This window comes from Apostichopus japonicus, chromosome 7 (assembly GCF_037975245.1).
Source record: "Apostichopus japonicus isolate 1M-3 chromosome 7, ASM3797524v1, whole genome shotgun sequence".
In the NCBI taxonomy this organism is placed as follows: Eukaryota; Metazoa; Echinodermata; class Holothuroidea; order Aspidochirotida; family Stichopodidae; genus Apostichopus; species Apostichopus japonicus.
In genome coordinates this window covers 1,634,399-1,758,869 of record NC_092567.1, presented here as the reverse complement: position 1 = coordinate 1,758,869, position 124,471 = coordinate 1,634,399, and the positions used below count along the sequence as shown (strand labels likewise).

At 36.7% G+C, this 124,471-nt stretch overlaps 1 protein-coding gene across 27 annotated transcripts; it reads right to left on the bottom strand.

Annotated features, from left to right (window-relative positions):
• Window positions 1-6,784: 6,784 nt before the first annotated feature.
• On the bottom strand, window positions 6,785-120,191 carry LOC139969956 (myotubularin-related protein 13-like). 27 transcript variants are annotated; one of them, XM_071975382.1, is made up of 44 exons: window positions 120,031-120,191; window positions 94,114-94,208; window positions 91,100-91,345; window positions 88,551-88,664; window positions 87,537-87,642; window positions 86,419-86,551; window positions 83,516-83,624; window positions 81,013-81,126; window positions 79,177-79,368; window positions 76,215-76,343; window positions 74,083-74,181; window positions 72,233-72,370; window positions 62,835-63,023; window positions 61,718-61,867; window positions 61,388-61,456; window positions 59,248-59,397; window positions 57,821-58,134; window positions 57,198-57,355; window positions 56,029-56,102; window positions 55,286-55,481; window positions 53,219-53,361; window positions 52,285-52,463; window positions 50,030-50,280; window positions 48,437-48,496; window positions 46,511-46,561; window positions 42,573-42,774; window positions 41,966-42,162; window positions 41,146-41,406; window positions 39,845-39,883; window positions 39,376-39,414; window positions 35,303-35,365; window positions 25,179-25,450; window positions 22,662-22,838; window positions 21,801-21,905; window positions 20,649-20,834; window positions 19,708-19,834; window positions 18,945-19,105; window positions 17,898-18,116; window positions 16,102-16,278; window positions 15,443-15,578; window positions 14,479-14,652; window positions 13,417-13,544; window positions 12,996-13,118; window positions 6,785-12,348 (listed from the first exon to the last, which is right to left on the bottom strand). In XM_071975382.1, the coding sequence occupies exons 1-44, from the start codon at window positions 120,089-120,091 to the stop codon at window positions 12,256-12,258; spliced, it is 6,399 nt and encodes a 2,132-aa protein (XP_071831483.1). In that variant the 5' UTR covers window positions 120,092-120,191; the 3' UTR covers window positions 6,785-12,255. The 27 variants fall into 27 exon arrangements, with proteins under 27 accessions (XP_071831483.1, XP_071831484.1, XP_071831498.1 ...); XM_071975383.1 differs by having other exon boundaries at window positions 13,417-13,541; XM_071975397.1 differs by having other exon boundaries at window positions 25,179-25,285.
• Between the last annotated feature and the right edge of the window lie 4,280 nt (window positions 120,192-124,471).

Genomic DNA, 124,471 nt, shown 5'->3' with positions numbered 1-124,471 from the left:
GCTGTAGGCTTACGCCCCCCCCCTCCCCCAATAAGAAACCCGTATCGGTGCTCTGAGAGGAATGTAAAAATCTACTTCTTTAACGTATGGAGCGATGCAGAAAATATGACAATAATCTTATTTTATTTGTCCATGCATTAGAAACAGGTACGTTAGAAACGCTGTCAAATACTTTCCTCCGTGTATCTGGCTTGTGGTCGATGAATTTCTCCGCGATAACGCGTGGTTCGATTCTGTCCAGAATCTCACTATGGACATCGCATAGCAGGAGATGGTTAAGCCTTGATTGTTTCATGGTACTAAGTAATCAAGTCTTCATTCTCCTCAAGGAACTGAATGATCTTTCAGTATTGCAGGAACTTGCTGGATTGATGAGAATGAGTCTGAGTAATCGTTCAACTTGTTGAAACATTTTTCGAACATCTGGGCTCATTGATTCAAATATTTTATGAAAGTCACTGATGTACGTACCTGTGGAGTTCCTGTGAAGAAATGCAAGTTCGTGTTCTAGATCAGTAGTCAGTTCCGGGTAACGTCCAGCAACAATTGCATTGTACTGTAGAGTAATTAGCATAGCGGCCAGTTTCCCATATTCCGTAAGATCCGTTGAAGTGAAATATGTATCCAAATTTGCGAGTGCACTGTCCAAAACTTTGAAATATTAAGGTCGTTACAGTTCTATACTGTCAAGATTGTGTGTTGTAATTCAGCATTTAATTCGAATTGGAATCTTGCGTATCCGAGGTAGCAACAACTCTTCTAAATCAAGACTTTCAGCCATTTCCTCTGCCTCTTCAAATATTTGGTGGAAGATAGCTTCTGATCAAAACGACTGGAGTTCTCTTTTCAATAAGCATCCCTGCCACAGTTTGATTCTTTCCCTGTAGTGATTTATGCAGGACTCCATCATTCGAAGGATAGGTAATTCTACTTTCAAGCCCAACAGAGTTTGGGCACTTTTGTTGTTGCAGTTTGGGCGTTCATTAGATTATGGTATAACCCACTAGCACGTGCATCAGTGGTCGTACCAAACATACCCGCAGCCTTTTTCAACGCACTTAGTGCCGCTTCGTAATTTTCCAACACACGTGTGACGGCCGGCGTGCGAGTGAGCCATTTTGTAGGGCACATAGGCTTCAGTGAAGTGGGAGATTGCATAGTGGTTTCATCCGAGTGCAAGTTCAAATATAATTCTGTGAATTTACCCGACTGATCAGGGAACTTTCCGTGTTCATGCACGCAATCTAGAGCATCGCGAATGATGGCAGACTCTTGGATGGACTTTGATGTGACCAAGTGTGAAACATGAGCACCACAATAAATGTACAGGAAAAGAGGTTGAACATTGTATTACCCGGTCATATTACCGGTTCCTTCGTATGTTTGTGCCCTCAATTTTGCCCTCAAAATCGATAACTGAACTCGAATTACTACATCCTGTAACATGGCAGCGAGTGCTGCACCCGTTGTTTCCTTCTGTCTGTATAACCCAACTTAAACCTCTCTTATCTCGAAGTTCGATTTGACATAACGAATACATATTGCCTCTAGACTTGTTCTTTTCCAGAGATATCTTGTTTCCCATTACAAATAATACCAAACTGAACAAATTCCTCATTGACTAGTCTACCAATATCCCGCTCTATATCACAGGCCATGATCTCAAGAATCTTGTTGACAATTTCGCTGCTTGTATAATTAGTTCTTCTCGCCAACCAAGTAGCCAGGTTTCTATCATCTTCACTATGCAAACGAACCGGTTTCTTGAACTTTCCACTGTCATTTTCTTTCCATCGCAAAGCAGAGCCTTCTGACGCCAAGCCTTCTGATCGGTGTAACAATCTTCATTAGAGCACCCCTTGACTTTCCTTCATTTAGACGTTGATCATCCAACTGTGTAATAATGTCATTTTTTTTTCGTAAGTTCACTAGGTTTTCGTTAGCTGAGCGATGTATGCCACTTTTTTTCATGGGACTTGAAAGCTTCTCGGGCTCGCTGACAGGTTGAAAATCCATCAACGCGGAATGCACTTTCACTGCGATGGTAATTTAGCTTGCCCTTGACTGCTTTGCAACATATATAACATAGTACCTTGTTCAAGTTAGAGTCACAGTGAATCCATTGAAAGTCGATAAACCAGTCGCACTATAAATGAAAGTCTTGGTACTGTTACCAGCTTTGCTGCCCATTGTTACGGTTTGTGTGAGCATAAAAGTCAAATCACTTGGTTGATAAGGTTGATCTGTCGCTGATAATCGAAATACTGGCATTACCTTTCCCGAAGCGCTGCATCGGAAATGGTAGATCTAACCGGAGGTTCTGTCACTATTGGAGCATTAACACTACTTGGATTTTGTTTTCATCTATATCGTCCAAAGTCGTAGAAGATGGGATAGCAGTGTTATCTGTACAATCTGAAGGTGTTGTAGCCATGCCACTATGACTAGGTTTGTTTTTCATAAACAAAAATCCAAAGATCGTCCTGCTGAGCGCCTTTCCTTTCTGTTTAGACATTTTTAAGATCCGTTCATTCAGGTGTCTAGTCGAAGAGTAGACGTACACCTGCAATTACACAATATGGAGAATTCATAATAAATCATCGGCACCAGTTTATCACATCGGCACCAGTTTATCACATTTAACTCCCGAGGGATCTGATTCGGATCTACCCACCTTCCTCTTCGCACGCCAGCTCGAAATGTCCAGTAGGAGCACGAAATCTGCAGCTGGTCGAAAGAGGAGCTGTCTAGTTTGACGCCTGTGGAATGCAGTGAACAATGGATCCGACTCGAGCGTGTAATCCGCCATTGTTGGCGCAAATCCCCCCAGTCCCACAGAACCGCTCTTAATCCCAGTTCCCTTGCATCGATGCTGTGACTGTGTAATCATCGTTAGATTAATATAACAATTCCCCTAAAAGGGCTGATCAGCTCTCAACTCCAGCGCCTTTGTATCGATACTGTGACTGTGTGATCATCGTCAGATTTATATAACGATTCCCCTAGAAAGGGCTGATCCGCTCTCAACCCCAGTCCTCTTGCAACGATACTGTGACTGTGTGATCATCGTCAGATGTATATAAAGATTCCCGTAGAAAGGGCTGATCCGCTCTCAACTCCAGTGCCTTTGTATCGATACTGTGACTGTGTGATCATCGTCAGATTTATATAACGATTCCCCTAGAAAGGGCTGATCCGCTCTCAACCCCAGTCCTCTTGCAACGATACTGTGACTGTGTGATCATCGTCAGATGTATATAAAGATTCCCGTAGAAAGGGCTGATCCGTTCTCAACCCCAGTCCCCTTGCATCGATACTGTTACTGAGTGATCATCGTCAGGTGTGTATCACGATTCCCCTAGAAAGGGCTGATCTGCTCTCAACCCCAGTCCATATAGGACCCGTGTAGGGTGAGTTATATACCAATTTGTGATGACGTCACAGACATGTTTTCAAGTTTTACATTGACTTGTGTACAAAAACGTTAGTTTAAATAGGATACAAATAAGTACATAACAATTATGCTTACTTGATCTTCTGAATCGCTATCATTACTGCCGCCTAGAAAGTCTTCACAATCTTTACTAGAAACAGTTCTTGCACGTCAGGCATAACCTTCTTGGGCCATCTCAGCTCTAGTGATTCTGTCCATCCATTGTCAACACTGTTTCCAGCTTCATAAATACTTACGATCGCTAAGCGCCATTCTCTAGCAATGACGTTTGATCTAAGAATGTGTAGCCTTAGAGTCTGCTGGCATGGTGGTAGCAATGACATATCAATGGTCTTGTTCTGCTTGGTAAATTTGCGATCAAAGATTGTATATCTGGCTTCATTGACATTTTCCCCTTTATGCTATATAGCAATGCCACATATTCCTCAAGATCTGACTCACGTTCTTCAGCAGAAGATACCCCAAGATTGGAGAAAGTATCGAGGAATATGGGCTTACATTCCAGCAGCTTCCAGCAGGCTTGATTTCCTTCGCAAAAGAAGGAAGAGTTGTAGTCGTTGCCTGTGAAGGCGTGAAAGCCAATAAGTGATGTCTTCTGTGTTGGTGTTAGGTCAGTGTCGCTCATTCTGAAGACCTTGCGATATGTGCCTGTATTGTTATCTAGTACAACTCTTGCACCATCGCCAATGAAGTGTGATATTGCTAGGACTGTAATATCTATGTCACCAGTATGGAAGCGAATTATGACTGAACTACTCTCATTATTTCTCAAGGCATGGTGTGCGTGCAAGATGACCTTTGTAACAGCTTCCTCTTGTTTTGTACTAAGTTCTGGGACCTCTGTAGTATCCTCTTTGGTTACGAAAGTGCATTTCTGGTATGAAGAGAAGTAAACCACTTCACTCTTAAGACTTCCCAGCATACTTTCTCTCTTGGACACCAGCACACTCATGATCAGGTCAATCAGTCTCGTTTTGTTCTCACCATTGGAGAGGAAAGCTGTGAACTCACGAGCCAACTTTGATTGGGCTGACCACACTATTATTTTTGGTGCCGTTCCACGTCTACCTCTCAACTGATTTGATGCTCTGTGGTAGGTAAGCAGGTCTCCTGTGGTAAGTCTCCTGTAGCCTTTAGGGATGTTTGAAAACACCTTTAAGGCAAGAGCCTCAAATGTGTTGGGATATCTAATCAACGCTATCAAGTCAATCACATGAGCAGCAACACTTGCATTTTGCTGGTAGTCTGCTGGTAGAGTCTAATGTTTTGGTAGGATCCAGTTTACTGTTTTCGAATAGAATTTTCATCAGGGCACTTTTCTAATTTTTTTCTTTTTGTACCATCTGCATTTGCCAAGCTCAACAGAGCACGAGTTAAAGGGTACAGTAGGGCTTTCTTGAATCAATGATTCTACCATGGCTTGTTGGTGTAGCTAGAAGCGTCCCTATAAAACATCTCGATTAGCTTCTAATACAAGGTTGTCCAACCTTTTGCAGAGGAGGGCCATATGGAATGATTATGATGAAGGAGGGGGCCGCATGAACCCTACGCTCGACTTTTCGATTTTTTGCCCGAAGCCCAAGGCAACAAATGTGAGCACTGCGCGCGGAGCGCACTGATTTATAAAAAAAACAGTTGAATGAAGTCCAGCCGCCCCCCCCCCCCCCCTCCGCTTAGAGAGTGTCACACAAACTGACCTGTATGCAGTTATGTGGACCAACAAGGTTCGAATGATTGATTGTATAGCTTCAAATTGTTATCAATAAATCTGCTCACTAAAATTTCGCACCGTAGAGCATCTTTGGCGGGCCGGACGCAACCCTGCGGCGGGCCGGACTGTGGCCCGTAGGTTGGACAACCCTGTTCTAATACCTTCACTTTTGCCTTCGCCTTAAATTCAATCTTCTTACCGCTGTCAGGAAACAGGACAAGTTTGTTGCGTTTAATATGATCATGGAACTTGGTTTCAGTAGACTCAAGTCTGTCTTTCACAAATCTTTCATGTATAGCTTTTCAACTGACACAACATCCAGGATTCCATCTGCTAGATCTTTCTTGACAGGTGTTCCAGAGCTGACATTGTACAACTGTCCTGAACTTAAGCTTGGATCAAATGGGTTGATATTCACGATTCCTCTAGAAGGGGAACTAGTGGCGGCGGAACCGGGGGGCTTGGGGGGGGGGGGCTCAGCCCCCCAATGAAAAAGTTGAGGGGGCAAATGCATGATAAGCCCCCCCAATATTTACCAAGGCTCCGAAACGTGCATCTGCCCATTTTGCAATGCATACTTGTCGATCTGTCCGATGCACAAGTATACTATATAGGTGTAATAATTTTAGTAATTGCTGGGGGACCCTTGGCCCGTCCCCTGCTATAGACCACATTGTCACCCCAACCGCGTCTCCACGCCCCGTGAAAAGTGGAAGCAGTGAGTGTGAGTATCGGTAAGCGTAACACAACTTCGTCTTAGGCCAATGACTTGCCTCATTTCAGCCAGTTTTCCAACATCCCCTTACTAAGTGGCGGAGCGTCCATATATACAGTCAGGGGCGGATGCCCCCCCCCCCCCGACGGACTCAAATGGACTTCTGGTGCCCTTTTTCAGCTTTTAAATACTTTTACTTATTCGCGATTATTGACTATTTTATTGCGCTATCATACACCTATTGACATTTGTCATATTCTGTTGGTGTAATTTTTCGACAAAATGGCGACGACACCTATTTATTCTCCGTTTATCTGCAAATTAGCAAGGCCCGGAAAGGGTCATTTCCTGCAATCTAGGGAGTGTCTTTACTCAAAAATTTTCTGTACACTCCGCGCCAAACTGTGGTGGCGCTCCGCTTAGATAGTGTTGAAAGCGCCCCTACAGACCATTCTTGCCCCCCCAGACCAATACCCCTAGCTCCGCCACTGCCCTTACTACACTCAAAAACGTCTTCGCGAGTACACTACGAGTAATAGCTACTCTCTTAAAACACCATCGGATATACAAATTACGTTTTTACAGACTTTTACGTGCAATCTGAGAAATTGCAGGCTTGAGACCTATACTTTAGGGCTAGGTATTCGCAGCATAAAACACTCGGTAAGTGCCGTTTCCTGCCATCTGGGGGTTTGAAAAAACCCAAAGTTTTCTTGTACGCTCCGCGCCAACCGATGGTGGCGCTCCGCTTAGATAGTCTCCACACATTAGCCCCCCCCCCAATAATTTGTCCGTTCCGCCGCGCCTGAGGGGAACATATACTACACATGATCATAGCCAAAAGGCCGAAAAGCGATCCATTTCTTCAAACATGATGATTATAGAGAATGTAGAATGATAGTGATTGAAATGTCATACTTCCTTTTATTTTGAATAATAACACATCCTGATATTTGTATACATGGTTAGATAAATTTTATTGACAACAATGAAAAATTGATGTACGCGAAAAACAAAAACAATTGAGCAAGACATTATAGAAAAGAGCAAGCATTGCACATGACTGAAAAAAAGGCTTAACATTAGCATTTCTAGACTTATAAAAAGTACTCAGTTAGAATATGAATATTCATGAAAGAAATACTATTCTTACACATTAGGTGGAATTTTAAATAGGGAAGAAAAAAATCTGGTATAAAAATGTTAGTTAATCTGTGAAGCTGACAATAAATTGACTCCATAGCTTAGTCTTTCCATTAGCAATTATACCATGTGGTTTTCAATTTATTACGAATGCAACGTTTCTAGATTCAAAAGCTCACTTTGGCATATCTCTTATGTACTTTGCAATCCCTTCAAAATATACTGAATGACTTATGTGGGGCTGTGAGTTGCAAATGTGACACTTGTTGTATTCTTAATTAATTTCAATACCAACTTCAACATTTGAGATATTAATGAACTTCATGACAGCAGTTTAGTAAACCACTGCAGCTGCTGGGGTGTTTACCAAACAGCAACAACCAGGCGTGCACCAACAACCCACCCAAAGGAACTAATATACAAGCCCTCACCAACAATCAAATCTAACGAAAGCACTTATAATCAATTCATAGAAAAAACAACATTATATGAAAGCTCAAATTAGCTTCCCTGACCTTCCCTGTTTGTGACCTCATAAATGTTTCCTTCAGACACAGTTTAATAAATAGCTTTTTTTTAATCAAAGTCTAGGGAAAATGTCCAAAATGAGAAGTCTCTCAGTGAACAACAACAAATTTCAGATACAAAGTAATATTTGAAGTATGGTGCTGCCTACTTCCTTTCTAAGAAATATGACACGGGACAAAATGTCTTACCAGAAACCAGAAACCCCAAGCCTTGACCGTGTTTTCTGTTTGCTAAATCAAATAGTTGTAGCACCTTTTAATTTTTTCCAGAAATTATTGATTCTCCAAGAGTTTGTTGGTAGCAGGTAATTATTACACACATATCTATGTACAGCTATACATCTCCATGCATAATCTTCCCATTGGGTTTGGAGTTATTCATAATATTTACAGACTTCTCCAAGAGCTACATCAACAATAAAATAACAAGAGTATACTTTATACTGACTAGTAAACGTAACAGCATTTATCCAATTATTTACAGAGTAAGGTCCACCCAACAAGCATTGTTTACATCATATTACTGTATGGTTTACTGTTTCCCAATAGCATGCTAAGATAAATCACAAACTGGAATCTACAATGAAATTCAGATAATATGGTGTAGGGAGGGTCAGAAAAACATGTTACATGGAGCCAACATTTGTTTTAATATTACCAATCTGTTGTAAACTACAATGTTAGGCACAAAAGGATGAATTAAATTATCCACCCATCTCGCAAAAATCTGAACCAACCACCAAACTTAACATTATAGGTCGGCTTAAAGCTAAGGCAGCAACCAAACTTGATCTTCTACAGAAATTGTAAAATCACACCTTCTAAATGTTAATTTTCCACCACTTTACTAACTTAATAAAACTAGCTTTGCTTTCCAAATCTACATCTGCTGCGACTCCAAGCATCAATCCTCTTTGTTTTATCAAAAGTTTTACTAAATAGTACAGGCAGATTTGAATCTGCTCATCATGGCCAAATCTAGAATTACCCTTATTATTGCTTTACAAGACTGCTTGAGATACAAATAAAGAAAAATACACTAACTTAGGATCATAGAAAGCCAAAAACAAGTCAATCTTTATTAATACCACATTACAAGACTCATAGCTTTACATTGGTTATACACTCTATAATATAACCTGTCTACATACCCAAATAAATCAGCTGTTATCAAAACTTACTTATCTCCACTTCAAATCACCTGTTTCAACTTGACTGAAATCTAATCTTTAGCAAGTATTACACTTTCTCAAATGGTCTAACACCCACAAATGAAAAAAAAAAAAAAAAATCCCAATTTAAATTTGACTAATACTTATATTTACACATATGCAAATTCTGCTGTGTTAGATAGCACAAAATATTGATTGCATAACTAATTATATGTTTTGCATGTTAATTTCACCACTCAGTTAAGAAAGTACTCACGTTGAGCAGTATGTGCAAGGTTGCAAGCAACATTTTGTTCCAAAAGTTATTGCAGGAGGTCAAGCATATGGATAGCTTTAATTCCTATTGACCTAGGTAAAGCTTAAAAACACAATCTTAAGTAATTTGACCAGCATTTTGTAACTACTACCTCACATGGAGTGACTTCATTGTTTGTATTCTGACAACAGAATACAAACAGTAACAATATGCAGATTGAATCCAAGACTTATGAAGATTGGTGCTTGAAAATATATATTAAATATTACTGTGTCAACCACATTATTAGGGGAACTTGTAATACAGAAAATACTTGATTGCATGAAGTACTTTATTTAACCCTAGAAATATAAACTATACATAAGCAATACCTAGCTTAAGAAATAAACAGGTCTATGCTAGTAGCAGCTGTACATCTAATCATGTTAACAATAGTGACTCGGTTTCTTCATCCTTTCATCCCTACCCCCCCCCCCCCCCCCCCCCCTTGTCCACTTACAGAACACATATGCTAGGTTTCTGCAATTTGTGATCTTATTAGTTATCCTGGATCTGCTGCTGTTACCAGTTTGCATATTATTCAGTAGTCTGTGAGGGCAACCAACAATCATAAAAGAAAAAAAGAAGAAACATTTTAGGCAAATTTCTAAAATCTAGAGCTTGATGGTCAAGCTAAAGCTAGAGTTGATGGTCAAGCTAAAACTAGAGCTTGATGGGTCAAGCTAAAAGTACATATTTTCAGCCAAGTACTAAAATATATTGATAGTTTAAGAAATTGATTCCACAATGGTGATTAGTTATTAGTGGATAATATAGGTACCCTGTAAATATATATCATGTCTTAAACCTCTTTATTCTATACAACAGGCAAGTGAAGCATATCTTTTAATTATAAATCACATCCAACTAATATTTCCCTCTAAATGATTCAAAACAACAAACAATTTTGCACTTTAAATACCAACATTTGTCCTTATTTCTATAAACAGAACAATTTTGATTTTCAGATTTGTAATGCTGTACAGGTTTACTACATGGCATTGGGTTACTAGTGAGTAGTCTCTGTTTTCTGCTACTCTATTCCTATTACATGACATTGTGCAGATTATAGCTGGAATGGACTGTCCAATACATGGTTCAAGGTAGGAAAGCATACAACACATCTAGCATTACAGGATCACATCACACGAAGTCAACCATTTTCCAACATGACTAACAAGCAAGAATTAGCAATATATTAGTCTTGTAAGATGACACTACAGTATACTGCTTGGTACTGTACGGCAAAATGGGAAGTGTTTCGACTTGAAATTCTGAGTAGCTGCACTGTATACACTTTTAAGGAGATGTGAAATATTGCTGGGAATGCTGTATGTCAACTCCATGCCTCCAGCATACATACATCAAATATTTATCTTGTGTAGCCTCATCGTCAATGGCTATCACACATTTAGCATTCATCTTTGTATGCTATAAGGAAATGAATTACCAGCACTGCCTCATGGTTTCAATATCTTGTACGTCTGTCATACATTTATGACCTGTCAACAACAAGCCTTTCTGCACTCTTACAACATTTCATAACTTCTTGAGTCTTTATCTCTGAATAACTATCAATATCAAGGTTTTGATAATTTTATAAATCTTTCCTTCTAGAAATAGCCATCTCTGATTTTGCCAGATGGATAAAAGCAGCAAACAGGAAACAGATCTCTAGAAATCACTTCTTATTTCAAGATGGAGCATATTCCATTTTAGCATTTAAAATTAGTGCCTAATAGTTTTGGTGATGTATTATTTCCTTTACAAACTAGGATACAAACACACATCACCTTTAATATCACTACTAACAGTATCACACTTCATACAAAGAGTCATAGCTTAGAGAAGAATCAATAAAAACCAATAAATTACCTAGGAGAAGTTTGGAGAACACTTTACAATAAGAAAATCTAGTAAGCATCATTGTCATGGTTACATGACCCATAAAATATATCAAAGTCACTTACTGGTACAAGAGCATGCTAACAAACTTAACAATACTATCTAATCTATAATAATGACTACAATGTTTTACATTGATTTGAAAGCCCATACTTGTTGATCACAATAATTATCAATCATAGCTTCTACAATAGGCCTAATGGTTTTAATGTCTCCTACTGAACCCTACATGTCTGTCTGCCAAAAAGACCATCAGGGCAACACCATAAGGTCATCAGGAATACACCATCAGGTCATCAGGGCTACACCATCATGTCTACACCATCAGAGCTACACCATAAGGTCATCAGGGCTACACTATCAGGTCATCAGGGCTGCACCATGAGGTCATCAGGGCTTCACCATCAGCTCTACACAATGAGGTCATCGGGCTACACCATGAGGTCATCACCATCAAGGGCTACACCATGAGGTAATCAGGGCTTTACCATCAGAGCTACACCTTCAGGTCATCCTTCTCAATCTCACAGGTAAACTCTCTTTGCCCAAGATAGGTGTGGTTCTCAATGACTGATATAGATGTCGTCCAGCCCCCTAGAGTGATATCATTATCTCTACCTCTACAGGACTAACAGGAGTACTTTTATCTCCCAATGACTGGTATGGCTGTTCCTACTGTTGAATAGTTGTGTATCCTGGAGCCAATCACTAGTATTATAGTCTATATGGTTGTGCCCTTAGTTGGATAGAGGGATAGCCAATGATTCATATGGGTGTCCAATCAGCCAATCACTGGTATTATAGTCCATATGGTTGTGCCCTTAGTTGGATAGAGGGATAGCCAATGATTCATATGGGTGTCCAATCAGCCAATCACTGGTATTATAGTCCATATGGTTGTGCCCTTGGTTGAATAGAGGGATAGCCAATGATAAATATGGTGTCCAATCAGCCAATCACTGGTATTAAAGTCCATATGATTGTGCCCTTGGTTGAATAGAGGGATAGCCAATGGTTGATATGGGTGTCCTATCAGCCAATCACTTGTATTATAGTCCATATGGTTGTGCCCTTAGTTGAATAGAGGGATAGCCAGTGGTTGATATGGGTGTCCTATCAGTCAATCACTGGTATTATAGTCCATATGGTTGTCCCCTTAGTTGAATAGAGGGATAGCCAATGATTGATATGGGTGTCCTATCAGTTTCTGGTCCATGGGACATTGAGTACACGTTGCCAGCCATGTTTACTGCAGCTTAACTATCCCTTCTGTTAACGATTCTCTCATCATCAGTCAATCCCTGAGATGTATTGGTGTTTCATCCACCAGTTACTACGAGAGGCAATCCTGTATCTTGCTCATCCACTCCTCTGATGCACTCTTGGTGTCAGCTGCAAAATTGTAGACTCGCTTGGTTGTCTTCATCTATATATAGAGATATAATCACATTACAAGGATCAAATGACTCTCAGAAACTTTGTAACCAGTTGCAACAACCCTTCTTTGCCTTGTAATCCAAAGCTAATTAGCATTCAGATGAATTGGGACTTGTTATATGTTTATCCTTAAAGGATTAGTAGCAGTGCATATTCATCTAACAAGAGTTAAAGATATTACCATAACAGCTTATAAACCCTATCACCTACTTGTGCCTCTCCGTTTCAAATACATACGTGGTTTAAGTGACTCTCCATTAAGCCCGGGTCACATCTGCGAGATTCAACACGCGATTCAACTTGCAATACAATTGAAAGTTGAATCGCGTAGTTAGACACAGGTATCAACTTGTTGCGCAATAAAAGTTGCGCCGTCGATTTGGGTTGATTTGCAATAGAGCAATGTCCTAATCAGCGCAACTTCTCAGAAGCAACTTTTCTGATTCGCGCGATTTAGTTGCGAGTTGAATCGCGTGTTGAATCGCGCAGATGTGACCCGGGCTTTAGAGTCACCATTTACTGACTTCATTCTTTCCTGTTAGTGCAACCCTACCCCCTCATCCCCTAATTCTAACCAACCCCCTCCAATCTCCTCCTTCCCTGTGACACACAATAACGTGTACTCAATTTACTTACATCAAAGGCTCCCATTTCCTTAGAGTTGCCGGGTAGTATAAACACTGTTTGAACAGACTCCACTTCCTTCAGGTCGATGTAGCCCTTCATCTGAGAATCGTTTTCTGTTTCATAATACCTCAACTAAAAAAAGAACATAAACATTCAACCGGGTTTATTCAAGAATTCCAGAGAGAACTTTGAATATTGCTATGATAAGAACCCACATGTGCACAAAACAAAAGTGGAATCTTGAGCAGCATCCTATTTTATATTTCCTTAATCTAATTGAGATATTTCTGAATTTCAGTTTGATGGATTGTGCTTGGACAAGAAATCAGCTGTGTGGGGGGCTCTGATGAAGTACGTACTAGATGAAAACATATTTCCTTTCAAATATATCTTTAAATCACCTGAATATAACATAACATAATTTTCTCACCTGGTGTTTTTGTGAGTCAAGGACAAACCATCGTTGCTTCCATCCTTTTAATCTTGCTCCTCTCTTGGAGAGGTAACCTTGATGACTGATGGTGTCCGGGATATTTGCATGGAACTCTTCATAATCTGCTAATAACAGGCAATAATCAATGTTAAAGAACAAATATGAACATCTTAACCACGGAACTCTTCATAGTCTAAAAATAACAGGCAATAATCAATGTTAAACAACAAATATGAACATCTTAACCACGGAACTCTTCATAGTCTGAAAATAACAGGCAATAATCAATGTTTAACAACAAATACCAACATCGCAACCATGGAACTCTTTATAGTCTGAAAATAACAGGCAATAATCAATGTTAAACAGCAAATATGAACATCTTAACCACAGAACTCTTCATAGTCTGAAAATAACAGGCAATAATCAATGTTTAACAACAAATACCAACATCGCAACCATGGAACTCTTTATAGTCTGAAAATAACAGGCAATAATCGATGTTTAACAACAAATATGAACATCTTAACCACGGAACTCTTCATAATCTGAAAATAACAGGCAATAATCTATGTTAAACAACAAATATGAACATCTTAACCACGGAACTCTTCAAAGTCTGAAAATAACAGGCAATAATCAATGTTAAACAACAAATATGAAGATCTTAACCACGGAACTCTTCATAGTCTGAAAATAACAGGCAATAATCAACGTTAAACAACAAATATGAACATCTTGCTTATACACAGTGTGTTCTCTATAACCACCGGGAAATTTTTATTGCTTTCTGTTTTCTTCTTAACCTTCCACACAATCTTTTGTAGTTTGTACTTTACTTCAAGCACTTTGAATTCATGATATAAATATAACATGGAGCAACATTAGGTTGATTTGCATAAAAGATTACTTGGGTAGTGTGTACTTGATGTGAACAACAATCAATTGCTGATAATTACATTGACTTAAAAATGTTTATTACACTTTGTTTTAAATTTTCACAAGTTTTGTCACCCAAACCTCCTCCCCTTGCTCCCCCTCTCCCCATTATTTACAGACCTCCTTGTTCGAGGTTTTCCACTGGTGTTTCCTCCTCTTCTTTGTCAGCTGTGGCGTGGTTTGATGGAGGTGAGTTGACCTGGTCACGACCTGATCCTTGTCGGCGACACTGCTTTGGAATACTGGGAACGCATGTGTCATGAGCATTGTAGCCGCAATCCGAGCACTTCATTCCTGTGTTGAAGTAAGTTTTAGCAGAATTAATATTCTTGAATTGTATGACGTTATATAAGTCACACTAAATAAAGCATTACAAATCCTCATCAGCCAGAGACACATAGTATTATGATAGAACACAGTATTCTCATCAACCAGACTGTTAAACTCAATTTGCATTACCTGGCATATTAAACCACCTGAACGTAGTTATGATTCTGTGTTTCCATTACACAATGTTTCATAGCTTAATCAATAATCTTACACCCATATATATTACACCCTATTACATAGCTATGATTCTGTGTTCCCATTACACAATGTTTCATAGCTTAATCAATAATCTTACACCCATATATATTACACCCTATTACATAGCTGTGATTCTGTGTTTCCATAACACAATGTTTCATAGCTTATTCAATAATGTAACACCCACATATATTACACCATATTACATAGCTATGATTCTGTGTTCCCATTACACAATGTTCCATAGCTGATTCAATAATCTAACACCCACATATATTACACCATATTACATAGCTATGACACTGTGTTTCCATAACACAATTTTTCATAGCTGCTTCAATAATCTTACACCCATATATTACACCCTATTACATAGCTATGATTCTGTGTTCCCATTACACAATTTTTCATAGCTGCTTCAATAATCTTACACCCATATATTACACCCTATTACATAGCTATGGTTCTGTGTTTCCATTACACAATGTTTCATAGCTTCTTCAATAATTGTACCCCCATATATATGACACCCTATTACATAGATGGATAGTCTGACCTTTGACCCCTTGCTTGACTACTCCATACAGCAATTGCTGGCAGTAATCACAGTTTTGTGGATTGATGAAGTTGTGCGGTTCAAATCGATGTTGGTAGGTAAATCCTTTGGGCTGAATGTCACCTGTGTTTTTGCCCTATGGAGAGTAAAATGAGATGAATAAGTGGATTGTAGGAATGCCCGGGAAAGGTGGGGAGGGAAGGGCCAGGGTGTTGACAAAGGAAAAGAAACATTATATTTAACATATCGTATTAACACCCTGGTCAACTGGCCGGTAGAAGAATATAAATAATAATAATATTGATAATGAACTGTATTAATGCTTACGTATCTAACAACTGCTGATGACCTAGCAGAGACGGCCTCTAATCACAACATGTACTACTCACTAGCGAGCATCCACATACTATGAATATACCAAACATATTCTGCAAAATCTAATGTACCAAAAGTCGCCTTGTCAACTTTTCCCCAAAGCAAATTTTTGCCTGATTGATTTGGTTTTAGTGTTTACAGCGCTTCATGGCACATAAGAGTTAGAGCTTGTTCTTGTTCTTTTTGAGATTATTGGGGCGTAAGCACTACCACAAGTCTAAGTAACGTCAGTATTGTGATTGCCCTAGTTATATATATATATATATATATATGTATCAATGTACCTTAATAAGGATGTCAATGGTGGTCTTCTTGTGTGCTGACATCCCCTGTGCTCTGGCCTCCTCTAAATCAGATGAGACATTCCGCCTCTTAGTCTGAAACTCACTGTCTAGTTTTTCCAGCAACTTCTTCCATTCAACCATTCTTTTATCAAGTTCTGCCTCCAGGGTTCTTTTCTCCTAAAATATGGAAACAAAATGTTACATCAGTTTCTGAAAAGAACAGTATCAAGGATTCTTGACAACAAACATTTGATCAGTTTTTTTTTTAAAAGACAACAACCTATGACAAGATGGGTTAGTAGACACAGAGCCAGAATAGTTATGGCAAAGTTTTGCATCAAACATTTATTCAGTTTGCATTTAACTTTATTTACTAGTAAAAGAAAACTCTTAACACATATGGTGGGCTTCTGTTTCACGATGGATAAGTTACAATTATCACATATATGGTGGGCTTCTGTTTCACCACGGATGTGTTACACTAACCACATGGTGGTCTTGTGCTTCACCATGGATGTGTTACTCTAATCACACATATGGCGGGCTTCTGCTTCACTAACCACACATATGGTGGTCTTGTGCTTCACCATGGATGTGTTACACTAACCACACATATGGTGGTCTTGTGCTTCACCATGGATGTGTTACTCTAACCACACATATGGCGGGCTTCTGCTTCACTACCCACATATATGGTGGTCTTGTGCTTCACCATGGATGTGTTACACTAACCACACATATGGTGGTCTTGTGCTTCACCATGGATGTGTTACACTAAGCACACATATGGTGGTATTGTGCTTCACCATGGATGTGTTACACTAACCACATATATGGTGGTCTTGTGCTTCACCATGGATGTGTTACACTAACCACACATATGGTGGTCTTGTGCTTCACCATGGATGTGTTACACTAACCACACATATGGCGGGCTTCTCCTTCCCTAACCACACATATGGTGGTCTTGTGCTTCACCATGGATGTGTTACACTAACCACACATATGGTGGTCTTGTGCTTCACCATGGATGTGTTACTCTAACCACACATATGGCGGGCTTCTGCTTCACTAACCACATATATGGTGGTCTTGTGCTTCACCATGGATGTGTTACACTAACCACACATATGGTGGTCTTGTGCTTCACCATGGATGTGTTACACTAACCACATATATGGTGGTCTTGTGCTTCACCATGGATGTGTTACACTAACCACACATATGGTGGTCTTGTGCTTCACCATGGATGTGTTACACTAACCACACATATGGTGGTCTTGTGCTTCACCATGGATGTGTTACACTAACCACATATATGGTGGGCTTCTCCTTCCCTAACCACACATATGGTGGTCTTGTGCTTCACCATGGATGTGTTACACTAACCACACATATGGTGGTCCTGTGCTTCACCATGGATGTGTTACTCTAACCACACATATGGTGGTCTTGTGCTTCACCATGGATGTGTTACACTAACCACACATATGGTGGTCTTGTGCTTCACCATGGATGTGTTACACTAACCACACATATGGTGGTCTTGTGCTTCACCATGGATGTGTTACACTAACCACATATATGGTGGGCTTCTCCTTCCCTAACCACACATATGGTGGTCTTGTGCTTCACCATGGATGTGTTACACTAACCACACATATGGTGGTCTTGTGCTTCACCATGGATGTGTTACACTAACCACACATATGGTGGTCTTGTGCTTCACCATGGATGTGTTACACTAACCACACATATGGTGGTCTTGTGCTTCACCATGGATGTGTTACACTAACCTCTAGCAGCCATCGCTGCATATCTGGCTGTGATTCCAACACATTGTCATAGCATGCATTAACTGTTCTTCTATCAGCTGGGGTCAAGGGTGATTCATCATCTTCAGCTATGGACTTCTCATAGAGTTCTCTATCATATGACGGACCTCCAAATAACTGATCAGAGAAGTAGTAATCCCAGATCTTCAACTTAGACAGGTTGGTGTACGGCCTCAATATCTGAATAAGAAACAGACAGAAGAGTGAAGCAGCAGCAGACAAAGGAACACAAAATACTAAAACAACCACTTCAATTGTGACCGTAAAACATATTTGTCTATATTTTTCATCTTTACATTACGACATAGCTAAATGCTTAGCATATTTAAATATACATTAAAACATAAACATTAAAGCAATTTTTTGGCTGTCTTTGCAATTCGATCTTTAATTCCCAAAAGCATGCAGTTCACCGAAGGGCTGGTAACAGAAATGGGTAAATCAGTTATTGTTTCTGGCTTCAAAAGTCAGAATAAAAGACACCCAAAATGTCATGCAAATGTAATTAAATTGAAAAAAAATTCAAGCTAATGAAAAAGTCTGTGATTGAAGAAGCTATTATAATGATTTGAATATGCCACTAGATGAGATTTATATCGGTTAAGGACACATACACAGCTGAGAATGTTCAAGTATTGTATGTTAGAACATCAAATAGATCTCATAACTGGAGCCGAGCTGGTTTACTCATGTATGTATGTATGTATTTTAGATCCTCCAGCAAGCAGGAACACGCGAAGAAGCCTCACTGGCTTTCATTGGCTCATTATCATCTGAACTCACACCGATGAGATTCAATGAATGTTTAAGTTTAAAGAACAGTCCATACCATACCAGTTTAAACTGGCTATGAATCACAAGGATGCACTTTCCACACTGCAATGTTCAAATGTTTTCCGACAATACCAGCGTACATGAAGTGTTAACATAGACATTTGGGCAGATTGGTCTGAATCATTTAAAAACTTGAAAACGACCAATCAACACCAGGCTCTGTGTCTGACTTACCGTAGAGTGTGGAGTCCACATGAGGTTAAAAAAGACTTGACTCTTCTTGTGAATCTTCTCCATATAATCCCAAATGGACCTGACTGGGATACGAGCCTGCTCGGTGTCACTATCCCCTGAATCAACCCCTCTGGCCTGACCCCTCTCTAGCACCGTCATACCTGCAAAATAAGTGGCCTAAGTAAACCTGACTTTCTGCAAGTAGTTCTGTTCACTGGACACCAACTAGAATATTATAAATATAACTGGAAAACAAAATACATAAGTCATCCCAACCCCATGGTAGTTGACAGAGCAGATCCCTCTCGTCCACCCTCAAGTACAACACCCCCCTCTCCCACCCTAATGTACAGCCCCACTCTCCTACCCTCATGTACAGCAGTCCCCTCTCCCACCCTAATGTATAGCAGTCCTCTCCCACCCCCATGTACAGCCCCACTCTCCCACCCTCATTTACAACAAATGTCTTATGAGAAAAAGGATTCTTCATGGTAGCATTACATGTGGGAACAAGATTTGCACAAAAAAGTCTTAACAAATTAGACACCAATTGACTAACTAACAATTGAACAACTTAGCATAAAAGGTTCAGCAGGTAAATGCCTTGAACAGAGGCCAGAATACCATTGATTACTAACATCATTATACATGTGAGAATGCAGCTCACAGACTCTTTATTTATGTACAGCTTACAACCTACAACTCTTCAAATGTGACATTCTCCTGCTTGGTTAGAAGTGATAAGAAGTGGTTAATAACTCACTTGTTTCATATCTCTCGCATTCTGAGTCTAACATGAACGTTTGGAACCTGCTGGATATGTAGTGGTAAGCCAGCATTTTCAGATAATACTGATTAAACTCAAAAGACATTGGAAACTGTTCATGAACCTGTCATAAGGAAAGAAAGAAGATATTCCATACTTTACATTCTTTACATACAGTTAACCTCCACAATGATGGTTACTTAATCTTCATATTTACAGATATGCTGACATAACAGCTTACCTGAATGTAATCTAATGAACCTCATTCTACAATACTGACTGCAACAAACAAATGTTTACACAAATACACTGTACTGGACTGTTTGTTACTCCATCAATTTTCATTTTATATTTAATGTGCTTTATAAATAGTAACACTTTGCAGTGCAAAGCTGTAAACGTTAACTTCACTTTGGTATTGCCCTAGGTTTTAGGTTTTCAGAGCCCATTTGTAAATCATTGTCCCTCTCGAGCAAGTCATATAATTACTTGTGTGTTCTTCCATAAATAAACAACAACTGTTTCACCTAATAGGTTATCCCATTACAACCTCCATTAACAAAACAGACACGACAAGTCCTTATTTAGTAAGGTTGAATAATTAGTACCCTACCCCTAATAAGAAAATTGTGTTACTGAAATTGGTGGCTGTTGGGCTGTATGCTTCTGTTCATTTTATGTTAAAAATAAACTACCTTTATTGTACTAAATATGAATGATTTCCTGGTATAGGTGACTGCTTGGCTGTACAGCTAGGTACATCCTGCTTGCTTCTGTTAATTTTATGTTAATAATAAACTATGTTCACTCTTCTAAATATGAATGATTTCATAATATAGGTGACTGCTTGGCTGTACAGCTACAGGTAGGTACATACACTCTGTGACAGACAGAATGCAATTAATAACCAGTTTATCATTGCTATGTATTGTCATTACCTGAAAAACACAGTCTAAGAATTGCAAAAATACAGGGGCAAATCCACTAGCTTGGTGGGTTACAGTATGGTTACTTCTGTGTGAAAAACGATGTCCAAAAGCAAGCCACTCCTTCTCTATTAGGACCTTAAATCCTTCAATAGTCCGGTAATGAGGATCCATCAACAGCTGGGCAAGAGAAACAACCTGAACATGGACAGAACATACAAATAAGAATTCAGAAATGTAATTCTTCTGTCATTAGTCAGGCACAACACTCAATCAAGTATATAACAGGAATATTACTAAGCACATATATATGTATCATGAATATTATTAATGAAGTATATAGCAGGAATATTACTAATCAAGTTTATAACAGGAATATTACTAATCAAGTTTATAACAGGAATATTTACTAATCAAGTATAACAGGAATATTACTAATGAAGTATACACCATGAATATGCATGACCTGAGTGGTGAAGTCCCACCAATCCTCTAAGCATCACCCTTCCTACCTGAGTGGTGAAGTCACACCCATCCTCTAAGTATCACCTTAATACCTGAGTGTTCAAGTTTGACTCATCCTCTAAGTATCACCTGAGTGGTGAAGTCCCACCCATCCTCTAAGTATCAGCTTAATACCTCTTTGTTGAATGACCCCCTCCTCCCTCCACCCTCTAAGTACAGTATCACCTTCCTACCTGAGTGGTGAAGTCCCACCCATCCTCTAAGTATCAGCTTCCTACCTTAGCACTGGTGAAGTCCAACCCATCCTCTAAGTATCACCTTAATACCTCTTTGTTGAATGCCTCCCTCCACCCTCTAAGTACAGTATCACCTTCCTACCTGAGTGGTGAAGTCACACCCATTCTCTAAGTATCACCTTCCTACCTTAGCACTGGTGAAGTCCAACCCATCCTCTAAGTATCACCTGAGTGGTGAAGTCCAACCCATCCTCTAAGTATCACCTGAGTGGTGAAGTCCAACCGATCCTCTAAGTATCTCCTTAATACCTCTTTGTTGAATGCCCCCCTCCTCCCTCTAAGTACAGTATCAACTTCCTACCTGAGTGGTGAAGTCGCACCCATACTCTAAGTATCACCTTAATACATGATTGTTGAAGGCCCCCTCCTCCCTCCCCTCCCCCTCTTAGTATCACCTTCCTACCTGAGTGGTGAAGTCCCATCCCTCTTCAAAGCTGACCATGACAGATGATCCCTGTAGATCCATCAGATCCACTACAGCTCCTGCTAATTGGAGGATGTTCTGAATCTATGAGATCAAAATGTTACATCCTCTTAATTGAAAGATTTTTTTACTCCAACATTTGTTACTCTGGTGGATTGCCTATCCTGTGGTTATAATGTTTGAATGCAATGATGACCTGACACCTTAAATATTAAAGAATGAATGATCAAACCAAACATTACGCTTTGATGGAAGTACAGTACTTACTACGCCACAAATTACATTTAACTGACTTTCTCCCTAACTAAATTGAATGCAGAATGAGAAAGGTAGAGCTGTTACATACACACATGGTGTGTATTCAGCTATGTAGGTACAGTAGATGTATGCAAATAGTAAGATGACAAGCCACTTTCATCCTATAGCAGAATCAAAGACACACAACCTTAAATAGAAACGGCTGAGCATTAAGCATATCAAATTTTCATATCTAGCATTTTGATAAAGTTGACTACCTGTACACTATGACCATACAATACGTATGGCTGGAACACCATTGACTTCAACATATGATGTGCATAGAAGGTAGGTCAGGGGTGAAATTGGTACAAACTTCATGACTTGCCTGAAACAACATTGATGCTTAGGTCATATTGTTTTTTACTAAACTTTAAACTAAACTATATGTTAAAACCTTAACTCCAGCCTATTAACAAAAGTAGCAAACTGATGCATTCAGAAGTAACTCAACAATGACTTCTGTCATGTAGGAGATGAGATCTGTAACTCCATGGATTGTCTCCTTGTTTTCTATTGCAAGTAGTGATTCCTCCAGCTCACCTGTGATAACCATTCAGATTCTTCCACTTGTCTCCTAAAGCCATACTCTGGTTCCACATGTTTAACACTAGGCTGGCAAGCCTTGACTAGTTTCTTGAAGCTCGCCTTGACGTGCCTCGTCTCCAGGAAGTCATACGGAATGAAATCCCATTTATTGAACGGATCAGTCTTACATGCCTGAGGAGAAATCAGAGTCGTTTCAAGTAAATGATACCATCTAACAGGCCTCGGCAAATGTTTTAAAATCTACTCACCAACTGGCGACAGAGTCTAAAATTCTACTCGCTAAAACGTTAAATTTACTCGCCTTTTTTTTACGCTAGTTGTTTGTGTGTTATACGCCTAGGTAGTATATGGCATAACTAAGGATGTCGCCGTTTAGTGTTACTGTTACTAGTTAGTTGTTTACAGCAAAAACGATCTATTTAAATTGTGGTTCGTCAAAAATGTTTAAAACACGATATATATGAAAATATAAAACGTTGAAACATTGTCACAAGTGTTTAGGACTTGCTTTGTAAAAGTGACCACAAAAATAAGCAATGACATGGCCGACCATCTTAAACTTTCACTTGACATACGACATCAGACTACTGTATCAGTGTATACATGTGTTAGTATTTCTAACAAGTTAAGATAACATTTGGTACTAACAATTATTTTTATGATCGATCGATTACTGAGTGTCGGACTTACAGCATTCGTTGGTCAGGTTTCGAGAATTATCATTTTTTTTTTACTAAAGTTAATCCAATAAACTTCCTGTTATTCATTTCGAGATATGTAATGTTATTTTTGCAAAATTATTATTCTACGTTTGTTCCTTTGAAAGTTCAGTTCGTATCACTACACTTCGTAAAAAGTCACCGCGCCTGAAAAATCTCCGTACATAATTCACGTAAAAATAGTGCGTGATGTCACACAGTTATCTCCCATTGACATTGGTCGTTGAACAAAAATGTGATTTGGACTTGCTTCAAGTTCACTGCAATAAACTTTCTTATAGGAATATATACATTTCTGCTGCTGATGAAGGAAGAAACCACAAAGCTCAGACTTTTGTGAAAATACGCAGGATTTTTTTCTTCTTTTTGAGCACACATTCTGTTTCTGCTAAGGTTTCCGCGAATATTGCTTGCTTACTTATCTTTGGTAAAATGAATAAATGATGGTGTTGAATGAAGTTGAATCGTTCGAAGATATGGATGGGTGGTGATTTGCTTTTTGGGGATCGATATCCGTCGGTGTGACGTCGCCCTTTGCTGGAAAATTACCTCTGGTCAATTGATGTGATAGGGTTGAAATGTCATGGATGTGCCATTCTCAGAAATTTGCGTTAAATCGTTTAGAGTCTGGGGCAAGAGAAGTGCTCTGTGGGAACTTTTGCTTCTACCGACGGTTGAGAATCACCTTTCACAAGATGCAAAACTCACTGGCAGAACCACCATTACTTTAAATAATTCAGACAACAGAGGATAGTTTGTTGCAGTCTTCCTGGGTTACAAGCTGGGGGAAGGGGAACAAATGATATATTGTTGCCACTGACTTGAGACTTGAGTTGAGACCACTCATTTTGAATTTCCTCCTTTATTTCTTCAAGCCATCTGGGTTTTTCTGATTAATGGTCAGCCATCCTCCCAAGTTCTTCAACACCCCGATGAATTCAAAGTTTCGTCTTTTGTTGCTAGCCATAATAAGGGTTAACAATTTGGTAACATAACTGAAAGTTTGTCGACACAAGCCGAAGCTATGCCTCATATTACTGACTTGTGAATTTGGGATACAATGTTTTACTTATTGATATGTCAGGTAGGCTTTATCGCGCAATTGCGATTAACCTACTGACAACACTGTTTTTATTTGTACCGATCGTACACACAAGGTACCCCTGTTTGAGTTGTCGTTACGCATTTTGTTGTTTTCCATTTTGGTTACACCTATCGTGCATCATCTGTGTTACCTCCATGGTTTGAGCGATTAGTATCAACTTAGTTTCGAGCTGGTGAACAGAACTGTTGATTAGGACATACTTGTAACAGTGCACTTGATAATACTACTGTAATATGTAACATTAGGCAATAGGCTTTAGTTGATTGGCTCACAGGTTAATAGTAAGCCTATCGTATAAAGGCAGTGACCGAATGAGCCACTCGCCAAAATGTCGAGCGTAATGCATTTTTTTCTCGCCAGTCGCAAAATTCTACTCGCCACTGGCGAGTTGGCGACCGTATTTGTCGAGGCCTGCGGCATCTTGTATAAAATCTTGATTGTTTTAAAGATAAATAGTTTTATGTTAAGAGGATCCCTCATGCTATATTTTAACCTTGCACTGCTGCATGGCTGTTATTGTAAAATTTAACAACAAAAGTTGGAAACATACCCTTTCAACATATATTAATATGATACTTCTAACCCTTCACCTTAGTCTTTGCAGACTAAACTGGTTGTTTTAATTTTCATCTAGAGACCAATACTTGAGAATATCAATTGAAATTGATCGATGGCTTCCCCACTTACCCTCAGTTGTGACTTTTCTCCAAACACATAGAGGGCAGCCTTCCTTGGATCCTGGGCTGTGGTAACTGCTAGATCCTGCTCTGTCACAGATCCATTCCTTCCGTGAGCTGCATATGAAGGTGACAACCTACGGTTATCTAAAGTTGCCGTCTTTAGGACCCCGACACGGCCACTCCGGCCGTGTGGTTCCTCATACGAATCCAGAAAGTCGGCCCGGGAGCGGCCAGAAGTCCTTGGTGCACGCAAACTGCCCATTTTTGTAGCAAAAGCGCCTGGGGAGTAATATGTGTGGGTTTGCATATGTCACATATATCAAAGTAAGCTCCTGTGTTAGCATGTTTGTGGTGATGTGACTACTACTGTCAGTGATGGTATCAGTGCAGTATATACAATATTAACAAGAGAGAAGTGATGTGCATACATGGAAGGTTATATAGATTAAATCTGCAGTATAAACTGAGGCCCCATAAATGCTCTGTATATGGAATACTGTGTATAATATTGTAAATGGTTATATAATAACGTCCTGCCCTTTGTAATTATGTGAAATATAGTATTGTAATGTTACTGCACATTTCATCATCCTTTATATTTACAGATACCATTGATCAGTATTAAATTGAAGAATACAAAGTTGTGTGATTAAACCCTTGCAGTTAGTATGGTTTACAGTGTAATATGACCCGAAGTAGTTATAATAAAAGCTAAATAGGCAATTTCCAGTTAAATAAAACTTACAATGTAGTATTTGGAGTCTTGTAACTACAGTGAATGGGATCCTTAGATTAGAAACTGGCATTAGTTCAGGTGGCCCTCTAATGGTGATGGTCAAAATCCATTTCTACAGATCTTTAAATGTGTCTATCGGTATGAACATTCAAATAGTGGGATTTGGCTCATGTATCAGTAGTTGATCTTGTGGCCTCACTGCCCACATTGTTGCAAAGGCATACAATGATCAAGTTGCTCATGTATCTTGGAAATAGTTCAAGACTATACCAGGGGTGCAGTGATCATGTTTGGACCGGTGGGTCAAGGTGTTATATCATGGGGGGAGGGGTCTAAGGCAGGGTGGACAGTTTGGAAAATGTATGGTGCTATATTTTGCAACATTTGAAATAATGTTGAAGAATTTCGCCTGATTAGGTTGCATTGCACATTCATGTTTTTTTTTATATTTATGTACTGTACAATAGGATTGATGGTAATATCATGTGTGCCAGTGGAAGAGGAAGAGGGGGAGAGGGGGAGGGGGGGTGGAAGTGAGGGACGTTAACATATAGTTTATGGACTCTCATTTGCATGATTTGTTACAATGTAGAATGTTAGAAGTATCCACATAGCGAATTGCTCCTTATAAACTCAACTGTGAATGGCATGTAGAAAATGTCAGAACTACAGTGTAAGAACTTGTGCGCATACACTGATGGAATTGTCACTACATTATAAGATATCCTGTTTTCAAGGTGGAATTAGGATTAATATATTTACTATGTTCTTAACACGGGGGAGCTGGAAGGTAACAGAATTAACACTTCAGCTTCAACACAGCCTACAAACTAGAACAGAATTATGTGTTTAAGGAACGACACAGCCTACAACCTAGAACAGAATTAAGTGTTTTAGCTACGACACAGCCCATTGCCTAGAACAAAGTTAACATTTCAGCTTCAACAGCCCACAACCTGGAACAGAATTATGTCTTTCAGGAATGACACAGCCCAGTACCCAGAACAGAACTATGTGTTTTAGCTACGACACAGCCCATAACTACTGTAGAACAGAATTAACATTTCAGCTTCAACACATCCCACAACCTAGAACAGAATGATGTGTTTCAGGAACAACACCGCCCAGAACCCAGAACAGACTTATGTGTTTTAGCTACGACACAGCCCAGAACCAAGAACAGAATTATGTGTTTCAGGAACGACACAGCCTACAACCTAGAACAGAATTATGTGTTTCAGGAACGACACAGCCCACATTCTAGAACAGAATTAAATGTGTTTTAGCTATGACACAGCCCACAACCTAGAACAGAATTATGTGTTTTAGGTACAACACAACCCAGAATATAGAACAGAATGATGTGTTTTAGTTACGACACAGCCCATAACCTAGAACAGAATTACCACATTTCAGCTTCAACACAGCCCACAACCTAAAACAGAATTATGTGTTTTAGCTACGACACAGCCCACAGCCTAGTACAGAATTATGTGTTTCAGCTATGACACAGCCCAGAACCAAGGACAGAATTATGTGTTTTAGCTACAACACAGCCAGAACCAAGAACAGAAGTATGTGTTTTCGCTACCACACAGCCCAGAACCTAGAACAGAACTATGTGTTTTGACCACATTTTATGGTTAACATGGTTCGCTTTTTGTTTTTAGCAAATTTATGAATTCTGTTCTGCAAATTTTGCTTTCCACAGTTAATGCCAGTCCTACCAATTTTAGTGGTATTTTAAAACCTACTGTATGAAATTTACACCCTTTTTGAAGCTTTTAACTACAAAATTTAAGACAGTCCTGCCATTTCAGTGGAATTTTAATTCCTAAGTTAAAGAATTAGCCGTGACATGATGGCCCAAGAATTTAAATAGGTAGTCTACTAGTGAACCTGAGGAAAGTTGACACTATAAACATCAAATTTGTGTACAAAAATACTGCAACGAATTACCAAGGGTAATACCTTTAATGACAAAGAAAAGGTCACTAAACCAGCAAAGAAATGGACCTGTAAAAAGGTTTAACTACAGTAAAACACACAAGAGATTGACCTGTAGAAAGATTTCACCTGTTGGATCTTAGAACAAAGTGAGGATTACAACAGTTACAGGGATCTGTGGCATCGGATGCATTGATTATTATTATTATTAAGGCGAGATGAAGAAAAAACAAATCTACAGATGCATCAATAATGAATGAGTTAAGACTACTGGAGTGTGCTAGGATCATCTCAAGCCTATCAAAGTGGTCCTCTTTAGTTTTAGCTGGAAGGTTGGCAGGGATAACAACAATGGGTTCAAGCAGGGGCAGGTCAGAGGTCATGCTTTCAAGACAACATACAGGGATATATCATGTTTCCTCATTGCTACAAGGCACTACCAAGAATATGTAGATATTACCATAAAGGATAATTTGAAACAGTTTCTCAACTACTGTAGTTCTTGTTGGGACTAACAAAGACATCTAAAACATTTCAACTTTGAACATTATTATGACTCACATCAACAATCTCAATAACACCTTCAGAATATAAACTGTTAGATCTTTTGTAGGTGAAAGATCTCAATGGCTACAGCTTTGACCAGCTTTTTCCAATCTAAGAGCTATTAAAGTTGACTTGTCCATGATAAAGAGTTTGTAACTGCCAATGTGACATGAAATATACAGTACATAATACCATTGAAATCCTTATTATGACATTACACCATTACCAATCTATAGATATTGTAAAACAGTGAACTGGTGTAATTAATGTAGAGACATAGATAACATGTTGCTATGTAAAACATGTATACAGTGTAACACTTGTAACATTTGATGCTATGAATTGTATATTCAAACATGTATACAAACTAAGGCATTGTGTAATACTCTTGCCATAAAACAATGATACAATTGACATGTTTATAATTGCTGCTATATATATGCTTTGTCAAATACTGACCATGGTATATTAGTTTTAAACAACATAAGAAAAGAAACCAATGATGATATAATGATTTTTGTGTACAACACATTTAAATTCTGATGTTGTTGTGTAGAAGCATTGAAGCAATATTTCATAGATGCAGGCAATGCTTTCAGGGTTCATGTCCACAACACTGTGAAGCATTGCATGTTGTGAGATATATAGCAGTGTTTTATTTTATTTTTTTGTTTTTGTGCTTAAGCAAACAAGCTTCTTCAAGTATTGCTGCTGACATACATGAGAATGATTTCAAATAGCTTTGTGATTATTAATTCATTTCTCAATAATATAATCAAAATTTCACTTGTAGTGCTTACTTTTCCCTTCTCTACGGAGCATAAATATAAGACTTGTGGTTTCTTTTATAAAACAAAAGCATTGTTGTAATCAGCATTTTATATGATATGCTTCTATATGGATTTTATTTGCATGCTTCTTCTTGTTAAAGTTCATATAATACATTACTGAACAATTTACTGCCCTCGTAGCTGCATAATATGATGTCATTGAACTTGTACAGTAGGGGCTTTAACCCAGTTTAACCAATTATACAGTTTGACACCTTGTCCTGCTGTCACCCAATCAGGACACTACAGTAGTTATCTCAATGTAGTAGTTATAATGCTACAGGGTCATTCCATGCCAACTCAACAAGGGTCCGACACCCACCATCTCAGATTTTTACCAATTCTGGTGTGGAGTTTTAGAACATAAAGATAAGAATCCACATCAAATTTTGGCTGAAAATATCAATTGGTTCCAGAGATATCGGCTTTCAAAATCGGTGAAATTGACCCCGATAATCCAAAATGGCGGCCATTTTGAATTGACCTAAATTATAACACCCAGACTTTTCTTCAATAACTTTTCTTCTTAGTAAGCTACAGATGTGAAACTTGGGATTATAGCAATTTAAAGCATGGAGATCCTCAATATAGACATTAATTCAATGTAGGACTTTAATAAAGGTAAGTTAAAGGGATTTTGAATTATAATGAGTGAAAATAAAATGCAAAATGGTGGGTGTCAAAATCAAATTTTGCTTCTTGATTTGGCATGGAATGACCCTACAAGCATGTGGGAGTTCAAACTATCTAGAAACCTGAACTGACCAAATTTGATTTAAAGGAGCATAGAATGCAAGTTTATAGGTCCAAAGGTTAAATTAACCATGGTTTGAAATATTTAAGAAAACCATGGTTTCATTTTACATCATTGATACTGTATGGATATTGTAGTTTACACTAAACTAAATACTATGGCATAACCATGGTTTCGTTTGAAATTGATCATGGTTCTTATTGTTTTATCCTTGCCTTAGCATGGTTCTTCAATGGTGCTTTGTATGATGCTAACTCAACACCATAACCATGGTTTTATATTGAAATTTTGTATTCCAGCCATAGCTTTGTCAATGTTGGGCCCTTGTCTAAAATGGTTGTTTGTATTAGGCTAATACAGGTCAAACCATTGTTATATTTTGTTGTGAAATGTTGGTTTGTATTTGGTAAGTAAAATATCATAACCTGGTTTCATTTGCAAATATTGTTCTGTACTGGTTTAGATCATGATGATATTATTTTGTACTCTCAGCCATGTCCTGTACAATGCTAACATGACAATGCATTGGTGATTTGTATTGTTACTTGTAAAGTTTTAATAGTTTATTATGGTTCCTTATCTAACATGCTCATGTTATAGCACTGATATAACTGAGTGTGGTTCTTGCTAGAGTAGCTTTGAAGCAGTTTCTTCAACTTTTTTGTTAACTACGAATTGGGTAATGGAACTATGGAAACAAAACATGGTGGACATGTTACTGATCATGATTATATGTGGTGCTGTAATGTTTCAGATATGGCTCTCAAACATGGTATGGATGTTGAAGATGGAGTCTTAACAATGCAATGAACTTTCATGGTGTAGTGTTGTGTGCCATTAGTACTGCTCCACACTGATTACAATGAAACAAGCTGTATAATTAAAAACTATTACATTTTGCAATATATCAAATATTCTACTGTTAGGTGTACTGTGTGCACGAGATATACATACATCCAATGCTACACAATGTTACCAAATCAGACTTTATTTTAAGTAGTAGTTATTGCGATATATAGTCAACTTAAAAAGCTTGAAATGATGTTATCACCACATGAAAATGTTGTTACCATAGTTGCCCATGAATGTATCAGATCCTCCAGGAAGCTATTGATGTTAAACATGATTTTGTCTTACCTGGAATATGAGGTTTTGCTGGTTTGAAGTAAAAAGCTCAGTGTAAGACTGACTGTTATTGCGTTAAGTGATAAATTGTTTACATGATACTGTATCAGTTTAATTAGCCGCATGTATTTGCGTGATCTAGTAGTCCAGGGGTTGACTGGCAGGCATGCAAGTCATTTAATAGCGGTGCGGAAATGGGCAGTTAGCGTACAGCACAATGACTTTAAACAACATTATATATATGTATTTATATATATATAAGGTCAACATTTTGAACATTGAAATATTTATTAAATGAAAATACTGTCACAATTCTTTCCACTTTTCCTGATGAAACTAGCTTTCAGTTGTCCAGAAAAGTCAAGTTGATAATTTACTTTTGGTGTAAGTTTCATCCTACACAGAGGCACATTATATCAATCGAACCTAGCAGATGTCTAGGAACAATTTGTGTGAATTTGGTCAATTTTGTATTTCAGGATATATAGTCAAACACAAACGAACCTAAGGTTTTCATTAAACTACTATTGAGTGGAAGGTTTGGGCTATCTGTTAATATGTTAATCCTAAGAATGTATAATTCAAAAACATGGTTAATAGCATCAGGGGTGACTAATAACTATCATTATCTATCTCTGAAGATTAGTACTGTACCTCCTACCATGCAACAACTATGAAGTGAAGAACAAGTGAAGAATTCTGAATCATTTTATCAACTGAAACAAATCAATTAGCATAAATGTTGCCTTTGATATAACATTTTCTCGAGGAAGAGTTTGTAATAAAAAAGCAATATTTAACAAATAAATGCAAGATGAGAGTGAGGATGAAATTTTGAATGAAGATCTGATGTTAGAGATATTGAAAGTAAAAATTACACATTTAACAAGTTATAAAAGTTAAGGAGTCAGAAAAAGAAAGCTATATTTAGCGATAAAACCAAAATTAGTTTTGTTACTTCCAAACTTACCATTTTATGATCAGCCAACACCTCTAATACTGATAAACCTAGGAACTGTATGCAAGTTTCTTTTAGCAAAGTTGTATTTTTTCCACATTTCTTGTGATATAATTGTTAATCAATATTTTGCACATTTGAATCGTAGGATACAAGTTTACGAAATTAAGTACAAAGGTAGTTTTCATTTTTTTTGTAAGATGAGAAAAGAATCTGAGCATCGTAATTAAAGTATCATTCAATTCTTACATATCATTTTACAGACATGTTTGTTGGCAGTTTCGTAAGTTTGAACCAAAAGTGAGCTCCGAAGCAAGCAAGTGTGGTTTCATAAATGAACAACTCAAAAAGAGAGAAGAACCAAAAATCCAATTTAGAGGTGGAAGGTTGCAGAGTACACCAGCCACCCATGTAAGTTGCTTTTCTTTTTTTCAAATGTTCAACTCCTGTGGTGAAAGCTGGCACCGTATTGAGTCCAAGTCGGTCCCACACAATGACATTTTGGTCAATGTGCATTGATTACATCACACCAATGTAAATTCATTGTAAATATCACCAGGATGCTCAGATTAAGTTCTCCTCATCTCACAGATCAAATTAAGTTGACCTCTCTTTTCTATTCTTTAAATATAACCACCTGATTTCAATTCCAGTTTGAACTTGATAATACTAATAAATTAATCCAGTTATAATCTAAAAACTTTCAAAAGATTTCCAAATAAATTTATAAAAAGTTCAGCCTTTCTCCCCTACTGGACATTATCAAACTGTAATTATTTGCATTATAAGCTAAAACAAATTTCTTTTCTTTGAAACTATTACAAAATTAATACCTCAGCACCTTCTTAATCTTTCATTATGCAAGCCCTGACTGGATGATTGAGTTATTTGTAGCAGGGATGAGCCATGTTGTAAAAAAAAATCTAACGGAACTTTGCAAATATAGGCTCCAGTTTGCGTATGCTACAGTGTGTTAGGATTATAGATTTTTGTCCCCGAGGTAGAAAAGAAATCACGGATATTCCGCAAATTCGCGGAAAAAGCTCATGCCTGTTGTAGTTATTGCATGGTAAGATATTCAATTGCTCACTCAGAATGTAACTAAAGTTAGAGTCAGATTATTGTTATAAGGTGTTAATGAGAGCTGGCTGACAGCTTCTAGAGTTACAGACAGGAGCGGAAAGAATTGTGACTTCCATTTATACATTAATTACATACTAAAAAACAATAATGAAATAAAAAATGTAAGCAAACTATAAGCAGATCTAAAATGACTTAATATCAAATAGGACAGAGAAGAAATAGGAAAACACATGACAAAAAGTAGGGTCACAATATTATACATAACAATTGAAACCATGCAAGGGCAAAAGAATAAGTCATATAGACAAAATATTGGGGAAGAAAATGAAATCAGACGAAATATGGTTAAATATATAAAAAAACATTTAAGTAAAATGTTACATAGAGATAATTCTAGACCTTACATTCACATATGCTATAGTTTTAGTTTTGATTGCCCTAGCCTAAGAAATAACTTCTCAATGACAACAAGAGTTCGCTCCAGTGTTTTGTTCTTAGTAGTGGTTAGATAAATTTTCCTGACACATAATATGAAGACTTTAAGACTATCTAATACACCTGTATTTTCTTCACTGAGTAACTGTTTTCCTTTTCTAAAAGTCTCGTAACGATCATGAGCTCAACCTGCTCCGTTGGCATTCACACATTGTCATATGGAAACTGGTTGCTAGGTAACAAAATATTCATGAACTGACTGAACCAATTAGCAACCACCTGAAGCAACATAATGAGTTTTAGAGCGAAAATACTACGGTGACATTGTAGATTTTGACATTCCTTTTTAGAATGAACTGATAAAGAGATCCTTATATTGAAATGAACGAGCACAAATGTAGTTTGACTTGCTGCTGATGTACATGCATGATATATCTAGTTTAGAAACCCATTAGTAATGTAAGGTTTCAAATCACTTTGAATTTTCAATACAATATGGACACCACATGCACAGATGTATTTACCACCAGATGGGACGAAAATAATCCAATACAAGTAACAGAATAGGGTTGAAATAATATTGAAACTGAAGATAATATCTACCACTAATGAATACTGAAGGTAATAAAACATGTTACTGTGACAGATGGCAGAAAATAAACCAATACAAGTAACAAAATAGGGTCAACATAATATTGAAACTGATGATAATATCTATCACTAATGAATACTGGAGGTAATTAAACATATTACTGTGACTATCTTTGATATGAAGGATCATTCTTGTAATATCATGTGATACATTAATGTCACTAGAGAAGACATGTTTATAGTAGTAAATGATGGGTGTGTTAACATAGTTGTGTACAGTAAACTGTCTCTAGTTTAGACAACAATAAACTGAGTTTACATTTTCATGTATATTTTTCATCGTCATCAGAGCTATTCAACGTTAGATGTTTATCCCAGCATTTGAGCTTTATTGGTCTATTTTATAATAAATCCTGTTGTCTTCATGGGATTATAACAACTGATTAGGAACTATCAGACACATTAAAATGCCTGTAGAACTACCAGTTATTTGCACTTATCCTTGGATTGATTAAACCAGCTTTATTCTTATTTTTGCCTTCACACAACTACTCTTTGAGATACATTTAACTAACTAATGGTCCTACTACCTACTGCTACCTCCCCTCCCCCTCACCCCTCAGATGGAAAAATTGCATTGATTGGTATGTTATCATTATTGGAAAAAAAAAATTATTTGTTTAGTAAGTTTTTATTGATAAAAAATTTAAAGAAACTCAAATGAGCAACTTTAAGTAGTCTGTATGATTTGGGATCTTTTGTTTTGGTTTTGTCTCTAACTTAAAATCACCAAGTGAAGTATTTAAATTAGTCCTGCATTAATACATCTATAAGTTTAATCTGTACATTTTTTGTGATATTCCATTCTATCGTCCTGTCTAGCATTTTTTGTCGAGGGAGACAAAAGAACAAAACTTTGCATTTTGTAAAACAAACAAATCTCTATGAAATTTCCCTCCATGGCATGTTTTTAAAAGTTTCCAAATAAATGATAAGTCCTGGGATTTTGGATAACAAATTGTACAGCAGAATTCTCAACATAAGCCATTTAAGTGCACTGGTCATGCAAACTTAAAACCAAAGGAGGACTCGAGTCAAATGACAACAGGAAACAATATACTTGTACCTGGGAGGATAAGCATCGAATGACGTGTATTTCGCCCTTTTTGTTTCCGCATTGGATACTCATCTTCAAAACGAATGAGAACATTATATATGTGATCATAATTTAGAACACTGTATCTCTGTGTACAAGGTTTAGTATATATTTTTGTTCGTTAAGTTATATACATGCTTTTGTGCAGATAAGGCAACAGTGCAATGTTAGGACCTGATACTTAACCTGTGGTGATTTTGCTCTTTGTTGTTTCGTATTTAATGGTCATTGTGTTTCATATATTGAAATAGCAGTTAACAAAATTAATGAAAGATTGTGATGTTTTGATAGCTAATAAAGGTCTATCAACTATGTGTTATGGGATTCACTTACTTGAATAAGTTGCGCTTGCAGCTGCAGTAAATCAGTTTACATTTTTTTGCTGCTCTAATCTTTTCTCTTGGTACGATCAGCTTTAGAGTGTGAGGCAGTAACATACAAAACAAGACAATACCAGCAGTGTCTGCTCCAAATAGTACAGATGGTTTGCATACAAGGTGCATGGCTTACATACTACGTCACAACCAATCTTAGACTTACCATGGCAACATGTTAATAATCAAGGGTATGCTTAAAGCACAGAGAACCTGGTGAAGTGTGCATTTTTCAAATACATTAATGTACATAAATTAGTATCTCAACCCGAAGAAGACAGTCACATGACAGATGAGAAATTCAAAAGTTTGATTGGCTCCCTTACCAATCAATTTCACTTGTGATTGGTCTTAGAGAGGATTCTAGGAATATGAAGGCACATCTCTCTGCACCTGCTTCTTCAGTTTTAATTTGCCACTTCTCTTAGTACTTTGTCTTTAAACAGAATGAATTCCATTGATTAGGGTAACTGTTGCATAAGAACCGATGATAAAAGAATAGACCTGTTTTTGTCATAGCAACATATAACAGTTACACCATCCAGCAGATGTACACCTTATATATGTTAAGAGTGAAATAGCCAAGTGTGTGTATGCAATACTGTGATATCAATTAGAATCATAAAATTAAAAGCAAGAATGCAGTGCAATCGATTGCGATGAAAAAGGAAAGTAAATGTTTGGCTCTCCCCCGTTTCATGCTAGTGACAAGCAAGGTGTCTGCAACATGCATTTCAGGCAAATATTACAGGAATATGTAGCATTCTGCAAAGGTAAAATAATGCAATACATGCAGCTCTTAATTACGTTGAAGCAGTATCCATTTTTGGTTTTGTTATTATTTGTATTATCAATATTACTGTTATTATTTTTATTTTTTAATGATGGAAAAGCGTTAAAGAAGCATAATGAGTTTGATATATGAAAAAATCAGAACCTATTTGTTTGATATCGTCTCTAGTACTATTACTATGTATAACAAACTTTCTGATTATTTCCAACAGAAGAATTTTGATCTAGTATTTGCCAGATGTTGGTTTTCCAGTCAGACTAATTGCTATTCACCCAAAACTTTAGAAATTCTTCATCAAGTTGTTTTGAGATCACACCACATGTGAAACAATAGATGAAAGATGCAATTGCCAAATTGATCAAAAGTAAAGTCATCCAGGCAGCCTACTTTATCCTCTTTCCTCCCCCCCCCCACCCCAACCTTAAAATTTGTGATTCCAACTCTATCAGTGTCCTTGCCTTCTAAAATGCATTAAGTCCTCCTGATACCACAACAAAACTATCTAGGAATAAAAAACTTGCACAACAGTCAAAAGAGATTCCTGGACACAAAACAAACCACATTCTATTCATATGTAATAATATCAAACTCAGCATGCTTCTATTAATATTTCTTTGTTAAAGGTAGAAGATTGATGGATACCTCTTCGTAGGGTGGCAACACTTAGCAGAGAGTGCTCTGTGAGTCAGGAGGGGCGAGGGAGGAAAACAAGTTCACAGTGAGTATAAACAAGGTCATCAAATCAAACACACCTCCATCATTCACATAAATGCACATAACTTATGCAGGTTATTTCAGGTAGTTTGTCAAGCTCTGGCAAATCACTAAACATATCAATACCTTGATTAAAATAAGACGCTCTCATAGATATTTGTCACCAAAGAATGATACATGTAGCCAGTGAATTGATTCAAAGTAATTTGTGGTCCAGACACTGTTTAATATTAGACTAGTGTTAATCACATGCAAAGAGGCAGGTTCAAGATTTTCAGGATATAGTCAAACTTTGTTTTGATTTAATACCTGTGATAATATCTGATACTTCCAGCCAAATGGACTACATTGGCAATTGGACATCATCTTGATGCACCAAACTCAGTACATAATACTTCTTTATATGAGTTTCCCACAATAGCCACCTCATTTAATTCCAAAGGTGCAATAAACCCAAACAAAAAGCATTCTTCAAATTCAAATGAAATTGTTCTTCCATTGCCTGTGCTGGCCAAATCTATACCTAGCCATAAAGGAGTATAAGTTACTTCCACTCAACAGAGCATTCTTCTAAATTGAAGTCATTCAACAGATTCCCTACACTATGATTAAGCATTTTTACTTTTCTTTATTCTAAGTTATGTTGAAACATTCCTTGACAAACGTTCCAGATAAAACTACTTTTCACAGGTTTCTAAAAGTTTCTTTCAAAACAGTTCTAGGACACACTTCTTATAAACATTAGCGTTTGAACCTGTCACTGTTAACAGATTGACTCAAAAAAATCAGTCATGATTCAGAAGCAACCATTTCAAGAGAATTAAGTCATCCTCTCCCTGAAAGGACTGTTTAACTATTTAATCTAACTCAATCTATAAATCCTCTTCCACACTCCCCTCACTCGTCTCCTAAACTCTGTTATTTATCTGGATCAACTTGAATTCCTTAAAAAAAGGTGAAACATACAAAAGCACCTCTTTCTTCCATAAATGCACAGCTGATTTTCCTTTTCTCTATATCTCTGTTTTCATCATAAAGAACGAACCAGAAAGCCAGTTGGCTTTTTGATTCCTTGCCATACAACTTGCTCAAAGTTTCAAGTAACTATCTGACTAATGTAGAAAAGGTGAGTTAAATTTGTCCAAGAATTAAGAGAGAATCAGGAAAGATCAGAGATTTCCAGAAATTTTGTTTCTTTTAAGGTGTTTAACAAGCAAGTTTCACACACACACCACATGCCATCACCATCGCATTCCTTTTGCCTCTGACAAGGAAAAAAAATATAGCTTCATTTAACCCCAGCATTCCATAAAAATATTAACTTTGAACTCATGCACACTAGTAAATAGACCCTGGATTCTCTTTAAAAGCAAGGGCAAACTTATTCTTAACTTGCTATATATATATTTTTTTTTTTACAATCTTCCCCAATTTCCTTACAAATTTACAAACTTCTACCTGACTGATAGATCACGCTGCGAAAATATTTGCAACTAAAACCAGAAATTCAAATTCACTTTTCAAATGTGCAGCGGTGCCTAAAGGAAAACTAAAATATTCTTTTGATCTGAGATGATATGAGATGAGCCTCAGAATAGGTCAAATTAAAGAATTCAACTATAAATCTTGTACAACTCAATATCAAATTGATAGGGTCCCAGAATTGATTTATATCAGATTTGATTTATATTAACAATAGGTGGATATATTTTAGTCGTCCATATCTCAGTCATCCTAATTTATCTCAATTAATCCTACAAGTGCACCCTTGCCTTCTTAATCTAACCACACCTAATCACAATAGCTAGGATAAAGTGAAGTTACCTTGGTACCAAGTTTTGGAAGTTTTCATTAGGGTAGGAGAAGTAATTAAATTTTGCAAAGCTGCCAGAAAGTAGCCCCAAAGTGATAAAACATTCAATTCTTTAGGGAGGAGGGAGGGGTAGGGAATGTCTTTTTACATGCATTGTTTCTGCTTAATCTATGGTGAATATTTCAGTAACTATACCCAGGGAATTGACCTAGTATGAAATTATATACTGTACACAATGCATAGTACAGATACACACTGAAGCTCAACTCTGATCATCTCAAGTTTGTAAGAAGAAGCTTTCAAAATGTATACAATTCGAGGATTTGCAATTCCTGTATTCAAAAAATACCTTTGTTCCTTAATCTGGGACCCTTGAATCGCATAAAACCTTCAAATATAAACAACCAATGTTAACTTTAACTTCTTCACCTAAAATATGTTACTATCCACTTTCTTGTTGTCTAAATCAAGAATTAACATATTAACTTAATATATTGCTTGAAACCCAAAATAACATTAAGGAAACGAGGAATGAAACTATTTATTATATTTTAGCATCATTTAAAACCTTGAAAGTTATATCAGAATATAAGCAAGTGACAAATATGTGACTTTCTCCAAGCCTCAATTGATATGAAACAAATGATTGTTTGTTTGCCAATGAATTTGCTCAAGATGTTAATATATTCTGGGTGCAAAATGAGCAATTACTTATGTTTGCTTCTGATAGTCAATGATTTGAGAAGCTCATATTCTTCAAGCTACCCAAAGTAACTTTTAACTGTATTTTCATGACAGCATGCAGTACTGAAAAATACCTTTACTCCCAAAACTGGGACTCTTGAATCTCCTAAAACCTTTAAATAGAAACAACCAAAATCAAATTATTATGCCTTGACCTTATGAGTAAACATGAACCACTTTGAAACTATACAAAATGGCTGACTCAATAAACTGAGTATTTGAATCCCTTTCATTTCCTGGTTTAAATTAATATCCTTAGTAACTTTTCATGATCTAAACACAGTGTACACAGACGGACAAAGATACACCGTTAGTCTCAGTATACACAGATGGACAAATATACATCATTAGAAGGTATTAACACAGGGATGACAAAGATGGCGGTGGGAATGTGGTCAAATACACAAGGATAACAAATGCATGCTACGTAAATAAGCTCAGCATCAATCATTTTCACACAGACAAAATTCAAACCTCTCTTATTGCTCACTTAAGGGCATAGACAATTTGTACATTTGAATATTTTAAGGACGTTTAAGGATTGCTTATTTGCAACAACGATGAAACAAACGCAAGAAATTCGTTGTGGAACTTGCTTGATTTTATTTCAAGGAAACTGCTATAAATAGACAGCGGGATTTGTGATGTTTTCGAAGACCTGTTGTTACTATCTACTTGACACAAAGCTCAGGGAAGCTTGCATTGTTTTAAACAGTATTGTAAGATGAAGGAGGATATAGAACAATGGTGAACACTTCTGGTTAAATCAATGTGTTAACAAATTCAAAACTGGGTATAAAACTGGGTATAAAACTAATGCATTGTGGCACTATAGACCTAACATACACCTAACACCAAGCATACAAGCTCTATAAGACCAAGCATATGATTGTCCCTGTTCACCAAAACAGAACCACACACCCATGCCAGCACCACCTGAAACCCCTTACCACCGTCACCAGGATGTTAGTGTGATTCTCATTCAAACCACGACTGTTTCTGTACTTTTCTGTTTTCCAGTGAGTTTTCTAATATGGTCTAATCTAACAAACAGTAAGAGCTACGACCCTAATTCTCTATCTGGAGATTAACAGACATTCAACAAAGACAGATCACACATTTTATGTGATATATTTTGAAGTTGCTTCAATTCTAAGTCTCTTCTCCAAAGTAGTAATGATTATATTAAATCTTTTTGTATTTTACAGACAAAATTTTAAAGAAATAGCCATCATTTATTTGCTGTCATAAGGCAAACCCTTTTCTTACTTAAATTGAAACAAACCACTTATTTAAAACTGTTCATACAAACATCTTTAGAACCAATTATCTGAAACATAGTACTTAGCTATTATTTGTCAGCCTCCAAACTTACTTGGCCTGAGGCTCTGGATGGACTTCCCTCCACTGGACCTTAGCAAACCTCTTTGTAGAAGAGTTCCACTTCGTTGATCATGTTGCTTGCGGGAGCCTATTATGGGAGTCCTGTCTGCTCCTTCGTTAGTAGCAGGCATGATAGTGTTGAGACTAACCAGGGAGTCACTCTTGTAATAACTCCCATATGGTGTGTTCAACACGACTGTTGAGAAATACTTTTCTTGCTCTAGGCTTTTACTGGTGCTGGTATCAGAAGCTCCTGAAAAATGAATAGAAAAAACCAGTGTCCATTTCGTTAAGGGTAGACACCATTAGATGGCTGTAATCATTTCCTAGGCATTCTGTTATTATCAACATAGTTTCAAAGACAACAACAAGAACATTACAAACCATGCTCAAAATCAAGGGTGAGAGGGCAAGAAGGCAGTTAATTGGATTGTAAACAGATTAACACACATTTATCATGAGAGGAGCGATCCTCCACTACTAGCAACCTTTGTTAGTGGTTGGAGAACAATTGCATCAAAATAGTAAATATGGGCATGATCAATGGTAGTATACTGTAATAACTAGCATGTAAACAAATGAGAAAGTTGTACCCTGTTGTGCCCCCTGAGACTTCCCACTGCCCCCCGGGGGGCGGCAGGGACCACTTTGAGAACCACTGATCTAGCATAATAACTAGAATGTAAACAGATGAGAAAGAGGATACAGTTTGCATCCTTAGTAATATCAATTCTCTCTGACACGCTAGCAGAAGTCTACATATAATGAAAGAAGAGGTTAACTCAAGTGAGAGTTTCTTCTCCTACACTCACCAGTAGAGGCATTCTGTGATGACTTGATCATACCCATGACCCCTCTGCCATGAAATCCACTAGACCTAATCAAGAGTGACTTTGTTCTCGGATGTCTCCAACAGATACTTGGGAAACGGTTCTGGCGATGACACTTGGCTAATCTCCTGATGTTATCATCGGAGCAGGCACCGGGTACTACGACAACTGGTGGATAACTGCAACGGGAAGAGAACAATTACAGAAATTAGAGATATCATCGGACCTAATATGCAACAGCTGCTGTCATACACAAGATGCTATATAAAAGACAACAATGGAAAACAATGGAATGTAATGTTCTGGCAAATAATCAACTTACACTGTTCATAGAGCACCCACCCTCTTGATGAAACATAAATTGCATTTTTCTGGCCTGAATTACAAGAAACAAAGGACAGATTTACATAAAACCCATCAACCAGGCAATTATGCTGACAAGGCCAATGAGCAGAAATCGCCCCTTTTTAATAAACATCGTTTTTTTCACTCATGCTGGTTTGAATTAAAAATTGGACATAATCTAACACAACGCCAGCAACACTGAAGACTTCCCTATAAGTGCTGATTCCACCCAAAAAACACAAACCTCTTGCAGACTTCAAAGTGTATGTTGACTTCAGATATCCTGAATGGAGCCACCGGCACTGACTTTGATTGGGCACCATTGGCATTAGGCAGGCTTCCCAGGCCTAGTCGATGGTAGTCTTGCACAAACAGCCGCTCTATCAACTTTTCTGGTGTTAAATGGTCTCTTGGCTTTAATGTTCCTGTGTCATTCTCATCAATCACTGAAAGTTAGAGGAAATGAAACTTTGAAATTACCAAGGGACGTCATCACGTGTAAGGTATGTCATTGCTTAAAGTTTATTTGGAAAAAGTTTCTTTTGCATTTGTCTACATTTTTTGCTTGTTTAACTTATGTTGCCTTGACATAGCATTCTTCTGCTACCCCTACCTCCACCCCAATAAAATAGGGAAGCAAAATATCAAATGATTTCACACCAATTTCAATGCCAAGACTGCAAATCTCTCAAACCAGAAGTGCAATAAGTGATGCAATTGTGTCTCTTTGCCCAAAAAATCAAAATACAACAGTACTTAACAACACCTGACCTACTGTACACACACACACATTAGTACTCAAATACACATTTAACCATTAGATAATTGCTACCCTGTCAAACATATCATAAAGAAAGAAATGAGATAACCCTCAAAACCAAGAAAAAACAAAGTACAAGAAAATTAGGCAAAAGCAGAAGAAAAATGGCAAGAAATGAGGTTAGCTCCAGAGAATTGGTTGCATAAATATGAAATGATCAAAATAGGACACCAAACAATATTTCTTTCCAAATGGACAAATTTGATCTTCACAGCTTCCATACATAATGATTATGTAACTGGCAACATATAACTGACTTAGCATGGCAGCTACAAGGTCTTCACCAAACCCAGCAATATTATATGCAAAACCTTAAAGACACAGAATAAGTAAATTGTGGGATATCTATGTGTGGTAATGACTGGACCCATCATTTCATGCAAAACTTTAAAGACACAGAATAAGTCAATTGTGGGATATCTGAGTGTGGTAATGCAAAACCTTAAATACACAGAAATCTGTGTGTGGTAATGACTGGGAAAGAATATGTGTTATACTCTTATATTGAAAAGATACAAGTTATCGCTAGGTAATAGTAAGAAAAGTTGTGGACATGAATAGAAGTTGGGGGTGGTGGGGGGGGGGTTGGTGGCAACAGGGAGGTAAGAGCTTAAGATGCATGTAAAGTTAGCCTATGTAGGTCAGTTGATAAGCAAAAGTGAAGTCATTAATATCTATGATGTATACCAAGGTGAATGTTACTTGACGTATGACCAGCCCTGTTTATTTTTCAAATCAAATATCTTCTCTCTACATTGCTAAACAAAACATGCAGGATGTTATAAATCACTAAAATATATTTGTAAACTCAAATGTGACTGGAATGAAGTAAGAAATAAATTTAAACTCAACAAAAAAGTAAAAGATTCCTGATAAGAATCTATGCAACCCTTAAGGGGGGGGGGGGGTGTTCGATGAGTTATGATGAAAACAAGTATTGTCACTCAATAAGCAAATTCATATTTCATTGTAGGGAAACCGTCAGGCAACTGAGATTGAAAAAATCCATAAATTCATTGCATATGGCAATTTGGAGATTGGGAGTGAGAAATTGCTTCTATCATTAAGAAATGTAGTGGATATTAAGTAAGCTAGTAGCATCTTCGCAGCGTCTTTGCACAAACCTGATCAGAAGCAAGAGCATTAAGAGTAACAGCTACTATTCAAAAAAACTGTTTTAGCTAAACTGAATCCTGAATTGAGGCTAACAAAACATACTTTGTTTAAAATTCTCACTAATAAGCTTTAATGTCATCATCCAAAACCTCTGAAGGCTTCTTGACTATCAACTAACTCAATATATATAAACATTCCTAAACTAACCATTAAAGTATATGGATTTCAAATTAGCAAATGCATATATGTTTATTCCCTGCTTTCTGAGGTTCTATTTAACTTCTTATGCATATATTTTTCTTCCTTGCTGTCTGAGGTTCTACTTGACTCTTTATACATATATGTTTATTCCTTGCTTTCTGAGGTTCTATTTAACTTCTTATGCATATATTTTTCTTCCTTGCTGTCTGAGGTTCTACTTGACTCTTTATACATATATGTTTATTCCTTGCTTTCTGAGGTTCTATTTAACTTCTTATGCATATATTTTTCTTCCTTGCTGTCTGAGGTTCTACTTGACTCTTTATACATATATGTTTATTCCTTGCTTTCTGAGGTTCTATTGACTTCTTATGCATATATTTTTCTTCTTCGCTTTCTGAGGTTCTACTTGACTCTTTATACATATATGTTTCTTCCTTGCTTCTGGTTAAGCTCTTGCTGTTTATATTTTATGGGTATAAATAATAAGAGTAACTTTAACAGAAGGTGAACACTAGACACTATTATTTCATGCAGGGATAGATTAAATATTGTCTACACTTGTTAGTAAGATATAACGTAGGCATTATAAATTATTATGCAAATCCTTCCATGTGACTACAAAGCAGATACATTGAAGAAGCTTTGATGATGTCTACTAGGTTGTAAACATCATGGTAGACCAACTTAAATTAGTTAAATGAACCACAAATTACATCAGAAATAGCCACCACGTCAATTACCATTCGCAGGAAACATCTAGTTGGCCTACACTATTTGTGATTGATGATGCAAAAATGATAGTTTGCTTTGGTAATGGAAGCAGTTTTATCCATTATTAATGATATTTGCTTCATGATTAAATTTGCCGCAACCTCACACTTTGTAGCTGTCAAACTAGGTGTCACATTTCCAAGTACATATAGATGTAATTATCGTTTGGCCTCATAAAGTTATCCCACTGTTGTAAATGAAACCGACCATAGACATTGTTGCCATGGAGATGTCTTGGAATGCTGTGCATCCAAAATATGGCCGAATATTACCAGTTTGATCACAGTTTGAACCACAACCCAACACAAAAATGCATTTTTAATATGATTTTTCTGCATAATTATCTACAGTCTGAAAGGTTCTTAATAACATCTAGCTAACTTACAATATATTTGTCTGCATAAATCACATTTCAAGTTCTAGCATGAATCTACTGCAGGCATTACTACTATTGGTAAGTGTGCAGTATAGGTAACTAAGAATGATAATAAGATTGCATACACAGCATATCTGATCAAAAAGAACTACTGGTGCTTTTTGTGTATCTTGCATACAATCAAACAGTTTTAGATAAAAAAACTAAGCAAAGTGTTACTTTTGTGTCAATTTCTAAATGTTTCTTCCAAAACTGTAACCAACCAATGTCAGGAGGCAAACTCTGTGAAATTACACCCTCAACTGTCAATAATGTAGTGTTTACATTTTGCGTACCAATTCTGAATGTTTCTGAAGTTTGCATCAATATGACAAAATATTGTAAGATCTTAAAATATTTGGGCATCTTCAGCTATGCATGTTCGCCTGTGTATAAAATTGACTATTTCTGCATGGCAACTTCTTTTGCATAACAAAATATATTATTTTTTCCATGAATCTCATGAATTTGTTTGCACTGTGAAAGTGACTGCATGACAACACAAACCCAACACTTTCAAATTTGAGAATCTGTGAAGTACTACATTTCGTGATGATTCAAACCACTTTCCAATCAACTGCAATGTGTATTGATTGCAGCTATTTGCAAGTTAGTTACTTTGTAAAGTGATTACACAATACAGTATAAGATAACTTTTATAGCAACAAAGTCTTAAAGTGATGAAATGATTAAGTGACTACATGCATATTGAAGTTTTTTCTATGGAAGCAAGGAGAAGTTGCAACCTTTCCTTTATCTCTGTTGGCAGAAAATGTTAAATGTGCAAAAAAACAGTAAAGCAGTAAATGATAGCCCAGATGAATGCAGAGAATGTGATCAGAAGAAATGTTCAAACCTGGCAATTTCTTGCTACCCCATTTCAAAGTAAAGAAAGAATGTTCTGGTTCTACAAGGAAAAATGGGTGATGACAGACATGAATATTACATGAATATTCAAACAAACAGAGATAAACATTGACAAGACTGCCTGCCCTATTAAAACAGGCCGACTGGTTGCACTAGTTAAGACTAGTAGTTGTGGCGTTCCCACTTAAGGTGGTGGGGGGGGGGGAGGGGCATCTCCTGCCACAGATGGTAAACCAGACAATATCAATGGATTATAACAACACAAGTTTTCAGTTACTGAAACACATATGCTACCCAAGACAATAACATGACCATATTGCTGCATACATTCCTACCAATTAACTGCTACATAAAATGCCAATCCCTTACATTGTTCGTTATCAGTTCTGACAGAATGGTACTTTGAATCTTAGATTTCTTGTCATTTATATGTTCTCTACATATAACAATGATCTTTCCCACCTGCCCTGACCCATCCCCTGAATTGTCACCTCTTCTGATAATAATGTTCCAACGTGAATTAGATGTTTCAAATACAGACAGTCAGTCAGTATTTCTCTGGCAAACTAATATTGCAATCATTCATTCAAACGAACAACCAGTTCACAACTGAACCAATTTAATCATTATCACCATCCAGATTGTTAATTTGAGGTAAGCTGTTAAAAGGTGGAATGATCAGTAATTCAGTTAAAAAGTTTGACAGGTTTCCCCACAAGCTCCACAAATAACAGTCAATACCAATACTAAACTATAACAGCTGAAAGAACAAAATTATTAAGAGAAAAAGAAGCCCACTTCTACAGAGTCAGTTAATACAAAGCGTTCTGGTATCTCAAAGGACTGAGAATAAAAGAACATTGCAAATACTGACAATAAAGTAAAATGCAGCACATGAACAGAATAAAGCCTTGTAATTATATACTTTAAATCATTCCATTAAAAGGAATTGAATACTAATGTTATTAAACCACTGAACAACAATAACACCCACATTCATTTAACATGTGCTTATGTCACACAGCTGCAAAGTGTGTTTTAGTATGTTAAGTAGAATAGAGTTTATCAAGGGGAATTTCTTGTGCTATGAGAGGAGACTTTGAGACTATACACTATCAAATAAATGATTCTCTGCTTGGTAACATATATGATAACAGATCATCGGTTGCCTTCTTAACTACCTATAAAACTTAGTCAGATGGAATTACACTTCCCCCTTTATTTGACTTTCATGGTTACCTTTCTTGAAATAGGAACCTTTACATGGTTTGTTGGAGCCATTTCAGTGTAACCATTCCAATGTATGAAATAATGATGTTAACACCTTTGGTTTGCAACACACTTTCCTTTTATAAATGGTTTGATAGACATTTAATAGAGCAATTGTTTATCTATACTCAAGCTTCACTTAAAATTTGCAGAAAAATGTGAAACAGAAATTTTCTCTTCCTTTGGCATTTTTGCTGAATTTTTGCAATGCTCTTGTACCAAAATATCTAACCTGCTTCACACTTTATCAATCATTACTAGCCAATGACTGTTACCATAGAAATCTACAACTCTTCTTGACAACCAACCTACTGTGGTAGTAGTTAAGTCTATTTATGTCTTTTTATGAATAGGAGTGTTAACCCTACTACCTTTCAATCATAAGGTCCGGAGTTCGAGTCACTCCAAGATTAATGTATGTCGTCCAGTTACAGAGTTGTTGGTAATTGACAACATGGACGTTAAATATGAATCTAAGAGACTGACTTCGGTCGGCTTGCGGCTTTGATAAGCCAAGGAGGCTTCTTCGCGAGTTCCTGCTTGCAGGAGGATCTAAAGATACATGTATCTGTTGGTGTCATGTGAGTGAGTTAGTGTGTCAGTGGGTGCACCCAGTTACCACCATTACCACTAAAAGCACGCAAACCTGTATTAACTGATGGCATCACGAAGTTTCTGTCCAATGTGAAGACAGACAAATCAATACCTGGAGGGCATCAAGGAGAGAAGTGCAAAGGAAATCAAAATACTCCAAAGTTTGATAAATATTGATAAATTAAGCCGTCATCATGCAGAACTTTTTGGGAGGAAATGCGTCATTTCTCATTAACATTGAATAACCATGTGAATGTTAACAGAAATAAAATAAAAAAGAATTGTGAATTAAAATTCAAATGTCATCGTTACGAACATGGACATCGATGATCTGAATAAAAACTCTGAAAATGACGATTCTTGACTAGGCACCAGTGGCATCAGGAGGCTCTGGTTTTAACATGAAGACAGACAATCATTATTTCTTATCGATATGACAGGAAATCTATAGAAGGATGTCCAGGAAAGATGTGCAAGGAATCAGAATCCAATCCAAAGCTTTGCTTAAGAGACGAGGAAACATGCAGAGCATTTACTTTTGGTTTTATTTTCATGTATTTCCTGTACACTTTACAAAGAGAACTATAGCCTGTAAATATTAAGAGTTTCATGTATTTCCTTTACACTTTACAAAGAAAACTACAGCCTGTAAATATTAAGAGTTTCATATATTTCCTGTACATTTTACAAGAAAATTATAGCCTGTATACATTAAGAGAGATCTAGCAATTTATAAGTAACAGTTTCTCATGAAGACCTGGATTTAAACCTCATAGGTAAGATTTACTTCATATTTAGAGGCATTATTGACATTATGGACATATGTGTGCTACTAGTCTTACTCTTCATTCGTTTCTTCAAACTGCTATTGTCTTAATTACCTAAAAGTTCTAATTAACCTGCAGGAGCCTTGCCTTGCACGGCTCGAACAGGAATTTCATTCTGACCATGCATTATGGACAAGGTTCTGCTGACTTATCACTGAGCTTATCACTGAGCTGTTTAGTGTGAGCCTCTCAAAATATGACTAATAATTGCAGAGGCTCACACTAAACTCTGTCAAGAAGGAAAATGACCAAACACAAGTTGATATAAAAAGAACAGCTTTAACTATAACCTAGGCAACAAAGTAAAGTTAAATGTGAATTATGTTACCAGTGACAAGATAAACTGCAGTGCAACTATCTTATTGTTAAACTGAATCTCTGGAAGGCAGACACTGTTTAGACAATGACAGTAATTTGTTATGTAGAATTGTCATACTGTCAACACCTTATTCCTTCCTAGTTATCTGAGATAAATATATAAGAATGTAAGTTATCTAGACAGAGACTAGACCAATGACAAGCCAATTTATAAATATGTACTTTCATGTATTTATACTGGTTTTTAATAAACTTGAAACTTGAGACCATATAGCTCTGAAAGGAACCTTCACACCTCGCAAGTGGGAGGCACAATTCAGATAGCAGACTAGTGAAGTCTTTCTTGAATTAACATTGAACTAACAAACCCCACCATCCCAAATCAGCTCTTTGAAATAAGTTAAAGGTTTCCAAAGCGAATTCTGATTCATTGAAAAGGGATCAGCCTTGGCTAAATTTTCCAGCTAGAAGAAAAGATGGCAGATGAGTTGAATACTTACTGGATAGTTCATCATCTTCCAGCATGAGACTAGAGGGCCGACTATCAACATCTGTCACACTGTCCACACTGGTTGACATCACACTGTTTCGGTTGCTAGATGACTGATGTTGCAATCTGGCCACTGTGGCTGGGTCACCAATGTTAAATGGGGGAACAGCATACTTCTCCTTCCTAGGGGTGGATTTACCCTTCCCTGTGTGTGACCTCCTGCCACTCCTTAGGAATGTTTTAGAAGTCTTTGCAATTTTTCTAAAAGTTAACATAAAAGAAATCAAGAATATCAGTGACTATTATAAACAGTCTTTTCAAGGATGTGATCAGATGAGCATTGTTTTAAATGCCAGATACTTAGATAAAGAACTCAGATATACTATTTACGATCTGACATCAGTGATCAGAAATACCCAAGAAAAGATCTCTATCAACTCGGCTATCAAAGTCTTTGTTGGTGATTGCACCTATTTAGCCATTTATTTACTGGATGCGCCAGTGAGAAGCCACAGTAACTTACATACCATGTTCTAATTGTGTGTGTTTGTTGCACAATTATATACTGTAATATTTCTTTCTATTACTAGAATTATAGGGAGTGGGGCACTTTGTCAAGCCCACAAAGGGTTTATTGTTTTAATTGTGTGTATTTGTTTATATCGCTATTATAGACTGTAACATTTCTTTATATTACTTTAATTATAGGGAGTGGGGCACTTTGTCAAGCCCACAAGGGTTTATTGTTCTATTTGTGTGTGTTTGTTTATATTGCTATTATATACTGTAATATTTCTTTATATTACTTGAATTATAGGGAGTGGGGCACTTTGTCAAGCCCACAAGGGTTTATTGTTCAAATTGTGTGTTTGTTGCACTATTAAATATGGTAATATGTCTTTATATTACTTTAATTATAGGGAGTGGGGCATTTGGTCAAGCCCACAAAGGGTTAATTGTTCTATTTGTGTGTGTTTGTTTATATTGCTATGATATACTGTAATATTTCTTTATATTACATTCATTACAGGCAGTGGGGCACTTTGTCAAGCCCACAAGGGTTTATTGTTCAATTTGTGTGTGTTTGTTTATATTGCTATTATATACTGTAATATTTCTTTATATTACATTCATTACAGGCAGTGGGGCACTTTGTCAAGCCCACAAAGGGTTAATTGTTCTATTTGTGTGTGTTTGTTTATATTGCTATTATATACTGTAATATTTCTTTATATTACATTCATTACAGGCAGTGGGGCACTTTGTCAAGCCCACAAAGGGTTAATTGTTCTATTTGTGTGTGTTTGTTTATATTGCTATTATATACTGTAATATTTCTTTATATTACATTCATTACAGGCAGTGGGGCACTTTGTCAAGCCCACAAAGGGTTAATTGTTCTATTTGTGTGTGTTTGTTTATATTGCTATTATATACTGTAATATTTCTTTATATTACATTCATTACAGGCAGTGGGGCACTTTGTCAAGCCCACAAAGGGTTAATTGTTCTATTTGTGTGTGTTTGTTTATATTGCTATTATATACTGTAATATTTCTTTATATTACATTCATTACAGGCAGTGGGGCACTTTGTCAAGCCCACAAAGGGTTAATTGTTCTATTTGTGTGTGTTTGTTTATATTGCTATTATATACTGTAATATTTCTTTATATTACATTCATTACAGGCAGTGGGGCACTTTGTCAAGCCCACAAAGGGTTAATTGTTCTATTTGTGTGTGTTTGTTTATATTGCTATTATATACTGTAATATTTCTTTATATTACATTCATTACATGCAGTGGGGCACTTTGTCAAGCCCACAAAGGGTTAATTGTTCAATTTGTGTGTTTGTTTATATTGCTATTATATACTGTAATATTTCTTTATATTACATTCATTACAGGCAGTGGGGCACTTTGTCAAGCCCACAAAGGGTTAATTGTTCTATTTGTGTGTGTTTGTTTATATTGCTTTTATATAATGTAATATTTCTTTATATTACTTTCATTATTGGGAGTGGGGCACTTTGTCAAGCCCACAAGGGTTTATTGTTCTACTTCCCTTTACATCATGTCTCCTATCATCTGTTACTTCTTACTCTCTGCTTATTGTAAATATTAATTGCAAGAATGTGAAAAAGAAATAAAATAAAAATGAACTGAAATATATGACCAGGGATCACACCTAATTCACCCTTATCATCTATAAAGAAGTAAACCGTTTGGGAAATGCAATTCAAGTCAAAGAATATATGAAGGTACCTTAATGTTGTGCTTTTCTCTTTATTTTTCATCTGTGCTGTAAGGGCTGGAGACACGTCTGCTCCATGGAAGGCAAACATCTGATACACCGATTGAGGGTACCTCAGTTTCACTGCCGTCTTACGGAACATTTCTATTTTCTCCAGTCCACATTCTTCATCAAAAGCTATTTTCATGAGCTGTAAAAATGTTGATAAGACAAATGGTACTAGTAAAAACCTTAAACTGAGTGCTTAATACTCCTCCTTCTGCATATTTTGTGAATGATCATCATTTACAATTAAATATTATGACTTCATTTCACTCTCTGATATTAGTTATATGTTTATATTATTATATAAACATTGTGAGGAAATGGAAAATAAATGAAATGAAAATGAAAGAAGCAAATGTCTCCATCGAGAATCCTTGTTAACCTTCCTCCAACTAAACATTTTCATACAAAACTGGTGGAGGATCTGTTGCCTACAAGAACATTTCTGCCTCCTACTGGGTATGTCATCCATATTTCCTCCAAATCATGCTAAAAACTTGCTAAAAAATTTCTAAAATACCAAAAAAAAAAAAGATCTTCTGGAGGTTCTGATTCTTCAACTGTTTTTGAGAAATTAAAGAGGATTGACTTAAAACTGTTTTTGAGAAATTAATGAGGGTTAACGTAAAAACTGTTTGGAAAGTGGTTAGCAAATGTTTGTTGAAACTTAAACAGGAGTAACCAGTCCTTTCTACCATATTTGAGGCTAATGTCGATGACCTTTCAGAGTTTAATTGATGTAGTTTACTTTTTCATGTTTCTGTCCTGTCGTTACATGAAAAGATTACTCTTTTAGGATTAATAACACTAACACTATACACTAAGATTTCTTGCTTTTGACATCCACGGGACCTGTAGAAGGGGAGAGGGGGGGTGGGGTAGGGTTTTGTCTGCCATTACCTGGAAGGTCTCAGATCTGAGCTGCATTCCCTCTGGTAGGAACTGTTCTAAGTTCAGTTGGTTGCAGTGATTAGTTACACTAATCTTCTTTTCCTTCAGCAGTGTAGCTACAGGGAAGCTACGAGTCACCACCTGTTCACAGGCTGAAGAATAGAGAGTAATTGAAATATGGTTGTAAGCAGATTCAGACCATGGTAGTATGATAGGCAGAAATAATTGACATTGAATAGGTTAAGTAACCTAAAGTTCCTTGTTTGGCAATACCTTAATTTCTAACTGAGATGACCCCTAATAGGAAAAGACCCTCCTAGACCCACACAACCCACACCCACACAACATGGAGTGTTAGCTCAGTGGTTAACACTGGTGCCTTTCAATCATAAGGTCCCGAGTTTGAGTCACTCCCAAGATTAACGTATGTCGTCCATTTACAGATTTGTTGACAATTCATAATCATGGACGTTAAATATGAATCTACGAGACTGACTTCGGTCAGCTTGTGGCTTTGATAAGCCAATGATGGCTTCTTTGCGAGTTCCTGCTTGCAGGAGGATCTAAAATACATACATAAACATACACCTTCAATTCAAAATATATTAAATTTTATCTAGCTATTTTGTTATATGGCACAGGAATGCCCACAAATCTAGCTGCTGGAGACATCTCATCAGAATTAGCCTCTGGTGACCTCTTTACGCCTACAAAAACACATGTTTAATCACAGATGGCCACAAATGTACCATAGCTTATAGGGGAAGCCCGGAAAGTCATACAGGTCCATTGTCCATGAGAAATGGCATATTTGGTCCAATAATGATGACAGGCTTGCAGTTTTCTGCTCCAAGCTGCCAACTACTATTCTGCGTCACCTACAAGACTACAGCTATGAGTTTACAAAATGTATTTTATTGAATTCAATTGAAAATTACTAAGAAACTAAAGAAGCTTACAGAATAAATGATTCCATCCTAGAAAGCTTGGTACTGTAGTCAAATATCAAAATGACATTTTTATTTCACTTTTCAAGAAACATGCAATATTCCCAATGAGTATCCACTACTGTGCATTATTCTATACTGTACCATAGAGTGCACTGTAGATTTATTCTATACTGTACCATAGAGTATACTGTGCATTTATTCTATACTGTACCATACACTGTGCTCTGCATTTATTGTATACTGTATCATACAGTGTACCATGCATTATTCTATACTGTACCATAGAGTGCACTGTAGATTTATTCTATACTGTACCATAGAGTATACTGTGCATTTATTCTATACTGTACCATACACTGTACTCTGCATTTATTGTATACTGTATCATACAGTGTACCATGCATTATTCTATACTGTACCATAGAGTGCACTGTAGATTTATTCTATACTGTACCATAGAGTATACTGTGCATTTATTCTATACTGTACCATACACTGTACTCTGCATTTATTGTATACTGTATCATACAGTGTACCATGCATTATTCTATACTGTACCATAGAGTGCACTGTAGATTTATTCTATACTGTACCATAGAGTATACTGTGCATTTATTCTATACTGTACCATGCACTGTACTCTGCATTTATTGTATACTGTATCATACAGTGTACCATGCATTATTCTATACTGTACCATAGAGTGCACTGTAGATTTATTCTATACTGTACCATAGAGTATACTGTGCATTTATTCTATACTGTACCATACACTGTACTCTGCATTTATTGTATACTGTATCATACAGTGTACCATGCATTATTCTATACTGTACCATAGAGTGCACTGTAGATTTATTCTATACTGTACCATACAGTATACTGTGCATTTATTCAATACTGTATCCAGTGTACTTTGTTGTATGTGAAGTCCATTGCACCAGTGCCAGCAGTAAGTAGCTCTGTCATGCGATAGCCGACTCTAATGTAAGAGGCTAATCTCACAAGCTTAAAAGCTATGAATGTAACACTGTAGTTGTTTGTGTTCAACATTAAACATTACATGCATTAGTTAGCTAATGATAGGCTACCAGAAATGTAACTAGCCTTATCTAAGCATGTTTACCTTGCATATCAACTGGTGTGCCCTTGAAGATGATTCTGTATGCGGTGATGAAGATCGCTCCCTCAGCTGGAAGAAGGGCTGGACCTCCGAGTACACCTCCCTGGCCATCCTCACGTCCATCGGGCAACAGGTAACCCCTCAGTCCTTCCAGATACAAGTCCTCACCCGGCAGTAGGATGGGTTTTAGAATCGTGGGCTGTCAAACATGTATGGAAGATTAGTATCTCTTCAAATGTGCTTATGCCACAAACTACATTTACAAGATCAGGGCAGGGAAAGCTCATAGTATTTACTGTAGTGGCTTTGATCAAACCGATACCCTTTCAGTAGTGACTGTGTAATATAAATGCAAACATCTACTGACACAATAAATTTGAAAGGCTCTAATCATTTAAGGTCCTGCTAGGATCGAAACGTCAGGCCAACTTACTTTTACACATTCTATTACACAGGCTCTAGTAGATAAGCAGTTTGCTAACAGTTTTATTTTATTTTGACAATAAATTTGAGGAGACTTTTTCCTCAAGCTGGAAAGCAGATAGGTGGCAGTATATCATTTTATAGATAAGTACATAAAACGAACATGAAAGAGGTTCACAATACTGACTTCTATTTCTGTTTTGTAAAACCTTAAAAGTAACTAGACCTGGACAAGGCAGATTTTATAGTCCTAAAACATGGTGCAATCTGACTTTGTATGATCTGCTACACTGCAATGGTTAATTACTTTCTACATTACTCACCTTCTTGATAGGTGGCAACCGTTTGCTCTCTTTGTTCACAGCCTCCAATGTCTCCATCTGCATTGAAACTAACCCTGCAGTCAAATAGAGAGGAATCTCATAAAGTGAAATGTTAAATTTCAATGAATATAAGATCTGAACTATCACACATTTAACTTTGAACATGACCAAGGAAACAGAAGGAAACAAATGCAAAATGATGTTACATGAAACAGTTACATGAAACATACAACTGAACATGGTGAACAAAGTACTAATACAACTGAACATGGTGAACAATGTATATATACCTGAACATGGTGAACAGAGTATTCTGAACATTTTGAACAATACAACTGAACATGATGAACAAAGTATATACAACTAAACATGGTGAACAAAGTATATACAACTGAACATGATGAACAAAGTATATACAACTAAACATGGTGAACAAAGTATATACAACTGAACATGATGAACAAAGTATATACAACTAAACATGGTGAACAAAGTATATACAACTGAACATGATGAACAAAGTATATACAACTAAACATGGTGAACAAAGTATATACAACTGAACATGGTGAACAAAGTATATACAACTGAACATGGTGAACAAAGTATATACAACTGAACATGGTGAACAAAGTATGTACAACTAAACATGGTGAACAAAGTATATACAACTGAACATGGTGAACAAAGTAGTTTTAAACTTGTGTCCATCCAACCTTTAATGCTAACACCACACGTCAATTAGGATGTAGCAATAGTGTATATGTGGAACCCAAGACCTACCCATTGCACAGACCTGTGTGTATATGGACCATAGCTATAGCACAATGCTCAGAGTATGGAACACATTTTATATTTTTTGTATTTTTGTTGAGCATAGCTCCTAGTTTAAGCACAAACTGTATAGAGGATGAATTCAAGCAGTCTATATTACAAACATAACTTTCTAGTATAAGCACAAACTGAATATAAGGATAAATTCAAGCAGTCTATATATATACCATACAAACCTAACCTTAGCAAGAGGTTCACATTGTATGAGACTTAGGAATTTGCCTAAGTTCATGATATATTATAATACATTTACATTGACCTCCAACTATGATACAATTAGCGTTACAAATCAAGACATTGTCCTTGAACTGTACAAAGAGAGTCATTTTACTTACCAGGAATCATTGTGTGTAAGTTTTTAAGATGATCCTGCGACACACCAGCCTCTGTGCAAACTTTGTCGATGAATCTGGATACAAACTTACAGACCACAGCACCGACATCACTGTCAGCATAGTCTATTTCTCTATCATAGTCATCACTACCACCAATACTGCAAATAAGAGAAACACTAGTCAGTTATATCAAACATGAAACCTACCAAACGACACTCTGTTGGCTAAGACAATAATAATAACAATAAGTGCAAATTTATATAGCGCCAATATCCAGACGAAACCAATGCTCAGTGGCGCTAGTGCTCAGCAAAGGCAGTCAAAAATAGATTTGAGTTTGTTTTTGAAAATGTTAACATTGGGTGCCGACTTGATGTGCACTGGAAGTGAGTTCCAAAGAGAAGGAGCGGCATTAGAAAACGATCGTTGACCAAATGACTTGAGCTTCCACTTAGGTACATGGAGCAGTAGCTGATTTGAGGATCGGAGAGAGCGGGTGGTGGTCTTCCGACTGATCATGCTACTCATGTATTCTGGTGCTAATCCATGCAGGGCTTTATATGTGAGCAGGATGATCTTGAAGTTTATCCTGTAGAAAGCTTAGGATTGAGTTAGACTCTTACCTTCCAGTTTGGTTACTACTGCCACCACTGTCTCTTTCCAGTGTTATTGAGTTCTTTAGTCCTCTACTTGCGTCTAATGGTACTCGAAGACAAACCATCCTATTAGCATAATGCACTGCTTGACTATATACAATCCCTTCTTCGTTTTGAATGAGTTCATCCTGCACTTCTCTGGACAGGTGAGGCCAACTCTTCAGTTGTTCGGCTGCTATTTCCAGAGCGGTCTTGTCCTCCGGTACCGAGACTCCATTAGTAGATGTGTTGCTTGAATTACTAAGAGAGTCTGAACTTGCAGCAAACCCCTCATTGTGAGCCTGTGAAATATTAACTCATCTTAACTTTAACATATCAAAAGTTTACTTTTAGTCATTTTTGTAATATTCTTTATTTCAACCCAGTTTTGTTTTTTCTTCTGCACAATGGCAAGTGAAATGTGCTCCTCTGTAAAGGTCTTCTCTTGGCTAAATGATGGTTAAGCACATGGTTCTGCTCTTCGGGGTGTGGGCATGTAATCATTAATGGACTAGAGACATGTGACTATCAATAATGAGACATGAATACCACAGGGAAACATGCTACTGTTAACCCCATTGTGGTTATCAGCTTGTTACTAGGTGGGCTCTCCAAGAAGCAAGAAAGTTACTATGTACACTGCACACAGGTGTTCTACTAAAGGTTTACAAATACTGGAACCATGGATAAATATAAGCAAGCAGGCTGTACAAACTACTGTACAAGCAATAAGAACAGCCAAGTAGATCACCTCAGGGAAAATATCTGGTCATAGAATCACACTTAAAGGAAAAACCAACATGTCACACATCTGCACTGCCTCAGACAACCTGGCCTCACTACTAACGTTAGAGAACACATCTGTACTGCCTCAGACAACCTGGGCTCACTACTAAGGTTTGAGAACACATCTGTACTGCCTCAGACAACCTGGGCTCATTACTAAGGTTAGAGAACACATTTGCACAGACAACCTGGGCTCACTACTAAGGTTAGAAAACACATTTGCACTGCCTCAGACAACCTGGGCTCACTACTAAGGTTAGAGAACACATCTGTACTGCCTCAGACAACCTGGGCTCATTACTAAGGTTAGAGAACACATTTGCACAGACAACCTGGGCTCACTACTAAGGTTAGAAAACACATTTGCACTGCTTCAGACAACCTGGGCTCACTACTAATGTTCTTAGCCAAATTGCTTGTGCAACAACATGAATGCATCCAAAAAAGTATTGATAAAGTAATTCTCTGTGCTCACACTGTCTGAACGTGATGCAATTTTAATTCCTAATCATCGATCCTGCATATACAATTAAGAAATCTCCAAATGAACAGATATTGTTGTACAAATGAACTCTTCACGACACTGATACGAAGCAAGCAAAGATCTCAACAATATAACTTAAATTTACCTCTTTATGATTGCTTTCTGGTAAATAGAGAGCTTTAATGTTAAGCTCCACATCAGCATAGAAGGCTGTCTCCCAGAATTGAGTACTGGCCCAGACTGGGTGATCCTGAGTACAGCTATAGGCAAACTGAATCACTCCGGGGCAAAGTTTCTGTAGGAACATCAAATGTTGATATATTCAAAACAGCTGGTATATATACAATTGGTTATACATAGGATCACACTGCTGGTGAAGTATGTCCACCCAGACAATGCTAAGAAGCATATTGTAGATTTGTTTATGTAAATACAAAGATCAACTGTCTCATTTTTCTTATTAAAAATCAAATCCAACCCTTCAAGCTGATATTTTATACATCTCAAAATACCACAGTATGAAGATGAACAAAGCACCCACACCCAACTCTAAGGCCTGACACTAAGTGAGTTCTGGAAATCTTTAAAAACCATGTGATCAAAGGATCGCCGAATTCAATAGAGAAATGTTTTAAACACATGACTTATGCAGAACAAAAGTAATTTCATATAGGTGTGTTCATAACGAAGACTCTTCAGTACCTATCGTGTTTGCTTCACCAAAACGACAACACTTTGGCCACTAGAGTAGTTTCAATTACCTTAACACAATCCTAACATGGTCACTATGGTGTAAAAACTAAGCCTACACCACAACTGGGGTCCTGAGAACCACTGTGCATGTTTTCCAGACAAGGAAGTTTGTCAGTTCCACCATGAAGAGTGGGACATGGAGGAGGATTGGGCAGGGGATTATGTAGGAACTGTGTTTTGTTTGAAGGTCTGAATATGTGATATTTACAAAATAACAAATACTTGAATGTACACGTACTGTCTATACTAGTACTATGCACCAGTACATGAAGTATGTACAATGTTTTGTTCTTGGCACTGTATGGGCACCTGTGAGTCGTGAATGTAAACGTTCAAGGCTTGTACAATCTGCTACACTGACAATGTGAGACAAGTTGTTATTGGTGCTGTGACTGCTCCCAGCAGAAATCTTTTGTAAGTGGTTTGAAGGGCCAAACAAAAACACCTGTAGAACACAACTTCGGTGAGTCTATTGCCATCAAGACACCTGTAGGCCTAGCCTATTGATTAGTGCATTAATTATGTGGGGTAGACATAGTGTTGTGTGTACCAAGAGTGTACACTGTACTAGTCCTCATCTTACAGACTTGTAACACAAAAGATGAAGACTGCGAACTATCAGTAAATAACGCTAAGTCTATCAGCGATATTGGCCCAATTGGTGGAACACTATTAATAAACTCCACAAATACACAGTAAATGCTACCTATCATTAACTTCCTCATTAATACTGGCCCTTTGACAGTAATTTTCCCTTTCATCTTTGGTAAATCATCAATACATTTGCTTTCCTTTTACTGCACAGCAATAGGCTTGCTATGTAACACATACAGAACCTCACAAAGTTAAACTTAAGTAGATCAGACAATGAAGTTTCAGTTTGTGGGATAATAAATGGACACATTTTATGTCTAACACTTTTATTTTACTTTCACAAATCAGTTTAATTTTCGCCCTGTTCTTTCATAACTAGTAAATAAATAGCTAAAAGTTGTTAAGTTTATTAGCACTACATACCATGTGCTATTGAATATGATGTATGGTTTAATCATTACCAGAAGGCTAAGGTATTACACTTACAAAAAGAAAATGACTTTAGCCCCATCAGGCCAAAATATGTTCATTTAAAAAAATTACTCTGATGTAAATGGACATGGGTTAGCAAAGGCTTTGTAACATTAAGCATGTATTGTTTGATGCAAAAAGGAAATATATAACACTTAATAAAACTATTCAGAAATTTAAACAAAAAAATAGGGGTATTATAAACTTAAACTTAAAGTTTTTGGGAAGGCCATAATATAGTTTTTTGGTTGTTATGCGTATTAAACATTACTATAAGGCTTGTTTGCAAGGTACAAGTGGTCTCTTAATAGCTGTACTTAACAGCTATTAAGTACAGCCTCTCCCTCTGTTAAGCTATGAATATGAAGGAAACCAAGAAAAGTAGCAACTTCATTTTATCACTCTATGCTGAAACTTTGGGATGCTGTGTTTGTCTGAGACCTCTAATTTCAGAGAGAACGACTTACCCGGCAGAAAGCTGTTAACAATGGCAAGATTAACATAACAAGGCTGTATTCTTCAGTAGCGGAATCCTCCTACACAGAGAAAAGCAAAATAATCATAATAATTATTATTATAAACCATGGATCAATGGAGAGAAAGTTTAGTACAAACAATGGAAAAGAATACACTTCAAAATGTATTAGAAAAAAAATAGTGGTCGACTGATAATCCGCATCGGGCCGATTATCAGGCAGAAGACTAGATCAACAAGGTAGATTTACGTAAATAAATGTTGTTATAATTTTGTTTGACATATGGATGCTACTGTCACACAGTATAATAATTGTGTTTACCTGTAAAGCACAGTTGATTAACCTAACCACCATATCAAACTGTTGTCCTTGTAGGAGAGCTCTGTTAGCGTCCACTTGGGCAGTTAACTCTTGGCATAAGGCTTGACGGGCGATCCGACTCTTCAGGGATCGAAGTACTGCTGGGAAAAGCTGTTGAGGAAGAGAACAGAAATAGCTCAGCTTTATACACACCTTTCTTGTGTGTGTACTGGACACACAGTTTGATATAACCAGCTACTACAGGACGAAGGGTGTATTGTACAGTAGGGTTCCTGCATAATAAATGTTTTTTGGACTTTCTATAAATTGGGTATCATGATCTAGAAACAACATGCATTCTTCATTAGTTCTATCATTGTCATGTCATGCATTTTCTTTGACAAAACTCATTCAGTTTAACAATCAAAAAGCATTGGTTTCAGTCCTTGAGTTCCTATCTGTTAAGTTTCTCACCACCTGCCTCAGAAAACAAAAGCTTTTCGTAACTTCCCAGAGGCAACTTCAGGTCCAAGTCAGTCAGTATGGTTTGATAGGGAAGTGACTACACAACCCAGCTATAGGCAGCTTCAGGTCTAAGTCAGTCAGTGTGGTTTGATAGAGAAGTGACTACACAAATATCTCTCATTTATCACGTTAATTCCCAGCTATAGGCAGCTTCAGGTCTAAGTCAGTCAGTGTGGTTTGATAGAGAAGTGACTACACAAATATGTCTCATTTATCACGTTAATTCCCAGCTATAGGCAGCTTCAGGTCTAAGTCAGTCAGTATGGTTGATAGGGAAGTGACTACACAAATATCTCTCATTTATCATGTTACTTCCCAGCTATAGGCAGCTTCAGGTCTAAGTCAGTCAGTATGGTTTGATAGGGAAGTGACTACACAAATATCTCTCATTTATCACGTTACTTCCCAGCTATAGGCAGCTTCAGGTCCAAGTGAGTCAGTGTGGTTTGATAGGGAAGTGACTACACAAACATCTCTCATTTATCTTGTTCTTGTCTGTTAACAAGAGGGACTCGATACAGCATGGTAGGGTTGAGAAGAGACCTGATACAGCATGGTAGGGTTGAGAAGAGACCTGATACAGCCTGGTAGGGTTGAGAAGACTTTAACTTACCCTTCTTGCGTCGAGTAACTTGCTCTCAAATATGAAGGAGATACAGGTCCGGAGCACCTCCAACCGTCTCGCACTATTGTTCAAAAGATTGATCTGTTCCTCCAAATTGGGCAAGGGTGGCCCTACAGGAACCACCTGGGCCTTGGGTGCTCGCAGTTTGGCAATCCTTGGATTCATGCTCTGCACCAACTACGGGTAAAAACAGTACCAAATATCTTGACCTTTGACCTTAATAGTACCATTGTGTTACTTATTGTAATCGACAAGCTGAGTTGTTAGTCTTTCCATTTCACCTACACTGTATTGACAGTGTACTTGGGAGTTAAATTGGATACAAGTCCCCATATCATGCAATGCATTTCTGTATGTATCCCAAAAACACTGGTGCAGATAATTAGCTTGTTATGAACTTGAGTGCAGAACATTTGACCAATCGTTGTATACTATGAGTATATCAATACATGACATATTTGCAATGATTCTGCAGTAAATGTCTCTGTCTGTGAATATATATTATAATGTTATCATGTCCCTGCAGAATGTTGCTATGGATTTAATCATTTCATTGGTGCCTGATAATTTTGTAATAGGAAACAGCTTCAGTCATCCCTCTTGACCACTCTCATGTTATCCTGTCCCTTGTTAACAGAGTGATGTATTTAAACACACATGTATGATGTATGTGTAGCCCGATAAGGTGGAAACACTGTAATTAGACATGCATACCTCTTGAACACTTTGATATAATGATAGCAATATTAGCGTAGACTAATAATATATATGTATGTACAGTATATGTATATATGTGTGTGTTTACATTCATATATTTTGACCCTGCCAGTAATAAATAAAATGAATAATTGATCACCCAAGGACATTACACAACACACACCATTAAAAACATATGTTTAACTTTGAGTCACTTAAGCAGTCACACCAGTATAGCTAGAGCGGTCATTTACATGGACAATGGGTATCCAACAATAATTGCATACTGTGATAGAACATTCTACTGAAAAAATCATCTTACAGGCTACTAAATAAAAAAATTTAAATGCTTCCTGGATGAAATATGAAAAAAAATTGCTCTCTTGAGAGTGACAACCGGCAATTTAAATCAACAAAATTCACAGCAAAATAATTTGTAGCTTGGGAGTATTTCAACAAAATGTTAGGAGAGTGCACCAAAAAAGTTTAACATCTGATGAAGGGACTTGGGAATTTGACATTTGGCTGATATTCCTGCAATCAAATCTGTGTGCAACAGATCATGATAATGAGAGGGGCAAGGTGGGAGGATGAGCAAATTAGAATTGGCTGCAAGCAATTGCAATTTGAGCTGCTGCATTTTATCTGCGCACACAACAAAAAAGCATAAAATGATGTCCTGCTGTTCACGGTTTGCATGCTCTCTCTCCAACAGAATCAGACCTTCACTACTGCAGCATTCTCGCCAGTTTTCATATTTCCATGATGACAATTAATCATGTTAATAAGTAATTTATTAGTTTAGCTGGCAGTGGATACATGTTAACTCCTGTACTGTACACAGTAACAAAGTATAGTTCCTGCAGAGTTGGTCTGGAATTAAGTTTCTAAAGTATGTGTTCAAAGGTTTTTAACTTCACAGGAAAATTCCCTGTAGAGTCTTTTCCATGCCTTATTATTACAGGTCTACGGACAGCTATCAACAAAGTTGTCCTAATAACTCTGATAGGCATTAGAAATCATGAAAATTTCTGCAACTCCCATATCAAAGATTGACCATTTTACAAGTCTTTTCTTAATTCTAGTTTTTATTCTAGTATTTATGAATAAACATTAGCTTATTATTCACATTGATGATGATGTAAAGTGAGTGACTGCCTAATTTTCTGTTATGTTAAATCCTTTTGTTTTACAAACTTTGTTTCAAGGACACTGAACACAGGTTTGTGGTCTTAGGCGATTTGTTTGAAATATTCTATTGTCTTCTTTGAAAAGAGGAACATGATCACATTATTCAAAGGAGATATGTGAGCTTGTAATTAGGGGGTAATTTGTTAAGGGCTAAATTAAGAAATTTTGATGGGCTCAACACTCCACATCATAGTTTTCCCAGATATATAAAACTTCAAATGTGTATATCTTGGAAACGAAAAGAGCTTTTTGAAAATTTCAACATATTTTGAATGAAATTATCACACACAACAATATACTGAATATGGGGTAAATTGGCTAGGTGTCCTTAGTACTTTAAGTAACTTTTGATAACTGAAGGGTGCACGTAACTAACTTTGGCTTGCAGCTTGACATTTGTAGTAGTAAACTGTGGCACAATGTACTACAAATACAAGACAAAACTCTTGGGCTGACCTGACCTGGTATTTGGGGTTGGATAGGGGTAGGCAAAATGGAGGTGGGTTGGTCACCAAACTCCTTTTTGATGAACATAGCTCACATTTAAGTAATCCATGTATTAGTTAACGACCTGACTGTGGACTCTAATGTAACAAAGTAGAACTTGAACTACAGAGAAAAGGATGATTTCTGCAGTGCTTAAAATCCATACTTCTCTGATGTCATACACTCGACTTAAAACTGTAATGACCTCACTCTTCAAATCTGCTGCACATGTATGCAACAACAGCAGCATTAATATAAGGAATAGGTTATCAAATAAAAAGGATGAAAAGAAAAAGCCAAAACAAATAAAAAAGCCAAAATAACTTATGCTTGAATAAGATGTCTGCATCACACTAACAGATAAAATTAGGAATTAGGACACAAATCACAATTTATAAACTAACTAGCATGTCAAGCTGTATCCTCTGCTGTTTGAATGTATATTCTCATACGTTATACTTTAAAGCAGCATTTTGCGTTTTGTTGCCGTTTTCCACTTTTTTGACAAGTCCATCAAATTTTTTTACATATATCAATTACAAAACAGCAAACTAAGATATGAGCCAAGTTTTTTCCCTGCCAAAAGCGTTAATTGGCCAGTACATAAGGACATTTGCAGATAATGAGAAAAGTGTCTTCCGACAAATTACACATTTTCCCCAACCCACTAGTTTGAATTCAACCAATCAGAGATGCAGGTTTAGTTATGAGCCGTTGTTCAAAATAGATTCAAACCGTCGAGTTGGTACTCTAACAGCTCCTTAACAGAGGTTTATGTGGATCCCAACGGAAAATATCTTCTAGAAAAACAAAGTTGAAAGTTGTAAATTTTTCAACTTTTATGCCACCATTTGAAGTAAGATTTGAATAGATAAGCTAGTTATGTATGTCGTTACATGGCATTGTGGAATCAGTGAGGTTGAGAAAAACCATAGAAAAGGACACAAAATGCTGCTTTAAGACAATTCCTAACACAGTACCAAATGCTTTGACCTTTTAGAAGAATTCATGTGTGTATGGCAGCTATTATAGGAGGACATGAGTTCTCTAGATTTAATGCTGTAGAATTGATGATTAATTGACAGTGAGGATCAGTGGTGCATTAGGAGTGCATTGAAAGAGGAGGAAGTCACTGCAGTTATAATATGCTGCTGGAAACAAAACACTGTTAATGATATGAATGAACCGGTGGTGCAGAGACAATATTGACATTGGAATGAGGAGGTAAAAAAAACCATACACACAATATGAAATGAGCAGAGATAAAACATTGGGACTAACATCTAAAATATGTTACTCTTTAAATGAGTGTAAAAACTGAATTAGAACTAGTTGAAAACATTGCGACTGTAACATCTGAAAGATGTTTCTCTCTAAATTGAGTATCAAAGCTGAATTAGAAATAGTTGAAAACATTGGGACTGTACCATCTGAGAGATGTTACTCTTTAATTGAGTGTCAAAGCTAAATTAGAAATAGTTGAAAACATTGGGATTGTAACATCTGAAAGATGTTACTTTTAACTGAGTGTCAAAGCTAAATTAGAAATAGTTGGAAACATTGGGACTGTAACATCTGAGAGATGTTACTCTTTAATTGAGTGTCAAAGCTGAATTAGAAATAGTTGAAAACATTGGGACTGGTACATCTGAAACATGTTACTGTTTAATTGAGTGTCAAAGATAAAATTAGAAATACAGTAGTTGAAAACATTGGGACTGTAACATCAGAAAGAAGTTACTCTTAAATTGAGTATTAAAGCTAACATTAGAAATAGTTGCACAAAGTAGCACAGGCTAAAATGATTGAGGTGTTATGAATTATTAAACCAAACTGTAAACTTTTATTAGTAATTAAAATGTCCCAAAGGAGGAGCTATGACCGTGAAAATGCTTTTCTTTTTCATTTTTGGATGGAGCAGCTTTGTCAGTGCAGTTACTTCAACTATACAGATCCAGACATCTCAAGTCTACTTGTTACCTTGTTTACATTCTGACATATCGCTCATATCACAAAGTATAATACAATCTTACATTATTACTGGCTATATTTGCATTAATGGCTAACATGTGTGTTACCATCTTAGAGCATATCAGCAATTGTTGCTTTGTCATTCATTGCAGCTTCTATTAACAAACCTTCCAATGTATTTTGTGATGAATTTTTGATGAAAAAAATTAATTTAACAAAAAAAACTGAGAATTCCATTTGATGACCCCCTCTTCACTTAACCTGCTGAATGCTTTGGGAACATGCAAATTGATGGACAACATTTAGGACAGACAAGCAAATATTTCTCACCAAATCTTCTAGATTCTGCTTAGAGCAGGGCGACAGCGAGAAATGGATAGCAGTGGAAAGAAATTGAAAAGACAGGTGAAAGAATGACATGGCTTACAACGGTCCCTGGAGGAACAGATGCCTCTAACTTGTCTACCATGGATAGGAACACATGCCCCTAATTTATCTACCATGGATAGATACACATGCCCTTAAATTGTCTACTATGGATAGGAACACATGCGCCTGGATAGGAACACATGCCCCTAGCTTGTCCACCATGGATAGGAACACATGCCCCTACCTTGTCTACCAAGGGTAGGAACACATGCCCCTACCTTGTACAAAACAAAATGTTATTATTTTCATCTCCGTCCGACATGCTACTTTTCATGTCGGACGGAAAAAAAAGGGTGCATGAATTGAGCAGGAATAGGAAGGTCCGATATTTCTGAAACTTTCAGACATTAACTATCACCTTAATCATTGATACTTGGGAGTAAATTTTATTTTTTATTTTTTTCCCTGTTCTGCTAAGAAACTTTGAAGATATTTTTACCATGTCGGATGGAATTGTTCGTGTTTTTTTTCTCGTAAGTGAAAAAAAGGTGGAAGGTCATTCATATTGTCTATTATATTTGTAGCATGTTTAATTTAGGTACCACTAGTAACATCTAGTGCCATTGCATTTTAATTATGATCATCGTCACTGATGTGCAGCCACTCTCAATATGTGTACTAAAAGTCCATCCGACATGCTAAAAATATTGATACCCGGATAAAACATGTCAAAAACTATAAAAAGTCATCAAAACATCGATGTTTTCTGTTATTACCAGAAGGAACAAATATTCTACCACAAAATGGAGAGTACTAGAATATTTCCTAACCAATTTTCAAATGTTAGCATCTTGGTTACCAGTTTTGAAACAGACCCTTGTCTACCATGGATATGAACACATGCCCCTAATTTGTCTACCATGGATAGGAACACATGCCCCTAACTTGTCTACCATGGATAGGAACACATGCCCCTTACTTATCTACCATGGATAGGAACATATGCCCCTAACTTGTCTACCACATGTGGATAGGAACACATGCCCCTACAGTGTCTACCATGGATAGGAACACATGTCCTAACTTGTCTACTGGGATAGGAGCACATTCCCCTTACTTGTCTACCATGGATAGGAACACATGCCTCTACCTTGCCTACCAAGAGTAGGAACACATGCCCCTACCTTGTCTACGATGGATGGGAACACATGCCCTTAATTTGTCTACCAAGGATAGGAACACATGCCCCTAATCTGTCTACGTTGGATAGGAACACATGCCCCTAACTTGTCTACCATGGATAGGAACACATGCCCCTAACTTGCCTACCGTGGATAGGAACACATGCCCCTAATTTGTTCACCATGGATAGAAACACATGCCCCTGGCTTATCTAGTATGGACAGGAACACATGCCCCTAACATGTCTGGATAGGAACACATGCCCCTAATTTGTCTACTATTGATAGGAACACATGCCCCTAACTTGTCTACCGTGGATTGGAACACATACCCCTAATTTTTTCACCATGGATAGAAACACATGCCCCTAACATATCCACCAGAGGGACTCCTAAAAATGGATAATTGAAAACAACATGACAACTAGCTGAGTATAAACATCGCTTTAGTTCACCAATTGGCCTACGATGGATAGGAATGCATGCTCCTCTTCAGGGAAGTCACCTTGGAATGTCACAGAGACAAAACAAGCATATATAGCTATTGTTTGGTGAGGTCTCTATGCTAAAACAGGTCCACCAACATTCAAGGGGAACAAATAACATAGTTCGATCTCATCTTAGAATCATGACTTCTGTAATCTTCAAACTAGACATTTCTTTGGATTTCTTCATTTGATTTCTTGAAGTCTCCAAGAAAATAAATGCTTGTGCTTGATCATCTGGTAAGCTGAAAGATGAGTGTATACTAGTAGCGTGACCTGACCCTCAAACCTACCCCCCTCCCCTTTCTCATGCCCCTCATCCTCAATGTGACGTACTTATCTCGTGTATGTGGAATAGAAACCTTATCTACACTAGATTGTAGCAATGGATATTGTTAATGGATATTGTGGATAAGGCCTAGTGGTATCATGTATGCCTGGAGGGATTGTTAACCATTGTCACAACAATTTCATGTTGTGCCACCAAACTAACTTAGACCTTCACAATAGTTAATAGAATATTCAATAGAACTACAATAACAAGGAAAAAAACATCAGTTTAGCTTTAAACCAAGCTTTCAAATCATCACAGAACTGTAATGTGGAACAACTAAGATCCTCAATAAACTCAGTGACTCTCTGAGAGATGAGTGTTGCAATACAAGAGGCTTCCTGACTCGCAGCAGAATCATAAATACCATTTAATGATGGTTTTCTTCTGCTTTGTTTCTTATTAAATGTTAGAACATTGCAATAAATATTTAATGAAGCATGTAACTATATTCATTAAGGACTAACTGTTGCTATGGTGACATCAACCACTTACTGACATATGCACCACACATGGCAAGGGGGCCTTGATTATATCTCCAACCATATCATCAAGCCTTTAGCTGACATTATATAATAATCCTTAAATATGAAATATGTGACTATCTTGGAAAGGCTGTAATATTTCCTTAGAACTGTTCTTTCTATATCCTCTACATGAAAGGACTTGGCAAGGAGGCAAAGTGCCACAATGTACTTTAACTTTGTTATGACTTATTCACATCTCCCTGGAAAAAGAAACACAGTTTGAACATTTTGAAAGATGTTTATAGGTTTAAGGTATAATATTTAGCCCAAGATGTTATCTCATACAGATCATGTTTCAAAACAGAAGAACAGCAATCATTTTGATGAACAATGAATGAAGGCAAAACTAAGGTTTGGTACCACACTCATTTGCACTGATATTTTCCCTACTATTATGATATCATTCAGATATATAGGTGTGCAACTCATGCTACACTGTACCTTTAAGTCATTTAGTATTGTAATGTTACTTGCAGAAGCAGCATACACAAAGCAGTCTTGTTAATCAGCTAACAATTTGAGTTGAACACATACTCAGTGACAAACAGCCAAAACCAAAGCAATTTGAAGTCTGTGATTAATTCTGTGTTAAAATCTCTTTTTTAGCAAAAAGAAAAACCCTCTGACCCATTCTTACATAGACAAAGCCTTTTTATTGTTAATGATTAGCATTGTAATTTATTGATTACCTAAGATAATTATGAAAAACCTCTGACCTATTCTAGATAAGCCTTTTCATTGTTAATGATCAGCATTGCAAACCCCCCCCCCCCAAAAAAAAAAAAAAAAAATTAATGGAAAGAAAAACATCTTTAAAGATTGGTCTGTTAGATGGCAATAGAAACCACACCACTGGCTAAATGAAGGTAAAATATGTCACCCTATGGGCAAGAGAGAGGTATTTGTAGCTGCCAGGATTATCTATATCACCAACAGACCAACAAACAGATGACAATATGTATAAGATAAAATACAAATCCAGGGATTAGACTCGCTGTTCACATTTGCTGTGGACTTTCTCTATGAGTTTATGTTCCAATATGAAAAATGATACATATCTAGGAAGAAGAGAATTCAAGATTTGCTCTCAGTAAAGCCTCTCTTGTCTAGATGCTTCCTAAAGACAATAGATAGAATGTGATGAGCTCAGGCCACAGCGTTGACTGGAAAGTGCCAAGAGGTTTTAGTTCAGGATTATTCCATTTGACCTCACACTCAACTCTAGCATGAGTTCTCTCCAGTAAGTTTGAGAGCTTAATATATCAAGCTCTCCTGTTTAAATTTTGAGCCATGCATCTAAAAATTGACTAAAGTTTTAAGCAGATGTTTCCTTCAAGTTCTGACTAGTACTAATATATACTTAGCAGCGTCACCTTTCTGCAGATATGGTATAATAACAGTCAGCAAAACCTTGCGAAACAATGACAAGGAAATGTTTTGCATGAGTATTAAGTAAGGAAAAATGGAGATGGGACAATGACAAAAAAAGATGAAAAAGAGAAAAGAGAGGGAAAAACAAAAGAAAATGAAGAGAAATATTTCTAGTTTACATTAGTTTTGCGACATTAAAAGAAGCCCCGCTTGGGATACATGTAAGGTCCACTTGTTCTATAACTGAGATTATAAAATTTTGATATTCTAGGATTTGACTATTTATTCCTAACAGTGATAGTATTAGTCCATTCAGTTGAGCCTAGTTTCCTGTAGGCACTGTTTCATGGCAGACACAATCACTGGTTGCTATGGTAATTCTAATTGTGATACAATGTTGTTACTGTTGTCATTTATGCAACAATCACAGGAAACCTTCCGTTCAGAGTCATTTTCACAACCTTGAAGATTGTTGTTATAATTTTTGCAATTTTCACAAATGAAATGCTACAAGAAACATAAACGGTTTCCACTGTGCAGTATTCTAATACACAGTGTGTACAGTCTTAACAAGGTAGGGAAGAGGTTAGGGTCAGTACAGTGTAAACATAGGGCTGAACATATATTGTTGTCAATATGCTGAGCTTGCCTCGAAATAAAAGGCAATGATCAGATTCTTCTCTTTAAATATCAAAGAAAGGATGGTTATGGTTGGTAACTATGGTTATGGTTGGTAACTATGGTTGGTAACTATAGGGAGGGCAGCAGATATACTTACAGCCTTAGCCATGCCATCATCAATCACCTCTGCCACCTTGACAGGGTCTAGAAAAGGAAAAGGCTGAACTTGCTTGGAGTACACATCCTCTGAAGGCTGTGGGATCTTCTGTAAGACTGGAGACTTGTTTGGTATCTCCTGTAGAAGATAAAAAACAAGACTGGGCTTAGACTACTTTCGGTTCTCCACTCGTGTGGCTTGAAACTGTGGACTCCTTGAGGAGTCCGCCCGAGAAATAAAAAAATACCATAAAAAAATTTAAACAATTCAAAAGAATACAAAAAAAAAATACAAAAAACAATACAAAAGAAGGGACAAAACAGAATAAATCAAGTGCCCCAGAAATAAAGCAACAGTACTTCCTACCCTCTGCTATAAAAAAAATAAATAAAAAAAAACAGATCCGTTCCATCACAAAAAAAATAAATATATTTTTCGCAGGGATGACTTTTTTTGGTGTCAAACCCGAATTGCTCTTTGGAGAAGGAGATGCATTTTGCATCCTGACCTCTGTACACCTGGTAATATATCACCTTCATAAGAACATACTTTGTGCAGAACTTGTTTTACGTTCATGGTAGAGAGATCTCAAGTCACCTCTAAAAGGCAGGAAGAATAATTTCTTTACCTTCTTTAATATATCCAACTGAAATAGCACTCTATCAAGGAATGCCATAGCTATAGACTAAGGAAACTGATTATTAGAGAGACCTCTATTAATGTTATCACTTATATCACTATTTGATTCCCAATTACCTTTTTACATTACAAAGGCATGACAGGTGGTATAATTTGGGCTGATCAAGTAATAACTTCTCAATTATGAATCACCTTGGCAACATGGTGGTGACCTCCTTTTGATTATGTGCTAACAATTTCATTGCCTTATAAATTGTAGTCTCGTTTAAGTTATATCTGCTCATTAAATGGAAACACAAATACCCTCTTGTGATGTATGTCTGTATCAAAGTATCCTTCACTGAATGGTATACTTGAGCATTGGTGGAGTATAAACTACTATCTACTCAACTGGATTGCTATTGCAAGAAACAGTCACTTTCAAAACCTTTAATTAAACACTCAAATGATCATAAAATTTGCCTGGATAACATTTCAGAAATGTTAAAAGTGGATGTTAAAAGTAAAGTTGATGATGTTTAAGTTCACGATAACAACCATCCCCTATATGTATATCTTAATAGTGCAATAATCAGTCGGATGAGAATACCTCATGTCCCAGTGGACGGATGAGAATACCCCATGCCGAGTAGACGGATGAGATAAGCTCATTACACATTGGACAGATGATAATACCTCACATCACAGTAGACGGATGAAAATACCTCATGTGCCAGTGGACAGATGAGAATACCTTATATGCTGCTACTAATCATCATTTATCCCTTTTTTGTTTAACTTTATAACAATCTATTCAATTGTTAGATCGCTGGTAATTATCATTATACTGTTTTACTTTAACTTTTTTTGTCTCTTAATCTGTATTATCATCCTTGTCCATTTGAATATTAATTTTATGCATTCCTATGTATTTATATTTTTATTGCGAGCATGCAATTGCATTTTTGGGATATAATAAAGTTGAACTTCTTGTTCCCTGCAGCAAAAATGAGACAAAAACTTCATAACAAGGTAGATCCTTGTCTTGTCAACTTCCATTTCAAATGATGATATTGAACAGAGTTAAGTTGAAGGAGGTGTCTTCACTGTGTTGTCATAGTGAGATTAACTAGTTCAGTATCATGACATCTGAAACCACCCAGAAAAGTTTCTTTTTCTTTCTCTGGGTTGTCTCTTTACTCCTACCAAACAAACAGAAGAAGGATACTCACATTATGAAGCAACTGGTCTGCAACATCATCTATTCTCTTCAAGGTTTTCTCTGGAACACTGCCCTCTCTATTGATTATCTCTTGTATATTAGCTACCAGCTGTAAAGAAATTAAAACATCAAGTATTAATGTACCTAAATGAAGCAGGGGCATTACTACAGGGTTACTACACCCTAACCTATCCAATCATGAAGAGACTAAAGGGTTACTACACCCTAACCTATCCAATCATCAAGACTATCTCTTGTATATTAGCTACCAGCTGTAAAGAAATGAAAACATCAAGTAGTAATGTACCTAAATAAAGCAGAGGCATGACTAAAGGGTTACTACTCCTAACCTATCTAATCATGAAGAGACTAAAGGGTTACTACACCCTAACCTATCCAATCATCAAGATTATCTCTTGTATATTAGCTACCAGCTGTAAAGAAATGAAAACATCAAGTAGTAATGTACCTAAATGAAGCAGAGGCATGACTAAAGGGTTACTACTCCTAACCTATCTAATCATGAAGAGACTAAAGTGTTACTACTCCCTAACCTATCCAATCATCAAGATTATCTCTTGTACAGTATATTAGCTACCAGCTGTAAAGAAATGAAAACATCAAGAAGTAATGTACCTAAATGAAGCAGGGGCATGACTAAAGGGTCCCACTCATTCTGATCATTGGATCACAACTTAAGCCAATACCCGCTACACTAAAGTTGACAATCTTCTTTTTTTTTCATAATTTTTTTTTTTTTTGTTGTCATCGTCACCTTTAACGAGGGCACAACTCAATATGCATGTGTTCGTCGGTCGTTCTGCCGTCGCCTTCGGGCAGAAAACCCCCTGCTTTCTCCTACTCATTCTGACCATTGGATTACACACTTAAGCCAATACCCGCTACACAAAAGTTGACAATCTTTTTTTTTTCCATATTTTTCATTCACTGCACTTAATACTTGTCAGCAGCAGAGTACATGACTACTAAATTGAGAAAAACTTTACTGATGTCAAATTCGTCAAGAACACACAGTGGGAGTGCATGTGTTCGAACCGATGGTAATAATAGTTGACAAATTAACCATGTTAGTCTGATTATCAAAAAAAGAACATGCATTCTATAGTCCATGACAACCTGCATCACACAAAAGAACTGTCTAAATAGGACCTACTGTCACCTGTAACTTCAAGCTAAGAATTGTCATTTGCAACAGAAATACCCAAACTTTTGGTTTTGGTATTCAAACGCGTTGTCTACACCCAGTATGGTTTACTCCATAAAGAGTAGACTTCAAGCCATTCAAGTATTCAAGTCCATGAAGAAAATCATCAAAAAAGCAGCACAAGCAAACCACTTTTCAAGATAAAATAACATTTTTAGCTCAGGTGAAGGTATTTGTGGGGGTAAACATGGTGCAAAAACAATTGGGAAATTGCAGCATTTTGTGACCACTGTATGCTTTCCGAGGATAGAATAGAAATTTGGTACTTGGATCATGAACAATTAAGTTTGAGATCTTTGTTAAAATATATCCATATATATCTGCACGGTCATAGTATGGAAAATACAGAAGGTTGAAGGTGCCATAATTGCCACATATTGAGCAGCTATCCAGCAAAGTGTACTTTTTACCTATTAGGATGTAGAGACCACATTGGTTTGCCAATTTAGTGCATAAGTCAATGGAGACATTATTGGGAGTATGTAATACTATAACGCATATACCTACCAAAGCACTCTAACCTGGTAACCTCCAACTCACAGGTCATATAACTAACTTTGAATAATATTTCAGAATATTTTTGATGAAGCCTATTAATTATTATCTTACCTGAAATTGTTTAGGCCAGTTTTTCTACCAACAGATGACAATGTTCTCACATAACACTAAAGGTGCTATTTGTACTTCTATTCAGGCTTAAATTTCACTTCCTGTAAATTCTCTTTGAATATCAACCAACATGTTATTCAACCATGATATTTGATTATGTTTTAGAACTTTGTTACTTACTATCCTTTTAGTTCATTGTTTAAAGGAACACGATGATTTTAACGGTTATAATGCAACTCGACTAAAAAAGGGAGGAATGACAGATCGTTGCGGTGCAAATGTACCTAAGGAACACAATTTTTACGGACCTTATCAAATATATCGCAGAGTCTGTACGGTGGCCCTCGTTCACCGACAAAGGTGTTGAATGACATGCCATCAACGAGTTTGCTTAAAAATTCTTCATGTACTAATCCTCTTCCAAATAAAAAACGACCCTGGTGAAAAAAAAAAAGACATGTGATTTTACTGAACAGTTTTACTTTCATATTTGAGCTTGTTGAAAAGTTCATAATTATGGAATAGTTCCAGTTCTGACAAAGTTTTCCATTTAAGATGGCTACAAGTCTGTATTGTGAGATACCTTTGAAGTTACTAGAACAAAACCATTGTTGTATGTAGTTAAATGATTACACAAGATACTTCATCCCATTAATGAAAATACACCACAATAAACTAACCACAAAACTCATTTGTTATTCAATCATACAAGCATACCCCCCCCCCCATTAAAATAGTGTTTGACTGATAATCGGTTAGATCATCGGCATCTGGCAGATTATCAGACAATCGGTAAATAATCGGCATCGGCAAAATCCATCGTGCTACTGAATGTGGAACTGATTATTCGTTCCACATAAAGGATTGTATTTTTCAGCGCATTTGATTCACCACAACCACAACGGGGAAAAAAATGTAGATCGTTCGATTCAACGCTATTCAAACCTGGGGAAAGTGCGCTAATCTACAGTGTAACTGTATCGCAAGTCCCTCACACGAGATTGTACTAAAGCTCTTCGATATACTATCCAGTTTTGACAGTTAACATCATACAATATACCTGCGATAAGTTTAGGTGGACAACACAAATTTCCTTTTTTTTACACTACTCTTCTTGCATAGATACAAACCCTCTTTGGCCGTTTCACCGTACGTGAAAACTGGAAAGTGAAAACGATAACATTAGGCTTTGCTCATTTTGAGTTCTACGTACATTAGGCTAGTCTGGCTAGAAAACAGTTGAGCCTCATAACTGTTCAGTTTGCAAACGCACCCAAGATTTTACAAATGCGATAAAATGATGGAATCAAGGTGCCAAATACTCCTAAAATTCCCTTAAAAAATGTTTAGTGACAGTCCGCAGTAGTTCTACTGCATTACAGTATTTTGTGATTAGGCAAACACACTTACGCATATTTTTAAGAACAACATGAAGCAACTTTTTTTCCCTGACCGCATGTACCATAGGTGCTTAAAATAACCCCTTTGCAGTAGCTGAACTCTTTAACCGCAACCAACTAAAGCAAGTCTGATTTCCATTGGCACGCGAGTCAAAGTCAATGGGACTTCAGTGTGTGAATTACATGTAGTTAAGTCAATGGAGAAGCGCCATTGACTAACTGTGTATAATCGTTTGCAACAACGTTCCATCAAAAGTTTTCCCTCGAAGATGGTAATCATTGAAACTTGAAGCAAATGTCCAGGATTGTTCTATTTTGCATATCAGATTTTATATTTCGATATCAGATTACAAAATTACAAATATTTTATTTCCTTTTGGTCTACTTTTCACTTTATTTACTTTGGAGTTGCAACACTGATAATGGTTATAATACCGGTTGTAAAGCTGGCCCTAACTTGTTTTGTTTCATTTTGTAGCCAATGGCTACTATTTTTCCCATTCTGTAGTCTGTACAGCACTGTCATTTACTGTGTTGTGGTGGGATTGCAATATTGCGACTCATTGCTATAAATGTACTTCGCCCCACGTATGTATTACAGTGTTCTTTATTGCTTTAGTGTGAAACATTAAGTTGTTCACTTACATCTTTGATTGTATCGGCCTAGAAGTTGGTAATCATGCACAACACGATAATCATATATTAGGCCAGTTCCACGAAAACGATGAAATAATCTGTAATTGGCCCGATTGTCACATGAACTCATAACCTACTATCATATTATCGGTCGAACACTACTTTAAAATCTAGAAGAAATACCTACAGTTTATTTCAAAAGCTGTGATAGTCTTTTTTTAGTGTAGTATGAAATTAAGGAAGTGACACATGTAATCTTAGAGAATGATAATATCTATTACAGCTCTTCCTTTATTTGATATTTTTCCAAAGTATTTCCTTACAGAATGTATCCTGTTGAACATAATTCCTATCGGATATTATTCTATCATGTTTTCCTTTGAACTATTCTATGTCATCTATTACAAAGTCAAGAATTCAAAGATAGAAATATCACCAGTTAAGGTCATGTGGTTAATGAGCTTAGTAATAATCAAATTTGCCTCAACTGTTCCCTGAAATCTAAGCCGTATAGTTTAGTTGAAGCCTAACATATCTTGCCATGAAAACAAATAGGAACACAATTTATAATGTCAAGTTTATGTATGGATGTACAACAAGCTTAAATCCTTCAGATAGGGTTTTTATCCTAGGCTTACGACACCTTACATATTAGAACTCTGTCAAAAAGTTCTCATTAATTACTATAGTTAATTATCTACTAATAACTTCTTTCTGGGATGAGGTGATGTTATAGCATTAGCACAGAACATTCTACTAGTTACATGGGAAAATCATGTTCATGTTAACTGTATAAAGATTGAATAAACAAAGCCAACTGCACTTATTTTGACCCAGCCAAACAAAATCAAATCAAAGTAAGTGTCTCAATGACCCTTGACCTCAACCTAATCCGTTTGTTTAGACTCATACAGGACCACTTAACGCTGTTTGGTCACAGCTCCTTGACCAGCTTGACAAGGACATTCATTAACCACACTTGGAGGCGTAAGAGTTTATTTGGTATTGTGGATACCATCAAGTACTAGTTTAAATCTTCTTGGTATCTTAGCTTTAAATTTTGAATTTTGAATAGAACTATGCAATAACTAATCATCACCTAAATTCATAATAAAAATTAATTATCAATGAATAACATATGTAGGACAGATTCTACAGTATACAACGGTAGAGTTATAAGCAAGTCTATAATGAAGAGCTTTTCAGGAATCAGGGATGTGTTTTTTTTCTTTACCTTATTGAAGGTGATAACAGGACTAGGATGAATCCTTATGAAACACAAACAGGACCGGTAACAATCTAACAGTTCTGCTTGTAACCTCAGGATGATTGCACGTATTTGCTTGTCAACAACCTCTGGTCTGGTCGACCCCTTAGGACTAACTGGGAATGCCATGTCTGCTATCTTCAAGTCAGGACTCAATACCTACAATGAAAACAACATAAATCAATCAAATCCAGAGAAGATATCATTAATGTCAGCTATCTTCAAGTCAGGACTCAATACCTACAATGAAAACAACATAAATCAATCAAACCCAATGAAATATCATAATAATCATAATTTCATATTCTTATATAGCGCCTTTTCCAAAGGCTCAAAGCGCTTTACAATATTACCCCGGTCAACAATAACCTGAAAAACTCAAAGACAAATCCCTCCACATGGCAGCATCTAAACAGCACCAAGCTGACAGTTTTATCTCACATGTCCCAATTTATACACCTGGGTGAAGAGAGGCAATGGAGATAGAGTGCCTTGCCCAAGGACACATCGCAATGATCTGGTCAGGACTGGAACCTGCAATCCTTAGATCACAAGTCCACTGCCTTAACTGCCTTACCCACTTGACTACAACACTCCAATATCAAACAATTCAAAGCAATTATGCAGGCCATGAAAAATAAATAAATAAACTGTTCTTTCAGGCTATTCCATTTGTAACAAGCATAAACGCCTCGAAATACAGAAATGTACGCAACATGTGTAAACTTATACTGAGTACTTCCACACAAATGTTTGACACGCAGATCTCTATTCCATTACTGCACATTTTTCTAAGAGGGCCTAACTACTCAGGAACAGATATGACCAATCCCACCAGAACACAACTGACTCACTTTAGTGCAGGTAATACTTAACATTTCATACTCTCATTGAGCGTGAATTTAAAAAAAAAACCTTTAACCATACACTTAACTAGCTGATAATGCATAAACAGACACTTACAAATTCACTGATAGCTCAGGGCACTTGAAAATCCAAAGCAATTATGTAAATACTGTCTTAAACAGAAATATTGACTTGAAGACAATCTCAGACTAGCAAAATTCCCCATTCATATCTCATTCATATCTCACAGTGTAACTTTCATAGAAGCATATTAAGATTATCCATATCTCACAGTGTAACTTTCATAAAAGCATCTTAATATTATCTATATCTCACAGTGTAACTTTCATAAAAGCATCTTAATATTATCTATATCTCACAGTGTAACTTTCATAAAAGCATATTAATATCATCCATATCTCACAGTGTAACTTTCATAGAAGCATATTAATATTATCCATATCTCACAGTGTAACTTTCATAAAAGCATCTTAATATTATCTATATCTCACAATGTAACTTTCATAAAAGCATCTTAATATTATCTATATCTCACAGTGTAACTTTCATAAAAGCATATTAATATCATCCATATCTCACAGTGTAACTTTCATAGAAGCATATTAATATCATCCATATCTCACAGTGTAACTTTCATAAAAGCATATTAGTATCATCCATATCTCACAGTGTAACTTTCATAGAAGCATATTAATATCATCCATATCTCACAGTGTAACTTTTATAAAGAAGCATATTAATATTTTCCATATCTCACAATGTAACTTTCATAAAAGCATATTAATATTATAATCCATATCTCACAGTGTAACTTTCATAAAAGCATATTAGTATCATCCATATCTCACCGTGTAACTTTCATAAAAGCATATTAATATCATCCATATCTATATATAAAATTGTTTGCCTGAGAAGTTTTGAATATTTGACCCTTACCATGGTCAGTTCGGCTTGAACTCTCTCTAACATTGATGATGGAGGCAGAGGCAGCTGTACACATTCAGGAACCGTCACCCTTCCTCCATCGAGATCAGCAACAATCACATCAACCTACAAGCATGAAAAGAAACCAACCAACATGAAACAGAGGAAGAGAACAAAGATGGCATGGCAACTTTCTAAATCCTTTGTGCTTACATTCCCACACCCCCCCCCCCCAATAATCACATCAATCTACAGGCATTAATAGAAACCAACCAACATGAAACAGACAGGGATGAGCCTGGGATGAAAAAAAAAATCACGGAATTTTGCAAAAATTGCGGTATAGGCTCCAGGTTGCGTATAATACAGTGTGTTAGGATAATAGTTTTTGTCCCCAGGGTAGAAAAGAAATCACAGATGTTCCGTGAATTCGCGGAAAAAGCTCATTCCTGAACAGAGGAAGAGAACAAAGATGGCATGGTAACTCACTAAATCATCTGTGCTTACATCTTCCCCTCTTCATGCCCTCACCCCCCATCCCCCACCCCCCAAAAAAGTGAAGAGAAAACCAATGATGTCCTCCACTTTGAAATTTACTTTAAAAAATTACCAATTTACATGAAGGACCAAACAGATCAATCCTATGATATTGATTGTGATTTGAAGCTATGATGCATCATACATCCCATGTACAAGACGATTAGTTTGGAACTACAAATGTGCTCCTCGGTAATCTAAACTTATATGCCTTCGAAAGCAGCAATCTAATTCCTTCCTTGGTGTCACAGGTCAAAAGCGACATTGTGCTGCTAATTTGTGTCCTTTCTTCACTGAGTGGTATAAAACCAATCAAGTTGAACATCCTGATACTCCCAGAAGGACCTAGCTGATCAAATCAAGACATTAATTAGTTATCTTGCCCTGCTTCCTCACTGACCATATAACAGTGATACAGAATAGAATCCTGGCAATCAGCTCATTTTAAGTACAAATCATAAGAAAAAGTATGATTCATAGTTATTAGCTACTGAGATTCATTATTGAGGGAATATTGTTTGAAACAAAATGTTTGTTAATAATTTACGCATCATCCAACATACCACAGAAACAATATTAATTGGCAATGAGTGATTGGACTTAATAACTCTGACGTGATGTTCTGTGATAATTGTATATAAATTAATAAATAATGGCTTTGCATTGCTGCAACAATCAACAATATCATTTCATAAGCAAGCAATGACAGGATTAGGATATTCATTATTGGCCATCCTTGTACATAGACAGCACGAGGGCCAAGTTTTCATCATTATCTACACCAGTACTGGTAATGGACAGCTTCCCTAAGAGTAAGAGCTTCCCTAACAGTAAGAGCTTCCCTAAGAGTAGGCTTAATGTTAACATTTTCAATCACATGGTCATCCTCCCTTCCACTTCTTTGTAAGTAACATTCCAAACTAAGCATATCCATTTAAAAAGAGGTTAGAATAGGGTACTAAATTTCCTAACATAAGGAATGAGCAAAACTAGCCTAAAATGGAAACCGACTTAGTCGGTAACATTCAAGCTTAGCCCAACCAAATGGATCATGCATAGTAAAGTAGATGCGACAGATGCTTACTGATGTATGAATTTGAAATAAATGCAAAGTAGGTGATAGTTATTAGACTTTTGTATTGTATTGCATGGACATGATTATAAGGATTTGATCTGATTTATTACAGAAATAGTTCAATTTGACAAATTGATGTATAAGATGATTTAATGAATTTGTGTATAGAATTCACCATTAAGTCCAATTGTATTATAATCATTGTAATTGGAAATAAATATAAGCTACACATTGCTTGATCAGAAACGATGCTCCCAACCAAAAATAAACACCAATAATGAAAACATTAAGTCTAGAAATATATTTGTATAAGAGAAGATTTACCAAATGAGCACAGAACTTCTAAAATCAGACTTTCATTCTCCTTAGAGCAAGCTTTTCATATACTACAAGGGCATAACCTAGCTGTTGTCTTGAATTCCCAAAATACATAAAAATAAAGCTGAAGCAATTATCAATGTTAGCTAACTACTTCCTTTCAAATAGCCGCATTTATATCTATTTCTTTCAGATAACTTGTTGAGGACCAAGCAGTTTCAACATCTGGTAACTGATTGCTTCATTGGTACTACTAGTTTATTGTTCTATGCATTAGATACTTCCTTGTAAAAGTGAAAGAGTTAGTTTCCATAAAGTTATGCTTACCATCAGTGACATAGCATGTGCGTATCATATAAAGCTAGGTTATACTGTACCAGTATCTTCTACCAGTACAAAATAATATTTACTGATATCTTACGGTACTTAAGGGTAACAAATTAATACTTAGTATATGAGACATTGAGATCACCAAATTTGTAAATATGAAAGAAAACAGCCTGGGAATCCTTTGTGGGGGGGGGGGGGGGGGGTCAGGGGTAGGGTTGGAGCCACAAAGTGTTGTTCTCCTGAGAAGTGACTCACCATTTCAGACATTTCATTCTTGAGGGAAGAGTGCATGCCCATGATGAAAGGCGTGGGGGTATTCAAGACTTCAATGAGGTATGCAGGAAGTACTGGGATATAGACATAACTGTAAAAGAAAAATCATAAACCTGACATGGTAAAAACTGTTAACTTTGATTATACTGTCTCCATTAGCGAGCACCTTTAAGGGTAATACCCTACCTGACAACTGGGAATCAGTTTGGCAAGTTGTAGCATGCTAACCTTTGGGGCTTAAATGCTGCCAACTTGTAATTAGCACATGTAACATAAGGGAAAACAATTAATTAACTAAGGAAGAAAACAATGGATTTGAAAAATGACACGAAAAAATTAACTGCAATGTCGTCAACAAATATCCACTAAATTTGTGTCCCCTCTCCAAGCGACCAATGTCATCAATATTTAACTAGATCAGATTAACAATTGAGGAAAGAGTCATTTCAACTGATTTCATATTTCAGTCTTTGAACTAATTTTAATGACTGTTGATCTAACCGTCTGCATGCAGTAGTCTCTCAACAGGCAGGAAGGAAGAGAGAACACAGATCCATTGCCAGTGCAATAACATCCATTGGCTTCGGGGAATTGGAATTCATTAGAGAAAACAAACAACCCTGCCATAACGGTAAACTAAAACAATGATCACTGGTATCCACACCATGATTGGATAATTCTCCTACAAGCTTCAGAACTTAGCCCAGTTATATATATCTCTCTCTCCACTCCTTTAATGAATAGAAAAGCCTCTTTGATGAATCATTGTTAAGAGTTTCTCTGGGACTGATGATGTATTATTTTATGGCATCAAGAATGAATGAGATTTAAAAGAAGACCCAAAAAGATATGAAAGCAAATTTATATTATCGATCAGTCAAACACAGATACAAGATATTAAAATTACTACAGACAGATCATGTATCTTGTCTCTGTGTTCAAGGGTTTGTTACGAATGATAAGCTCGTCTTCAGATAGTTTTATCTGTCTAAGATGGAAAACATCCTATAGTCTGCCAGACTTCATTATGGTTATACTTACCTGACACTGGGGGAGGGGGGGATTAAACCAGTGGCATGTCTTCTGATGAAACAATCATGCATTTATTACACATTTATACTGTATATCAGTTTGTTAAGGTGCTGGAGTTGTTACAATATATTAATTAATTTTTGTTATTTCCAAAGATGATATCTTACAGAGATCAGATGACAAGTTGAATCACCTCTGCCACATCATGTTATTCATTCTATACTGCACTGCTTTTAAAGGATGTTTAGTTTATTGACTCTCCTTTAATTAAATTTACCTGTATTTCAAAGGGAAGAGCAAGGCTAACAGGCCACTGCAAGCATCTGCTAATCTGTTGTAACTTGTTGAAATGTTATTCATTCTATAGATACTGCACTGCTCTTAAGGGACACAGCCTCAGCTGTTTAGTTTATTGACTCTCCTTTAATTAATGTTACCTGTATTTCATAGGGAAGAGCAAGGCTAACAGGCCACTGCAAGCATCTGCTAATCTGTTGTAACTTGTTGAAATGTTATTCATTCTATAGATACTACTCTGCTCTTAACTGATACAGCCTCAGCTGTTTAGTTTACTGACTCTCCTTTAATTAATGTTACCTGTATTTCATAGGGAAGAGCAAGGCTAACAGGCCACTGCAAGCATCTGCTAATCTGTTGTAACTTGTTGAAATGTTATTCATTCTATACTGCACTGCTATAAAGGGATAACAGCCTCATCTGTTTAGTTTATTGACTCTCCTTTAATTAATGTTACCTGTATTTCATAGGGAAGAGCAAGGCTAACAGGCCACTGCAAGCATCTGCTAATCTGTTGTAACTTGTTGAAATGTTATTCATTCTATACTGCACTGCTCTTAAGGGATAACAGCCTCATCTGTTTAGTTTATTGACTCTCCTTTAATTAATGTTACCTGTATTTCATAGGGAAGAGCAAGGCTAACAGGCCACTGCAAGCATCTGCTAATCTGTTGTAACTTGTTGAAATGTTATTCATTCTATACTGCACTGCTATAAAGGGATAACAGCCTCATCTGTTTAGTTTATTGACTCTCCTTTAATTAATGTTACCTGTATTTCATAGGGAAGAGCAAGGCTAACAGGCCACTGCAAGCATCTGCTAATCTGTTGTAACTTGTTGAAATGTTATTCATTCTATACTGCACTGCTCTTAAGGGATAACAGCCTCATCTGTTTAGTTTATTGACTCTCCTTTAATTAATGTTACCTGTATTTCATAGGGAAGAGCAAGGCTAACAGGCCACTGCAAGCATCTGCTAATCTGTTGTAACTTGTTGAAATGTTATTCATTCTATACTGCACTGCTCTTAAGGGATAACAGCCTCATCTGTTTAGTTTATTGACTCTCCTTTAATAATTGTTACCTGTATTTCATAGGGAAGAGCAAGGCTAACAGGCCACTGCAAGCATCTGCTAATCTGTTGTAACTTGTTGAAATGTTATTCATTCTATACTGCACTGCTCTTAAGGGATAACAGCCTCATCTGTTTAGTTTATTGACTCTCCTTTAATAATTGTTACCTGTATTTCATAGGGAAGAGCAAGGCTAACAGGCCACTGCAAGCATCTGCTAATCTGTTGTAACTTGTTGAAATGTTATTCATTCTATACTGCACTGCTCTTAAGGGATAACAGCCTCATCTGTTTAGTTTATTGACTCTCCTTTAATAATTGTTACCTGTATTTCATAGGGAAGAGCAAGGCTAACAGGCCACTGCAAGCATCTGCTAATCTGTTGTAACTTGTTGAAATGTTATTCATTCTATACTGCACTGCTCTTAAGGGATAACAGCCTCATCTGTTTAGTTTATTGACTCTCCTTTAATAATTGTTACCTGTATTTCATAGGGAAGAGCAAGGCTAACAGGCCACTGCAAGCATCTGCTAATCTGTTGTAACTTGTTGAAAGAAACAGAATCTTGTTGTCAGTCAGAGCAGCACAGAAGAGAGAGACAAAGTTCTGAATACCTAGAGGAGGACAAAAACAGACCGAATATAGATGATAATATTACTCAATTGCCCTTAGTGTGCTAAAATATGACTAAAACTCATCACTGTGTGTATTTAATGTGGTAGGGGTTGCTTCAGCAATGACCTGTTACAAACAAGTAAACTTCAATGAACAATATCAATACATACTATTCACAACCAAACAGATTTTGTTTTCAAAAAATATTGTTTTTTTAATCAATTTGTATCTCACCTTTGACAAGGTAATTACTCTTTAATGTTAATTGTTTTTAAGATTTTATGTATAATCCTAGCCAACTTTAGAGGGCCAAATTAAAACTGACTGAAAAACATGAAAATGAAACTTCTGTTTCGTCTCACAAAAGATCTCACATAAAGCAAACACACAGAGCAATCTCCACCATTGTGAACACACAGAGCAATCTCCACCATTGTGAACACACAGAGCAATCTTCACCATTGTGAACACACAGAGCAATCTTCACCACTGTGAACACAGAGCAATCTTCACCACTGTGAACACACACACAGCAATCTCCACCATTGTGAACAAACAGAGCAATCTCCACCATTGTGAACACACAGAGCAATCTTCACCATTGTGAACACACAGAGCAATCTCCACCATTGTGAACACACAGAGCAATCTCCACCATTGTGAACACACAGCAATCTTCACCATTGTGAACACAGAGCAATCTTCAACATTGTGAACACACAGAGCAATCTTCACCACTGTGAACACACAGAGCAATCTTCACCGTTGTGAACACACAGAGCAATCTTCACCATTGTGAACACACAGAGCAATCTCCAACATTGTGAACACACAGAGCAATCTTCACCACTGTGAACACACAGAGCAATATTCACCACTGTGAACACACAGAGTAATCTTCACCATTGTGAACAAACAGAGCAATCTTCACCATTGTGTATTAATATCATCTCTGACACTGACTTGCTATGTTTAATATCTTACCAATACACTGTACTAGGAAAGCTACTGTGTTTCTTGTGATTGGCAATGACTCTGTAAGGGGAGGTTGGAGAGCCTGTCTATCGTCTGCACCTATAGAAAATAGTACCTGATTGAAACGAGAGAGATAAAATAAAGGTTAGCAGCTCAGGATGATAATAATAATAAAAGTAATCATCGTCATAATAATAATAGTAATAGTCGTCGTAATAGTCGTGAAAATAGTTATAGTAAAAGTTGTCGTAATAGTCGTTGTAATAGTAATAGTCGTCGTAATAGTAATAGTCGTCTTAATAGTAATAGACGTTGTAATAGTAATAGTCGTTGTAATAGTAATATTCGTTGTAATAGTACTAGTCATCATAATGTATTTAATCGTCGTAATAGTACTAATCGTCATAATAGTAATAGTCGTCGTATAGTAATAGTCGTTGTAATAGTAATAGTCGTTGTAATAGTAATATAGTAATAGTCGTCGTAATAGTACTAGTAATAGTAATAGGTGTTGTAGCAGTAATAGTAATAGTCATCATATTTAGTAATAGTCGTCGTATAGTAATAGTCGTTGTAATAGTAATAGTCGTTGTAATAGTAATATAGTAATAGTAATAGTCGTCGTAATAGTACTAGTAATAGTAATAGGTGTTGTAGCAGTAATAGTAATAGTCATCATATTTAGTAATAGTCGTCGTAATATTAGTAATAGTCATTGTAATAGTAATAGTTATAGCGGTTGTAATAGTAATAGTCGTTGTAATAGTAATAGTCTTCTAATAGTAATAATCATATTTGTCGTCTTCATCATCATCAAAATAGTCATCATCATAATAATAATCATAATAATAATCATCATCATCATAATAATCATCATAATAATCATCATACTCATCATCATAATAATAATCATAATAATAATAATCATAATAATAATAATCAATAATAATCATAATAATCATCATCATATTGTGATTATCTGCTATCATCATACTCATATCTGATCGTAAAGTGACAACCAACCTGAGGTCCTCCAGGAGGGGGAACTTGCACATGGCCCAATATGTTGCCAACTAAACTTTCTATGGGACGATCATGGCCCTCTATGTACACTGTATAAATTAAGCCCAAACAATTCTGAAAGAGAAAAGAAAACAATATTAATCATTCAGGTGTACATCACATGACCTGTTGAAGCCAATAGCACACAGGATTACAGTACCTAGCTCTTTCAACCTCATAATACTCTCTACACATTCACTTTTATTGTTTATTTGTAAAAAGAACAAAACATCACCATCCGCCTTGCTAGGTATAACAAATTCAAGGTTGTGATGTGTTAATGAATATTATGACCACAATAGCATCTGCCTTGCTAGGTATGAGAAATTCAATGGTGTGATGTGTAAATGAACAACATATGGCCACAATAACATCTGCCTTGCTACAGTAGGTGTAACAAATTCACTGAACTGACCACAATTACATCTGCCTTGCTAGGTAAGGTAAAGTGAGTGTTCTACACTCAATACTCAGCACAGTAGAAATAATAGCAGTGTACAGGTAGTGACAAACAATCAGGAATCTTGGTGTTACAAATTTACTGCTAAAATGCTAATTACAGCCTGATTTACAACAAATGACCAAGCTGCCACATGCTATCAAGTAATTTCAATAGGTGGGAGTTGTTAAGAAGTTATGGCAGTACTTAGGACTGACATAGGGGAAAAGATGGTTATAACTGGTTGCATCACTTTACCAATTATAAAATAAAATAACCATGTGCTGTCAAAAGGTTGTAAAGTTGTCTTTGCAAATAGTTAACTATGGACACAATTACTATGGACAAAATGAAACATGAATTGTAGGAGACAACAATGCCATAGCATACCTATAGACACTAAAACTGTGAATGGGTATTGCTGAATGTATAGAAAGTTAGGACTTGCATTTTTTTTTCTAGAACAATATTTTTAAAGGAAATCTGTCTGCTTCTGCCTGTGAAATCCATCCGTCTTGTTGCCATGCATACCACAACTACCTTTAACTGGCCCAAGGAATTCATAATCACATGGAAACTACAACATATATTGTACTCAGAATAGGTATTACACATACAGCTAGGCTGGGTAACTATGTGTGTGCTTTACAAGGGCAATTAAGGAGTAAGATACGTTAAAGATATACTTAAGATATTAGAACCTAACACTAGATCAGTGAGTTAATGCAGGGATTCAAGCAAGAGAAGTAAATTGCTGTCGCTTGGTTTATTCAATACAGACAGTAAATGATAAGACCTAATCATCTAATGTAACATCTTTACTATAGTCTTAGCTGTTGGGTGGAATACTATCAGTGAGTCTCTCTTAGTTGGATTAAACTTAAACATGTAGCTGCTGTTAACCTAATTTGATGCTTTCTAATCTTTACAAAACATCCAGAACTTATTTGATTTATAAACTTGAAACAAGTACCTGTCTACACACTATAGCTGATGGTGTTCGTCACTCTCAGAGCAGAGTAATTGGCAAATACTGTAATGCTTCCAACAGCCCAGAGCAATGTAACTGTACAGTCTTATAGCTAGCAACTTTAAATGCCAAACAACATGGAATGAGCCTGTGAAATCAGGCAGTTGAGAGATGTCCTCAGAGTGAACAATAAAGGCATTGAAGACTCGCCCCAAACCGGGTGCCGCCCTCCCAAAGAAAGTTAACTTTCCATTGCTAGCAAGTGAAGTTTTTTTCTTGTCGCTACAAAATGCAGACAGTAATGAAACGTGATAATGTGTTATCTTTTATCTAGACCTGAGATGTCCATCGCTGATATGTACACTGTGTTGTGGGTATTGACCGTAGCTGTATGTATTGGCTGTACACTAGTGTCTAATAACCGACAGTAGCAAGCTGTGTATTTATTTTCTGGAATTGATGGTGGTGTCTAACACTTCTGTTACACCTCATTCGAAACTAGGTCAGATTACCGACATCAGACGTTTCTTTGTGCGCGAGTCTTCACTCCCTTTAACTTGGCAGAGAGGGTAGTCCAGTCATTTAACAGATAGAAGAAGTGTTCACTTTAATATAGCTGAACAGGGTTCACCATGACAGTTAACAGAACTGGAGGATTCACCTTAACAGAGAGACCAAGAGCAGGGTGTACTTTCATTTAGTACATGGACTTTGACGTACCAAAACTAACAGATCTGTGAAAAGGTCCCGAAACTTGTCCAAAAGGCGTTCAAAAACTTGAAATGATTTCGCTCACGAAAAAGTTGTGTCTCTTGCTGGCTGGTAGATTTGGAAGGAGTTAGTGGGCGGTGCCTAGGGAGCGAGGGCGCAGTGCTAAAATATTCCAAATGTGTTGTTAGGTAGATGGGAAAGTGCAATAGTGGAGTGGGAGGCAGGTAAGAGAGGAGCGAAGTAAATCTAACAGGGCAGTTTTTCCCTTAAAGAGATTAGTGGTTTCACAATTGATTATGGCAAGACTGATGTTAACAGGGTAACATTCACCTGAAACAGACATATGAGTTCACAGTAATGCACAAAGTTGACCTTACAGTCATCACTTACCCTTATTGTTTCAAAATACTCTAATCTGGTGATGAGAACCAGACATTTTGGAGCATACATGACCACTGGTTCCACATCTTCAGCCTCCCAGTCGTCCGTTGGTTTCTGTCCAATCACCTTCACCTGCTCAAAGAAGGAGAGGACGGCACAGTAATGCCTGTGAGCCTCCACATCTGTTAGCACAGAGAGGTGAAACATGGGGTCACGGTGCGCTGGATATAGACTCCATCCTCCTGGTTGGCAGAACTGAAAGGTTAGAAGAAGAAGACGATGAAGAACTGAGTAAAGTCATAATGATAACAAGATTGTCAGATTCATGTCAACTGTATTTTTGCCGTTTCATTATAGTCCCATTGAAAAGGCTTTTAAAATGTCTTTGCCACTTGACCAGCATGACTAAAATTCTACCTCACTTTATTACAAAATCCTTCAGCTCAAACCTTGCAATGTTGTACATAGTATGTTGTGAGGAATTTTAAAAGTACAGTACAGTAACTTCATGAAACAAAAGTATTACAACTACTGTATAATATACCAGTAGTACACTTTAAAGTGCAATATGTTCATCTTTTAATATGTACTGTACAGTCTCACATATTTTGAAAAATCTCAAACCTCCTGTGCATTTTTCAGCTCAAACATATACTGTACATGTATTATTTTATTCCAAGGTACTTCTTTTCATCACAATAAACCAATCTAACCTGTTCAAATTATCTTAACATAATTTAATTTTCTTGTTTTCTCTTTTTCAACATACGACCTTGATATTTTAACAATATCACAGTAAGTAAACTGCAAAATGCTGATGGCATCTTTGTCTCTAGAAGCCAAAACAATTTCAAATTAACCAAGTATATATCTTTTCTCTCCCGATTCAACCGATAAAATATTAAAAAATTTCAAAAGAACAAATTTCTTGACAGCCACCTCCTCCTCCTGTAAGTATTGCTGTCAGGGCACTGACAACCAGCTGTTACAGTATCCTTTATAAATGCTTCGTCCATCTCATCTGCAGTGCTAACTTTGAATTCCTTCCAATCGGGAAGAACAAGTCCAACATAATCTGTGCTCCACTCCTAACTGTAATTCAATTAGGTATGTATGTTGGATCAGTCGGACTGACTGGGGGTTAAACTCACATCAAATCTAGACTAGTATTTATTTCTTAGTAAGTCAAGTCTCAAATTACAGATATATCAAAATCTGTTAGATAGGAATCCAACAAACTTTAATAGTCTTCCAAACCAAGGGACAACTGGCTGTTTGAAGCCTCCAGGAACTCCATAGGAAAACCATCAAAGTTGCATAATTTAATAATATTATTAAAGTTACTTGTTTTCAACTGGATATATGGCAACATAGATAAGTGGCACAATGTCGACTAGGGTTGTTCATCCGTGAGGAAATAAAACTGTTGTGATTATGTTAGAAAAATTCTAACTAGTAGATTACTGTACATATACAATTAAATATGGTTGTAATGGAAACACATCACATCTACTAATAAATGTGGAAGTATGTATGCATGTCTTTGTACTGTAAGCACACTTCAAGGATATTGACCTGTGATCTTTCAACATACTATTTGCACTCTAAACCACCTAGCATGCAATAAGTTACACAATGTACTGTAAGTCATGCGTCCTACTGTACACTCACAAACTTCCTTTTCCTTTTAGACCACAAAGCCACAAGCTAACATATCATATCAAAGGGGTAATTCCCTTGGGCAAAGAGAAACATATCCTAGCTGTAACATGCATGAAGCACAATCTAGTTGAGATATACTGGAATCACAGGTGTATATGCATGAAGCATAAACTAGTTGAGATATACTGGAACCACTGACCAGTGTGTATGCATGAATGAAGCATTTATAAACTAGTCCAGATACTGTATACTTGAACCACAGGAGTGTATGCATGAAGCACAGTTTGTAATCTAGTTGGGATATATACTAGAACCACTGGTGTGTATGCATGAAGCACTTGTAATCTAGTTGAGATAGACTAGAACCACTGGTGTGTATGCATGAAGCACTTGTAATCTAGTTGATAAGGAACCACTGGTGTGTATGCATGAAGCACTTGTAATCTAGTTGAGATAGACTAGAACCACTGGTGTGTATGCATGAATCACTTGTAATGTAGTTGAGATAAACTAAACCACTGGTGTGTATGAATGAAGCATTAACTAGTGGAGATATTGTATACTTCAACCACAGAAGTGTATGCATGAAGCACTTGTAATCTAGTTGATATAGAACCACAGGTGTGTGTGCATGAAGCACTTGTAATCTACCTGTAGTTGATAAGGAACCACTGGTGTGTGTGCATGAATCACTTGTAATGTACTTTGAGATATATACTAGAAACACAGGTGTGTAAGCATGAAGCACAATCTAGTTGAGATATACTGGAATCCCTTGACTGTATGTGGCAACCCCCCTACCCCCTCCCCATCATCAATCAGCTTTCAAGATGCAAAGATAATTTCTCTCAACAAAGATAAAAGATTTCAATATTGTTTGATGAAACCATAATTATCTGGGATAGCATAGTCTACACAACAGTCTTCTTATGTGATCTTAAAACTAATTACCATAATTTGGACACAGTTGAGAATGCAAGAAGAATCTCAATGCAACAAAGGCGATCAACTTTGTGGTGTGAATCCTTCTGTACTCTAATCAGACCATGCAAAAGTGATCTCCCTTTCTGGGAAGATTCTAACCTTGAAAGGGTGAGCAACATTGCAGTGTGAAACCCCTCTGGGGGATCTATGGTGTATAATAATCTGGTCACTTCCACATACAGTACACATACCAGAAGGTGTCTTTATGTAGTGTAGCACTGTATTAACTAGAGCTGATTGATTTGTCAGCAATCACTGTGACCTTGGCTCTGCATAATATCCATGGTTTTGACTTTGATGAACCACCCTTCCTCATATCAAGGCCTTAGAGAAATAACAACAAATGTACATGCCACATGTTTATGTTGTACTCTTACCAACTCAATCCCTGGATGGAAGGGTACATCTTCCCAATCCTTCTCCGGAAATCTCTGTAGTATTTTACCGACTCCTTCATGGGATGATCCAGCATCTAAAGAAGAAGAAGAAGAGAAAACATTAGTTTTTGTGGAATGCAGTACTAAACCTTTCCCAGAGCAAAGATGTGTACATACATGTACTGTAATCTTGTTTTTACCTTTACGGTTCACAATAAAACATGGTGCCAGCTAATTCCCAAGTCATATATTATGCAATAGATCAGAAAGAGACTAGAGTAAGTATTCCAAGAGCTACAAGATCACAGGTGAATAAACAGGTGAATACAGGTGTCACAGGTGAATACACTTTAGATGAAATAAACCACAGCTTAATTTACACAAGTTAGTAATATGTTAAAATATTTGCTTTTCTCCAGGTAAACATAGTACTGTACATTATAACTTCCCTCAATTTCAGCAATGGAGACCAATCTACTTTAATTCAAAGATTACAGGATAAAAATCAGATACCATGTCTGAAAGTCGCTGCCAAAGATCAATCATATATAAATATAGTTTCAGTGTAAGTTTTAAAGTGACAAGGTTCAATATACAGTAGCTTCCAGTCCTTAATCATTGGTTACACACCTCTTAGATATATCTGTACATATATCTATGCTAGATCTGTGTTCTCTCCAGGCTTGCATACCAACTTCAATGTCAGTTTGAAATACCATACAGTATAAAGTTGAGAAAAGGCTCTCTGGGGATACACCTACAGTAGGACATTAATTCGACTTTTGCATGAACTTTGTCTTGTAAACAATCATTGGTTAGTCATAGACCTTCCTTGACACCAGCAGGATGACAATAGATAACAATGTATTCATTCAGTGGCATTCCATAGTATAAAGCCTATAGATTGTATAGAAAGTACTACAGCACTATACTACAGTCAGCTTTATACAGTAGAACTTGTAAACTAGACTACATATGTTGTCATTTCATGTAATGTAAAAAAAAAATATCTATATTATCAATTAATGATTACTTTCATATACACACACAAGCATTTAGCATTTCCAAAAACTGGAAGATTAATGCAACTTAAAATCTACACAGTTTATAAAACCATGAAGGGGAAAAACAATACCTTCAAAAGACTATTTCCAATACCACACATAGTTTACATTTATTTTAAGAATTATTTTCTTTATTTTTTTTTTTTTAGGAATAATTTATCTGATAGCCAAATGCTATGCAAAATGGTAAAACTGCAATACAGTTGCCAAGATTTATAGTAGTTTTTTACATGAATATTGGACCCATGTAGTATGTGCAAAGCCATCAAAATATCTGTACTACATTATGCTGTGAATTATAACACAACATTTGCGAACACAGTGTGATCATATCTGTAGTATAATGCAACCTTCCATCAGTAGACTAGTACTACTACTGTGTATATAGAGTATGTACACATGTAGACTGTACATACTGTACAGTTAATGACCATTCAATACACAGTTGTAGTTTTTGTACATATTGGACCCATGTAGTATGTTTAAGGCCAACAAAATGTCTGCACTACATTATGCTGTGAATTATAACACAATGTTTTATTGTTTCACAAACACAGTGTGATCATATCTGTAGCACAATACAACCTTCCATCAGTAGTACTACTACTGTGTATACAGTATGTACACATGTAGACTGTGCAATACATACAGATCATGACCATTGAATAGATGGTTGTAATCAGCTTACTGTTACAATGTTGACAATACACTGCAGCAATGTACAACAGTACACTGTACAGAATCAATATCACCTGGGCTGACACACATGTCATAATTATGAAGAACGTAAACACATTACAATTTGACATCATTGTTGCCCCACATAACACATATCTCACTGATCAGAATAACTATGCCTTGACAGTGACTTTTGCCACAGACTGAAATCTTTATGGAACATCTTCAAGCATTCCAATCGCACTCAAACTCCTAGTATTGACCAGGGAATAACGTAGCAAGAAAAAAAGCTATACAAAATGACTGACTTGCTGTACAGATGAACACCTGAACCCTATTGGTTTGCATGCATTGGTGATTGTTGCAAACCTCACAACTGCTATGACAAAAAAAGGTCATAGCCTTTGAAGAAGATCCTAATAGGAGTGAAACGTCAGGCCAACTTACTTTTACATGAAAGAAAAAAGGCCACAGAAGTAAATTTGTAAAATAAACAGGAAATTTCAAGTTCATCCAAACATTCCTAAGGAAGTTATAGAGTTTACAAACGCTTCGATTTTGACAAAAGCGTTCTATTAAAAACAACACTTAAAAAGATATATTCCAAAAAGGTTGGGAGCATTGCAATTCACAAATACAGAGCAAGAGAAAATTGGTATGAAATCAACCTTATCCCATTGTGAAATCTGCCTATTCTTTGCCAATTGGTTAATTTCTGTATAAAATAAGAGTCTCATGGTAATAATGTGGTTGTCTCAGAGCATATCAAAATGGAAAACAGACAAAGTTGGACATGAGGATGTGCCCTGGTTTGACTGTATTAATAGGAATTCCTAATATAATGCAGAAACAGATACTGATATAATCACCCCTATCCCATTCACAACCGTCCCAGGCTACAAAAACAAAACTATAGTGTCTTGAGGAATTGGGCATTACATAAACTGTAGTACTGTACCGCCCACATTAAATTGGTCATAACATAGCTCTAAACAAAGGCGCACGCAGTTCAACAGTACAAAGAATAACTGTACTAATAAATAAGTGCACAATACAATATCATACCATTAACTTTATCAAAGTGGCTAGTTTGTTCCACTAACAGTTGACATCTCCTATAGGTACTATACCAGGCATGCAACAAGCAACTAGGTCTGAAATGTTTGAAGGGTGATATACCCACAATTAGTCAAGGTCAAGCTAGATGAAGGCTGCTTACACATGTACACTAACTGTAACTGTATGGTGGCATACATACAGTACTGTGCATACATGTACTGCAGTATACCCAATTCCTCATTCACTAAGTACAGTAGCTTAAAGCACTATTTGTTGTCAATGCCATTTCCTGGTTTCGCACCAGATGATGACTTAAAGGTATTGTGTTCCATGCCATGAGAGACAGGATACAGGGTAACGGTTTAGCCATGAGAGATCTATATCCTCAGCAACTGGAGGATACAGGGGGATTGTTCATTCATGAGAGTCTAAATTGAAATTAACAAGCTATGGGTCAGGTTCATATACCAAGTTTATGGATATACAGTAGTCTATAGATGTTTGAAATTATCAAGCTATGTTCATACCAGTTCATACCAAGTTCATACCAACAAGTTCATACCAAGTATATGGATATTCTAAATATGTTTGAAATTAACTAGGTATGGGTCAGGTTCATACCAAGTTGCCAAAATAGAGCTTGAACCTCTACTTTGTGATTGAAATACAGAGTCCAGAAATAAATATATCCTTACAGTGACCTTACTAGATGTACATTGATCTTTCTGCATTCCAATACTGACACACTACCTTCCATTTACCCTTTACTGACAGTCTGGTTTAAACTTGTATTGTATATACTTCTTCACAAATTCATTCATTCCATCTTTAATTCTCTTCTCTGACATTTTTCCCCCCCTCTGTAATGGCCCAAGATGAGCAGTGACCTAATAATGGCCCAAGTTGATCTGTGACCTTATAAAACAAATTCTTTGTAAGCTGTGAATAGTCAAAACATACTGGACATACCAGACAAGTAGGGCATTGGAAGCTTCTGCTTGACTCAAAGAAAAACATGTTAAAGGTACAGGTATATATGGATGCATACTACTAGCAGAATTCAAGTTTAAGATATAACGCTAAGAAGGGCTAAATTTCAAAAGAGAGCCCAAGTTAAAGGAGGCTGTACAATTGAACAAAGGTGACAAAATAATGAGGCACAGGGACACTACAAAATGTGAACGTAGAGTACTTTGTAGGTTGATACAGTTAATACAACTCATGTACTGATATGTTAAAACTACTACTACAACCAGGCCTCTGCTCATTACTGTAGTTATTCAATTTACAAGGATGCCCCAAATAGCTGTCATGTCTTTGTTGGACAGAGGTTATAAACAATCTGTTGTTTTGAAGATTGTCATTCTGCCTTACAGCTGCAGCAGTACTTACAATGTACTAGATGAACAGTACACAGTATTATATACTTTGCTGCTCCACATGTATGCAGCACAAAAATATCACAATGCATACACTTTGTGTGTACACAGATGTACACTTACAGTACCTGTAGGGCAACCTAATTAGCACAGTCAGTTATTGTTAGTGTGCTACTGTAGTTTTCTCAAGTGCAAACAGTAACATTTGCCACAATAGAGTTCCATCTTCCTGGATTTTCACAAATCACATATATTCAGGTGAAATGAAAGAGAGAAATTCTTTTTCAGAATAAAAATATCTTTTCAGGTCCTTTCATCAAAACATTTATTCTCCGGGCACTTAGTACTCAAACATTATACAGTAGCCTGTCCTCAATATTCAGTTGATCTGAAGCAATAACTAAGAAAGAGAACCCTAGAAACACTGTAGACTAGGCAGTGTGTGGGTGAAATTTATGCAATTTATAATTTATCTGTGATATATGTTTTGCTATTCATGGTTCCTGCCATATACAGGGGTACTGATCAGAGGCAAATTGACAAACTTACAGATTGTGTGATGAATAATCACATCATTGCTACTGTAGGTGAATTTGTAATGTTTTCAACAGATTTCAACAATTTATCATATTTTTCTGAATCTGTAAATTAATGGCAAAGTATGATCATAGAGGTAGAAGTTTCTAACCATTAGTGAGCTTCTATCAAGACATGCCAACCAGTTCATATGTTAGTCTTTTGAATTTTTTTTTTTTAATCATAACAATAATAAATGAGACAAGTGCAAAATCAGTAAACAAAATCACTGCTCAAAGCGCTTTACAAAGAAAGTAAATTAATTTACAAAAGAACAAGTGAAAAAATGGGTCTAAAGTAGACTTTTGAAAGTAGAAAGTATAAGCATGAATTGTGTACAGGACTACTGTAGTTCACCACCTACTGTAGTTGAGCAAGAGACATCAGTTTTGTATTTTGAGGCACTTTCAGGGATTATTTCACCCATTAAGCAGAACTATACAGGAAACATCAACGCAGCATGCGTGAAGTTAGGGAAAGGTTTCCTTGCTTTGTGTATTGTTTGACACCTGACCTTTGCAAGTATAATTCTCTCAATTTACTGCTGGAATTTGGTCGAATCCTCACTGAAATCACATTGCGAAGGGATAGAACAAATTCAGTGAAATCATCATCAATGATCACCGCTATCCTTTAAAAGAACCTTAATGCTCCTTACTACTGTACCATATATATACCATCATAACCAACAATCTCTATACCCCATCTACAGTATATATGTGTCTGATTGTTAGCTTTCTATAATGCTCAACACAATGTTTCTTGTTCACACAAGGAGCCACCTTTTCATATTCTTTCCTTACTTATTTATTCTCAGCAGGTTTATTAATTATATGTACTGGACAACTATATGCCTATATTTGAAAAGCAACGGACATTCGTGAAGCAATGAGTTGCATTATACTGAATATGCATGTACTGTACATCCATATTCATGACAGAAGAGCCTTAAAGATAATTTGTGATGTAATTTCCAATGACTAGACCAGGAAGGCTGTGTTAACAGGCTCATTCACTGTGGCGGGAGAGTGGGAGTATTTGCCGCCTACATTATAACTTGCACAGTCACAGTGTGTATCAAAGGAGTGTCAATAGCTAACAGGTTGCTACTACGTACAAATATGTTCATGAAACTTAGATCAAATATATTCAAAGCAAGCAAAACAAGTTTGAGCACAAAGCATGAGTATGGACGGATATTTGGTTTAACTCAATCCTTATGATTCTTAACAAAACATAAATTTAACGATTTCTGCATTTTATGGCAATGTTCAAAAGTCAACTCTAATGCAAACTACCACTTCCATATAGTCTACTGACCTGAGAATGATATAATCCATGGACTTCACTGTATAGGTACTGCACACTTATAAAGTACTTTTAGGTAAAAACAGTGGTGAAACACAACCAACGATTGGGAAACAAAATCATTTCTTATCACAAAAAGGAGAAAGATGAAAAAGTGGAAAAGAAGTGACTCTATGTGTTAGAGGTAGCTGTCACTCCATAACAGTTTTCTTTATTCAATACTGGTCATGTCTATTTCCTGTACTAGAGACGCATGGGGTTTGCTCAGGGGTGATAACAAGTGTGCGGCAGGCGCCGCACACCAATGAAAGGAATGAAACAGACCCATACTTTTAATGTCGGTAGGAATACACTTGCTAAATATTACAGACTATTGTGGATATGTTAGTTCTAGTCGGTTAAGTGCATGTTTTGAGATGAGACACAGGAAAGAGATGTAAATTAATTTCATTTTTCTTCTTGATCATTACATATATCTGAGCTGATATTAATGTAATTTACTCCATTCTACAATTTACAGACCTTTTACTAAATGTTCAAGATTCATTTGAGCATCTTCATACAGTACATCCATCAGCACATAGCACCTGAGTATTCTCACAGTCCTGTACAAACTATCAATATCTCTTTCATTAAAATAACTGAAGCAGTCAGCTGTTTTCTTTGACTGGCAGAGTCTTGGGAACAATTACTATACAGTACTGTACTCAATATTAACAGTACATTCACATGGTTGTAATTAACTGCATGTCTTTCCACAGGTACAGTAAACATAAAACTATATCCTATCCTAACAGTCTCCTCTCATTCCATAAATATATATGATAACACATGCTGAGGGACAAATGCAATTCCCTGAGAGAAATGCACAAATCTTATCCATTTTGGATGACTACTACATTGGCCTCTCTGAGAGCAATCTGTTTCATTATGTTTCCTAGAGTATGGTTGTACTGATAAGGCTACTTATTATTACCGTATCAATTTATAAAGAAGCTACACTGTATGATGAAGACATAGACAGTATACTGTACTGTAGTAGCAGTAGCATGGATGACACAGCACTGTACTGTGGGTGAGTTGTCAAGCACAAACTTAGGAGAACTAAAAAGATCAAGGTAGAGTTATTGATGAAGGATTTGTGTCATCAAAAATGAAGAGACAGCTGGGTTTAATAGCCTGATAGATGACTACTAAGTACTGTATGTAAACACTGTGCTTACTGAGCAAAGGCATATTAAATTAAGAGGGTTCTGCTCTGCCTTTGGTGAGGAGGCATGAAGGCATTACTGATATCCCAATATATTGGAATGGCAGACCAATATACTGATGGTATGCTACAGTATTACCACCATTCCTGAGGTCAGAGGTTAAGATGTAAACGAACTAATACACTAAGTCTAGCTTGCAACTTAATTAAATCTAAAACAAAGACCTTTTCAACTTCATACTGTAGTACATCACTTCAAATGAAGTTGCACATTTGTCCGATATGTTGTATGCAATAACAACAAAGAGTATATAAATGTCTGATCGTCATACCTGTATATGGGCAGGTCCAAGCTATTTGCACTGTGACGTCCGGGACATTTCAGAGACTTAAATGTGTCTAAAAGTTATAAAAAATCTGTTTTCCAGAAACTTTTTCAGGTTTTCATATTTGTTATTACTGCTACTTTATTACAAACTCATGAAGATTTCCTACACTTGCTTTGATTAGGTCCCATCTCAATTAATGTACAGTGTGACGTACGGGACCAGAGAATTTTGTGTTTTTTTTGCTAAAGAGCAAAGCTGAAATCGCTCTGAAATTAGGAGGGCAGTGATCAAGCTGTTATAACTAGTGAATAGCCTAACCTTCCAAGGGTTAAGCTGTAACATATTAGAAAAAAATATGAAGCCATTCCAGTTCAGTGATTACACAAATGAAAATTGTCCTGTGACGTACGGGACATGTGACGTACGGGACAATTTGTCCAAATAAAAATTGACTATGAAAACTCATATTTTTATTCCTGAATATACCATAACAAGCTGATTTCTACATAAAAACATTAATTTGGATATGTCAGAACAATGTCATTTGTAATTTAATGCCATATTTCCTTCTTTCGGGGATCGAAAAGAGCAGTGACTGTACTTGTGAGATCATTCCACTACATAAAACATGGAATGCGTAAAGTATAAATCTACTCTACACATTCATCAAATACTCATAACATCAATTTTAGCTTTGTTAGACCACAAATGATCCAAGATGCAAGTTTTGGTGCAAAACTGTCTCGGTATATACTGTACAACACTGTATCATACTCCCCACTATTGACCCTGAAGTTGAAATATGATCTATCCCATTCAAAACATACCGAAATGTCCACAGTAACATCCACGTAATGTCCATCTATGAAACTAGTACAACAAAGAAAACTCTATAGACCAGACCAAATACTCATTACATCAATTCTAGCTTTGTTAGACCACAAATGATTCAAGATGCAAAGTTTTGATGCAAAACTGTTTACTGTACAACACTGTATCATACTCCCCACTATTGACCCTGAAGTTGAAATATGATCCATCATATTCTACCAAAATGTCCACAGTAACGTCCACATAATGTCCATCTATGAAACTATAGTACAACAAAGAAAACTCTATAGACCTGATACTGGTTACCAGACCAAATAGTCATAACATCAATTCTAGCTTTGTTAGACCACAAATGATTCAAGATGCAAGTTTTGGTGCAAAACTGTTTCCGGTATATACTGTACATCACTGTATCATACTCCCCACTATTGACCCTGAAGTTGAAATATGATCCATCCCATTCAAAACATACCAAAATGTCCACAGTAACGTCCACGTAATGTCCATCTATGAAACTAGTACAACAAAGAAAACTCTATATACCTAATACTGGTTACCAGACCAAATACTCATAACATCAATTCTAGCTTTGTTAAACCACAAATGATTCAAGATGCAAAGTTTTGGTGCAAAATTGTTTTGGTATATACTGTACAACACTGTATCATACTCCCCACTATTGACCCTTAAGTTGAAATATGATCCATCCCATGCAAAACATATCAAAATGTCCACAGTAAGGTCCACATAATGTCCATCTATGAAACTAGTACAACAAAGAAAACTCTATAGACCTGATACTGGTTACCAGACCAAATAGTCATAACATCAATTCTAGCTTTGTTAGACCACAAATGATTCAAGATGCAAAGTTTTGGTGCAAAACTGTTTCCAGTATATACTCTACAACACTGTATCATATTCCCCACTATTAACCCTCAAGTTGAAATATGATCCATCCCATTCAAAACATATCAAAATGTCCACAGTAAGGTCAATGTAATGTCCATCTATGAAACTAGTACAACAAAGAAAACTTTATAGACCTAAATCACCTATAGAATACTGATTATTGAACAAACTCATGAGTGTTTGTCCTCTGCAAAAATTGGGCGAGCAAAACTCTACACTTGTAACTAAAAATCTCAATGCCTACTATCTAAGTTCAGGACACAAGAACATTGTTGCACAGTCATGATAGTCACACTTCACAATAGGCCTACGAAATGTTGAAATGCAAACTCAACATTCTTGAAGTTGTCCTCATTCAATGTCAATGTTGAATAGCATTGTAGATGATTATGTATCCCACACACACACAATTGACTTCCCGATAGTATATTGAACAACACCTGGGATGTTGGTGGTCATCAGTCAATGGTTTATTTGAAGCCATGCAGGGATTATAAGTTGCAACTACCATCTTTCAACAAAATAAATTTGTAAGCATTGGAAGGTTTCCAGTAGAGGTCCCCATTGGAGCCCATGCATGTTTATTATGTATAAATACAGGGTTTCCCCCACACTATGTCCCGTACGTCACATTTTGTCCCGTACGTCACATTTTTAATTTTGATAATTAGATTTGCTGTGAATATTTTTTCAATTTTTTGGGGATGGATTTTGTTGAACAATGTTCTTAATTAGAACTTTACAGAATATCACCAAAAAAAATTGTTCGCCCATATCAAAACTTGAAAAAAAGTGCTGAAAATTGTGACGTACGGGACATCAGTATTTGGACACTAGCTAATTAGCATATTTAATTGATGAACCCCCAAACATAATATGTCAAAATTATTGGAAGGAAGGGTGTATCATGTCCCACATAACTTATATTCAATAAGTTCATATTGCTGGCAGGGAAATAGGATTCCAAATGTCCCGTACGTCACGCTGCAATTTGAATTTATGCAAATTAGCCGGCTGTAATTGTTCGAATAGGCAAAACAATTAAAAAATATTATGAAAATCTGAAACTTCAATAATTCAGCTTTAACATGACACCACATTTAGGGTGCTTCAGTAAAGTTTGAAATTTGGCTTCTAGGGATACAATAGCTTGGACCTGCCCATATGAGAAAATCAGCAATGTCCAGCAAACCCAGATTACTGTATGTTTACATAGTTATGTACAGTACATGGTTTTGTGCAGTTTCATAACATGTAAACTAACTAACTAGACCATATAGACAGTTGCAAGAATATGTCACAAAAAATTAAAAGTGTATAAAGAATACTAAAGGTACAGTTAATTGAATGGTTTTGATGAACTCCTTTCTTCACTTGGAGTTTCATTTATCTCTTTTTATTTTCTGTCGCTTCATATTCAACAAACAGAGGAAACTATATTGCAACCAAACAAGTGGCTAAATAATATCATTTTGTTCAAATTTACACAAAAAAATGTTACACAATGAATTTACTCTCAAAATGAAACAATACAGGCTTCACAATTAATAATGCAAGCAAGTCAATAACTGGGATAAACAATAATACTCATGAACTTTAGTTCTTTGAATACTAGAAATTAAGGCGGATTATTCCCACGTACAGTAATGTTTAGCAGCATTTATGTGGCAGTACTAGATTTGGGCATCACAGTATTATACAGTATATACTGGATTTATTTGACCAATACTGTATCAATGTTGAAATATATTCTACAACCCCTTTCTACAGTATCTGTTGTTTTCATGCTTGCATCTGATTGGCTGATATGACATCATGTGACCGATCCTGACCTTCCGTTATTCTTCAATTAGTTTCCTTAATTAGTATGCACAAATCCCTAGAAACACATCAATTTTTGGAGGGAATGGTAACTGTGTGTTGTTGTAAGGCAATCTGGTGCTGGGTCACTTTCATGTTTCAAGGACAACATACTGACACTGCACATCATACATATATAATATAAGTGAAAGTCAATGCACTTTTCAATGGATCTTCTTTTGACACATGTATGGATATTCTATGCACTTTGAACTTGAACCGATTTTGGATAGAGCAGCTAGAATCATTCCCAGACCACCTTCAGTCATAGCAAAAGAAATACTGTCTTTTGGGTGACTTATATTTATGAACTAGTCATGTCAGATGAGTCCATATTTTGAAAATCAAAATGTTTGTATTATAAGCAAAAACTTAATTCGGCCCATAGTACTGAATGAGTATGGAGACCTGAAAAAGTTGAGTAAATATGGTATCCTCAGGAATAATGACACGCCCACAACATATCTCTTCAGAAGTCTGTTCTTGCTTTATTTCAGATTATCAGCACAAACAATTGTGGTTCGCATATGAAGCCTTTAGCCTACATCAATCCTATTCCTTATTAAAACTGTTGTAGCCCATTATACCTAGCCTTTTGGCTTTCCAGAGGTAGGCCTAACATTAGGCCAAGTTGAACAACTCTTTCCAAACCATCATTCTCTTCCAAGTAAAACTGCAACTTATACTAATTGGAATGCTTCCACAATTCCAGGAATTAGGCTCTAGTCCTTTGGGATCTTGTTACATCTGTATCTCAAATGTCTGAGGTATATAATAATTAACTATATTAAAGAAACTCCCAAGCAATTCGATCCTTAGATATTTGAAATAGGAATTAGCCTAGGCTTTTATCCTACACATAGGCCTAAAAGGTTTAAAAGCTTCTTTAGCCACTTCCTACAAAATACAAACTGGTTCATAAGGATCTTTTGGCTAAAATCAACTTCTCAGTGCATTTCTTGAATTACAGCACAAATCAGTTACTGTGCAGCATTCTTTGAAGAGACCAAATAATATTTGTTGCTATAATAAGCAGTAAAATACAGTGCTTACATTAAATGTAGGTCCATATACTTGAACACAGTGAGCCATGCACATGTCACACCGATGGTTTGGATATAGTTCTCAATGTAAGGAAACCATGCCATAGAGATATTACATGTATGTGAGTATGTGAGTAGTTACTATAAGCAAGCAAAAAATGTGATGTTCTTTCCCCCTTTATGAAGTTCTGTGTGCTGTTCAGGTCATGGGACATGCAAACAGCAGTGTGGCTTCAATACTTATAGTCTTAACTGTATGCAAAACCAAATAATGATTATATTCTGGGAAAATGTGATGTTCATTCCCCCTTTATGAAGTTCTGTGTGCTGTTCAGGTCATGGGACAGTCAAACAGTAGTGTGTCTGAAATAGTCTAACTGTATGTGAACCAAATAATGAAGAACTGGCAAAATGTGATGTTCTTCAACCAAATAATGGTTACTGCGCCATGAGCTTCTCTTCTGACCGATACTGGCACATTATAATAATTGTCCATTTTTATTATTATTATTATTATTACATTCCGGTGGGAGTGGGGATATTTGGAAATTAAATTTCATCAATGCAAACACATGAAGAGGCATACAGTACATATGTACTTTACTAATTGATAACAGAGTACAGTACACATATCCTATAGCTTTCACTGTACTGTACATACTGTAATATGGGCCACTGGATAAAACACAACACCTACAGTATGGTACTTAAAGGGATACTCATTTCTGGGATTTGAAAAAAAAAAAACATAATAACACCTTTAAACTTGGAACTAATTTCCTCGGGCTGACAATTTTGCAGTCACAACTTTCACATATGGACAGAAAGTGATAAGTCACTGTGTACTTTACATATTTACTGTACTGGCAAAACTTTCATTTTGCTAAGTACTGTGAGCAATAATGCAATTGACCTTAATTGACACTCCTTACAGTAGCACTATTACAGGTATTATCATGAGTTTAGTTGAGTTGGTTTCATATACAGTATGTACTTGTATTCTGAACTCATTCATTGATACATGATATGGTGCAAGTTAATGAACTACTGCACACAATTAGCATGACTCAGCAGAATTGTGTCCAGACTAGTCTGTAGTCTCTGGTGTATTTACTGTATCCATGCCTCTCTTCATACTGTACATGTATGTATCTGCTGTCTTGGACTTAAAGCAGCATTTTGCGTCCTTTTCTATGGTTTTTTCTCAACCTCACTTATTCCATGATGCCATGTAACGACATACATAACTAGCCTATCTATTCAAATCTAACTTCAAATGTTGACATGGTGACATAAAAGTCGAAAAATTTACAACTTTCAACTTTGTTTTTCTCAAAGATATTTTCCGTTGGGATCCAAATATACCTGTCAATGTCATTGACCAATGCGTAATTGCAAGACCATGCTTGATTGTGTAGATTGTCTATGGCAGTTGTACCAGGGAGCTGTTAGAGTACTGTACCAGCTCGCTGGTTGTACCAAGTTACGAACTCGACGATTTGAATCTTTTTTTTAGCAACGGCTCACCTTATTAAACCTGCATCTCTGATTGGTTGAATTCAATTCAAACTAGTGGGTTCAGTTCAAACTAGTGGGTTGGGGGAACTGTATGCGATTAATATTAAATGTGTTATTTGTCGGAGGACACTTTTCTCATTATTTGCAAATGTCCTTAATTACTCGTGACCAATTAATGCTTTTGGCAGGAAAAAAAACTTGGCTAATATCTTAGTTTGCTGTTTTGTTTGGGGCGAGTATTCAATGCCTTTAAGTACTTTGGGTGGTAGGTACTTTGGGTATGCACTTTGGATGGTAGAATGAGAAGGAGGTGCATAGACCGGGGGGTGCGGTCATAGAGGGCGCACAGTGTTAAAAGGTTACCGTCGAGCTCATTCTAGGCACAGTAAGAGGGGTGCTAAGGTTGTGGGGAGACAGGTAAGCGAGGAACAAAGTAAATATGTACAAGTGAATGAACCACAGAAAACTGACTAGGAAATGATATATAATGGAAAGAGTAAAGGAACTTATGACTACAACAGGATTTGAGCCAGTAACATCTGGATTATAATCTGCTAAGTCTGTATCTTTGTAGTGCAAAGCAAATTTGTGTTAAGACTGTGTCTATGTGTGTCAGAAATGGTGGAAAGGAATAAACACAGTTTGAGATCTAAACAAGTGAGGTTTACCATGCAGTGATTTGCTGATGAAAGGGATATGTCCAGACACACAACATACACATGACAATACACATGCAGCATCAAACAAGGAGTATCCAGGGAGGTCGCTGAACAATGATCTATCATTTCCCTCTTACTTCTAAGAATAAAATAGTGTGAACATTAGTTAGCACTTCACACTGCTATATCAACAATATTATTTTGTCTCAACATTGTAAATTTTTGTAAAGTCATCATCCTATGTTTCTCTTTCACTTCGCAGACTTTGCATGTATGCACTATGCACAGTATACTGTATGCTGGTTTTAGTCTGCCATATGTACTGAAGTATCTATAGCTACATACACGTGTATAAAAAGGTTGCATTCTGATTGGAACTGTTGCAGCTTTGAAGAGGAATCATGTTTTAAGAGATGAATTCCTGGGCAACTGTGATATATATGTAGTCTTACAGTAAGTCCTGTACTGTATCTGTTAACTGAAATATAGAACCTCGGCCAAACTTGCTTGTAACGCAAATGATTTACTGTGCCGCAGTGCATTTAGTTAGTACACAGAACCTTAATAGTTACATCAATATCACAACCAATAATAATAGTCAAACACAAACAAACCATGGCATAAAAACTTCTGCAAGTGAAATAAGATGCTGATCTTGAATACCTACAGTATCAAAGAACATACATGTAATAAATCTCTGTGCCTTTACCCATTCAATGTAACAACAAGAATTTGCAATCTTTCAAATATAATTAAAATTGACAGGATTTGAAAGTACTAATTACTACTTACCTGGGGCTGTGAACTTCCACTTTGAAGTGGCAAGTCTAATTTATGTCAATATTGTCACTGAATAAGGTGTAGTCTATTCAGTAATCCACATAGGCATGGAGCCGGTTGGTTACACGATATGGAGCAATTGATTGTGAAAGAGGCACACCAAATGATAAATCATATTTACTGTATCTGTAGTTCCATAGCATATATTCTGACCTAATACTGCATGATACAGTTTTCAAGTGTACAGTTACAGAGCCAATTATTAAAGCCAGATGTTTTGTGTGGTGGATTTTACACATATTTCTTATGCATTTCCATTGTAAAATTCATTGATCAGCAATGTAGTTTGTAAGCTTGACTAGTCAATATTTCATTCATACAGTATTCATATGATGGAAGTAACAGTTGACAGGTTGATCTGTACAATACAGTACATATATGATTAATCCTTTAGATAGTATTAAAGCTATAATCTGTGACAATAAATATGGAGGAAAGACTCCACTTTATTGATTCCTTGCTCAGCTTGGTGAAGAAAACCCAGGTGAGCTGTTCACAAACTAGATTGGTACAAAAATTAGCTTAAATATGTACAGTAGTACTTTCTAAATTCTGTCTGACAAGTTTGTTACCTCATTAACCTGCTCATTAACCTGTCTGTATTCTGTACATGTTTTTGCCCCTTCTGTTACTGTTACTTGTCATTTAGCCTCTGTTCAAAGAAGATCCTGCTAGGATCGAAACGTCAGGCCAACTTACTTTTACACAAGTTTGTTACCTGCCAAAAAATGTGTTTGACTACAGTGTGTAATAAAAGTGTGTTTGTCAAGAACACTTTCACACACTATATCTTCCTGTTGCAATGTTCAGGCCTGTCAATAATTGTTTGTAGATCCCCTGCAGCCAATATACACTTACCAAGGAATACCTAAGTACAGTATAATAAACTACTGCAGAATCAATTGTTAGTCAATCTATAGTGTGAAAATTAGCACACCCTTGATGGTTGGTTGTACCTGTACAATGATAGCAATGCATGCTGTACTACAGGTACAGTACTCTACTAACTGACAAGGTCAGAGTCTTATAGTACTTTGAACTGAAATGTCTGTCTCCTGTGAATGGGTTAAATTGAGGAAATGTCTACAACTGTAACCTTATCAGTTGACAGTAAAGTATATGCATTTAATCAGGATGTACAGAACAGATGTTCATCTTAAAAGAACAAGCAAAAGCAATAGAAATGGCCCACGTGCTACTGTACACTAGAACTTGACTGTGATGTAGTAGGACTTTTCAAGAAAATGTCATCAATTTAATCAGCCGCTTGGGGTTTTATTCCCAATTTCCACACTTATCTTCCAAACTAAATATGTACAAATAATCTTGACAGCCAAACTCTCACAAAACTGTAGGTGATATACCAGAAATTTGAAGTCATTCCGTACCAAATATAAATATTCCCAATAAAAATGGATTTTTCCTTTTCACCAATTACAGTTATATCCTACCGTTGTTAGTGTATGGAACATTGACAGATCTATAATCGTGTGATTGTGGATTTGTTTTCTGAGATGAAATCTAAAGGGGTCTTTTGTCATTAACTGATGAATTTTACTATCGCGAAACTCGACTTAAAGTGGTTACAACTGTTAAATCTGTTTATTATGGTACTTAATTTAATGATGCTATATCTAAACTTCAGATGGGGGTGTCCACATGCTCATTGTTAGTAGTCTACAAGGGCTGCTATTACTATACTCTACAGTATAGGGCTTGCCTGCACACAACCAAGTCGTAGTGATATCGATGTTCAATCAACTTTTTTAACTGGTTGAGAAATTAATAAATGAACACAACATTTTTATGAATGCCATTAAAACAAAATGCCTCCAAAACTTTACATCGTAAGCTCAAACTGTTCCCTGCAATAAAATGTCGACTGTCGAGCACGTAGTGAATTTGTTTACTATCCAAGATACAGTAACATGATTCACACTGTGCCACAAGACTCTGCCAGTCTAGATGATGTTAAAGCCAGATCTATCCATCCATCCTTTCACTGTGTAACACTGGTAACAGTGTATCCCAAACAGCCTGCCTAATTTAATATAATATCATAAAAGCATTGTCAATGGGCCAGCCATGCATGTCTGTAGTTTAATGCCAAGCCAGTCTGTTTTGTGATGAAGGATTGCAGGGCTCAGTGAATTCACAGCTTAGGAACTATAAACTAGAGCAGATAGTGCTGCACATATGGTAGGAGGGCATCTCTATATCAAACAATGCTGTATATATATAATACAGTATTGAGAGTTACTGTACAATGACTAAAATAGTAGATTTTGAAGAATGCAGGCCTTAGAGTTCCACTAAAACATTTATAGCTATCTTAACCCATATTAAGTTTGAGTATTTTTCATACATTTTAGTAGAGGACTATATTTCAACAAACCATCATAAAATGTAAATTACAGACTGCAGTGCTTTTTGTTGTTCTGAAAGTGACTTACAGAAAATGCAATTGATTATAACATGATTGTGATACCATTATATTTGATATTACAGTAGCAATGAAACTTATTTATGAACTGCATGGTCCAGGACTCCAGGTACAGCAAGTCTCAAGGGCTTTATACTGTAATCTGCTACAGTATGCCAGTCAGCATTTCAGGTACAGTGTGACAACAACAGTAGCTGATTATTACAAAAGACAAACACATTGCTTCAGCATACTGTACACTTACTGTCAAACCATACAGTACATTATATGATTGAAGGGTCCTCATATCTCAGTTGTTTCAACAAAGATCTGTCTACATTATACTGTACCTGTAGTTCTCATAATACTAGTGACTGCACAGCAGCACTTTAAGTGCCTTATTTTTGCAATCAGTTGGCGGTTGCTTCCTAAAATCAACAGAGTATTTACTCAAACTAAGCTTCCAATTGATCAAACTATTACAACCTCTTAAATTTGTGTTACCAACTCAAGGAAATAATTCAGTTCATACATTTGTGTACGTAGCATATTTGAAGGTTCTGCACTTTGTCTCTTATAATAAGTAGATGTTTCTTGTGTACAAAAACTGCTATACAATTTAGCACTGGTATGTACAGTACGTACAGTAGCAATATAGCAATTCACCCATTCTGCATTTCAGTTTAGAATGCAATATTGGGATGAAGCATTCCCTGAAAATGAAGGTATTTTAAGCAAGAAAGTTACCTACATATTTGATAAGATCAATAACATTAATTATGATACCCCCAACAAATTTCGTATTTGGATTAAAAATGTGTACACTAAAACCAACTGTAGCATTATTTTAATTAAACAAATTATGTGACTTTCACTTTGCTTGAAAAGGAACCTTGATTGGTCAACCTGATAACTTAACAGTATCTTGTTGTGGGAAGCGATGCAAGCATACATTATGATACCCCAACAAATGTCATCATATTTGGATTAAAAATGTGAAAAGTAACACCGACTGTAGCATTTTTTTAATTAAAAATATGTCCTTTCACCTCGTTTGAGAAGGAACCTTGATTGGTCAACCTGATAATTTACAGTCTACAGGCCCTATCTTGTTGTGGAAAGTAATGCAAGCATACAGTAGCAGTGTACAGTTCATCAAACTGAACTCTGCAAGATCCTTTTAAGTCCAGATGGACCATTCCATATGTTAGTAGGGGTGTAACTTTTGGGTGTTTCGGTATCCAAGTCCCCATCACAATGTTAATCAGTGAGACATTTTCTAATTACTTACGGTATAGCACCTTTCATCAGCGATGACAGATTTCATTTGGGTTACCTGTAGACTCATTATATAGAGCAGGTAACCCTTAGAATGAAACCAAACATTGCATGGTTGTTTGTGTTACAATGACACCAAGAATGTCTCAACTTGGACGCCTTATTTATGGAACGATATAACTAAACGTGTGCTGCATAGTAAGCATGCATAACACCATTGTGCTGTAGCAGATAGCACACTGTCAGGTATGGTAATTAACTATTTATCTTAAATCACATGATTTGGGCATACTGAACTTTCTCCAAAATTTTGACCCTTTCTCGAAGATGAGAAGTGCTTAGCACATATATATACTGTATATGCAAATTTGATACAAAGCAAGTCCTTCTTACTGGTGGCTAGAACTGCTCTACACAAGTGTAAAGTCTCTATTAAATGTGTCTGACACCCAATAAATAATTTAATGCAGATAATCAAAACACACAAGTATGAGTACAGTACCGTTAATGTACAGGTATCCATGTGTTCACTGCTACGTACAGCACATGTGCTGTAGACACATAAAGTAAGGTGTAACTGTAGTAAGAACTACTGTATGCAGTTTTATTGTATTCCAAGTGTTGACTGTTGACTAACAGATCCTATCTCTTGAGTCATTAATTGGTGTACTGTAGTACAGTAGGCCACAGTGTGCACTTTGTGTATGAACGTAAACATTACAGTTCTAAGCTACAGTACAGTAGATGTACACTAACTTCTTGACACCTTCCAAAAGTTATTTTAAGACAGCATAATATTTATCAAGTTGTATTTTTAAAACAGTGTTACAACTGGTGAGGGCACCATTGAAATAAACTTTTAATTTAAAAACCAAATATGAACACTTAAATCCTGGGTACACTTGTATGCAGTACTGTCAAGTATCACTGTTCACATGTACCCTTAGCCCGGTGAATATCAACAACTAAGTAAAAGTGAGCCCTCACTGACCCACTTCCACATCTTTATCCATCCGAACCTGCCTTTCTGAAGATTTTTCTGAAGCCATTCTATTACCTGCTATATTTGTCTAAACTTTTTCACTTTGCATGGTACCTACTGTACGTATAATTGCAGTGTGGATTTTTAACATTGTAATTTCCATCGTACTTTTACAGTACCTCACAGTTGTATATGTATACACACCAGAGCATAATTTAGTGCTCAAATTAATATGTATCAGGTTTTAAGTCTCTGAGTATTGTTAGAACTAATAACATACTACATGGTTACTGTGTAAAGAAGACAGTAATATTTATCTCTGCACTTGTGTAGCAATGAGACCATTCCATGATACAATATTATTCCATGCACAACCAGATTGGTGTTAAGCCTGCATCATGGGATGTCACAGTTTGTAACTTTGCAGCATTAATCACTCTGATATTGCCATAACTCTCCTCTTAGAGGCTTATGTGGTTAAAGACAATTGGCTGCTCTTTGTAAGTGAATTATTAATTGTTTTACAATCTAACAAAGGAAATTTCAATTAAACTGTTATGTCAGTATGTTGATATTTAGTTGCAATACCTTGGGAGTTGATAATTACCTACAATGACTATAATATTCCTGTTCATTTAAGTAGGCTACAATGGTCAGATCATCTTACTATATACCTTACAGTATCTTTCCTTTAAATGCACAATTGCTTAACAAGTGAAGAGATGTACAGTACAGTAGGTTTACATACTGTACTGTAGCAGGTTATGTACACATGATCCATCACATTCTATAATAGAAAGTCTAGAGCTATAAAACCTGCACAAAAGAATTAGTTTTTAATTGTCAAGCAATGGAAAAAGAAAGTAACTTGACATACAGCGTTACTGTACATTGGGCTGTTGCATGATACTAAAAGTGTGCACTTTACAAGCAGAGTGGTTAACTAGTATTGTGTCTGATTGTTCATATTATAGCATGGGAGTTCACAGGTCAGTAAAATCTTCATTCATTTGGCTTTCACATCCTTGACAACATGAATTTGACCTTTTGGTCTTGCTACAGTACTAACAGACTAGTAGAGCTGAAACTGTTCAAATTTGAGTTAATGCGAATACTGTTCCAGGCAATAATGTACAGGACACACTACACACTAATAAGTTTACTGCCATATTGCACACATTGAGTACATGAAGTTCATCCAAGCTTCACTTTTGGTGTTACAGCACTTGTCTTGTTTTAAGATTTTGACATGATCCAATAACCTTTAACCTCCATAGAAAACTAAGGTTATTACACACACTTTCAGTAGGTGGATGCAAAGTATGAAGTTTATCCAAACTTTAATTCTGGTGTAGAGTAATCATGTTTGCAATGTTTCCACACTATTGCTCTCACATGCCCTTTGGCATTCATGGAAATGAATAACGTTTTTGTACTAAATAACCCAAAAGCTACTGGTTTGGGTAATTAACCAATGACAAAACTTTCTACATGTCTCCTATAGATCAATGTTCAAATACATGGAACATTTCAAGGGTAGAGAATTGAAGCGTGATGTGAATTAACAAAAGTTTTTAGACTTTGGCCTCTATTGACCTCACATGACCTTTGACCTTCAACTGAAATCATACTGTAGGGTTGTGGACTGCAATCCACATGAGACTTAGTTTATACCTGTAGTACCTAGACAGTTTTTACTATTATGTGGTACTAAATAAATCTGTAATCCTATTTCTTATTCTTTTGAAATCTTTCACTCTTCAATCATCTTTTGCTAAAATATTTAATCCATCATTTATGGTGGAAAGAAACATGTCTTTAACAGTGCTTTGAGATGCTGATCATATGTAAGGTGTGCAAGTGTAAACTGTAGCTGTCAAAAACATCTATACACAGAATAGCTTCAAACATGCTATCCAGTGACAACCGGGATACAACCAGGCCCCCACTGCCACAATCATCTGATTTGGCAATATTTGGTTACTTCCAGCTGTACCCATAGGCTTCATGCATGCAAAGTGGATCTTGCAATTTAATAACGAAAATTGACATCTACTGCTCAATATGTAATATTGTCAATACGTACAATGTGGAGTATTTATTACTATGAAAACAACACTGTATACATACAGTACAGGTACTCTTAAGGATACATACTAACAAGATGTTTGCTTGACAATTGACAACAACTGAAAACGACATTCGAACTAGAAAGATGAATCTCTAGACATGGCAAAATATGCAACACATTAAGGGTTCACAGTTCAAGAAATATCAATGTCATACGATAGAGTCCTACAGTATTCCAACTAAAGTAACTGGTTGCTTTCATAATAACTATAATTAACACATTTGAACTGTTTCAGTGCACGTTTTTGACAAACATTTAACAGTGGGTTGTAAAGTACGTGCATCAACTTGTTCTCTCTTCATCACATTCATTTGAAAAGAAACTTTGGTAAAGGTGGCCAACCTTTTGAACCTAGAGGGCCAAATTGTTAAATTCTTAAAGATCTTTGGAGTTCACACAGCAAACAAACAAATGTCCAGTCTGGCTTGCAAGAGCTACCGTACATTATGAGTCTATGTTTTGTACTGATTATCAATGTATATACTGTAGTTCCTGGGTGGTACAGTAGTTACAGTATACATATTTATGGGGGGTGAGATTGGTAGGAGTGGTGGTGTGTTGGGGGTGGGGGAAGGGATAAATTGATTGGCTGGGAAAGGAGAGAGGTTAAGGAGACAAAGCCACATGACTTTCCAGGGAATAATTCATCAGTTGTTAAAAAACCTATGTAGCTACTCTGAAATTTGTCTCTTAAAGCAGCATTTTGCGTCCTCGACTATGATATTTCTCAACCTCACTGACTCCACTATGCCATAACGACATACATAACTAGCTTATCTATTTATATTTTACTTCAAATGGTGGCATAAAAGTCGAAAAAATTGCAACTTTCAACTTTGTTGTTCTCCAAGATATTTTCCATTGGGAACCCAATAAACCTCGCCCATAATATGAATATTTAAACACTACGAACGTCATTGACAGATACGTAATATAACACCACGCTTGATTTGTGTACAGTCTATATGGCAGTTGTACCAGGGAGTTGCATAACAACTCCCAACGCAAAGTCTTGAATCTATTTTTAGCAACGGCTCATAACTAAACCTGCATCTCTGATTGGTTGAATTCAAACTAGTGGGTTTGGGAACTGAATGCGATTTAATTTTGTATGTGGCATACTCGCCAATTAACGTTTTTGGCAGGGAAAAACTTGGCAAATATCTTAATTTGCTGTTTTGCTGTTATGTAAAAAACTCGATGGACATGTCAAAAAAGTAGAAAACGGCGACCAAACGCAAAATGCTCATGAATAAACATACTATTCACTGATTGGTGGAATTCAAACTAGTGGATTTGGAGATATGAAAACTTTGTCGAGGACACTTTTACTCGTTATCGATATAAATCGTTAATTACTCGCTAATTAACGCTCTTGGCAGGGTGAAACTTGGATGGTATCTTAGTTTGCTGTTTTATGATTGATACATGTAAAAAAATCGATGCACATGTTAAAAAGGTGGAAAAAAGCGACCCAACGCAAAATGCTGCTTTAAGAAATGGTTTTCTGTGGTTTCTGTACGGGGAAGCACCATACAGTATCTCTGATACGGCTTTTCTCAGCTTTTTCAGGTTCTCCCATGTACTTACTTTCAAACTCAAAGAACAGGAAATGAGAGGGGCTAAGGTGCCCTTCCCCCCCCACCCTCACCCCCAGGGTTCCTACGATCTTGCTTCTGTAGGAGTGTAGAAAGAAGATTCCTTATACATTCAAATTCTAAGTTTGGCAAAGATATTGTCGCCAATATGCAACCTGTTCTTCCAGTGCAATTCTGCTTTTTTCTTTTGTGGCAAAAGTCATACATCAAAGGACAGCAAATTGCTTTCAAAAGTCCTTTGATTTGGTACACTGCAAATTAACTGTTAGTTCCAACTTGTTCCAACTTGTTAATACATTTATGTAATTTAGCACTTTTTGTCTTTAGGCATTTTGTCAGTTTGTACAGTAATCCTGCTTCTAAATTATTTTCTCGTCATAGTGATCAATTTGAGAAAAGAGACACGACTCTAATCAGAATCATCAGATTCCTAGGGCCACGATTACTCGACTCCAAAGCTTTAGAAGTTACCCAAAACCTTGTATGAATGTTTGGCGTCCACTTACCTGTGGGAAGCAAGAGACCCATGATCATCTGTAACTGAACTTGCTTGCTAGAATGATCAGTCCATCTTAAAATATGCCCTGAACATGTACTACTGTACAATCTCTATCATCATGTGATGTCAGAAAACAATAAACTGCCTGTTTCATTGTTTATGTACAGTAAACATGTTGATGTACTAGGGCAGTAGGCCTATACTGCTAAATGTAACCGAGTGTGTTAGCAAAATTCCTTTACATGTAAGTTACGATAAAACTCCAATCGAAACCTCCAAAAAGAAGAAAATAAGCTCTTAATGGATGCATACAAATATTCAGTACGCCTACTGTACCAAAGCTTGTGGTAATGTTCATGAACGAGCTACGTAGCTAGCCTTACATGGACAAAACATAGGTACTGTACATTATTTGCAGCCTGCAGCACAAACTATAGTGTATAACTAAGGAGTAAAGCTAGTTGGTGCATTAGATGCTTGTGAAATGAATCAATCATGGCAAATGCGAGGCGTATAAAACATAATAGACTACTGTAGGCTTACCTAGTACTAAGGCATTCTAGGCCTTCGATATACAGTAACCCAAGGAATGTTCCCAAAATGTCCCTGTATGTGTTCTCAAACTTTCAAGTTATCCAAATTGGCTTTTCAGCGTGAGAATTTTCTGTCACGTCTTATTCATGATTGACAACACATTATAGCTTAGCATCGTCAGTCATTGCCGACTATGAGCTTGAATTTTCTGTAAACCAAGATGGTTTTAGTCATGATTTCTTTGTCTATATTGAGATTTTATTACATTTTATAAGGTGTAAGTTCTAATTGGAAAGCCTGTAAGTGATGTTAACTAATGAGATTTTCAACACAATATATGCAAGCTCATTTTCGTATAGGATTATATGCACACTGTACTGTGTACAAATATATCGATGCACAATGATACAAGTTTAAATGTGATGGTCAGTAATCCAGAAATTTGACATGTTTTACATAGTTCTGAGGCAACGCGACATGACCTTTATGCATGAAATCCATATGTTGTAGAGAGAATAGTATAGGCATGGTTTATCATTTGATAATTAGAAATTTTGCTGACGAGAATAATGTTCATCTGTTTCGCTCAATTTTGTAATTTATTCAAGATGTTTTTTGCACAAATTATGTAAATATTAGGAGTAGCGTTAGGATCATGATTAATGTTATGCAGGCGTCACTCTGGTGTGTTAATTTAGGACAGCTGTGAAACAGATTCACCATTTACAAAATGTTTACCTGCCAACCTTATGATAGTAGCTGTCACAAAGTTGCCACTACACACAATAATATTGTACAGAATAGGCTACAGCTTAGACCAATACAATATGTATGGAAAACAGTGTTGGATGCCTCCACTAAGTCACCACCCATTATGTAGTTACGATGTTTTTCATGTTTATCCTTCTATAAATTGTACTTGAAGCATCAGAGTTTTATTAGTTTGAAATTGCTTCAGGAAAATCCCTGTAGTTGCAATTTACCACTCAACTCAATTAGTTAACGCTCTATCATTATGATTTTTATGTTGTCAACCTACGTGCGTACGAAGCGATTCTTATTATACTATCACATTCACATAGCATACACAGTCCACAGATATGTAACTTTTAGTATTACTATTATCAGATGTACTGGGCTGGGAGCAGATATCACTCAAACAACTGAAGGAGATACAAATACGAGAATTATGAATTAAATCACTCACTTTCTTTCTCCTGATGGAATCCAACCACCACAAAATAATCAGCTAATCTTGATGTTTCCATCTGATCTTATTTCCTTGTAATTAATCCTTTACATGTCTGCCGGTGAAGGAGTTCACTCAGTAAAACGAACCGCCATTTTGGATTCCGAAGCGATATGAGTAGACTGCGCAAGCGTAATATTATTATGTAATGACTCAATCAATGATCCGAGGCGAAAGCTGTGTCAACGTACTTTGTAACAAAATTGTTAAATATTAGTAAAGTGTATGTTATAGCGCCTTCTTTTCCTTGTCTAGCGTTTATTTAAGGTTCACATTTACGACGAGTATTGAACCGCGGGTTACCATAAACGTGCGTGTGAGTTCCGCTGACTAGGTTTCAGCAGGGAGTTGCTCCATAACAACTCCCTGGTTTCAGCCATGTCAACTTTACCGTCTAAAACTTTACCGTCTGCGGTAGCCAACACGAAGAACATTACAATGTGATCATCTTTATCTGTTTCTCATAATCATTGAACAGGGAAGTATAAAGGGTTACGTACTTTAGTGAGAATTCAATGGTAACATCAGCATATGTAAGCTCAAGAAAAACAAAACAATTGCACATAGGCCTAAGTTACAGTTTTCCAAAATAGTCTGGGAAATAAGACGATGTTACCTCATCAATACACTGCGGATAAGGAATGCGATGAAGTGGATGGGGACTCGGAATAGGGGCTGGGTGGGACCCGGTTGAAGTACCCCATCCATCGAAATACTTGGACGGTCCTATCTATTCAATAGTCAGCAATAAAAATGATAAGCCTTGAACTTGAAGGCTAAGTTGAAATGAAATTATTCCTGTGTTTTGCATTCATCTCAGGTGGGTAAAGTGTGGCCCATTCACTGGTGATTGTTCAGGCGCGTAGCCAGGGATTTGCCAAGGGAGGGGCGAAACTGTAGATTCGGCATTGCAAACTATCTAATCGTAGCGCCTCCATGGTGGGCGCGAAGCGAACAAGAAAATTTTGGCTGAAAATGCCCCCCAGATCGCTGGAAATGGCACTTCCCAGGCCTTGTAAGTTGCATCTTAGCGTTTTCTCTTTTGAAAATACTAGCGATATCATAAAAAAAAAAAAAAAATTAAATTAAAAATATATTCTCAAGGGGGGCGGCTGCCCCCTTGAGCATACCCCCCCCCCCCTTGGCTACGCGCCTGTGTTTTTTTTTTTTTTTTTTGTAACGACCGGGTATAGGTGCATCCTTCAATATTCCGGCCCGGTGTTGGATTCTTACAAAACGCGAATGAAGTTCTGGGGCGACTCGCTAGCCATCGCCGTACGAGGGAGCAAAACCAAAATGTTGTCCCCATTGAACGCCGGTTTATTGATGAAGTTTCATGTCACGATATAGACTCTAACCGGGGCGCAACTATCCTCTTTTCTTTTTGTAAAGGGAGAGGATAAGATGACATTATGTCATCCAGGGCATGGGTCTAAGAAATGTTAACAATTTAAGAAGAGAAGGTGCATTAGATGCAAAATGTTGCTGAATTTGCCACTCTATAATGAAACAAAGTTGAAGAAATTTCGATGGTATATGTTATACCGCATGTATGTATGTTCGTGTTATACTGTATACACATTTGTGTAATATTCTATTTGCTAGCGTAATGGAGGAGGTGGTAGTCTCAGCCTGAGGTGAGGTGAGGATCAGGGAGGGCGTTTATGAAGAACGGAGGAAGAGAAATAGGGATGTAACCCCCCCCCCCCCTTAGTCCCTCCCCCTATTGATGGTATACCTGAGTAAGACGTAAAACGATCATTTGTCAAGGGTAGGTGAATGGTCATTTCTAAAATAGCTGCCATAGTTGTTTGGGAGTTAAAATTATCAGACATTTTCCGATGATAATTGGTATTAGACCCACAGCAAGGAATTTCATTCGCTTGACTAGTCCTGTTTAGATGGGAACAGGACACTTCGCCCAACAACCATTTCGCCCAACTGCCATTTCGCCCAACCTTACCATTTCGCCCAACCAGCCTGGTCATTTCGCCCAACCAGCCTGGTCATTTCGCCCAACCAGCCTGGTCATTTCGCCCAACCAACCTGGTCATTTCGCCCAACCTTGATTAAATGTGATACTTCAAAAGGCATCGTTCGGGAATTGTTAACGTTACAGGATAAGAACCGAATATTAAGGAAACTTGAGGATGGATCAGTGTGTTAGGGGTTAGGTTTGATAGTAAACGTTCGAATATTAAGGAATATTAAGGAAACTTGAAGTCCTTTACTTTGTATAACTTTAGTAAGGAAACGTTCGGGAATTTTTAACGGTACGGGATACGAACCGAGTATGGAAACTTGAGGATGGATCAGTGTTTTAGGGGTTAGGTTTGATAGGTTTGATAGTAGTTTAGATCTCTACTTACTCGCTATAAGTAAATGTAAGGTGCGGCAGAATAGATGGCGCTAGACTGTTTTTAACTGTCCAGCTGCTTTCACCTCCTCAGTGCGTATTTCGTAGTTGTTGTTACGGCAGTTTATGTCGATGTAAAACCGTTACTTTGTTTTCGGTGTAAGCACGGTTGGGAATACAAGCAACTCTTAAATATAAGCTTACGTGGAGCATAGGCTAGATGTCAATGATGTATCGTTAACATAATAAAGTTATATTATTGTGATATAAAAGATTAGACAAATTGTCAGTACTGTGTTCCAAATTATTTACTAAACCCAACAACGGTGAGAGTGAGAAAGACTTTTCTCGGGATTTGAATTTTTGTTTTCGAAAATTTCCCTCAGCTTTTACTAACTTACCAGCAATACCTAAAATTCTACTTCATTTGAAAATTTTGAAATTCTTCTTGAATTCTTTTTCTTACAAGAGTAAAACTTTCGATAGTTTTTACAACATCACGTTCATTTATAATCTCCAACTCCGTCAATTATCTCAATATGCTGACATTCATGGAAATAAGACTTTTAATATCAAAATATCCTTTATGATGACACTTGTTTTAACCCATGGCACACGTAAAATGACTAAACTAATTTAAAGTATTTCAATACTGTTTCATGTTTATTCATCATTACACTTCCCTTTGCTGAATGTCATCCTTCGAATTAGCGACTGAAGAGAGAAGTCACCGAGGCAACACTTCTTCTTCTCAAACCGACTGAATTTAAAAAAAAAGGTATATAGACCATATAACAGTCACTCCCCATTTATATTGTCACAAACATATAGGAAACCATTAACAGTTTGCATACATCTACATGGAACCTTTCAAAGGGCAATGGCCTACTAACAGGAAGTAATCACGTGCGTGCGAAGCAATACTGACAGAGAATTGCTATTTCAAAGAATGCTTTATAGTTAAATAAAAACAGGAAGTTACGTTCTTTACTTGATGATAAAACTGATCAAATATGTTTGTCACCAAACGTATGTGGTTTACGATTTGGTCCCTCTTGTCGCAAAGTGTTCAAGCGAATATTGTTTGATGTAGGCCCCTATAGTGATTCAAACTCTCCCAAGGACTCACACGTAAAAAGTAACTTGGGATGCCAATGCATGTGACCTCGTGATCACAGCAATAGCCCATTCAGTCGTAAATAACTGCACATGATCCTCTAAAGCACCAATTGATATATATAGCATGTAATATAAATTAAAATGTCCACGTTAATAAAATAAGTTACATTCAAGGTAAATAGCGCCGCCATTAACAACGCAACTACTACACCGAACGGAATGACTCCAAAATGAAGACCGTGACGTAGTTAACGAAGTACAAGGGAAGTTCTTGAACGTCACACGAACCAGGGAGCGTTTACCGAGCATTACCTTAACCACTTAGACATGGCACACAACTAAACAAGAATACTATGTATGCAATACCCACATTGAAGACCGTGACATAGCTAACTAAGTACAAGTGAAGTTATTGAACATCACACGAACCAGGGAGCTGTTACATAACATTACCATAATTCACCACGTAGACATGGCACACAACTAAACAAGAATAGTCTGTATGCAATACTCACATTGAAGACCGTGTCATAGTTAACGAAGTACAAGGGAAGTTCTTGAACGTCACACGAAACCAGGGAGCTGTTACATAACATTACTCCGTCTTAGACATGGCACACAACTAAACAAGAATAGTCTGTATGCAATACTCACATTGAAGACCGTGACGTAGTTAACGAAGTACAAGGGAAGTTCTTGAACATCACACGAAACCAGGGAGCTGTTACATAACATTACCATAATTCACCACTTAGACATGGCACACAACTAAACAAGAATAGTCTGTATGCAATACTCACATTGAAGACCGTGACGTAGTTAACGAAGTACAAGGGAAGTTCATGAACGTCACACGAACCAGGGAGCTGTTACATAACATTACCATAATTCACCACGTAGACATGGCACACAACTAAACAAGAA

Bases quoted from the DNA above. Each gene is read 5' to 3' on its own strand.
- LOC139969956 (XM_071975382.1), bottom strand. From the start codon at position 120,091: ATGGAAACATCAAGATTAGCTGATTATTTTGTGGTGGTTGGATTCCAT. The intron at 52,464-53,218 runs GTAATGGCAGAC...ACATTTTTACAG, and splicing joins TCAGATCTGAGACCTTCCAG to CTCATGAAAATAGCTTTTGA. The intron at 35,366-39,375 runs GTATTTTTTGAA...TTCGTTTTGAAG, and splicing joins TCCCAGATTAAGGAACAAAG to ATGAGTATCCAATGCGGAAA.